Here is a 144,179-nt window from a genome sequence, read left to right on the forward strand (position 1 = left end):
GCAAATAAGTCCGTGCTCCATAGGCTGCAGATGGTCCAGCACGCAACTGCCCGTTTGGTGTTATGCTGGCCTCGTAAGTCATCTGCCTCGGCCGCGCTTAGGGCTCTTCATTGCTTACCGATCTGTAAACGGATCCTGTTTAAGATTCTTCTGATTACATTTCGAGCCTTCCAACAGATAGGGCCTAGATATCTGGCCAATGGCTTTACGCACTATCAGCCGACGCGTTGTCTGAGGTCTGCAAATCAGAACCTGTTAGTGACACCCAGATTTAAGCGGGCCACTAAAGGTGGGAGATCTCTTTTTCTTCTGGGCGCCAATGCCTGGAACAAACTTCCGCCGCAGCTCCGATTGATGTCAAATGAGAGCAATTTCAGGAAAGCGCTCAAAACCTGGTTGTTTTCACTCACTGATGCCGCGTGTAGAGCACTGGTGTAGAGTGTATTGTTACTAGTTCACCTTCATTCCCCCTGACCATTTTCATATGGGTTGGTGTTAAGCGCCAATATACTCCCTGGAGTGGTATCCGCGCTATAAAAATGCACTTTACATTACATTACATTACATTACATGTAGGTTTGAATGCAGGTGATTTTGCAGGTTTGACAGGAGAAGGATCTGTGGGTGCGCTTTGGAGTGGCTTGGTAGCAGGCGGCTGGTTGGCCGGTGTTGAGTGCGAGGTGGGTGGTGGTGTCGTATCTCAGTCGGGATTCTTGGTTTCGGCAGGGGCCAGGGGTTCTGGCGCTGGGCACGGTCCAGGTGCGGACGAGTGCAGATGGGCTTGCCTTTGGCGTGCCCGCTGCGTGGCCTCCATAAGACACGCTGTGGGAGGGAGGGGCAGCTGGGAGGCGGGAGCAGGGTGGGGAATGGGGCACCAGGGGGCAGGGCCGCAGGGTGGCAGCGGCGGGAAGCGTGAGGGAGGGGAGCGGGTGGGGGTAGGGGGGGAGGGCACGGGCACTAGGGATGACGGAGTAAATGACTGAGGAGAACAATGAAAGTTTAAAGGAAGGCAGTAAATGGCAAAGGAAAGGAATACGAGGAAGGAAACAGTCCGAGGCAGAAGAGAGGACTGCAGCGGTTACAGGCGGCACAGAGGGCAGCGGGGCAGCGGCGGCACAGGGGGACCATTTGGCGGCTGAGGGGGTGAACTACCTGGTGACAGGGTCAAAGGTCTCTCCCTTCACTACCACGCGGCCTCCATAAGAAGGGCTGTGGGTGGGAGGGGCATCTGGTAGGGGGGAGCGGGGTGGCGAATGGGGCACCAGGGGGTGGGGCCGCAGGGTGGCAGCGGCGGGAAGCGTGAGGGAGGGGAGGAGGGCACGGGCACTAGGGGTGATGGAGTAAAGGACTGAGGAGAATAATGAAAGTTTAAAGGAAGGCAGTAAATGGCACAGGAAAGGAATACGAGGAAGGAAACAGTCCGAGGCAGAAGAGAGGACTGCAGCGGTTACAGGCGGCACAGAGGGCAGCGGCAGCACAGGGGGACAGTGTGGCGGCTGAGGGGGCGACCTATCTGGTGACAGGGTCAAAGGTCGCTAATGCGAAAACTAAGCAAAATAATGCATCACTGAAATGATCTGTGTCAGTGACCAGACAGACCTTTACAACATGATCAGAGGGCATACATCTGACAATTCCAAATAAAATAGGCAAATAACAATTGGTTCATGTATCCAGCTGGACCCATATTGACTACCTCACAATAGGAATCCAGCGTAATTGAAAACAAGAAACAAAAATATGGCAGTTCAACAGTTTCCGAGCACAGTGTCAATCCAGTGTTGCTGCTTGTGGTGGAATGTCCTAAATAAATGTCAGTAGTGTGCCACAACCCCTGTGGCATACAATGATGAAATACATCAACAGCTTCACACAGTCCACACACATTGAAGACTTAGCCAATGTGAAGGAAGACTAGCATGATTTGGCCCAACAACAACATTGTTTTGGAGCACATGATGGCATACATATTGCAATAGAACCACCACACGACAGGGAGCAAGTTTACTGCAATCAAAGCAACTTCCAGCCTATCATTGTGCAAGCTACCTTGGTACCAGAGTTTTACACCCTAAGTCTGTGCCAGATATTTCCAGGAACCATTCATGTCCACCTCATAATTTGAAACAGCATCATATACCTGCTGAAGTCACAATTCTGAAATGTGTGAAGAAGAGTGAAATGGGGAAGGTACCTAAAACAGGCCAATACAAATTCATTAGCTATGAAGCAATACATATGACAGCAATCAAAGTCAACTCCTGGAATATGCAGTACATGGGAACATGTCAGCTCCACAAAGAATCATCAACAATGTGTGCATGTGTCTAGACCTTTCGCCTCAAACAGCCATGCACAGAGTTTGCCACAGCTGTACATACTTAACATGTAACCATGAACATCCCCCTTACAACATCACCACAGTCACTGTAACAGTCAAGGTCATGACATCTCACAACATACTTACACTTATGAGAAGAAACTGTTGATGAGCTGGTCACGCATGTCAACTCCTTCCTCTTCCCCACTATCATTCATTTGGGATTTCAGGATCCTCATCCAGCAGCTCCTGCTGGTCTCCATCCTTTGTGTTGAGAGGGATGTCCTGTTGCAGTGTGAGGCAGAGCATGCAACAGGCGACAGTGATCTGACACATCTTCCTGGGTGAGTAGAGGAGGGCTCCCCCAGTCCTAAACAGACATCTGAATCTGGCCTTCAGGATCCCACAAACTTTCTCCACTGGTCGCTGCGTTGTTCCATGGGCATCATTGAAGCGGATTCCTTTCACATTGTCAGATTCCTCAGTGGTGCCAACAACCATGGGCGTTTGGGATACACTGAGTCTCTGAGATGTAAGACACACATACGTGCAAAAATTAGTCACACAATTTCAGATAATACAACTTCACACAATATTTGGACATATCATACTCACCAACAATCCAGTCCCTCTCCGGTAGTAGTTGTGACATCAGCTGGGTATGTTGCTGTTCCACAGTATGAAGGAGTCATGGACAGATCCTGGGAATCTGGCACAGATGTGATGGAATGGAAGGGCTTCCTGTTCCTATAAACCTGTTCTCTGGGTTGCGGTGGTACTAAGGCAACATATGTGCCATCAATAGCTTCAACCACATGTGGGTTGTGATTAAATCCATAAAATTCATCCTTCACATTGGACAAATCTTCACATCTTAGAAACTGGATGTAGCAGTCCATGTGTCTTATCGTAGTGTGCTACAGAACATAGGTTGTGACATTACCCCAGATATAGCCACAGTGTTCTGAAAGAAACCTGTGGCCAGGAAATGCAGTGTTGCCTTGAGTCTCACCATTGGTGGTAGAGATGTGGGATAATTTCTTTGCGGACACAAATGGGGCTTTAACTGTTGACATAAATCTTGTATTGTCTGCCTATTAGGACAAAACTTTTTGATGACGGCTCTTTCTTCCATTGCAGTCAGGAAATGTCCAATAGACTGGAGACTGTCTCCTCCCTCTGCCAGGGTACGTCTATGTGGAGTGTTCCAACATATGGATATTGGTCACAGTGTCCACATTAACATATGCCAAGACACAGCCAAACGTCATGTGAATCAACATTCCTTGCTTATGTTGGCAGTACACAGCAATTCACATCATAATTGTATTATATACAATAGCATACATAGCGACTTTTTGGATGAGGAAAGTGGAAATGATGCCTGTCAATGATGGTCTGGATGATACATTTCCCTCATTGACCACTGTTGTGGGAGATAGCCTAAATAATTAAATTGACTTCCCAGATAAATACGGGAGTCACTTGAATGAATCGGACCGATTGGCATTACAACAAGTTTCACCTAACATCCTCAAACTGAACTCCACATGTGTCTGTAATAGCACATCATACAAACTTCAATAGGATGGTGGACACCATCGTGTTGTGGAGTCTGCATTTCACACATAACTACAGTCACCGCCGGTGTGCAGTGCTCCATGTTATTCGTGTGTTCATGCACATTAATGTACAACACTGACATTTGAGTATTGGTATAGGCAGAGATATGGTGACATACATCAGGTGAAATGTTCCAAAATATTTGTATTGGTGGAGATGTACTTAGAAGATAATTTTTCTATGTGGTTTTAAACACTGACATGGCGGATGCCTAACCTCACTAATGGGACATGCAGCATCACCGAATGCCGGCGGACGCCAAACGCGCGGTAAGCAGCCTCATCCACGGTGTTCACAGACATAGGCTAATGCTGGATATTGTAACGGTTACAGTCCAATTGCTGTGTTTGTCTACACAGAAGACCACATATGTGGTGTATGTGTACGTTGCAGTTTGGAAATCAACTCACTTACCACCAGACACTGCTGCTTACACCACCTCCTCAATGTTAGCTGCTGTTCTCCACCTCTGGGAGCAATCATGGCACAGTGCCCCTGCCTTAACTCCAGAGGAGCTGAAGACCCTGGTGAATGATGTCCTTCCCCTGTATCTCCATCTCTAAGGCTCACCATAGGAGCAGGTGAGTACCGCTAACACAGTTTGTACTCTGCAAAAATGTATCCTATTCAATCCCATAGGCCACAATTTGCCATTGAGTCCCACAGTGACATCAGAGTTATGTATGTCAGATAGTGTGGCCCCTACATAGGACAATCATGTAATGGTTTATGTGCCACTGTAATTTGTGGACTTGACATCACCATAGTGATGTGTAATCAGTCCTATGCCCTACACTGGTTGCATGCACATATCAATGCATGTATACATTTTATGTTGCCTACAATGCATTTGTTATGCAGTTTGTGACAGAAGTGGAAAGAAATGTAAAGGCCAGACACCACAAGTTGTGTATATTTCCTGTAAGTAGCAGGTGAAGATCATATGAGATTTGTATACAGTCCCACATTTCTTTCAGCACATATCAGGCCTCACAGAAGTGTTCTCTGGGAGATACCTACACCTCACAGACCCATTCAGAGTAACCCACAACGTTCATGTCATGTATACATTGGCCACAAGATGTACTGTTAGGTATGGAAAGTTTGGGCATGTGCTGGCCATGTGGGAACAGTATGCTGCAGAGAGCAAACCCTGACAATGAGTTGTGTCCAATATGGTCTATGGCCCAGGCTTCAGCGGAATTAATGTGACTATGGAACTGATGCACAGAGTACTCTCCCTGTAGATCTGCAGATCCTCAGATGTGGTCTAAATTAGTGTAACAGGGCCAATAGCTGGCCTAACTGCACCTAGTATATCAACATTTTGAATGGGAATTTAGGAGACCCCTAGTACAGAGACTACTGTTAATTCACCCTTATTGTCAATATGTTTCATTGCTATAGGACAGGCTCCCTACTCCCACATACATGTCTTGGCATCCACTGTCCTATGAGCGATGCTCACATTGTAAAGGAATATTGCTCATGTGAAACATATACACTGCAGATATTTTGTTACATCTGCAGTGCAGTTCAGAAGTGCATCACCAGATATGTAAGAATGACCAATCAGACAGTAAGTACAATGGTATGTTGATGTCATCCCATATACACTACAATGTAGGACCTTGTAGGTACAAGGTGGATAACCTGATCACTCCTGTATGCTAATAAAGCAAAGTTTTTCCAAAATGTTGTAGAATAGTTCAAAGTTTTATTCACTTTGTATCCATTCCTTTAGTTCATTGTACAATAACACTTTTATATTTTCAAATGATTGTAATTTCCAAACAAATAAGTTGTCACAATTTGATTGTTTCCGAAGTGTTCACAAATTCCAAAATTCACATCGTGTACATGGTAGAAATCCCCAATGCATTTCGAGGAATGTCCTCTTCGTCAGGGGGTTCAGTATGTACTAGAAAGTTGGACGTAATAGAGAATCATGATGGTGCCGAAACGCCATACCGGGAACACGGAAGTCGCCTTATATTGCATATGGTGTGTCCAATGACCCACACAAACACATTTAGACGTAATCTGAGGTCCAACTGAGTAGATTACATGTCAATTCATCCTCCGAGTGGGAGTTCTCAGTGACACACATGCCAGCCCTATCATTGTTACCCAAATTTTGGAATGTGGTCAATGCAAAGGTAGCAGTTATGTCTGAGACAGTATGAATCAAGTCCTTGGTCCAGACTGTTCTGGTGTCTGTCCAGTGAAGCACTAGTAGTGCACCCTTCAGGAGGACACAATGGGGTGCTAGGTTACATGGTAACTCATGGTAGAGTACATGTGGTGTTGTTCAGGGCTATGTGATGGCGGTCGACTGGCCTAGTCAATATAGGCATAATCAGGATTGAGAGTAGTCCATAGATGACTTCAACAGTATGAAGTAATGTTTTGTAGTGCTCAGCATGTGCGAATTACACATGTAGTGTATGCACTATTGCTCTATGATATGCTAGCTGTCTACAATCTCTGTTTCATCCTAGCATATATCCTATATCTTGCATGTCTACTCAGTCTCTTCACCTATTGCATCCATATAGGCCAACGCCCATCAGAAGGTGGAAAGCCATCACCCTGAAGGTGCGGACCCTGGGAGTCACTTGTTGGCATATTATTCACTGCAGGAAAAGGTGGGAGGGCCTGAGACACTGGATCCAGAAGATCGTAGCAGTCCACCTGAGTTGTCCCCCCAAAGCAGAAGGAACACACGCCATACCCAGACTCCCCTAATAGCCCGCATACTGGTGGTGGCCTACCCAGAGCTTGATGGGCAGTTGAGAGCCCAAAAGCAGCTGGGAGGTTTTGCGTATTGGTCTGAGTGAAACATTATGCATGACCATCTATCTTTTGTTACAGGCTGTTATTTCCCCATAAACCTTTAAGGTGACTCATGTCCCACACAATTGGAGAGAAGTTGCATATGTAGGACTGTTAGTAAGTGCATGGTGATAACCATGGACTATTGTCCATGTGACTAGGTCGTAAGCAGGGTCCAGTCAAATGTTACTTTCCATAGTTGAACAGCCACATGGTATCCTAATGTCACAGATAACCTACATTATCTTTTGATGTCATGTGTGACAGTGGTCCCAAACAAGCCACTTGTCATCCTTGTGTCTGGAGTGATGCTCCCTCACTACTGTGTCTTATGTGATGGTGGAAAACTTACTTGTAGCATGGTACATAAGGCTTCATGCACTCTGGATGCAGACACTGAGCACTACTTCCCCTTGGTAAGTGAGGAATGTACAGTATTATGAGGTGGCTAACACCTCTGGTTTCATCTGTATTGATGCCTACATGCTGGCATGTGTAGCTTTACGTGTTATACTGTTATATGTGCAATTGTACCATACACGATCTGAGGGTCTAAAAGGTTTTCATTCTGATTTAGTCACATTTGTATGTGTTGGTCAATGTGTAAATGACAACAGTATTCCATGATGGATATACAGAGTAGGTGTAACCACATACAGGGGTGTGCAGACATGGGTGGGGGAGTCACACATATCCCATCATATTGATGGATGTCATTAGCCAGGTCAAATTGTTGAGGCAACGACACACATGATTAGAAGAATTTCAGAATAATCTGGCAATGTGGGTTGCATGCCATTGGGAAGGGTGTATTCAGTTAGGTGTGATGCACATGTGAATTTGAGGAGGATCATTCACTGGCTGGCGACATGCATCAGGGAATGACATGCTGACATGTTGGAGTAATATGGATGAGTCAGCATTCAGTACTAGATTGGTATTTGTGTTTTTGAGACAAGAAAGGTACAGTGAATTCCCTTCCCTTTTGAACTCAATTAAAACTTCTTTATGGACTGAAGATTTCCTAAGCCTCATGTACTTTCAGTGTTCCAAAGGTATTGACATTTGCAAATGTGTGCTCACATGCACCAATCTTTACTGAGGATGTCCCTAGGCAGACTCATGTACAAAGGTTTGATGTGCTGAAATCTTACACCACTTGGAGCCACATTATCTCCCTTGTACTCTTCTGTATTACACGTGACACCTAGCTAAGCAACTCATGGGCAGCTTTCAAATGTGTCATCTGGCAGTGGACAGATGGGAAAGTGTCACTTGGGAAGTGTGAACAATATGGAATGGGCGCTTCCATGTTACCTTTTTCTTTGTGGTTGCAATATTGCTGCAAATTAGCAGTAGAAGGTGCCCAGTTCTTGGACAGGTTATGGGTTAGGTGCACTTGACAATTTGCTGATTGCATGGCCTTGTGTGGATAGGTAGTAATAGGTTGGATAGGTAGTAATACATTCCATGTACACATCCCATTTGATGACATCAGGTAACTTTGGTATGATGCAAGAGTCTAGGTTGACATTGTGATGATATCTCCTGCTACACACATGAGGGTAGATTTGAGACAAGGTCACACATACAGTTGGAGCAGACTGTGGTTAATAAACCATTATGTGTGACTGTTCACCGGTCATGTGGCATATATGCATGTGCTCATGCCAGTACTGGAGTCAATGTAGTCATCCTTGTGTGTGCTGTGATCTGTGCAATTGTGTAATGTGTTGTATTAGGATCTGTTTGCCAAGTGTGTTCACGCAATTGCAATTAACTTATTCCTGCTGTTATTTCAGCATCAACCCAGGGGAGTGGAGGAGACCAGGCCAAGACCATTAGGAATGCAGCTGGCCAGAGTGGGAACCAGTGGCCCAGAGGGTGAGGGGATTGCCATGGAGGAGCCAGACGATAAATCATCATCATGAGTCAAGCTCCAGTGGCCATTTCCTGGTGGTGGTGGACCTCCCCAGACCTGCGTCCACAGCATCCATGTCCGCCACCCCGTTCCATCTCCACCCTCCCTGGTGCTCCCCACCCAGTGGGGGGAGCCAGCTCCCCTAATAAGGAAATTTGAAATTTGTACTTGTAAAGCGCACTTATACCCCAACTGGGGTGTCCTGGCGCTTTAACGCATACCGCTGTGCAACCCTTCCTGGCTTTTCCCTGTGAAATAGCCACTCCTGTGCACCCCCAAGGTGAAGCCAGGCATCCCAGCGCTGTTGGGGCCATTGTGGAGATTAAGCAAGCTATTGCCCAGAGTTGCAGAGTGGGACCCATGATTAGAATAGGCACCGAGGCGAGAATTATCAGGTCCGAGGAAATTGAGCCCATGACCCGCCGAGGGGGGAATTGAACCCTGGTCCCGGGCCAGACCTTTGCATCAGGGTCTGCCGCTCTAACCATTGAGCCACTCTTCTCCACTCTGTCTCCTATGCACCAGGCACCTCAGCCCATTGCCCCTGTCTCCCCTGCTGCCTTGAGTGTGGAGGCAATTGACATCCTGAGACAGATCTCTGTGGGTCAGACTTCAGTGCTGAATGCCATCCAGGTGCAAAGCCCCTAGCTAATGCAGATGGTGTTGTACCTGGAAGGCATTCACGCTGACATGTCTGCTCTACAGAGGTCTTTTAAGGCTCTGGCTTGCCCACTTACGGCAGCCTTCCACCAATTCCACATTTCCACCCCACCTCCTACCTCTTCTCCATCCACAATATCTGTTCCCATTCATGCCCAAAGCACACGCACACATCAGCATGCATCCACCTCAACATTCACATGTAGCACACAAAGAGGCGGTGCCTTCATTTGGGACGTTGGAGCATTGCCACATTTATATTTTTGGCCCTCACACCCTCCAGCTAAGGTGAGCAACAAATGATTTATTTTAAACAATTAAAATTGTGCCCACGGTAGTCAGCATTCACCTCAGGCTGGTGGCACAATAATACAGCACGTGAGGCAGGTCTAAGCAGGGCAGGTCAGAGGGAGATGGGACTTCAATCATTTTTCAATTACAGCCACACACTTGTTAGCCAGCGCAGTGAGCACACCTGGGCCAAAGTGCGCATGTTGGGATGGACGGCTGCCTCTCTCTGGCCAACCTGACATGCGCACTAGAGGCCTGCTTTTAATCTGCCCTCCTGCACATCAGTGAGCTGAGCGTGACTCAATGCTGCAGCACTCCGTCTCAGTACGAGCGTGGAGATTGCCTGCCCTAGCCAATCCAGGTGCTGCTGTAACAGCAGGAGCATCATCTGGATTGGCTTACAAGAGTGGTGTTTTGGTTACTAGGCAGGGCCTCTGGGTCCGTGTTGTGCACCCTTGACGTGGAAGGAGGCTGTCTCTCTCTCCGAGACACCTTTGGGGAACCCCGGTGCCAAACGAGAGATGGGAGAGCCGGCGCCAGCACCTAAAGCCAAAGCTCCAGTTCCAGCCCAACACAAGAAAAATAGAGGGAATCCGAAACTGACCTTTCAGAGGTGGTGGTAAGTGAGACCAGCCTCTGAGTCACTGGGCAGAAGCAGCATAAGGGTCCTGTTGAAGAATGGGTAGCTGCAAAATACTCAAAGAAGAAGAAGCAATTTTGGGTTTGGACCGGATGTAGAACGGTAATCAATTTGGTAAAAGACAGAATCTTTCCTACACAGAATATAGGTTTTCTGGTAAACAAAATGATGCCACAAACCACATTCCCAGGTAAAAATAAACTCCACCCCCTTACTGCGCGCTTTGTTTTAAAGAATTATGTACGTTTCTGTAAAGATTTCCACCCATTTCCAATATCATTTGCTTACCTAATTATTTGAAATCGTGCTGCTTCATACTTTTTTTTAAAGATCATTGTGCAGCTTCAATGAATTTGTGCTAACTGTTACACCGGAAATGACAAAATGATACCCGCATTCTGTGGCAACCAACACTGTGACTTCATACTGCAGACATTCAAAATGTACATATTTAATGCCTATAGTAGGGTCGGCGTCATGGGAGTGAGCCGCCTGGCGTGACCTTGATGGTGAATATGTCCCCAGTAGGTCTAAGTAAGGGTGTAAGGCCACATGCTAGACAGGGGACGCCATGCCAGTGGTGTTGTTTACCTAATGACATTTTAATTAAAGACATTTGTAGATTTTATGGCACATGCTAAAAATGATGCACCAAAAATGTACTTTGCGCATGAACAAGACCACCAAGGTTAAACAATATTCAGAAGCCGCGTGCATGTGATACTGGCTACTGTTCAGACCTGCAAAGGAAAGCTGGTTCAAAGAATTTGAAACGCGTGCATATTTGCTTTAAAGAATCAGCGCAAAATGACTACGAAAAGAATGAACGAGAAGCATTAGGTAAGGCCTTATGCTAGGATTGCCATTGCATTCAGGACTTCAGCCCTCATCCTCCTGGACCTGTCAGCCGCCTTCGACACGGTCTGCCATCGCACTCTAAAGACACGCCTCCAAGAAGCCGGAATCCAAGAGATGTCCCTTGACTGGGCCACGTGCTTCCTCTCCGGCAGAACCCAGAGCGTCCGCCTCCCACCCTTCCGGTCCGAAGCCACCGACATCATCTGCGGCGTCCCCCAGGGCTCATCCCTCAGCCTGACGCTGTTCAACGTCTACATGGCCCCCCTCGCACAAGTGGTGCACCATCACGACCTCAACATCCTCTCCTACGCCGACGACACCCAGCTCATCCTCTCCCTCACCAAGGACCCACACACCGCCAAAACAAACCTCCACGAGGGAATGAAGGCTGTCGCGTACTGGATGAGGAGCAGCCGTCTGAAACTGAACTCGGACAAGACGGAGGTCCTCATCCTTGGTCCCACCCCCTCAGCCTGGGACGACTCCTGGTGGCCCACCACACTGGGAACAGCACCGACACCCACCGACCATGCACGCAACCTAGGATTCATCCTCGACTCTTCCCTCTCCATGTCCAAGCAGGTCAACGCCGTCTCCTCCTCCTGCTACAACACCCTCCGCATGCTCCACAGGATCTACAAGTGGATCCCGGCCGAAACAAGAAGAACGGTGACACAGGCCCTCGTTAGCAGCAGACTGGACTACTGCAACGCACTCTACGCAGGAATCCCAGCTAAACGCCTACGACGACTACAACGCATCCAAAACGCCTCCGCCCGACTGATCGTCAACGTCCCCCGCCGCAGCCACATCACCCCCTACCTGAGAGACCTACACTGGCTCCCCGTCGACAAGAGGATCACCTTCAAGCTCCTCACCCACACACACAAAGCACTCCACAACGCTGGACCAGCCTACCTGAACAGCAGACTCAGCTTCTATATCCCCCACCCGCCAGCTCCGCTGCGCCAGCCTCACCCTCGCCGCTGTTCCCTGCATCCAACGAACGACCTCCGGCGGCAGATCCTTCTCCTACCTCACCGCCAAGACTTGGAACACCCTCTATACCCACCTACGGCAGACCCAAGACCTACTCGCTTTCAGAAGACTCCTCAAGACCTGGCTCTTCGAGCAGTAGTGGCACCCCCCTGACCTCAGCGCCTTGAGACCCTCACGGGTGAGTAGCGCGCTTTACAAGTACTCTGATTGATTGATTGAATCTTAAAAAAAATTTACCACATTAAAATGAATAAATAATTAAAACAGATAACACATATTAAATAATTAATTAAACAATGTATACAATTAGTCATCTAACACATTGAAAACATAAAAATAAATAATAGGTTTCAATAATGGTGTAACATATTGTGACACTGAAAATGCATATTTATTAATATAATTAACCAATTTTAATTTCACAAACAGTAAAAATAAGTAAATAAATAAATACATTATATTTTCCCAACCTAGTTCCATAATAATCCAATGACCTGTTTGTCAAACAATTAATATTAAGATATTAATGCATAAAAACATACATAAATCTGAAACATTACAACAGGATAAACATTTTTATTTATATAGAACCATACTTAAAAAACGATGTTAAACACGTAAAAATATGATATTCTCATCTGCAATTTTCAGTACCAAAATAGTCTTGTCATCACTATATTTGTTCTATGATTTTTGTATCAGACAATATTTTCGACACAATATTATTATCGTATTCCTGTGGAGAGGCAGAATTGAACCAGACATCATTCAAGTTGTAACGAGATATTCACCATTTATAAGTCTTAATTGCGTTGCCTTTTTCAACGTGTGGCCTAACATGTCAGGAAATATGATGTATGGCCACTGATAATGAGTTTCAATTATTCCTATTTTATAAACCACGTAATCACAAATTGGATTTGACTAATTTGCTATCGATGCCCATTTGCATTCTTTTAGCCTGTGATGCAGCTTTCTATCCTTGAATAGAATAAGAACCGTAAGTATTTGTTATTCCAGGAGGCCTTCAGACCTTCCTTTAATAAGCTGGAGGCTTCACTCTAGCAGGCACAGATTTCCAGTGAACCCGTAATTGTTATTTGCTGCAGGGTCAACTACTTTCAAATCTACTGTGGAATACTAAAATGCCTATAAACCACACTTCGCTACACAAACAAGCCTGGCCTGAGTATTGACTTTCTGGAGAAGCAGATCGCTACAGGAAAAAAAAAACCTTAGACAAGAGGATTTCTAAATGGCACAGAAGAGAAAGTTGTGAATTATTATGTGTGCACATAACAACGCAGAGCAGTAGTTTGATTTAAATGAAGGCTTTTCATCTTGTGCCTATCGCTCATTGTTAGCTAGAAGCACAAGTGCTGCATTTTCAAAACTCCTGTTTCCACCCAAGAGATGGTTGGCGCTGCGCAGGGAGGCAGCGGCTAGAATTATTGGCAGCCATTTTGGGACTGAGGGGCTCGCTGCGTTTCTGCCCTTCATTTGGTCTGTCTGTTCACTGCTTCAGCAGAGGCCTGTGGATAGTGGAACTTCCACCGTGGAAGGAACTGTTCTGTTTCCATCTGATAAGGAACAGATTGTTTCTCTCTCTTTGAATATGCTAATAACCTTGATAGAGGCAATTTATATTTTCCTTTTCTTTGGACAAATATACCCTGAAGTACACTGTCATATTCTAAAGTGCTTTGAAGACTGCACATCCTGCGCAGCTGAAAATACTCATGCCATCCACTTGACCCAAGTCCGGCGTTAGCGCTTGTGGTGCCTGGTGCAACAACCTTTGTTGGCGCCCCTCCACGGATTTCCTCATGGCCACCCTCCAACAGTGCCCTCATCTCTCTCTGGTCCCTCTCTCGTGTGTATTTGTTTTATAGTGCTACTCATACTACTGTACAATGTCAGAGCGCTTTACATCATCACACATTATAAAGTGACAGTTAATCATGTGTGTATAAATCAGTCTAAAGGAATGGCTACATAAGACAACGAGGACTACAAGGTAGAAGCCACGTCATTCATACTGGTAGGCAGTATATTTTAGACGTGCTTAGTCTGGAGAAGCTCAAGCTCATGATTTAAAACATAAAGTGGTAAGGGCTGGTTTTACGAGTAACAAGTTATTTCTGCCCAAACGAACAGCTTTTAATCAACCTTAGGATAATGAAATGCTTAGGAAAAAAAGATATGTTTCTAACCCATACCCTGCAGTTTGCATACAGCTCTTTGATGACAGTTCAGAGCTCATTGTGCTATATTAGGATTATAATTTATGAACTGCAAGTAATCTGCATTGCTCACATGCTTTGCAGAGGGCACATTAACCTTCTGTGCAACTTTATTATTAGTCAAAACCGCCACTGGTCAAAACTCCAGATCTCTCTTGCAGGTACATTAATCACTAGATTAGTTTCTACATTTTTATTATTGCCTGAAAATTGCTGGGCACTCAAGGAGCTCTGCATCATGTGCTTTTAAGCCCATTAACAATTTCAAAATACAGGGCCTCCATGCTTGCCGCCATATGCGGTGGCACCGCCCTAATCTCATCTATACGTGGTACATTGCATGAGGGCAATCCAATATCCCTAGAAGTAACCTGGGTAAAACTTGTATGTTACAATACATGTACTTATCTAATCATGTTGAGTATAAACACTGTTATTCTGAGCATTTCAAATATGTTTTAACTGTATTATAACAATAAATCATTCATTAAAAAAAAAGAGAGAGAACATGCTGTACTTGTGGAAACACTTTGGGCCCGATTCACAGAACTAACTTAAGACAAAATCCTAAACTTACTACATTTTGGTATTCACAGAAGGCACTTACTTACCCATTTTGAGTAACTCACTCATTGTGAGTAACGTATTCATTTTTGGTGACTTACTCATTTTGGTATTCACCAAAGGCACTTACTCATAAGTGCCTTCTGTGAATACCAAAATGAGTAACTTACTCATTTTGAGGAACTTACTCATTTGGGTATGCACTTAAGGCACTTACTCATCAATGAGTAAGTGCCTTCTCTGAATACCCAAATGAGTAAGTTACTCAAAATGAGTAAGTAAGTGCCTTCTGTGAATACCAAAATGAGTAAATAGCTTCTGTGAATACCAAAATGGTAGTAAGTTTAGGATTGTGTCTTAAGTTAGTTGTGTGAATCGAGCCCTTTGTACGGCAGACAAATCTCGCATGCTGCTTAACCTCAAAATATGTTCGCTTTACTTAAAAAAAAAATGTCATTGAGATTATGGAGGATTTCGTTCTGGGGCAGAATGAGAACCAAAGGCAACCTGCAAAAATGTTCAAACAAGCCCTTCTTGCTTCCTCCATTTGCTTTCAATCACTGCATTCTCATTTGTACTCTCTTTCTTTCTCTCGCTCGCTCTCTCTCGCTGCCATTACCCCCACTGTGCTTCTTGCAATAAGCCTCCGGGGCATTAAGCCAGTGACAAAGCAGCATGGATTTAAAAAAACTTGACTCCTATCTCTCCAGCAAACAGAAGAAATGTAAGATAAATGGTCAGTTTAGAAAGTCTGGCCCTGCTTTCTGAAACAAAATGTGAGGAACTCCATCTTATTCCATGTTTTGCCTCAATTTTATTTATTCTGAACAGCTGACATTTGACCCTTCGAGCATCTGATTCAACTTTAATTGTGCGCCAAAGTTTTGGACTGTTGCAGAAAGTTCATTTATGGGATATAAGATGGAGGTGGATTTTTTCCCCACCTGCTTGTCAAATGATGTCATTTACTAAAAGTCTCATGCTTTCTGCCACAGGCTGTAAAGTTGAACATATATAAGTATGACATAGATAATAAAAAATGTAATTGCTAACTTCTGTTTGAAAAATGCTATACACTTCTAACTTGCAACTAATAGGTAATCCAGTTTGATAAAGTCAATTGAACCATTGTGTTTGGATAGCCTATACTATTGAGCTATCCTTTTAATTGTTTACTGTAGCCTATGGGAACATTTGCCACAGTATTTAGCAAAAGGCTACTCATGTTACTTGGCTGGCCTACTGCTGGCCACATGTTATTGTCACTGCAAAATCATATTCTTTCTTAAGCAGTAGGCCAAATCATTTGTTTAAAGGAAGGCCTAAACCAAAGGTTCTGTAAGGGAGTGAAATGTGCTCAAACAAACCCAGGCCACATCTCTCTTTGAATGGTAATCCACAATTCGAAGAAGGTAATTTAGAGTTTGACAGTGTAGGTGTTTGGAGTACCACCCTCTCATGGATGCAGCTATCATCAGTACAGCAAGTGTATCATTAGTACCACAGGCATAGTGGTGTTGGTCCCAGGGGTAGAGTAGCCCACTAGGCCCCGATTATAGCTGTTTTTCCCATTAAACCAGTGAATTGGGGGGCCTATTTTCCTGCTTGACAATAACACTCAAGGTACCTTTAGTACCCCCAATGCTTATTTTGCGCAGGTGGTTTCCGGTGCTCAGCATTGGCATTTATTTTACAGGGCTAGTGCTACAGCTTTCTTCATGCGGGCAGCGGCAGTGCAGATCATTTTTTTAAGCTAAATGCACGTGCACTATTTCATGTGCAATGCTCAGTGGGATACTGCTTTTGTCACAGAGTTCCTTTTGTTACTGTGCAGTCCAAAAGTTACAGTTATAATCTAGCACAGTGAGCTATGAACTGCCATCAAAGTGCTGCATGCAAACAGCATGGTACAGGTTCGAATGTTAGTTTTTTTTCAGTCTTTGACTATCCTAATTTTACTAAAAAGGGCTTGTTTGGGTTAAAATAAATTGCTATTATTAAAGTCAATCCTAACCAATGTGTTAAATTCTGACTCCTGAGCTTATGCTTCCCCAAACCAAGCACTCCTAAAAGATGCCTACCAGTATGAGTGACATGTGAATCCTACACCTTGTAGTCTCCTTAGTCTTATGTAACATTTTCTATAAACTGATTTACACATGTATGAATCATTGGCTCTGTATGTGTGTGTGATGTAAAGTTCTCCAACAACCTATGCTGGTAAGAGAGGCACTAGGGCAGCTGTATTTTTGTCAACCTCGCATTTGGCAGCGCTGGTACAAGATTCTGAGATAAAGCTTTGAGCCCCAGGCATTTATTGATTTATACATTACGTATTGAGTGCGCCTCTGCACCTGACCCACCAAACTTGCTATTCCCTACCTCATTTACGGACGTCGGAACCTCAAGTTTCCAATACTGGAGCCATAGCTTGCTATTGTGTCCGAAACCATTCTTGCCAACTGTAGCAAATTCACCTTTTCTGTATGGTTACTCCAGGTTTTACATCTATCCGTGCTGGTTTTAGGAACCAGTGAGGTCTACCTAAACAGTAGCAAAGCGCCTGTTCTTCCCCCATAAAACTTGTATTGTAAATTGTATGCCTATTTCAGGACCCTATTTTAGCTGCCTTCAGGACTTTTTGTGCTCTACCACTGTTAAACTGTAATAATGGGCCTATGCTCCTCACTAAAATGCAGCCATGGAAGAATAAATGTAATTTGTGGACAGCAGTATGCATTTGCACCACACACACATTTGATAAAAATATGTATGTACCAGGAGCACCATATTGCTCTGTCTGGGCAGCAGTTTAAAGGCACTGCTGTGACACATGGCAAATAGGGCCCACTATATATTGCGATTAGTGTGCTCTCAGAATGAAATAAACCCCAAAAGCTATTTTATGGGGCAGGCCTTGCTAGACCTTTCCCTGAACAGGCGTAGATCGGATTTTTTCATTTCCTACCTCCTCTTTTGGAAAAGGATAGAAAGCTATTACCTAATTCATTTTCAGAACCTGATTTAGTGGTGAAATCAGATGTTTGATAACATAAGTTGAAATCTTTGTAACAATATATGCACATCCTCGACTGGGAGATTTAACAACTCTGGCTCAGAGGACAATAGTCTGCCTCTGAGTTTGTGAACAGCAAATGTATATTAAGTGTTGAGCACTCATCAGGGAACAGCCATTTGGGAGTGGGCAGGAACAGTTGGTAAAATAACAGTCAGCTTTAGCACCACGTCTTTTGACTTGAAGAAGCCTGACTTGAAGAAGCCTGGGAGGGCTTCTCCTGTTTATTTTCAGGGTTCTCACAAACAAACTGCGTTGACGCACAGTACAGGAGAGAGCAAGTCAGATATGAAGAGAGGTCATCTAAATAGGGGAGTGACTAATGCTCTGAAAATTGGTCTGCAGGTACCAGTAGGGTTATGCCACATTTACAGGGGAACTCCTCTGTACATTTATAGTCAAACTAATAGGATGTACTACAAAAACAGGCAGATAGGCTGCAAGAAAATAGTTGAATTTGGTGGTAGAATTTCTCCAATCACTGGCTGCTGCACAGGATAAATCTGGACGTCAACTACCACCTCCTCGGATCCGGACATACATGATCATGAAAAGACTCCACCCGAAGAAGAAAGCCTTGCTGATAAAAGACTCATGCCTCCTGCTGGAAGAATACTACTAAAGGCTTCACTGTCTCCTGAATCCTACTGGCATCTAGGTACTGGAACTGCTCTCCAAGGGCCAAATGGTTGACTTATTTTTTACCAGCTTTAGGAATATAAAAAGCAGAGACTCTCTCTCTGTGTTTTGACGTAACCTGGGTTTATTTATTGAGTTGGTAGGGATTACTCTGTCTTAAAAGAATACACTGATTTCTGACACAGTCCCTACCATTTTGGTTGGCTGGCTACAGTTTTTGAGGCAAGCTTACCATCTACATGTTTAAACCTGTCATACATCTGCTTTTAGTTGGCTTGGGCTAGATGTTTCCATTTCAGGAAGGACTGTTGAAACCACTGATATTATCGTTAGCATAAGCTGAAGTCATTTTGTTTGTGGCATCCATTTAGTTAGCCATGTGTTAGCCATGTGCTTCTACCGTCTTCACTGTTGCCTGCTTTTGTATTCCGCTTAAATCAGCAACTATAGTTAACTCTTTCAGGACTGAGCCAGTGCACTGTGCATGCTCAGAAAGGCATGTAGCTGCTTTTATACACCTGTCTTAGAGTGTAACTGTCAGGCTCTTTTTAACTGACTAAGCTGTACTATGTCTCCTCCCATGTTGCTGAGCAAGTAGTTTCTGTCTGCCCATGTTAGTCGACAGTTATTCTTGTATATGCCTGTACCTCCCCTTGGACCCATGCTGACTGTGCAACAAATATGATATAAAAGGCCCCAGGTTTCTGTACTCCTTGTACTATCTCATACAGTGCCCAAGGGTGCTGTATCGATGTAGTCCCACTCATGAGAGATTAATAGACATTCTTTTTATATTCCAGCCTCTGTGCCAATCTCTATCTTGTTGTTTTAAGGACCGGTGGACAGATAAGGGTGAACCCCTGTACCAGTGAGCCCCTAAAAAGGCTTATTCTTCCACTGACCTGACCTGGCAGTTTGTGTTGGACAATGTCTACTGGACCAGGGCCAGGCTGATTTGCATATGGCTGTGTCCAAACTGAGGTGGTTGGACTTTTAGCAAGCATTCCCCATCACGTTTTGCATGTTTGATGGGCTGGATACAGCAGCTTCTTCCCACATGCAGTGATACAAAAAGACTAGAAGGTTCTCTGAAGCCTAGTTGAGGCTGTCTGAGACTGAGTATCCCAAATAGTTAATCACATCCTGCTGACAATATTCCCACCCAAAAAGAGACCATGAGGGCAGGGACCAACAAGAGATCATGAGGGGGTCTCACTTTGGTACTGTTTTCTAATATGCGTTCAATCTGCTTAGCCCTTATGCTTATGGGTGGACAGACTGATGCGTCCAGCTCTCTTATAGGTGTTATGCATTTGTCCTTCAATTGATTACCAGGTGATGTGTACACAAAACTCTGCCATTTCAATTAGCACGCAGGGATCTGATGAACCCCAAGAAGAAGGGAAGACTTTCTGCTGAAATAATTCCTGTATGCCTGACTGAGAACTGTGGAAGGATTGGTGTCTCCAGCTCTGGCTTGGAATTCTGCAACTGAAAGGTGATCTAAGAGCTAATGGCACTAGGTTCTATTTGACCCCTAAGACAGAGGGTTCCCTCTTATGCTAGTGGAGTCTGATTATCCTATGAGCTTCTCTCCTGAAGCCAGAGAGTGCAACAGGACCTGGAGACAGAAGAAGCTGTGTGTATGTCCGGATCCACTCACTAAGGAATATGGAGAATCATGGTGAAAGAAAAGTACTTGGCAGTTGGGGTGGATAAAACAGGTGATGGTTGACACACATCACAGTACTATTCAGAGTTTCCATAAGAAGGGACTGCATGTGAGGCTTTGCGGTCTGCATAGTTCACTGTATCGCATCCCTCACATTTAGTCTTTTGTTCCTGTGACTCATAAATAGGGAACGTTAGGTAACCCAGGAAATTCTTTTTGTGTTTTATGGCAGATTTTGTTTTAGTCGTTAGTCCTGCAGGATTTTGGATTCTTTCATGCAACAGGGTGGTATCTCGGTTGTCCAGGGCCTCTTCAACCCCTGAAGATTGAAGAAGTTTGTGACTACTACTTTCTTACAATTCCATAGCTTCCTAGGTAGTGAAGCTTATATGTTGCCATGTTCATTCCCAAAACTAGGTGAAAAATCAGAGCTTACCTAAATTCATACAATTTAGGAATGGAGAGATGTTGTGATGCTCTTCTGTTCAGTGCATTGTACTATGTTGGGAGCAGAGCCTTTTGTTCACCGGAGTAGTTCTGCTGTCTACACAAGGACCAGGGAAAGACTCATAATGGTAGCGAATAGTGCAGATGCATGCAGCTCACTTCCATAAAACTACATGACAATCAGAATTTCAAAGTTGGGCTTCTTTTTGTGGAATCATAGGTGATGTGAGTCCAGTGTTTTTTTTTTAAACTATTTTTATTTAATTTGATACAGTGCAGTGTAGCATATATTATTTCACACCTCATCAGTGAGGACTGTGCCAATTACAAGATCCTGTCAGGAGTAGGTGGTTCGGTTCAATGAGAAAATACATAACATGAACACTGTTTTAACCTTCAATCACAACAGCTGAATCCCCTTTTGCGTATTCATAATGCTGTTGTGATGCCTTCACCTACACCTCCCTCCTGTCCACATGCCAACTACCTCTCTAGCCCTATGTATGTGAACCAATGCCCCCACTGTGTGTGGCACCAACCAGTGTTGGGAAGTAGGTCATGCTTCAGGGGATGCCCAGAACCAGGGAAAAAAATAACAGTGGTGACCATCTGTGAGCTTAGGTGCAAGGTCATTGTACTTTAGGTGTGGTGTATCCTACATTACATCTAGTTGTCCGGGATAGTGTCCCAGATGTTTTACAACTCTTGTAGCATGGTATCCCATGCCACCGCTATGGGGACCGTAAGTAGTATACAAGCCTCCTCTCTCCTCAGCCCCAATGCCTCTGCAGGCCCCACTTCAGCGTGCTGCAGACCAGTGTGGGATGGCTGAAATGGTATGCGGCTACCAGTGCATTTCTATGGAGCATCGGCTGATGAGCATCTCAAAGTCTATGAATCGATTAGTCACCTTTTGGGCCTTTGTCTGCTTTTACAGTCCCAACATTGCCCCCTCTATGGTGTACAAGTCAGTGCGACTTGTCACTTCTGTCAGTATTCCCACCACTGTTCTCCATCGGCCACAGGGTAACTCCAAAACATATGTGCCTTTATATGGCATCTGGCCCACAGCATCTATGGCAGAGAGAGGGACAGTTAAACATTTTGTGTCAGGTCGCAGGAGTTAGGTAGGCTCTATGTAGAATGTTGTGCTGAATATACTGGAATTTAACATTGTGGGATAAATTTATTAGTCGTCAGATCTTTGCCTGTATCTCTTTCCCAGCAACAATTCTTTGCTAGCAGGCGGTTAGCAGTCGTGGGTGCCAAAGCTTTAGTAAACCAGGTAACGAGTCTATGGCTGCCACCCATAATGTGAATGGTATGCAAAAGTGGGTGTTGTTCGGGTTCAGCACAGGTTACATTCAATTATTTGGCTTAGCACAGCCACTAGCTAACCATGGGCCAAGAAATACCCCACTGGCAGGAATTCTCCTGTTGTAGACGGTCAAAGGAGATTAACGCTCCATCCCGGAACAATTCTACAATGGTGATGAGCATGAGATGCATGCTTCTTCTGTAACTTTCGCAGGCTATGCGCACTAAACCATTAGTCTCTCGGGTAAGCCTCGTTCATGGGAACAGCGCTGCTCTAATCATTTCCTGTGCTTAAGCCACTGCCGGCCCTCCTATCTCTCTGGTCTGCTTTCCTGCCAACCATCTTGCGGACCAATGCAACTGTGCTGCTAAATAGTAATGTTCAAAATTCAGCGCCACTAGGCCTCCCTTGTCTACCGGTAGTTGCAACTTTCGGAGCGCCACTCACCTTCTACCTCTGTTCCATATAAAGCTACCCACAAATGAGTAGGGCGTGGAAAGTGGCCCATAGAAAATGCATGAGAAGGTTGTGAAAGATGTATAAGAGTCAGGGGAGCATCACCTTTTTTGAGAGTGAGATTCACCCCTGCACCATGATAGAGCGTGATGTTATTCTGAAAATTGTAGGGGTGCAACATAATCACCGATATTCAGCACCCGCATATCTAAAGGAAGGTATTAATGTGGAGTCATTAGGAATGTAGTACTAAAAACAGCAAATATTAATGTGAATAGAAATATAATTGTGTCATTCATGCAGATCAATGTCGTGTTTAATCGAAAATGTGTTGTAGAAGATACATAATGAATTAGTCCACATATAAAGTAATGCATTAGACTTAAACGTGCACCATATTCAAGTTTGAACATGTAGTTGTGCTTATTATGTATGCAGAGTAATAAAACCAATGCTTAATGAATGATTTTAGAAATGTATGAGTAAACGTGTAAAGACCTAGTTGATTTCCTATGCTTTGCAATGAGAAGGTGTGGCTGTAATTTCTTATGTTAGCGAAATATCGTAGGCTTGAAATTTTTTTTTCCTTGGGAAGGCTCTTCTTAGTTGAATGTAGTTAATGGATTTTGTGTGCGTGCAAGGCAATTCTGTTCACATGCTTCTTTTTGCAGGTGCAAGGACATACATCTCGTTAGGCAAAATAACCCTTTGTTTCAACAGATAGGATGGTAAGAGTTAGCTGCCATGGGAGTGCACAGGAATGTAGATATGATACTTTCGGCGGAGAAGGAGCCTGGGACCCAAAGACACCAACAGTTTCTGTACGAAGACAGAGCGTCTGTGGAAAAGTACGCAAAGAAGACCTGTCCGAAGGAGCATGCCCGAGGAGTGTCCTACTGTTTTGCGATTTCGTATTAGGGACAGTGCCCCGAGGGAGGAGCAGAACGAGAGGAAGAGAGACTGGGAAAGGGCAGGATAGGAGAAAGAGCATTTTAGAACGAGCTTAAGTGAGAGTACTCTCTTGCCTTGGACAAATGCTAAAAACAGTAAAAGGACTGCAACTTGATTAATACAAACGGAAACATTTCTACAATTAAACAGAGGAAGGAAATAAAGAGGAAGAAGCAATACTACGCAAAAAGTTATTATTTTAGATAATTATTTTAGATAATTATTTTAATTCCTTATTTTAGTTTCTTATTATAGTTTATTCTGTTACCTTTTTGTGGTACTTTATTATTTTGAATTTGTTGCAGGTATGTCTGATCAAGGGATGTCAGCCCCACCAAACTTTTTACCGGTTCCCGGTGAACCGTCTGTTCCTTGGAAAAGGTGGAAAAATATATTCTTCACTTATTTGTTAGCGATTGGTGGAGATAAGTATGGTCCTTTAAGGAGACAGGCAATCTTATTACATCATCTCGGAACGGAGGGTAGAAGAATATATGATGATCTACCAGAGATCCCTTTGGGTATTGGAAATGGACATCCAATTAATGTATATGACATGTCGCTTATGATGTTGGAGAAACATTTTACTCCTAAACTGAATGTGGTCTTTGAACGGCATAGATTTTTCTGTCGTTCACAATTCCAAGACCAAGACATCATAAACTATGTGGCTGCATTACGAGGGCTAGCAGTAACTTGTGAATTTCAAGGTTTGATGGAATCTTTAATTCGTGATCAAATCGTTAGGTGCACGAAAAACAAAAAGATCAGAGAGAGACTTTTATCATTGGACCCTAGTCTTGATGAAGCTATTCAAATCACAAGGAGTATGGAGAATACTGATGTTTGGTTAAAATAAATTGATGTTGGGAGGCCAGGTAACAAGATACCAGAAAAAGATGTTGCTGCAATCGATGTAGAGGAAGTAAAGGTCAAGAAAGAAATTAAGACTTTTGAAAATAAGGCTGGTACAAATAAATTGCCTGAGAGAAGAGCAATTACTTGTTATAGATGTGGTGGGCCTGGACATATTGCCACAAGTCCAAGCTGTGGAGCAAGGAATTCAATTTGTAGAACTTGTGGAAAGCGTGGTCATCTGGCTAAAATGTGTAGAACAAAATTGCGACCTGTACAACAATCTAATGTTAAAATAGTAGAAGATCTTGGTGAGATACATGAAGAAGTGATTGTTGCAATTGATGGATGTGATATTTTTAACGAAACTTGTAATGGCAACAAAAATGAGTGTCATGATATTAATGATGTTAAAATTAACGAAGTGAAGAGAGAAAGCACTGACAAGCTTGAAAAGCCACATTGTGATGTCATGATTGGGAAATCAGTAGTAAGGGTCTTAGTTGATTCTGGAAGTTTGTTCACTATAATTAGTAAAACAGCTTTCATGGAACATCTAAAAGGACGAGTAAGCGATCTTCTACGATCTGACATAAAAGTGGTTGGCTATGGAGGGAAAACAATTCATATCATTAGTATGTTATGGAATTATATTATCTTCAAGGGAAATGCTGTCCATGGAAGAGTATACATATCTGAAGATGGTTCTAACTTGTTAGGTTGGCGCCACCAAAAAGATCTGAATATAATACTCAATCCCAATAGTCATGAACCAGTTATGGCTGTAGAAAGAGTGAGTGAAATTGAGATGGAATGGAGTGAAAAATATATGTCTAGATTTCCAAATGTTTTTACTGACAGTTTGGGTTTACTGAAGGGTTTCACACACCGCATAATTTTGAAGAAAAATGCAATGCCAGTGGTACATAAAGTTAGATCTATTCCTTTGCTCATGAGGGAACCTCTTCAACTAGAACTGAATAAATTGTTAGAATGTAAGATCATTGAACCTATAGAATCATCAGAATGGCTTTCCCCCATCGTAGTCGCCCCTAAGGAGGTTAATAAAATCCATTTGTGCATCGATCTTCGAGACCTGAATAAAAATATCTGGGTAGATCGGCAACCTCTTCCTAATATTGGGGAAATGTTGAGCGGAATGAGTGGTGGTAAAGTTTTTTCAGTTTTGGATATGTCAGCTGCTTACCACCAGGTAAATTTACACCCAGAGTCAAGAGCTCTAACATCTTTTGTTACTCCTCTAGGTGCTTTCAGATATTGTAGGATGCCTTTTGGATTAGCTTCTGCTTCTGCAGTCTTCCAAAGGATTATGCACACTATTTTTAAAGGTATGGATAGGATATTGTGTTTCCAAGATGATATTCTGGTGGTGGGGGAATCTTATGAAAAACATGATGAGCTTTTATATAAAGTCTTGAAGAGGATTGGTGAACATGGCATGACTATTAAGAAAGAAAAGTGTCAACTGAGGAAGGAGCAAGTAAACTATTTAGGACACGAGATATCTTATGAGGGTATCAAACCAAAGAATAGCATTATAAAAGCTATTATTGAAGCTAAGAGGCCTGAAGACAAAGATTTATTGAGATCTTTTCTAGGTCTAGCGGAGTACTGCTCGAAATTTGTTTCAAATTTCTCAGATTTGATTGAACCGATGAGGGGGTTGTTGAAAAAAGGTGTTGAATTCTTATGGAGTGAAGCCTGTGATGTAGCGTTTAAGAAGGTCAAGGAATCTTTGACCTGTGCTCCTGTGTTGAGCCATTTTGATGTTCATAGAAAAACTGTATTAACCACGGATGCTAGCAATATTGGCTTGGGTGCCATTTTAACACAATATGTTGATGGAGAGGAAAAAATAATAGGATATGCATCTCGTCGTTTGCAGGGTGCTGAGAAATCTTATTCGACAATAGAGAAGGAAGCACTAGGTTGCTGTTGGGCAATGCATCATTTCAAATTTTATCTATGGGGTTTGCCTTTTATGCTTAGGACAGATCATAAGCCACTGCTGTATATCTTTAAAGGTGGTAACGGTTTAGAAGGAAACGTGACTCCTCGAATTTCTAGATGGCTTTTGTCGGTGATGGACATGAATTTTACGATTGATTTTGTGAGAGGAAAGAAAAATATTGTGGCTGACTGTTTGTCTCGAATGGCGATTATGGAGGAAGAAAAGATTTCTTCTTTGGTTGAAGTAAATGTCATGTCAGGTAGTTCTGAAGATGGTTTGGCTTTGAAAAAGGAAGACTGGAGTGTGGCCTTGGAAGAGGATGAGTTGTATGCAAACCTAAAAAGTGCTATAACTAATGGATGGAGAGATTTGTTAAACTTGGATGATGAGTTGAAACGATATGTTAAAGTGAAAGATCAGTTAAGTATTGTTTCTGGAAGAGTTTTAAGATGTAATAGAGTTATACCACCAAAAATGTTGAGACCAAAATTGATTAGATTGGTGCACGAAGGTCATCTTGGTAGAAGTATGTACAAGAGAAGGTTGAGGCAAAGCTTCTGGTGGCCGGAGATGGACAAAGAGGTGGAAATAGTAGTTAAAGATTGTTTTCCATGTAGTAACAGTGACAAGTGTAAGGTTATTCGTGAACCACCTTTGGGATGTGTAAAGGTTCCTAACCGTCCATGGGAAAAGCTAGCCTTAGATTTTTTGGGACCTGTAGAGAAGTTGGGTACTAGAAACTGATTTTTGATTGTTTTAGTGGATTATCATAGTAAATGGTTCACTATAAAACCTGTTGAGAACGTTACGACAACAAAGGTAATTGAGTTTTTAAAGGAAATTTTCATGGAAGAAGGAATTCCCAAGACATTAGTTACTGACAATGGGGTGCAATTAAGTTCTAGCATGATGAAAAAGTTTCTTGGTGATTTTGGAATTGAACATGTTCAGGTAGCGTTGTTCAGGCCACAGGCTAACGGCCTTGTTGAAAGAGTTAATAGAATTGTGATGGACAATATTCAATTATCATTGGCAAATGGTTTAAATTGGAGAGAGGAGATAAACAGGATGAAGTGGCCACATCGAGTAACTTCTCATTCTGTTACAGGAATTTCTCCTTTCATTGCATTGAAAGGAAGGGAACCTGCCACCAAAGAATCACCAATATGGTTAAAAAGGAAAGATCAAGTTTGGGTGGATCGTGAGTGCATGGCAGAAAGAATGGAAGATTCTTATGTTAGGAACAAGGAAAGTTATGATAAAAAGAAAGGTGTGAAAGTTGTGAATATAGAGATTGGTGATTGGGTCGTTGTGAAGAAGGCTGGATTTGTTAAAAAAGGAGAAAGATAATGGAAAAATCTGGAGTTTGGGAAGAATATGCAAAATTAATTCTTATAATTCCTAAAAATACATTTGAATGGGAAGAATATACAAAATCTACTCATATTTTCTAAAATTACAATTGAAAATATATATATTGTTTAGTAATTTTGAATATAACATTGATTGTAACATTTTATTATTGTTCTGGGAAATTGTGTTAATTGTTTTTGTTTTTGTTATGGGGAAGATATGTGGTGATGTCTTCTTTAAGAGAGAACTTTCTGATGTATGTGTGACATCATGAAAGATTCTTTTCATGGACAGTTGAAGCTGAGGGTCATTGACAGCTGTATTTGAATAAACTAGCTCTTCAATTAATATGGAATTAAGTGTGATTACTACAGAGTATGAACAGGGTTATGTGTTTTTAGATTGCGGTGATGATTTGATGGTGTGATGTTTTGCGGAGTTGGAGTGAGTTTTGAGTGATTGTGAGATAAGGCCGTGAACGCGCGTAGCCCAGGAAAATCTTAGGTTCGGCGAGTAGCCTAAGTGATTGTGGCGTAGAAGACACCCAGAGAGTAATTGTCGACCATTGATTGGGGAGTCATGAGAGGTCATTGACTACCTGGACCGAGATTAGGGGAGCAAATGTGTGAGTGCTTGAGTAACCAACGCTGGACGTAGGTTGCTGTATGCAGAACATCGAGCGTTTGAAACCTATCAGCTGAGGTGATTGTCCGGTCGGAAGGACAGTTACCAGATTGAGGTGACAATTGCACAAGACTGTGGACGGACAGTCAGAGAAGTAACTTGTTTGGTCTTTTTGGGGACAAATAGTTATTTCAGCGTATGAAAGAGACGCGTGAGTGAGTACAAGTAAATTGTAAGGGAGGGGAACTGCTGCTAGCGGAGCAAAGGTGACGTCAGAGGGTGCCACGCTGCCATAGGTTGGTCGGTGTAAAGTCACGCTGGTATTGGTAGATTGTTATCAGGAAGTAAGGTGCGCTCCAAAGGGAGGAAAGTGATTCCATCATAAAGTGTTTTAAAGTTTTATGAGACATATGTAGAGAAGATAAAAGGGTGGTTACTCGAGAAGGAGAAGAAGCGTAGGATTGCACACTATACTTTGGCTCGAGAATTGGTGTAAAATGACAGAATGAAATGAAGAATTGACCTTTCCCCGTTATTGTACCTTTAGATTGGAAGTGTTGTAAGGCAGGGAAGGCTACAGGGCCAGATAATATTCCTATTGAGGTATACAAGTGCCTTCAGGATGTTCTAGCACCATTTATGTCGGATCTTTTCAATGGGGTATTCTGCTCTGGAGTAATGCCGGGCTCCTGGAGAAGCACAAATATTGTCGTTTTTCACAAAAAGGGCAAGATCAAGGAAGATCCAGGCTCCTATCACCCAATATCCCTCATAAACGCAGACACTAAAATCTATTCGAAGGTCTTGGCCAAGAGGCTGGGGGGGATTATTGGCGGACTAGTCTCGCCATGGCAGCACGGGTTTGTACCGGTCTGCGACACTGCTGATCACATCAGATGGGCGACCGCGTTATTCGACGCCCAGGCTGCTGTGGGGGTCGGATCGCCATGATCCTCCTCGACGCGGAAAAGGCCTTTGATTGGGTCACCTGGAGCTATCTGTGGGGGATATTGGAGCGGAGGGGCTTTGGACCTAATATCTTGAGGGCCATAAGGGCCATTACGTCACTCCTGTAGCAAGAGTCCAATTAATGGGAGACAGCTCTGAGGAGATTATCATATCTCGGGGACTCGACAGGGCTGCCCCTGCTCCCCAATCCTTTTTGCTTTATACATAGACCCGCTGGTTAGGAAGATTTTAGGATGTGAGCATATCAATTCTGTGGTGTGCAAGGGATTTGAAACCAAGGTTATGGCGTATGCAGATTATCTGTCAATAACAACGCCAGATCCGGAGCAGGCTATAGCGGCACTTATAGAGATCACCTCAGACTTTGGTCAATATTCAGGTTACCACCTCAATGAATCCAAAACCCAGATAATCTGTTCGAACAATATACAAAAGAAGGATGGCAGATATATGGAATCAGCAGTCTATTTAGGTGTTGGATCAACACCAAGGTAGATACAATTGTTAATGATAACTATGTGCCAGTACTTAAGACCATTATGGCTGAGTTAAAAAGAATTAACTGTGTACATCTATATTTATTAGGTAGAGTTAACGTCATTAAGATGACCATGTTCCCCAAGGTACTGTACCTCTTTCGGGCTATTCCCTTGGTTGTCGGTGAGGAAGTGCTAAGATCCTTAGAAGCAGCCTTTGCGAACTTCATCTGGCAATACGGCAAAATTAGACGGTCTATGAAATATCTCTCATTATCGTTGGATAAGGGGGGGCTAGCGGCTCCTAATATAAGATTTTATATGTTGAGCTGTCTCTTTAGCCAGATGGCTATTTTATTAGATAGTACCCAAAATACATCCATTTTTGAGTTGCTATTAGGCAAGGAGACCACCTGTGTACTTTTACGCAAAACGGATAAGCGTTATTATAACAAAAAACGATATAAGATAGTGGAAAATGCCTGCCAGGTTTGGAAGGGTATCCAGAAACTTCTGGGAATTCCGAAAATTAATTATTATACCGCACTTTGGAATTCTAGCCTGTTTCCGTTTTTAAGTAGCGACAGTCTTTTGGGTTTGTGGGAGGGACAAGGAATCAGAAGGGTTGGAGACTTGTATATTGGAGAGAGAATGCTAAGCTTTAATTAAATTCAGGGCAAATATCAAATTCCCGCTGCTCAAGGATTTAAATTTTTGCAGTTGCAACAAACACTATCTAGAAGAAGGCCATCTATGTCCCCAGGGGGTAAAAATACAGTGGTGGAATATATTGTAGGTGGGGGTGTCAAAAACAATTCTATCTATAAAGTCCTAATCTTTACTCTCCAGAATGATATTGATAAGATTGAATCATCTTGGATGGTCAAACTAGGGGATCCGGCGGTTGATCTAGTACAGGCGCTGGATTTGGCCGGGAAGTTGTTCCGTTCTTCGAATCTGAGAGCCCAGCATTATAAGACTATATTCAACTTATATTTTACCCCAGCTAAGTTATTTGGGTGGGGTAAGAGGGAAGATAGTCAATGTCCTAGATGTACTGAGGAATCAGGTGATTTAGCCCATATGTTTTATTTCTTTGATAAGCTATCAGAGATTCGTATGAATATCCAGAAATTATGGGAGGGGTTGCTAGGTATGGAGATCAGCCTATCCCCTACCCTAATGATTCTTGGGTTTGACAGCAAATTAAAACTGAATAAGGTTGAAGAAGCGTTTGTTTTTATCTCTGTGGCTATCCTTCGGATTATTCTGGCAGCAGGTTGGAAGGATATCGAGGCTCGTCCTTCTAGATGCGGCTATCTCGCCTTTTAGGGATTCATAATATTGAGTCTGCCGTCTACAGGGGAAGAGGCAGGAAAACTAGAGAGTTAGGGTTAAAACTATGTGCCCCGCTAAAAACCTGGAGAGACGCTCGCATATAGCCCTATTGCTATCCTATTCTAGCAGTAAACTGTGGGATGAATTTTGATTTTATCCATATCTGTTACATCTGTAACTTTTTTCTTTTCTTTTTTAAAGCTTTAATACATTTATAGTGGTTTTATGATTATTGTAAACTATATTTAATGATCTGTACCAGGTACTTAATAAAATGTAATAAAAAATATAAATAAAAAAATAAAGGAAGTGGTGTATCGTTTGGAAAGTATTATGGCTTCTTTGCGACCTTTACCTAGACCAACCCAATTTGAAGCATTACGTACATGGATTAGGGCAGCCCATGAGAAAAAGAGAGAGCAAAGTCAGGAAAGAGTGAAAAATTCAGTCAGGGCATTTCAAGATGCGAGATGGGATGCATTGGCGAAAAGGTGGAGAGTACAGACAATCGAGGGGGCTAAGTTGTTCCCATTGCAGGAAAAGACAGAACATGTACAAAAGAAAAGTGTAGAGGAAAGTGATAGCGATACTGATGATAGCTTGATAGAAAGGTTGCTATCAGAGAGACCACCCCCGTATAACCCAGCATCAGAAGAGGGAAAATCAGTCCCAATGGAGGGAGTGGGCGAATCACAGGTTCTACCTAGTGCAGGGTAGAACCTGTGATTTGCCCAGCTGGGAAGCTCTCAACTGGAAGGATTGGAACACAGACCCCAGTGAGTACAGAAGTAAAGGGAGTCATAGATGTTAGGAGGTTGCCGGATGCTCTTATGGTACCGGTCACCATTGGTCCCATAGTGTCGGTGTATGATTCAGATCAGGCGGAAAGTGGGAGTTCACCACAGTCAGTGGTGGGAGAGAGAATTAACTCTGGAGGGAATGGCACAGTGAGTAGGATGGTTCAGTCACCGAGGCCCATAGAATTGGGTACGCCATAGCCAGCTACTGAGGACTCATTGAGAGGACAGATGGAGATAAGGACAGCGAGGTGGAGACCCCTTGCTGATTCAAGATCAGATCTAAGAATGTGGGAGCCACCTGTGAGAAATAGGAATGATAGGAAGTTGGGATTGCAGAAATGAAGGGATCAGACCAGTCCTTGGAAATACAGTCGAAAGGAGTAGGTGTAGAGAACGGAGCAGTGGAAGCAAGGAATTGAGTGATACATCCAGTCAAGGGTCCCTGAAGGCTTCTGTAAGGGCAAAGATGTTGGACGTAGTGCGACTGAAGGCAGAGGTGGATGAGATAATAGAGGAAAACTTGCCTCTTGAGAGCGTGGAACATTACAAACCAGATGAGTTACTGTCTGTAGCAAAGGACGTGACTCGTAAAGCAAGGTGGGCACATGAGAAACTGTCTGATTTAGGAAAGAGGTATTAGGTGGATTTGTCCAAAACAAAAATGTTGCAAGGGGGTCACAGTGACGTACCATAGAAAATAACATAAGGAGCTTTACTTACCAATAGCCCCGATACCAATTACCCAATAACCAGTCAGTTGACAGTGAAGAAAGTTCAATTGTTTATTATACAGAATACTGTATAGAGGAGCCTCTCCCATCCTCACCCATCCAGGTGCGTGGAGACGACTGCTGGCTTACATTCAAAACGACACATATATACTTTCAACATAGCGCATGAAACACCGTAGATGGAAAAACACCACTTGGCTCTTGGCCCTCGAGGAAGGGCTATATGTGGCACACATGATTAGTACAAAGCCCTGCTTCAGTTATTATTGGGGAGGTCAGGAGGGGTGACTCCCATTCGTCTCAGTGCCCGGGAGTGCAGGCACGGCGCCTTCAGGAATGCACTTATCGCACCCAAAGCCAAATGCGACCTTGAGTCCCAGGACAGGGGAAGAATAGCATGTATTCAGCTGTCTCCAGCAAATCAACTAAACTAGTGCCAGAAAACCATTGGAAGGTAGCACGTGATCACTGTTCATGCCTAACGCAAACAAGAAAAAATTACGTCTGTATAGTTTTCGTCCTACACAAGGAAAACAGGACACACATACACACACACACATATGTGCTTACTAACTCATTCAAAGAAGTTATGGATTACAATCTGTGCATACCTGTATACTAGAAATATATAGATACATCATGCAAACACAATATACATATACAACCCATAACACTAACATAGGGGAAATCAGAGTTTTATCCCTCAGAACCACCCTTTTAGCATGATGTAGCTAACTAAAAAGAAGTCAGTCTTCAAAAATTCCTTCATCAATCTGCATCAGATCTTTTATTTCTTGCTGAACTAATTGAGCCTTTGCAGCACCTGGGGAAGGAGTGGTTATGGAAGAGGCAAGTTTAGTAGCTCAATAAGAACAACAAGCTGGCCCACAATGTATGCATAAAAAGCAGGTAAATATAACACCCGCTATGCCTGCTAGAATCATCAAAATGTTCCATCCCCAAGTGGACAATAGGCCCCAAAACCATCCAGACAAAGACCAGGTCCCTGTATCTGCATGTACTTCTGATGCCAAGCGATGTAACTTCTGGATAGCCAAATGAACAGAAGGGGCGGAGTCAGGGATATACACGCAGCAGGAACTGCCGATCACACGGCATGCTCCTCTTCGATCAGCCAAGATGAAGTCTAGAACCATTCTGTTCTGAAGCGAGGCAAGTCTTGCAGCTTGAAGCTCTACAGCTAAATTTGTTAATATACCTGCGGTGGTATTGATTACCCTTTCAACTATCCTAGACAAATGCCTCACTTCCTTACAGGTGATAATGGGTCCCCAAATAGGAAATACTCCCTTCATTATATCAACAAAATGTTGTTCTGCAATATCTGTTTGACCAATGTCAGTGGTGTCTATCTCCCTCACATTTCTAATGAGGGGTAGGCCTAGTTTCTCAAATCGATGGTTCCTTGTGATAATTAGCAGGAGCTATATATGCTGGAGGGTACAGGAAGGACAGATAACAATGACCCGCCCAGCTACGAGGGAGCCATATATATGCATTTTCTCCACATACAAAATATACATTAGGAGGGGTCAATAATGGAGGGCTACTGAAAGTGCGTAGTCGATAAGTATAATTACACTGGCTCTCTCCTACTGATATTTGTTCTGCCCCTGAATACAGAAAGCTGAAGTACTGTTTAGTATAGGTACTGGGATTGCCTTGTCATCTGTGACATTTCTTTCCTTAAATTGATGGAAATATTGGGCAAAATTAAACCCTGCAAAATCCAAGATCTCATTCCTGAGCCAAGTAACATTTTCATAATCTGTGTACATATTCATACAGGCATTTGGATCTAATGACCCTTCTCCATTAGTTCCCTCTGGGTCAAAACCCTGGTGCAATTCTATGTATGCTAAAATCATCTCATAGTCTCTCTCAGAATAACGAGCAGTATCTGCGGTATAGTGCATATACGTCATGGAAAACAATTTAAACCAAGCCTGAAAACTTCCTAAATATGATAAGGGCAAAGAAATAATTAAATCATGTCTGTGCATCACTGAGGGCAAAAGGCCACAAACCCAACAATTGGTAGTATTCGTTGCACTGTGCGTCTGATGAAGCATTTCTACAAACACATTTTTAGTATAGGTTTGACGGTGCCTTTCTTTGTATGGGGTCAAGGTATAGAATAGATGCTCTGGAAATGGGCTAGTTGTTCCCAGAATAGTAGGCATAGGATGGCGAAACTCCAAATATACAAAAACACTCATTAATATCATCAACCAAATCATAATAGTAACCACAAAGGCTATCTTTACACGCATGGTCCAACTGGAAAAGATGAGTACATATGTAGGGTAATAACGGGGTGCAAAAAGTCGTTCCTCCTCAGGGACAAAACGGGCAAAAGGATACATGCTAACTAAAAGTCCAATAAGTAAACTCGGGCAATGCAGTCCAATATGCCAGAGGGTTCTTCTTTCCTGTGTCCATCTAGAGCCTCCCAGGCAGGCTCCTATCGTTCATCAAATAAAACCAAGAAACAAATCCTTGCGTTGACTTATGTCTTTACACAACTCCGGAAGAGTACACAGCCTGGGCCCTTTACAAGAAATGTAGTCTTCCTTTCTGAACAGAGCAAACAAAGTGTTCCAGGCTCTCAACGTGTTCAGTCCAGAAAGGTTTCTAACAAACCCTATTACTTAAGTCTTTCCCTATCTCTTGCCGTCTTCATCTGGGGTACCGCATTGTCTTCTGGGCCGCAGGTTGTATCGAACATGACCAGGCATTTCCTGATCGGGGAATAAAACAGAGGAAGGTGCATTCTCTGCAACAGGAATATCATTGACTCGTTGATCAACAACAGGAGCAACCGAATTCGGGGCAATTGCTGATTCAGATGCCAAAATCCCTTCCGAGCCCGGTACTCCTTTCCTTGACCTTCTCTGATTTCCAGGGCGTCAGAAAAAGGAATAAAGCGAGGGGCTCGCTCACTCTCCTGGGTCAAAATTCCTCATTTCGCTGTTCATATGGAATTGGGAGGGGCACTCTTTTCACATGTGATATGTGAATCCAATGTCGCTTGCCGTCCACTTTCACCGCTGTCCGTGTAGCCAGGAGAATTTGATGGGGCTTTGACCAGTGAAGGTCCAAACTGGATTTCTGCTGATAGTTTCGGACTCGGACCCACTGTCCTGGTTCCAAGCGATGTCCGGGACCCTCCGGCAGGGGCTGCAACACTGCTGACACCTGTTGATGAATGGAACGGAGATCTTTAGTCAAAGCATTCAAATAATCTGTCATCATAGGGTAGTCAATATCTCGAAAGGTTCTGGGTTCTGGCTTCACTAACGGAGCGAGCACATGGCTGGTTAACTATACAAACGTACAATAAACTCACACCACAAACATACCTTTTGACTAGTTTTACCAAAAAAACAAAAGAGTCATTTCTAAAACACCGGCTAGGAGTATTGCCCTCTGCAGACCACATGGCCCCTTGGCTACGCCCACCAAAGCCAGCAAAATGCCGCCTGTGGGGGAACCACGAGGAAAATATCGTACACCTCATCACAATCTGTAAAGATCTGCAGCAAGACCGCAGGAACCTGTTGAGACCCTTATTTAACAAAAAAGGAATCCGGTCATGCAGACAAGCATCCCTGGCCTGCTTCTCGGGCGATGATGTCCAATTGGCCTGCCGACTGGTAAAATACTTCGAAGCCGTTGAAACCAGAATCAACACAAGGAAAGAACAAACGGACAAAGACAGTGCTCCCTCCATACTCCAAGAACCAAAACATTAAGATTGCATAGAGTCATAACTGGCTAACGAAACTAAACAACGACGGATCACAAGAAGTCACGAGCACACAGGGAAAAGGATGGACTTACTCCCATAAGGAATGTGGACCCCAAATAGGCCCCTGAACGGGAAAGGAGGCAAGGACTGACAAAAGAAACCTTCTCTGAGGAAATGCAGAAGTTCCCAGTGGCAGACAAACACTTCCTTTTTTAGCAAATTTTAATCCAATTTTTACTATCATCAAAAATGAAGCTTTTGTCTTAAAAATGTTCTTAACTTTTTATTGCTGTCGGTTTTTGTAATGGTTTTTATTAACTGTACAATAAAGTTACTACTACTACTACTACTCATCAAATCAACCCAGCAATCATTTCTATCTAATCTTCCCACTTCGTTTTCGCAACGAGCCAATTCAGCGGGGGTAGCTTATTTTTGTATTTCTCGGACACTTTCCATAGTATTATCGAACATTTCCATTTCTGCAACCCGCCTAGCAGAGGTGGTCAAAAACATAGATGACATTTTGTATTTTGCAGTTTCCTTCGCTATCTGATCAGCAAAAGCATGTCCTTCACCCACTTCATCCACTACTGCTTTATGTGCACTGCAGTGAACTACGGCCACCTTCTCTGGTAACGTTAAAGCTGTCAGTACTCGTAAAATTAAAGGACCATGTTGTATTCTTTGACCATGGGAAGTGAGAAAACCTGTATAAATGTTTACTTTTAATCCTTCACTCAACTCACAAGCTCGAAGTAATGCCACTAACTCAGCTGCCTGTGTTGACTGATAGGGTACTCGAGAAGCCTCCACTACAGTGCGGAGGGTCGTAATCGCATACGCAGCTTTTGTCGTGCCATCTGGTAACTTGAAACAAGAGCCATCGACATACAATTCCCCTTGGGGGTCAGATAGAGGAATGTCTGTGAGGTCTACCCGTCCCTTCGTTTCTTCTTCGGTCCTAAATATACAATCATGTATGTCATTTGTTTTTTCATCCGAAGGGAGGGGTAGCAACGTGGCAAGATTCAGAGTGGCGCACCGCTTAATCTTAATATGGGGAGCAAACAAAGTCAATTCAGAACCAGTAAGACGAGCACTCGTAAGGTACTGAGTCTTTGTTTTGTTCAATAATGTGTCCACAGCGTGCAGGACCATTACTGTGAGGTCAGTATTCAGAATGAGCCCCTCCGACTGTCGAATGGCCACCGCAACCGCCGAAGTAGCCATTAGACAGCTAGGAAGCGCTCTGGCGACGTTATCCAACACCGCTGAGAAATAAGCACAAGGTCTTTGCTTACCGCCAAATCCTTGTGTGAACACTGAGAGCGAACAACCGTCCACCTCATGTACACGAGCACAAAAGGTTTTCGGTAGTCAGGAGTACCCAAGAAGGGTGCAGAGCAAAGCGCAGATTTAAAAGAGTCAAAAGCATTCTGACATTCATTGGTCCAAGGCTTATGCACATCCTTAGTGGTTAAATACAGGAGAGGTTTAGTAAGAAGAGAGAAATTAGGAATCCATTGCCGACAGTAAGAGGTTATGCCAAGAAAAGCACGAACATCATGCTGAGTACGGGGTACAGACATGTTAGAAATAGTAGTCACATGTTCAGGGGTTAGTCTCATCCCCTCTTTAGACAGTAGATGACCAAGATAAGTCACCTCCTGTTGACAATATTGAAATTTGGAGAGGGATACCTTGTTACAGTTGGCCGCCAAATGAGATAATAATGTAACCATGGCTTCCTTACAGCCTTCCTCAGTATCGGAAGCCACCAACACGTCATCAATATACTGGAGGAGCACGTTGCCAGGGAGTAGGGTCAACTCATCTAATACTGCTTTCAAAGCCTGGCTATAAATGCTAGGACTCTCGGTATACCCCTGGGGTGCGCGGCAAAATCGAAAGCTGCGCCCAGATAAGGAGAAGCTGAAAATATGACGGCTATCAGGATGGATCGGAATCTTGAAGAAAGCATTCTTCAGATCGATAACCGAGAAATACTCTGCAGTGGGAGGAATCATGGTAAGAATAGTAGTGATGTCCGAAACCACTGGATAATGCGGTACCACTATTTTGTTGATTTCTCGTAGGTCAATTACAAAATTATCGGTATCGACATGGTCAAACTCATTCCCAAAAGGGGCCTTCTTTAAGATCAGTAATATAGGGCTATTGCATACATTGGCAGCTGTTTCTTCCACTACACCTTTATCAATCAAATCCTGAATGAGAGCAAGCAAAGCCTTTTCACCAGCTGGTGAAATCTTGTATTGAGGTATGCGGGGCAAACAAGCGTTTGGCTTTAATGTAATAGAGACAGGCAAAATGTTTAGTAAACCGACATCCGTATCCCCCGTCGCCCACACAGTTGATGGAATAACAGCAAACTCCGGCGGGAGGGGTTCATTCTTGGTGAAACATTGTCGGGTATGTTCACCAGGTGATTGTATAGTCAAATAAACACCATCAGGAGAACAATGAATTTTAGCATGCAATTTCTTTAGCAAATCCAGTCCTAACAGACTTTCCCCACAATGTGAAGTTAACAAAAACGGAGAGTCCACCGTGATCGGGCCAATCGTGAACAGTACATGTTTAGAGATGGGGCTCACTACTGGGATTCCAGAAAATCCCACCGAAATGTTATTTCGCCCAGACAGAGCAGCCCCCGTGACCAGTGAACGGGTAATTGAACTATTCATTGCACCAGTATCAACTAAAATGTTTTCAGAAGTCCCCATCAATCGCCCTTTCAGATAGGGCCCTTGCTGATCAACGGGTACTGACACCTGGCCCCAAGTCCCTGTCCATGGCTGTCCTATGTATAACCATACCCATCGGCTCCCTCAAACCCACAATCCTTGTTGTAATACTGCCTTCCTCTTGGATTATCAAAGTAATTCTTTCCTGACCACCATATTGGTAGGTAGGGGCTTTGCGGGGACAGTTCAAGATAAAGTGGCGAATATAAAGGGACGTCTCTTGGCCTACAGGTTTGAGGTGGGGGGCTACACCCTGGTGGTGGGGTCCATCTATGCCCCCAATTTGGGTTAGGAGAAATTTTTGAAGGCCGCCATATCTGAGGTCCTGGGGCACAGGAGAAGTGGCTCTTCACCATCGGGGATTTTAATTTCGTTTTGGACACGTTGGCAGACAGATCGCACCAAAGATATGCTCAAACAGGGGCATTGTCACTAGAAGGGAAGCAGTGATTACAATCCCAAGGGCTGCTGAATCTATAGAGGGAGGCACACCCACGCACCTCACAGTTTTCTTTTTACTCGCATGCCCATGGTTCGCATGCAAGGCTAGACCACATACTGGGCACATCGAAGCTGCAGCATCTCGTCAGGGAGGTAGAAATTGTTCCTGTAGCTCTTTCAGATCACAACGCGGTCACAGTGCTTCCCGCCTGAGTCATAGATCCGGGGGCTGGAGATTAAGGGAAAATATGCTACATAGACCAGAGATGAGGGATCATCTACTTAAATGCATCACAGACTATCTCACACTCAATGATTCCCTCGACGTTCCCATCACCACTCTATGGGGGGCCCTTAAAGCTGTGGTGTGTGGGGAAGTCATAGCGATGGTGGTGGTTGAGAATAAGGAGCGCAAAATTAAACAAGAACAGCTAACGGCGAATGTTCTTGAACTGGAGAAGGTGCACAGCAGGACGGGAGTAACGAGGGGCTGGCGGCAGCTGAAAGCGGTACGGGCCCAATTGGCGGGACTTGATTTAGACTGGGCGGAGTACGCCGCACTCCGGCTCAAGCAGTCTTACTACATTGGGGGGGACAAAACGGGGTGCATGCTGGTGACCAAGTTGCGAGCCCGCACCCAGCGCATGAAGATACAGCCTTCAAGTAGGTCTCAGGAGGTGCAGAGGAGAGTGATGATAGGTTTGCAGAAGCTTTCCGGGCATTTTATGCTGAGCTTTATCGGAAGGACACGCCATCCCGCGCTCATATTACGGAGTACCTGCAGGATACCCACATGACAGCGTTGCTCCCGGTACTGGTGAAGTCACTGTATGCCCCAATAAGGGTGGAGGAAGTGATAGGGGCAATTTCTCGCCTTAAACTTTTGAACTCACCGGGCCCGGACGGCTATTCAGTCAGGTTTTATAAAGCTTTTTGCTGCGTTTTGGCTCCACTTCTGACTAGATTGTTTAATTTTTTCACGGGTCCTGGGGCGATCCCTTCGCAGATTCTGGCAGCGTTGACTGTAGTTTTACCAAAGCCAGGGAAAGATTCTTCTGTGTGTGGTTCCTAGCGCCCAGTGTCGCTCTTAAACGTAGACCTGAAATTATTCACAGGTATGCTTGCAGCCCATCTGGGCATGCTCATGCCGGGCATCATCGAGCCAGACCAGGCCAGCTTCATCCAGAATAGACAAAGCAGCGACAACACCAAACGTATTTTACATTTGGTTGATAAAGCCCACTGTACGAACATGAATGGTCTTCTCTTGTTGGTCGATGCCGAGAAGCATTCGAACGGGTGGACTGGGTCTATCTCGATCAGGCTCTGATGCACTTCGATCTGGGGGACAGGGTCAGGGCCTGGGTTTTGAACTGCTACAATGCACCCACGGTGATTATTAGGGTCAATGGGGGTCTCATCTCAGCCCTTCGAGATCCAAAGGGGGACGCATCCGGGTTGCCCGCTGTGGCCCCTCCTCTTTGTGCTATACATAGAGCCACTGGCTCAAAGGATTAGAGACAACCCCGGTATTCAGGGCATCCCATTTGGTGAGGAACAGCACATGAGTAGCCTTATGCTGACCACATTCTCGCGTCCCTGGCGATGTCGGGCGCTGATGAGGCGTTCATCCATGTTTCCGTGAGAAAGGCGACGTCCGGAGTTGTGGTATCGAGTAGGTTCCATAGTTCAATGGTGTGTCTGTGGACCGAGCGGGTGTTGAGCAGGATGCACTTCAGGTGGTTGTTGTTGGAGCTCTGCTTGGCGTTTGTGGATGCAGTGTGGGTTCTGATGCAGCAGAACTTGCAGGTTAGGCAGGTGAAGGGTCCGTGGGTGCGTCCTGGGGCGGCTTGGTGGCAGTCGGGGAGTCGGCCGGTGTTGAGTGCAGTGAGGGACGCGGCGTCGTATGTAAGGTGGGTGGAGTGGTTTTTGCGGGGGCCAGGGGGTATGGCTCTTGGCGTGGTCCAGGCGCGGACGGGCGTAGACGGGCTTACCTTTGGCGCACCTTCGGCGCGCATGGGGCGCGTCCGCTGCGCGTAAGTGCAGTTGTCATAGGTGGAGAGTGGAGGGGCGGAGCGAGGGAGGAGCAGCTGGGAGGCGGGAGCGGGGTGGTGATGTCCAGGGAAGCTCGAGGGAACGGGGGTGGGGCCGCGGGGGAGCAGCGGCAGGGAGCTAGGACCAAATGGCACAGTACAAAATGCAGTGGGGGGGGATCGGGGGCACAACCAGGCGCAAGCAAGGCACAACAGTTGAAAAGCAACAATAATACGATACCAGATACAGCAATACGATCACAGGCGAGATCGGGGGCACAATCAGAGATCAAGCAGCAGAGCTGAGGGCAATATCAGTCTCCAGATGATACCAGGCGAGATCGGGGGCACAATCAGGCGCAAGTAGGACCAGGGAGCGAGTGGAGCGACCATAGCTGACTGGGTCAAAATGTCGATCCTCCCCAAGGCCTTATACCTGTTTCAGACTCTCCCGGCGCTGCCCACACCGGGCATTCTCCACAAGATACAGCAGGGAATACAACATATGGGCAGAGGCCCGACCTAGGGTGCGAAAATACCTGGTCTATCTCCGTCATGATGAGGGGGGGATGGGGATTCTGTGTTTATGGGACTACTTTAAGGCGGCACAGCTTCGGTTCTTTGTGGAATGGCAGCGGCCAGAATCGGAAAAGGGTGGCTGTTCCAAGATAGAGCTTTTGGAAAAGTCCCTTTTCTCAAGAGAGAAATCTGCGGGGATCTCCCCTTACATACACACAACTCCGGGTGTGGGACGGGGTGGCCATCAAGAAGGAACTGACGTATTTCGCCTCACCCATGACTCCTTTGCTGGGAAACAGGGACTTTGCACTGGGAATGAATGAACAAGTGTTTTTGGGGTGGAGGGGCACTGAATGCAAGGCTGCGGGTCACTTCTTCGACCTCGATGGCGTTGTATCGTTCCCAGACCTTAAAGCGGTCTTTGGCCTCCCCGAAACGGAATGGTTCTAATACCTGCAGTTGCGGCAATGGTTTATCCAGCCAAGGGTATGGCCGAAGGTTAGCAGGAAGCTGAATATGAAACTGTGGTTGGTGACTGTTAGAACTGGGGTCTCTAGTTGGCAGAGGTAGGTACCACTGTCCAAATAGAGACCCTTGCTACTAGTCAGGGTAAGGAGGAAACACTCTTCAGATAATGCCTGCTCACCCCCTTGGTAGCTTGGCACGAGCAGTCAGGCTTATCGAAGGCAATGTGCAAAGTATTTGTACCAACACTCACAGTAACACAGTGAAAACACCACAAACTGACTCCACAATAGTTTAGAAAAATGAAGGTATTTAATCTAAACTACACAAGACCAAAACTACAAAAATCCAACATACACAAGTCAAGAATATGGTTTCAAATTAATTCTTAAGGTTGCGTTAAACATGCCCACAGTTGCGTCACGTTTTAGCCAACAGTACCTTTAGTAGCGACAAAAGTTCCCAGTGAAAGCTGTAGCTGTAGCGTCACTCCTGAGACCCTGGGGAGGCGATGCGACAACCCCGCTGGATGTAGCGGGCGTGTTGCGGTGACTCCGGTCTGTATGGGAGGGATGCGATAACTTGCGTGGATTCCGGTGCACAGGTTTCGGTGGAAGTGGCTCGCAAAAGGTATGATGCGACGATCTTCGGGGCAGCGACGATCTCCGGTATGGCAACAATGCGCGGCTCAGCGTCGATCTTCTTCTCTCACGGCCCCTCGATGCGATGGCTCTGCGACGACTCTCGCAGCGACTTGATGCAGTCGGCAAGCAGGCGGTGCGAGGATCTCACCCAGTGATGACAGGCTCTGCGACGATACTCGCAGCGATGGCAATCTTCCTCCACCGGACTGGTGCGTCCTGCAAGCGAAGGATGCGATGACTCTGGCAGCGGCAATAGGCGCTGCGACGATCTCAGCCTTCGCGCCAGCGGGAATTTCCTCGCACTGACAGGGATGCACTCCGCAAGCGAGCGATGCGATAAAACTTGCAGAAAGTCTTTAAAATCTTAATTTCCAGCTTCCCAACACAGGTACAACTTCCAGAGGCACCAAAATTGGCCCAAGCACTCTCGGAAGGACAGAACTCTCTCAGCAGAGTTTAGGGAAGCTGGGGGTGAAGTCCTTTTGTTCCTGGGACTTCTTAACAGGGAGCCAGCTTTTCTTCAGGCCCTTGGAGATTCCTTCAAGCAAGGGGACACAGCACAAAGCAAAGTCCTTACCCTCTCCTTGGCAACAAAGCAACTGCAGGCTAGTCCAGCAAAGCAACAGCAGGACAGTCTTCCTTCTCAGTCTTCCAGCTTTCTCCTTGGCAGAGGATCCTCTTGATTCCAGGATGATCTAAACTTTAGTAGTCTGGGGTCCTGTACTTATTTCCCTAAAAGTCTTTGTTCCCTTTGTGCAGGAGGGCTCTGAGCCCAGTCCAAACCAGTTCTGGAGCACTCTGTTTACATGACTCCTTCTTTCCTTTCACAGTGCAGAGCAGAAGCATCAGGCGCCCCATAGGGGGTGGAGCTAGCATTGTGGAGGGAAAGCACAGCCCTGGAGCACTTTGTTGACATGATTCCTTCTCTCCTTTCACAGTGCAGGGCAGAGACATCAGACGCATCACAGGGGGTGGAGCCAGCACTGTGGGGGGCAGGCACAGTCCTATTTAGGTCCCAGATGCAACTCCTCCCTTCCATCTAGATGCAGATCTCTCTATTCACCACTGGGTGGACTCATTCTGTCTCCTGGAATCCCCCAGCCCTGTCACTCACAAACCAGACAGTCAATTCACAAACAGCCAAATGCACACAGAAAGGTCAGACAAGAAAGCAACCACTTTCTAAAAGTGCCGCTTTCAAACACAATATTTAAAAACCAACTTTCCCAAAAGATGTGTTATTAAATTGTGAGTTCAAGGATACCAGACTTTTATGTTCCATCTTGCTCCTATGGGAAGATATACAGGTAACCACTGTACACATCATTCCCCATGATAGCCTATGAGCAAGATAGCCTTACAATAGTGAAAAACGAAAATGACTGTAATTCACTACCAGAGCATGTCACCTGCACTAGTACATGCTCTACCTTTAACATACACTGCACCATGCCCAAGGGGGTACCCTGGGCTTTCCATAGGAGTGACCAATGTTTACAGAAAGGGAAGGGTTAAGCCTGGTCAGTGGGGACACTGACCAGGAGGACATGGCAGTTTACAGACTGCACACAGGCACTGCGGTGGCAGGCATGAGACATCATTTTAGGGCTACTCATGTGGGTGGCACAATCAGTGCTGCAGGCCCACTAGTAGAATTTGTATCACCAGCCCTGGCACACTCAGTGCACTTTACTAGTGACTTCTTGGTGATACAAATATGCCAATCATGGACAACCAATCACAATAACAATTTACACAGAGAGCATATGCACTTTAGCACTGACCAACAGTGGTAAAGTGCCCAGAGTCCTATTGCCAACAACCACAGGTCAGGAAAAACAAGGGAGGAAGAAGCAAACATTTTTGGGGAATAACCCTGCAAAAAGGGCCCTTTCCAACAGTGACCAAAAATACAGATAAGAAAATGTTCTCTGAATTGTATGACATGATATGCCCACAATCTCCAGGGGCTCCAACGGCTAGTCAGAAACACTGGGCGGTCAAACTGGGTAGAGCCCTAAACCCGAAAGAATGGAAAGATATTTATTACAGAGCCAACCATATGGCATGAACATGGCTAGTAGAGAGATGGCAGTCAAGGTGGCCATGTATTGGTACCTCACACCAGCACGTTTAAATAAAGTGAACCCAGACTGTAGTCCGACCTGCTGGAGGGGTTGTGGGTAAGGTGGTACACTGACACATCTGCTATAGGAGTGTAAAGAATTGGAAGGCTACTGGCAGGCGATTTTAAGGGGGGGGTAGATAGAATGTTCGAGGTGCAAATCCAGAGATTTCCAGCTTATATAATTCTTGGACTACCTAACCCCCTAACTTACCCATTGAAATCTAGGTGGGGTCGGCAGAATGGTTTAGGCTTGGGGGCAGCCCTTCAAAATGTCCTATCGAACTTGGGCACACAGATCAAACCGACATACCTAGGGTGGTTGCACAGGCTGTGGTATAACCTGGGGATGGAAAGAATTCAGGCTTTCCTCACCAACTCCATGACAACTTTTAATGATGTTTGGCAGCCCATAGTATCTTTGCTGGCTACTGAGATGAAAGAGGTCACATGTCCAAGGTACATCCGCCTCCTCCGCCTTACAGGTCCGAACTCACCACCTGTAGGCCCTTGACTCTTACCCTAGCGCCTGTTCACAAGACAGTTCTCTTTCACAATAGGCCTTAAGCACACCAGTTCACGGGAGGGAAGGGGGGGTTCTATGTTCTGGTTTTGCTCTTTTGGTTTATTTTTCTTCTATGACATGGCTGCTACTACAAGTTTGACTGTGCTACAGACACACAGAGAGATTCCATGGACTTCTGCTATGGTTAAAGTCAGAGTAGTCAAAATCACCAGGTAGGGAGGAGGATATTCATTTGTCCATTCTGTTTCCTCGTGAAGTACTCATTAATCAAAAAGGGGGGGAATGGACAACTTGTAACTGCGTTACCAAGGTTCTCTATCTCTCTTAATAAAAAACCCTCATACACGCATTTTTGGAACGTTGGCGGTATATCTTGATTCTCCGCCTACACTAATGCATTATTGCATCATCATTGGTTTTTTTTTGTGTGTCGTATGCATGCCTCAATTTATTTATTTATTTATTTATGGCATTTGTAAAGCGCTCTGCGACCCTACGGGCATCCTGGCGCTGAGTACAATATAGCTGAGAGACCTGTATGACAGAGAGAGCAGTGGTCTGAAGTTCTGAACGATTAGATTTTTGGGAAGAGCCATGTTTTGACCTTTTTTCGAAAGGCCATACGTTCATTTGTTTTTCTGATGTCAGTAGGAAGGTTGTTCCATAAATGAGCTGCAGCTATACTAAAGGCTCTTCCACCACAGGTGGCTTTCTTGATTTTGGGTATGCTGATAAGGTTTAGGGATGAGGATCGAAGAGACCGGGTAGGCTCATACCAGTTAAGTTTGTTTTGGAGTGGTCGGGGTCCTAGCCCATGAGCTGCCCTAAAGACAATGCATAGGGACTTGAAACAAATCCTCTGGTGTATAGACAGCCAATGAAGGTCAGCCAAGGCGAGAGTGGTAGAAGATCTTCGTTCTCGGGAGAGTGCCAGTTTAGCTGCAGCCGCCTGGATACTTTGAAGTCTGGAAATCAGATAAGCGGGGGATTCCAGTAATAGGGCGTTACAGTAATCCAGGCGGCTGAGAATGGTGCTCGTGACTATGTCGGTTCTGACCTGTGAGGGCAGGAGAGGTAGTATCTTTCGCAGTCCTCGCATTAAGGCCAGGCAGCTGCTGACTTGCTTGTTGACGTTGGTCTCTAAGCTCAGACTGTTGTTGAAAGTAACTCCGAGATTCCTTACTGATTTCACTGGGGTAGGCGAGTCTCCTAACAGCTGGGGCCAGACGTCTGTGGGTAAACTTTTGGAAATTTTTCCTACCATGCAGTGCAGTATTTCAGTCTTGTCACTGTTAAATTGTAATGAGTTCTGGTTTAGCCAGAGTGACATTTCTAGCATGCAGGTGTGGAAGGTCTCAAGTGAGTCTGCCTGAGCTCCATCAAGAGAGATCATTAGCTGTGTGTCGTCTGCGTAATTAGCCACGCTAATGCCGTGACTTTTGATGATGCTCATCAGGGGTTGCATATATATGTTAAAAAGTATAGGGCTGATTGCAGACCCCTGTGGAACCCCGTGTGGGACTTTAGCAAACTCTGATTGATATGGGGGGATAGCTACTGCCTGCCATCTATCCATCAGGTAGGAGCGGAACCAGTCAAGCGCGACTCCTCCGACTCCAATATTCTTCAGTCTTTTTATCAGGATGTCGTGATTCACCGTATCGAATGCGGCGGACAGGTCCAGCAAGATTAATGTTGCTGATTCTCCCCTGTCCGCCCTCATTCGTAGGTCATCCAGAACTGTCAGTAAGGCTGATTCAGTTCCGTGGGCTGGTCTGAAACCAAATTGCTCCTCTTCCAGGATGTTGTTAGTTTCTAGGAAGAGGGCAAGGGATCTACTGACCCATCGCTCTATGATTTTTATCGGGTATGGTAGGAGTGATATAGGTCGGTAGTTCTTTTGGCAGTTAGGGTCCAGGTTTGGTTTTCAAGCCTGAGGCGACCACTGGAAAATGCAGTAGTGTCCAGGGATAGATGGTGGACCATACTCATACGTAGAGTGAGTAAAAAACAAACACTCATCCCAAAATAAAACTTTAATTCAGACGTGGATGAGGAAAGTTATTAAAAATTGTAGTGTGTATATATGAGGACCATGTTACAGGATCCACTATACATCTATTAATCATTTAGTCGACATGTTTCTGCCCCATTATGCCCAGCCGGGTCTATGGGGCATTCATCAGGACTGTAAAAACGGTACTTACACTATTTGTGCAGTAACTACAGTGGGTCTTGTGTTCCACTTTATTCTGGGCGAGGTTATATTGTGCCTGTAGTTTGGAAACACAAACAACAAGTACGCATACAACATTCAATTCAATTCAATTCAAAAGTGCTTTATTCGAGTATTACTCATAAAAGCAGACGAACAAACACATAATAAAATACTATTAAATTACAAAGTCAAATATGACTTAAGCACGATACACGTTAAAAAGACGGTTAAAATTACATTTCATCCTGTTATTTACAGACAAAGGTGCAAAGTTCGTATAATAAAAAATCAATTTTAAAAATATACGTTCATCAGATAACACCTCGCATGGGAACAGAGAATAGATGATCTAGCAGTCTCTGTTCAACTAAGCAGAGAGTAGTCACCCTGCTAGCAATCTCTGCCTAATTACCCACGCCCACCCCAGGTACTTAGCAGTCGCTATGATAATCCAATTTAAGGAGGTAGAATTAACAATGCGTAGAGCTACCATACTGCTTTTAGTGCCCAGGTTTCTACACATTGGAGCCAACCAAACACGTCTGGGAGCAGAATATGCATTACAGGCAAACAAGAAGTGACCCAACGTTTCCTTTCCTTCCCCACAAATTGGGCAGATAGCTGGACCTCCATTTCTCCATTTTGATGTTAAGTTACTCAGAGGTAGAGAGCCAGCCCTCATTTGAAAAAACAGTTTCCTGTCCATGGGTTTAGTTATAAGATCCCAGTACATTTCAAACATGGGAAACAGTTTAGCTTCAAGGAAAGCAGTCGTTTGTTGTTGTTACTAAGGAAGCTCCTGTTTTCAACCTGTTCCCAAAAAAGATTTTTTATGAACAACTTGGATGGGAAGGATGACCCAGTTGGATCGGACCACAATTCGGTTAACCCTAGTTCACTTAATGCTGTTTTTAATGATCTAAACCATCTGATTTTATGGAATCGGTCTGCTTTGATGACATCAGCAAACCCTGCTGCATATTGTGACAACTCAGGGGTGGTCCAGATTCTACGCCAATATAATATCGGACGGAGTTTGCACATTGCCGAGATTTCCTTCCTGCCAAGGTCATATCTGAGAGGCAAAATGGGGCTACTCTGTGGGGTTCCAGTTAATTTCCGGAGGAAGTTATTCTCTGATGTCTGTAACTCCTGGAGATTTTCTTGCCCCCACATCTCTGCCCCATACAATGCTGACCCTATTGCCTTAGCCTCATATATGATCAGGGGGGGTTTAATTGGTTTGGTCAAAGATTTGCTATGCTCCTTAATGATGGTACCAGCCAGTTGTTTGTGTCTTAATACTGCAATGTTTAAATGATGGTTCCATCTATTATCATTTGAAATGTGGATCCCCAGGTAAGTAAAAGAATTTACTACATCGAGGCAACGCCCACTCTTGGATATTTTAGATTTAAAATTTTTAGGAGGATTAAATACCATGAGTTTTGTTTTGGCTGCGTTTACCTCCAAGCCGTGGTCACTACAAAATTTGTCAAAAATTACCAATGCCTTTTGCAGACCGCTGGGGGATTTTGATAAAATTAAGGTGTCGTCTGCGAACATTAAAATAGGAACTTTTACACCTGCAAGTGAGGGAGCATCTACTGGCTCGGCTTGCATGCGGGGAACAATTCCATTAATAAAAAGTGTAAACAATGTCGGTGCCATTGAACAGCCCTGTCGTACCCCACGCTCGACAGGAAAATCAATGGTATCATTGCCATAACCACCCCATTGAATTTTGGCATAAGTACCCTCATGGAGTCTCATGATCAAAGTTAAAATGGTCATCGGGACCCCCAGGGCAGCCAGCACCTCCCACAATTTTGCCCTCGGCACCAGGTCGAATGCAGCCCTTAGGTCAACGAAAGCTGCATAGAGACTGCATCCACCCAGAACCACTGTCCTCCACTGTATCAATTGAAAACGGAAGACCTGGTCCACAGTGCTGGTTGCTCTGCGAAACCCAACCTGAAAAGGAGATAAAACATTCTGCTCCTCTGCCCAATCAAGCAAGTTGTTAATGATTACACGTCCTACAACTTTTTGAACCGTGTCAATTAAGCTGATTGGGCGGTAATTGCAAGGTTGGGCGCGATCTCCCTTTTTATATACTGGGATAATAACAGCACCCCGCCAGGATACCGGGATTTCAGCGCCCCTAGCAATATGATTTAGTAGAAGGCAGATGTACTTACTCCACCTGTCGGTGTCATTTAGAAAGACGTCCGCCGGGACTCCGTCAATACCCGGAGCTCGGCCACTGTGCACAGATTTCAGGGCAGTCAGGACTTCGCTCTGCACAAAAATGTCTTCATCTGCGAACAGATAAGTTGGGCTAGCGCTATTATCAAGCTGATCCCTGGAGGAGTACTGCTCGCTGAAAAATTTAACCCATGCATCGTGGGAGACATTATTATTGGGAGTTTCTGGAGATCTGTCGTGGCCCCATTTGACAATATGCCAAAATAGTCTAGAGTGTTTGCATTCACTAGCACATTTCAGTTTCTGCCAGTGGTCTTCGTCCCATTCTCTTTTAGCCCTAGCGATGCAGTTTTTATAGTGCTTCCTGGCAGATCGGATCTCACTCAAATTATTACTTTTGATTGCAGCTCCTAGTTTAAATCTTGCTACCCTGCAATCTTGATTGTACCACTTTGCTGATTTATGCGGGCGGGCCCTAATGTTATGTACGGGTTTTAAGAAGAAACTTTTAACTTCATTAAAAAGAGTCGTGTGTGCTTTATTAATATCTTCATGTCCCTGTGAAGACCCAGCAATACTCTCCAGTGCCAAAATGGCCTTGTCTGCCGCTGCTCCTATCTTTATCAGGACCTGCTGGTCTGTCTTAACACCAGACCACCTTAACCTACGCATGTTATTAGATGGAATGATCGTCGGGAGCACAAGTTGGTCACAAGGGGTTGGAGCAATTTCGTTAGATGTCCACCAGTTATGAGAGACACATAACGGATCGTGGTCGCTTTCTGGCCTAGCTGTTACTACCATGTCACTGAGAGATGACCATATGGATATACTACATATGACGTAGTCAATGCGACTTTTACTTCGCCCGTTATTAAAAGTCATGGCGGGAACACGATCTGATTTGCTCCGACCATTCAAGGCTCGTAGCCCGTGCTCCAGACACATAGCGTTTAGGCCTAGGATGTCAGCCGTCCACCGAGTTATCGGTGGGGAATCTAGTGTGGGGATGTTCCAAAGCTTATCTTCCTCAGCTCCAAGAGGAGAATCACCAGTGATAAGAGGTTCGAAAGTGCGATTTAAATCGCCTGCAATTAGAATGTTTTTTCCTGCAGATTGTGTCTCAAGAAGATTAAAAAGACTCAGAAGAACCTCAGATTTACCTTTACTTCCACCTCTAACATAGATATTATAAATATCTATGGAGATGGATAGATCACTAGTCAATCTAATGAGCTGGATATCTTTTTGGTCAAACTCCCCACTTTTTACAGTAAATTTTAAAGACTGCCTAATCCATATGATAAGGCCCCCCATCGGCCGCCCTTTAGGGCCCTTAATAGCAGGAACATGAAAATTTACATACCCCAAGGCAAAAATAGGATCGCACGCCCAGGTCTCTTGGAAGATGCAAAGGTCGTAATTATTAATAAATTCAAACCAATCAGCGCAATCCATCTTGGAACAAAGTCCAGCCACATTCCAGGACAAAAGATTCCCAGAATTAGATGTCGTAAGAGAACAGGGGTTAATAGTAGTCTTGTGTAACATACAACCCCCTATGACCTGATTTATGCTTTTTACATTCAATGGCCCTGGTGAATCATCGGACGGATACCCCTGAATACAACCTGTAGTTAAATTATTGACTGCATCAAAAGTTCTTTGGTCGGAGAGGGGCAAGGGGATAGAGTTGCAAATAGATGGTTGTCAATCGCAATCATTTAAATTAGACAATGCAGAAAAACGATTTTCCAACCCCAAACCCCAGTCCACTGAAGCAACATCCTTCCTCCCCCTCTTGGTCACAATGTTCCATTTGGTTCTCAAAATACTTGAGTTTGGGCCACTTCCCTTACTTGGATAGAAGAAGTCCAAAGTCAATGGAACTATTGAGGTTGTTCTCCGTTGTGGTGGTAGGATGTTAGGTAAGATGTTAGGCAAAACCCCAGGATCAGAAAAATGTAGGACGACACACTCCCCTTTGAACTTTTTCTCCCTGTCCCCAATCCACCGGACCCTTCTTGCGTTAACGAGCTCTTCAGAGAGTTGCTGTTTTCCCCATGGAGTGATTACCATGTTGTTGGTCAACCATGATAGAGATTTGTTTATTAACGAAGATGTAGATTCACACTCACCTTGAGCCAAGGGAGGAACGTTAGCAAGAACAAGTACCAATGGGGAAGCTTCAACCACAAGCTCGAAAGTCCCTTTTTCAGTAGATGGGTCTTCAGCAGCAGGAGCAGGGATTGGGGCAATAAGAGAGACACCAGGAAAAATACTATTAGTTGCCGTTTGGGGGTTTGGTGCAGGGGTAGGGGTGAATCCACTGTTAGCTGCAGTTACTAATTTGCTTAGAGATTCCTCTAACTTGGCAGAGACATTTTCCGGGAGTTTACCTAACTCACCCAAGGTTTTTTCCAGTAGCCCTTCCAGTCGATTAACCTCAGAGGTCAGCTTATCTATTTTGCTGACCAGAGGTTTAACCACACCTTTGATTTTAGTATCCATCATAACCAATAGTTTATTAAATTGGGCATTTGAAAGTGTGACATAAGCCTCATTAGCAAGATTGAACTCCTCTTCCTCTGATTGTTTCCTCGGGAGGTTTACAACTTTGTTCTTAGCTGACCTTAGACACTCCCGTTTCCCCGGAACGGGTGATGGAGGAGAGATGGAGGAATCATGACTAGTGGTTATCTCTGTCAGTACTTCATTAACGCTAAGGTCTTCAGGTCCAGCAACAGTACCACTTGGCTGTATGAATATAGTATCCGGAAGTGAGTCGGGTATTGCACAATTTGTGCTGTTATTAATCTGATGGCCAAAGGGATCATCTGACTCGATATCAATTAAGAGAGATTGGGTGGATGAATCTATTCCCAAAGATGCTCTCCTGCCAATGTTAATTTTTTCGACAACTTGTACCAAGTAGTTCTCAATAGAATTGCTAGGAGTGAGTAGCTTTTTAGGAGGCATGATACTCTTTGCACACAACCAAAGTTAAAAACTTACGATGGAATGTGCCGGGATGATGATGTGCGCAGAAGCGTCGAAATCAGGACAACAAACCAAGAGACCAAGCCCAACCCAACCTTGGTCAACCTCGGACGGCCTCAGACGGCCCGCCCTTTGCCCGGGCTTAGCCCCGGGCGTCCCGCACGCGTCCCGCGTAGCGGGTATCAGTGGCTCCTAATGAGGAGATGAGGCGGTTGGGGGCGGGACAAGCAGGGAGAGCGTCCAGGTGCAGGGGATGGCTACACAGGGACTCCTGGGAAATGGAGTCCCTGTCCCTCACCTGGCGCTCGCAGCCCTGGCTGAAAGTTCTCCTCTCCTTCCCTTCGAGCACCCAGTACGCCGACAAGGTCTTTCGCCTCAGCGAGGCAGCCCAGCAGGACGGGCGATGCGGGACCCGCGCAGCGGGTTCCGCGAGGCGTAGCAGCAGTTCAAATTGATCCGGCAATAAGGACGTTGCAGGGATATTCCACGAGCTCCCTGGTCAGTAGCAGTTAGTTCAATAGTTCCCAGCTGGCTTCAGTGAGCGACAGCTTTAGCCCGGCGGTCGGGGGCGGGACAAGCAGGGAGAGCGTCCAGGTGCAGGGGATGGCTACACAGGGACTCCTGGGAAATGGAGTCCCTGTCCCTCACCTGGCGCTCGCAGCCCTGGCTGAAAGTTCTCCTCTCCTTCCCTTCGAGCACCCAGTACGCCGACAAGGTCTTTCGCCTCAGCGAGGCAGCCCAGCAGGACGGGCGATGCGGGACCCGCGCAGCGGGTTCCGCGAGGCATAGCAGCAGTTCAAATTGATCCGGCAATAAGGACGTTGCAGGGATATTCCACGAGCTCCCTGGTCAGTAGCAGTTAGTACAACATTCAATTAAACACTTATATATGCTACATTATAGCTGTGTTTCGAACAATCTTAGTTTTACTGGAAGTTGTGATTTTTACAGTGCATTCCTGATCTATATGGAAAGCGCTGCTGTTTTTTAATGCAAATCTGATTTCTGACAAACATAATTGTGTATTTTTGTAAGCGGTAGATGCGGAAATGTTATCAATCAAATGGCTCCGCTTTCAAACCCTACAGTAAGGGTAGCATGCATTGTTAATATTATGCGGTGGTGTCGTGCATTATGTTTTGGCATCGATCTTAACTTGAGCAATTTTCTTCATATGGTATGACCAAACGAAACGAAACACAGAGTTATGTTTCAGACTCAAATAACAGTTCTAGTATTACCTCTCCAACCCTTCACACTTGCTTCAGCGGGGGAGCGGAATAATATCCCAGAGCTGTATCAGAAGGGAGACGCTCCTGTTAGTTACATAACATTACTCACGTGTCCAAGGTTTTAGGCTCGTTCATACCGATAAAGTCGATCTTACCCGCTCTTCAAATATAGCTCCCTTGTGCTGACTCTGTCCTCGGAACTACCGATACCTTCCTGCTTGCTCATTTTAAAGGCGGTTACTTTTAGGGTCATAGTCATGAAAAGAGGACTATCGGAACGTATTAGTTTTCCGTGTAAGGAGGAATGAATGTATCTTTCAATAAAGCACAATTCCTTCAATTTTCAAACCCGTTATTCAAAGGTTGATACTGGTAATTTTTTGAATATGGTAACTGTATTTGGTAAATTTGGTAAATTTTGAGTATTGATGGGGAACTACAAGTAGAGATACTCAAAACAGAGAGAGAAGAAATACTTCAAGTCATGATCACTATAAGTGAGAAAATGCCTCATATTTTTATGATTCTAATTAGATGGCAATATTTAGTGAATTAAATGAAGAATGCTTCATTATTTATGTAAACAGATATTGAAAATATACCTTATAATCAAGATCAAGTAAAATCTCTGATCATTATTTCTCTGTCCTTAAGGTTATGTAACTCTCACAATGGTGATTAGTAAGGGATTGGAGCGTAGACTGATTCTGGTATTATTTAGAATTGATGCCAGGGTACATCATCATTCAGCCCTATTATATTTGTTTTGAGAGGGTCCACCCACCTTTGTTCTTTTTCAAATAGCACTTTCTCTGCGTTGTGAGTTTTGTTTTGTAACATCTCTATTACTGTCCATCGCAGATCTTCTGCTTTGTGTTGTAGTTCAAGGAAATGAGTACTCATTTTTGTCGTTGCTTTCTTTGTCTTGATATTACTTTTATGTTCCCCAATCCTGATTTTTATTTTTCTACACGTCATTCCAATATATTTCATGCCACAGGGGCATAAAATCATGTAAATGACATGGGTTGAATTACAGTTAGTATGTTGCTGTTGTGTCCAGACTAGAGTGTCCGACAAATTCAGTTTTTTTGTGACTGTAGTTAGTTTGCATACCAGACAGGTTCCACAGAGTAATGTCCTGTTATCGGGGCCATACCTATGTTTCTTGTGATCTCATTCTTTTGTTTCAGTTTCGGTCTGGTGTGAACAAGCATATCCTTGATGTTCCTAGTTCATCTGTTTGCGAATCTGGGTTTCGGCCAATTCAGGTTTCCTGACGTCAGGATTCTCCAATTCTTATTCACAATTTTTTTCTTTTCACTTCATGTGACGCTGGACTGTAGGTTGTTACTCATGTCACTGTTTCTTTCATTGTGGTTTGTAGTAAGCACTCCCTAGGTTGGTGCCTTGCTCTTTTTTTTGCATCTTCGGATTGTTTTAATCGGATTATTTCTTTTCTGTAGTTTAATACTCAATTCTTTTGCTTGTTTGATGTAATCTTGTGTTTTACTACAGTTCCTTTTTAACCTCACAAATTGGCTATAACGTAGAATGTCTCTCAGGGGTTTAGGGTGGAAACTTTTGTAGGACAGTAGGCTGTTTTTAGCTGTAGGTTTGTAATAAGTTTTTGTTTCGATCTGTCCGTTTTCTACAAAGATTGTAATAACCAGGAAGTCTAGGCTGTGTTTATTAGCTGTAAAAGTAAACTTGAGGTATTGGTCTCTTTTGTTTAACCACTCAATAAATATGTCCAAGTTCGTGCTGTTGTCCTTCCAGAGTAGTATCACGTCATCAATATATCGTTTCCCAAAAATAATTTTGGAAACAAACGGATTGGATTCATTGAGGACGTGTTGAGACTCAAATTCACTCATATACAATCCTGCTACCGATGGAGCAAACGCACTGCCCATGGATGTACCATGGCATTGTACAAAGAGAGCGCCATTGTATTAAAAAAAAAATTCTGTTAACGCCAAACGGCAACACTCTAATACAAAATGACGTGGAGTTCGGTAATTCCATTGTTCTGCAAAGAGGATGTTTTCCAAAGTTTGTAATGTCTCTTTTTGTGGGAGTTCTGGTGTAGAGACTCTCTACATCCAGCCCCACCAGCAGCATTGAGTCTTCATCAAATGCCATGCCTGTCAGTTGATTGAGTAAGTCTCTGGTATCTTTTAAATATGTCGGCGTTTTTTGTACCAACGGTTTTAAGAATTTGTCTGCAAACCTAGACAATGGTTCGAGTACTGAACCTATACCCGATACTATTGGGCGTCCTGGAGGAGGTAATTTATTTTTATGCGTTTTAGGAAGCGAATAAAAATAAGGTATTTTTGGTTCGCGTGCCATCAAAAAATCTGCCTCATGTTTTGTTACCCATGAGTTGGTTTTCTGCTTCATTCACCATTATTTTTATGGTGTTCTGTAGTCTCGAGGTGGGGTCTTTAACGTCCTTTTGTAGAATTTTGTGTCAGAGAGGAGGGTAAGGCATTGTTGATTGTAACCTTCTTTTTCTAAAATAACAATACCCCCCCCTTATCTGCTGGCTTTATGATGACATTTTCATTTTTCTGAAGTTTGTCCAGGGCCTGTTGTTCCTTCTTTGTTAGATTCTGGAATGTTTTTTTATTGCTGTATCTCGATTCACCAGCCTCTTTCATAATCGCCTGTTCGAATGTCTGGATTTCTACAGGAACCATACTGTTGGGGGTGATTAAATGTTGATTTTCTCCTAAGATTAGTATCACTCTCCTGACTTGGGAGTTCACTTTCACCAAAGTATGCTTTTAATTTCAATTTCCTGCAGAATTCTGCTAATTCATATTTTAATTTGAAGGTGTCCAAGGGCGGCGTTGGGACGAATCCCAGTCCCTTATTCAACACTTTGGTCTGATCTTCAGATAAGGTTATGTCTGTAAGGTTCACTATTAGTGATTCGTTGTGCTGGTCCCTGGTTTCTCCTTCGACATACTGCGTGTCATCATGTTGCGTTGTTGGTCTTGCCAGGTTATGTTTTTTCGTCGTCCTCTCTGTTGGTTCTGGCCTCTTCCTAAAAAAGGCTGTTGTTGTTGCATCCCTTCTGATCCTAGCATCTGTTGCCCCATCATGTGTGGCATTGGCGGTATTCCTTGGTTATATGGATTCATCCAGCTTTGATAGTGTGGCACGTAAGTTTGAAAGAAAGGGATCTGGTGACCATTAAGATTTTGTCTATGCCATCTGTTCGCTCTTCGTGGTCGTTGACTGCGATAGGTATTTCTTCCTCTTTTGGGTGTCTGGTCATCACTACTCTAATCCGAATTGTCTGATGAATTCCATCCCACTGACTCATTATCAGACCCTGGTTCTGGTACTGTATATTCCTCTTTTGAGTAGGGGTGCATTCTTTCATGGCTGAAGCGCTTTAGATCTTTTCCTAATTTTTCTAATTTGTTTTGCATAATGAATTCTTTAGTTTCATTCATTTCTTTATTTATTTCTTCTAGTCTTTTTTTATAGACTGAGATATGCACTATTCTTTTCAGATCTGCTTCGCTTGTTTGTATCTTCACGAGTAGTTCATCTGACAGTCTCTTTGCAGTTTTGACAATCAATACTAGATAATCAAGTGTACATTTCCAAGATATGCATGACCAATCTCTTTGGAATACTAGGTCATGTAAAAAGATTCGTGGGGCATTATGTACATATAAGCCTTTTGGTGCTGTTTATGACCTGAGGTATTCTGCCATTATTATCCCATGAATGGCTGTTCTTATCTGTTCTCTTTTAGTTTCCGTCAGGGCATCCCAGCCATCTGTTTGCGCCAAGGTTTGTGTCAGTTCTGTGTTCTGCAACAATGGTTGTGCAAATAAGATTTCATTAATGTCACTTTCAGTGTAGCTTAAACCAAAATTGGCCTCCGTGTTCAGTATCCCAGTGATACTTGTAATAAACCCTTGTTTGTCCAACTGGGCAATCAAAGAATTCTATTTGAAAGTATTCTCCCGCAGCTGTGCGCTGCTTAATAGTAGTCAAAATCACCAGGTAGGGAGGAGGAAATTCATTTGTCCATTCTGTTTCCTCGTGTAAGTACTCATTAATCAAAAAGGAGGGGAATGGACAACTTGTAACTGCGTTACCAAGGTTCTATATCTCTCTTAATAAAAAACCCTCATACACGCATTGTTGGAACGTTGGCGGTATATCTTGGTTCTCCGACTACACTAATGCGTTATTGCATCATCATTGGGTTTTTTTTGTGTGTCGTATGCATGCCTCAAGCCTGAGTCGACCACTGGAAAACGCAGTAGTGTCCAGGGATAGATGGTGGACCATACTCATATGTAGAGTGATTAAAAAACAAACACTCATCCCAAAATAAAACTTTAATTCAGATGTGGATGAGGAAAGTTATTAAAAATTGTAGTGTGTATATATGAGGACCATGTTACAGGATCCACTATACATCTATTAATCATTTAGTCGACATGTTTCTGCCGCATTATGCCCAGCCGGGTCTATGGGGCATTCATCAGGACTGTAAAAACGGTACTTACACTATTTGTGCAGTAACTACAGTGGGTCTTGTGTTCCACTTTATTCTGGGCGAGGTTATATTGTGCCTGTAGTTTGGAAACACAAACAACAAATACGCATACAACATTCAATTAAACACTTACATATGCTACATTATAGCTGTGTTTGCGAGGTTAATATTAGCCTCTTACATGACTCGGGTGTACTTAAAAATGTTTCGAACAATTTTAGTTTTACTGGAAGTTGTGGTAACGCAGTTACAAGTTGTCGATGGTTAAAGTCGGGACTGACTCCAGAGGCATTGATGTTTTAACTGCAGAGCCTGCTTTGATTGAGCCCAGCTGGGCAGATATGCTGGAGTGTAGTCACACTATTGTTATATTTGCTGTGTTATTGCTGCAGAATGTCAATAAGAACAAAATTAAACTTAAAACTGTTCTTCTCTTTTAAAGATCCCAGGAGACAAGTCATCCTTTGTGCTGGGCATCTATGTATTTTTCTGTTTGTTTGAATGTTTGGTACTATGTTTGAAACGGTGCATATGGTGTGCCTCTTTATTAATTTTGTCATCATACAGTTCTTTTGTGATTAGTGATTTGGGCTACTAAACTACGTTTTACATTTTTTAGCCTGCTGGTTTTACATGACGGTTCTCCCTGTTAGATCAATAAATTAAAAATGGCGGTCATGTGTTATTGCTGCATATGCACACCTCTGCAGCCATCATGATGTGAGTTTTCCTTAATAGAACATTACAAAATTGGCAGCCACGTGTATTGGCAGCCACGCTGCATGTGTTATCTTGAGGACAATAAAAACTAAATCCACTGGCATAGCCAATAGCGCTGCCGTTTAGAGCTGAGACGGTTTGACTTTGCCAGTGCTTGTTAAAAACTGGGACGCATGCACTGTAAAAAGGAGAGAACAAAAAGCAACACAGAAATCATTAATTGAACGCTTGAATTAATATCAGTCACTTGTTATTGCTCTTGGCCACATTATAGTTCATTTTGGTTTTCACTGTGGTACTGCAAACAGTGACCAACATTATACAATTGGTTTATATGGCCTATAACTAGACCCTGCATGTCTGTGTGGGCTGCAAAGAATTGCGACTTTACAAATCTGCTGGTGATATTGTTGGCTGTCTTTGACGGCTTTAATGATCTGAAATTCAGATGTATTTCAAGGATAAAACATTTCCCCAAATATGTGAACAGCTAATACTGAAGTGGTCCTTATACTCGTAATAATGGATTCTGAATTGGTCGAATAAAGAAGAAGGCGTATGTTTGCTCTTATTATAATGTGCGAGAAACTGATGCAAACAAAATTATTTTGAACTAAAGAGTCGATTAGTGGTGTGACAGTAGGCAATATCATGTGTGTTCCAGCTTCCAGTCTGATGGAATAAGTGTTTTGGTAAGCAATTATGTTTATGTTTTTCTATTTGCAATAGCACGTTAATACAATATAAATTCAATATAAATTGATGCAGATCACTTACAACAGATGGTAGAAACAAATGCAGCCTAAATCAGCTTGCAATGGCAGTACAATTGCTATAGAAATCAGTAAAGCAGTTATCATGGGTAAATATTACATGCTAAACAGGAAGAACATCACAGCAAACATAGGGCAACATTTCCTAAAAGTCACTCAACGGAGTGCTGCACTGTGCTGTGTGCGCGAGAGAGAGCAGGACAGTGCCGTATCAACAAAGATATAATGCTGCTGCTCTCTGCCCAAGCGCTGGTGCACAATTTGCCTTCCTTGCGCCGTGTCCACACCTATGCATTTTATAGTAGAAAGGTATTTTAGTCCAAAGCACTGTTGTCAGGCATACTTGTAAGTTTCCCACTTTCTATGAGTGCTGTACAGGGCAGCAGAAATGAAAGTTTGCAAGGTTTGGAGAAAAAATATTTTTTCCTACATTGCTCCTGTATTATTGGTGCAAAGTTCAATCTCCGAATGTTAGTTGATAGAACTTTGCATACGAAACCATGGGTGGTAGCGCGGGAACGCTCATCCATCACTCATGGACCACCCGCTTGGTGCAAAGTAACGCAAAGCTGTGTACAGCGATGCTTCGCAGCTATTCACAAATTTCCAGCACAAAGAAAGGGACAGGTTTACTTACATTTGATGCAGTGCAGCAGCCAATGTGACTGCACTGCACTGCTTTGTGTGAAATGGAGAGAATAGAACAGCAAGTTATGGTGCTGTATCACCCGTATGCAGGTGCCCTTTAGGTTGCCTCGCACCACACACATAACTTTACACCCTAGTGTAAGGTGTGTGATGTCCAACATAGATATTCTCCTGGAAGGCTACCATTGTAGAACAAAATATTATGCTCAGATATATTTTAACCGGTTGCGTGCGCGCATCGGCCAACGGCCGTCGCGAGCAATACCTCGGTAGTGCTGCGCATGTCTGTTGGTCGACGCGGTCCCACCCACCTAATAGAACTTCCGGAATTTGCGCCGCGGTTAAGGAGTTAAAACTTTTTCAAATTTGTATGTCCGCAGTACAGGACTGCACACATGCGAAGCTTGAAATGCTTGAAGGAAAGGAACCTTTTGTCCAAGGCTATGAACGTCTGCCTTAATGAGGTGTAAATCTTTAGCACAAAGCTCTGCCTCTCTTTTTTATGGATAGGTCTTTGCATCAAGAACAGTGGGTGGTTGCATGGGATGATGTAATGTTAGGTTTCCCCCCCCCAATGAGGACGCTGCAGCGTTGGTGGTGTAACTCGTTTTTATTAATTAGTTAATCCCTAAAGAGCGCCGAGCCGCGTCTGCTCCGTGTCGGCTTTTCGCGCTTCTCAATGCTCGCTGCGCGCGCAACCCTAACATGGCGGCCGCACGTCACGTCTGTACGTGACGTGCATGAACTAGACTGCGCCTCTACATATCTCCCCTTTTTTCCCAAACAAACATTTAACTCACTGTCCGTTGCTCATATCAAAGTCTCGAAATCTTGCAGGCTTGATCACCGCCCTACCGCTCCGTGTCAGTCTCGGGGGGTCAGGCGGGACCACTCTTTCCTGTGTCTCTTCACTCCTTCCTCCACCTTCAAGCGCAGTCGCGCATCCGTCTCGCGTGCTCATTCCCGCTTCACTAACTGATCCCTGATCACCATAGTCCATTCTCTCTCTCCGCTGTTCTCCTCTGCTCACCTCCAACTCTCCATCGGATCGTTCTTGTTCCTGAGATTCTTCTTCTGCCCCTTCTGGGTCTTCTCCACCTCGGTCCCATCCTTGCACTCCATTGCATCTAGCCATGCGATCCTGTGACCACACGTTGCCATCACTCAGTAGAGCCGCCCTACCCCTCACTTCCTTGACTTGCACGGGCTTGCTGTATTTACTCTCTCCTTTCCTCCTTAGCGTGGCAAATTTACTCGTACCCATTCCCCTTCTTCCAGCTCTGTCTCCTTCACATTTCTCCGGGCGTTGTAGTGTCTAGAGTAAATGGCTTGTGCTTTTTCCAGGTTGGCTCGCACCACCGCGGTGGACCATTCACTTGTTATGATTTTTTCCTTCCACACGCGGTTGTCCCGGGTGAATGGTTCGCGGCCTCTCAGTATTTGAAAAGGGCTGTACCCTGTACCTGTGGGGGTAATCCTGTACGCCCACACCATGCGTTCAATCTCTCTTTCCCAGTCCTTGTTGCTGGAATTAGCTGCCTGCACGGAGCCCATCACCACTCTGTTAAATCGCTCCACAAGTCCGTTCCCGGCTGGGTGGTATATGGACGTGTGCTTAGCTAGAATTCCATTTCTTTGCATAAAGTTGCTCCATTTCTCTGATCTGAATTGGGGGCCATTGTCACTTAGGATGGACTTCGGGATGCCTTCCCTCACGAAAGTGTCTGCCAGGAACTTTATGATGGTCTCTGTATCCATCACCTCGTCTATTCTCAACTCAGGCCATTTCGAGTACCTATCTACCAGGACACATACGTACTTCTGGACTCCGTGCACGTCCAGGATAGGGCCCAGTATATCCACTGACAACTCCTCCCACGGATTCCTTGGGGGGTCAAATTTGCCCAGGGCTGGGCGGAGTGGTTTGAGCGTTTTGTCTGCCCCTTGGCACTGTGGGCAGTCCCTGATGTGCCTCTCGGCCCTAACGTCCATCCCTGGCCACCAGTAGTTTTGCTTGGCCCTTAGTTTCAGTTTTCCTAATCCCAAGTGTCCCTCGTGGAGCATGTCCAGTAGTTTGGGGATGATTTCTGCTGGGGGGATGACTTTCTCCCCTCTGTATACAAACACTCCTTGGTCATCTATCGACAGCTCTTCTCTGACTTCGAAGTATGGGTTAAGTCCTCAACGGGTTAGTCTCTTCTCGGGCCATCCCCCTGTGATGTATGATTTTACTTCCTCCATGACCGGATCCTTTCCGTAAGCCTGCCTCCATTCCTGGTGTCCAATGGTCTTCTCTTGGTCTTCCATGAGTGCCACCATTTCTTCCGTTCCTGCTTGGTCTTCTCCACTCTGATACATGGCTGCCGCTCTACTCAGGTAGTCTGCCACCCTGTTCCTGCTGCCAGGGATGTGTTCTACGTCATACCTAAATTCTAGCAGTTTGAGGGTCATCTTTGAGATTCGCGGTGTGGCACTTGCATGTCCGCTGGACGTTAGCACCTTCAGCAAGGGTTTGTGATCTGTCCTTAACAAGAACCGTGTGCCCCACAAGAACTGTCTGAACCTGGACATGGCCCACACGACCACCAGCATCTCCTTTTCAATTACACTGTACTTCTTCTCAGTCTCACGAAGCGTGCGGAATGCAAAACTGATCGTTTCCATTCTCCCTTGGCCTCGATCTTGCATAAGGACGGCACCCAGCCCCTTGTCGCTGGCATCCGTGGTCAGTACCGTGGTTCCTTGGGGGTCGTATCCTTGGAGTGGAATTGCTCTAGCCACTTCTCTCTTGATGACATCAAATTCGCCTTGCGCTCCTTCCGACCAGCAGAATTCCGTGTTGTCTCGTGTTAGCTGCCTCATGTGATGGGTTTTGGATGCGAAGTGCTGCACGAACTTACTATAATATTCCGCCATTCCGAGGAACGATCGGACTTCTTCTTTGGTGGAAGGCGGTGGCGCCTCGCAGATGGCTCTCACATTATCTGCTTTCGGGGTAATCCCTCGCACCCCTATCTCATGTCCCAGGTAAGTCACGGACTCCATTCCTATCCTGCACTTGGCCCATTCAGCTGTGAGGCCCTTACTCTCGAGGTTTTTTAGCACCCTTCCCAGTTTGCTGTCGTGATCCATTCTGTCGTGTCCCATTACCAAGATGTCATCCTGGAAATATTGGACCCCATCAGTGTCTTTAAACAGCTGGTGCATCAACTTTTGGAACACCGCAGCCGCCGAGGCTAGCCCGAACGGCATGCGGCGGAACTGGTAGCACCCGAATAGAGTGATGAAGGACGTGAGTTTTCGGCTTTCCGGATGCAGGGCGATCTGGTGGTAGGCGGAGGTCAAGTCTATGGTGGAGTACCATTTGACTCCCCTGGTCCTGGCCAGCATTTCCTCAATCCGGGGCAAGGGGAACTTTTCCACCACTATGCTCTTGTTCAACTCGCGTAGGTCGACGCACAGCCTGATCTTCCCGCTTGGTTTCTTCACAACCACCAGGGGCGCAAGCCACTCCGCGCACGTGATGGGTTCGATGATCCCCTTCCTTTCCAGATCCTGTAGTTCTTCTTGCACTGCATCCCTCACTGCCAAAGGCACATTTCTCACCTTGTGGGCGACCGGTACAGCATCGTCCTTCAAGACAATCTTTTGCGCGAATTTCTCCATCCTTCCAACTGTGCCTCCGAATACCTTGGGGTACTCTTCTTTCCATTTGTCTAGGTCAGGCCAGGTTCCCGGTTCCGTGAGCAGTATCTGTTCCTTGCCTCCTGGGTCCAGCTTGATGCCCAGGTCGCCTTGGTCGAGCCATCCTAGGACCGAGGGTCCTTTCTCAGAGATGTACAGTTTGCAGAACGCTGACCGGCCTCTGAACTCAAAATTCAATGGTCTGAATCCTGCCATAGGACTGCGGTCCCCGTTGTACGTTACTGGGCGGATGTCCAACCTCTCCAGTTCTATGCCTAGGTGTGGTGCAAAGCTCTCCTCCCACACCGCCCTTTGGATGATGGTGTAGGGCGAGCCGGTGTCAGCCACCACCTTTATCGGTATTCCGCCAATCAGCATCTCCAGGACTGGTTTCATTGTTCTCTTGCCGTCGACGTTCAACACCTGGCCATCTACGCTCCGCACTTGATCTTCTATGTAAATGACTGTGACCACGTCTTCCTCTGCGCCCTCATCTTGTTCTTCGCTGTCCTGTCCGACATGCTTCACCATGCTCTTCGAGGACTTCCTCCGACACACCTTCTCGTAGTGGCCCACTATGCCGCAGTATAAACATTTGCCGCGGAATGCAGGGCACTTCCTGTTGTGCGCCTCGTGCGACCAGCTCCCGCACCGATAGCATGGTTTCTTGCTACTTCCTGCATGTTTCCCTGGAGGGCCTGGGTTGCCTTGCCATTTGTTAGGCCCCTTTGCCGCCGAACCCTTGTTCTTGTAGTCCCTGCGGGGCTCCTCTTCGTCTATTCTGTTCACCATGGTGTTGGTGGTTGTCTCTTTCCTCGTTGCTTCCGCGCACCTGCGCGCCAGCTCTGCCCTTTTGACGATTACCATCACCTCCTTTAGGGTGGTGTCACCGCTGGCCCACAACTTGTCTTGCACCGCTGTGCTCGTGGTATGCATCACCACCTGGTCTTTGATGAACTCCTCTTCCCACTTATCATATTTGCACGTGGACGCTAGTCTCTTCAAGGCCGCAACATATTCCTCTACTGTCTCTCCCGGCCGTTGTTTCCTTTGCTGGAAATTGAACCTGTCCACCGAGACACACACCGCCGGTCTGTAGTGCTCGTTCAGGTCTTCGATGGCATGGGCATACACATCCACGTCGGTGCTTTTTCTTTGTTTTGGGACTAGGCTTTTGTAAATTCTCAGGCCTTCTGGGCCCAGGTTGAGCAACAATATGCGTTTCTTCCTCTTGGGATTGAATTGTTCTTCATTTTCATCCTCCAAGACTCCTATGAAATTATCGATGTATTCCCTCCAGTCTTCCCACTTCATAAGCGGTTCTCCTGGTCTGGGCAGGAACTGCACTGGTGCCATCGCGTACCCCGCCTGCGCACTCATTTTCTCGCTCTTGATAGTGGAATGCACGCTCGCTTGGCCTCTGGGACTTCCTGGCGGGTTGTCCTGCTCTTCCTTGCCTGTTTGCGCTTGGGGACAGCCTTCGTCCGCCCCCTCAATCTTGCCTGGGGGATCCAGCGCGGTCCTCCCTGTCCGGTGGGTCGTCGCGTGCTCAGGCGCGCTTGCTTGACGTCTCTGGGGTGTGGGCTACCCCCTTCGGGCTGGCAATCACCTCCCCTGGGCTGTGCTGAGCTCTGCCGCGCTCTTTAGGGTGTAGTACCTGTGTGGGGCTACTGGTCGCCTCCCGACCTCTTGCTCCCCCTGGCTGCAGGTTTCTCGTGGTTCTGTTCATCGCTATGTGCCCTCTGGCCACCGATGTCAACTGGTTTCCTCGGTGGTCTGGTTCTCTGCAGGGGGCAGAGGGGTCTAGCATCCCACCCTCGTCGCCATTGTAATGTTAGGTTTCCCCCCCCAATGAGGACGCTGCAGCGTTGGTGGTGTAACTCGTTTTTATTAATTAGTTAATCCCTAAAGAGCGCCGAGCCGCGTCTGCTCCGTGTCGGCTTTTCGCGCTTCTCAATGCGCGCTGCGCGTGCAACCCTAACATGGCGGCCGCACGTCACGTCTGTACGTGACGTGCATGAACTAGACTGCGCCTCTACAGATGACCCATGCACCACCGAAGATAACCCTGATTTACGCCTCTTTGTGACACAAACCTGAAGCAAAGTGTTAGTAGAGCTGGGCCCAAGTTTGGTGTTGGAAAGTAAACAGCATTTCACAAATGGTGCTGGTATGCGTCAGTTTTGGTGGCAGATAGTTCATAAAGTGCAACAATTACATTAAAATACACATTTATAAAAAGTAGTATTAGGCACAAAATGAAAACACACCACGATCGTAGCGCTGCAGTGCTTGGTCTCAATATGTAGAGCAATTAAGCAGCTGTTTTGTAAATGAAAGTTCTCCTGCATTGATTGCCAGTCCATGTGTGTGATGTGTGTAGATATCTGAGTGCGTGACTGTGAGCAGTAGTCAATGGTTAGATGGATGAGTGAGGGCGTGCATGGATGACCCAATGAGCCACAGGAAGGGTTTGGTTCAATAAAGTTACAGCACCAGCATCCCTCATTGCTTTGTCAATACGAGGTCACGAAAGTCATTGAAAGCACAGTTCTCTGAGGAAAGAGGGTGCTATCCAAAGCCAGGCTCAGCATGCTGCAGGACGGGCAGGGGCCCCGCTGGCTTTGAACCCTCAGCCCCAACTGCAGCACATCTGGGTAAAGGGCCTGCCTTCCTTTCTGTGTCTGCCCACTGGTATCACTTGTTTCTCATCTCTGCCCAATGCTGGCACTTTTTCCCTGTCTGCTGCAGGTCCCTCTCGCTGTGTGTCTCAGCAGGTGCCACTCACCTCCCATTCCATCACCCCATTCCTGGGCCTCATTTATCATCACTCTACCCCGCTGCCTTCATATGATCCCTCTGTCTTCATTGAACTCCCTCTTTCCGTGCCTTTCTCCGGCAGCCCCCTCTCTCCACGAGCTGAAACCTTCTTCTGTGTGCATTTGGGTGGAAACTGATGGTAACTTATACCTGAAACAATTGATAGTAAATTATATCTGTAAAAACATGATGGACTTAGATTTGAGGACAGGAATCTACCAAGCAGGATGCATGCGGTGGATTCGGGGGAACCCCGGAGACTGGACTATTCAAAGCTGAGATAGGACTACATCAAAGTGCTAAACTCAAGGTACCCGAATGAGAGCAAAGATGCAGAGATGAAGCCTCGCCTTTCAACCACCCACTGAGAAAGCCATGCCTCATTTATGTACTCCCTGGATGCCTTCCCTTGCCTCCTTCCCCTGCTTCTTCGTCTCACAAGAGGATTCCTCAGCCACAGACTGTTCATCCTCTACAGCTCTATTGTTGCTAACTCAGGGGACTCAATCAAAGACGATCAAGTTTATTTGTGAGAGCTGCAATTGCCACCGTCTTCAAAAAATATAAAATAATAAAATAAGGCTCTCTTACACATCAGCACGAAAGGCCGCTTGGTTGTACTGAATTACTAAATATTTTGGAGCAGATTTACAATAAACGAACGCAGCACGGTGCAGCAAGTCATTTTGCTTCACTGTGCTGCATTAGTTTGGAAAGCACAGCGATGAAACATATTTACAACAATATTTTGCTTTTCTGTGCTTCCCCCTGCGCTGGTGCACAAACTGCTGCCATGCGCCGATGCAGGCACCCTTGCAGGTTTAAAAGACTCCTTCTCTGGGTTTAGTGGCATAGCAAGGGGGATGGTGGGGGCATGGTCCACCTCAGGTAGCACAAGTTTTGGGGGCAGTGGCCTCCTCACACCCTCGCCCTCTGCTCTTACCTGTGGCCGCATAGGGCAGAAAATGTAGGATTTGCTATGCCACTGTGTAAGTTGCACAATCAGTGCTGCAGCCCACAAGTAGCATTTGCACTACAGGCCCTGGGTCTATGGTATACCACTTACAAGGGATTTACAGGTAAGCTAAACATTCCAGTCAGGCCGTGTTTAGGGGAGAAGAACATGCACGTAAACACTGATTAGCAGTGGTAAAGTGCTTAGAGTCCTAAGGCCAACAAAAAGAATCAGCAGAATTGAGAAGCAAAAGGTCTGGGGAAAGAACACCTTAAGGATCGCAGGTCTAACATGTAGGGTAATGTGCATGCAGATATACGTACCTGATATGAAGATGTTAATGCACCTTGTGCAGCAAAAACGTGTAAATTTCATACTCCATATTGAAATAGCAGTAGGATGGCTCAGGTTTTAGAAATTTATTACAGCAAATAATTTCTATGAAATATAGGTCAGATTCAGATCCAGGTTTCTTACTTTCTACAGTTTGTCATCCTCATATTGCATTAATCAACAACAAAAAAAACCTCCTCCCACCACATTCTGAACCCCAGCATTAAAATTACATTGGTTTAAAAGTTCAAGAGCTTCATTTCCTTAATTTCTTTTGAAGGACCCTCTCCTTACTTTCCATCAGTCCCAACGGCCCCCACAACGCTAAGGATGCCTGGCCTCCACCGTGGGGTTGCCCAGGAGTGGACTCCTCACAGGGAAAGCCAGGATGGGTTCCACAGCGGTATTCGTACAAGAGCCTTGAGACCCTTGCGGGTGAGTAGTGCGCTAGACAAGTATCAATTTACAATTTACATCATCGCCATGTCTACTCTGAACTGTGTGCCTTTCTGCCCTAATCTCTTCATTGTAATACTTCAAACTGCCTACACCTCATTTCATAGATCACAACCTCTCCTTCTTTAACACCACATTTCTGCCACCTAACAATTCCTGATCTCGTCTACTTGATCTGTTTATCTGACCAACCATTTGCATGAACGAATGAACATACTTAACTCTTATTATTTAATCTACCCCAAGGAAACTAGATACATGCATGGAATAATTTTTCTGAGAGCACCAGACTAATCTCGACAACAAACAATAACCAATGACGACTGGTTTAAACACTAATCTTCGATTCCAGAGTAGGATGCTACTTACTATAGAGTGCTCCAACAGTTTGTCAGGGATAGTATGGGTTATATAAAGACACTTCATAATATTACCAATATTATGGCAGTGCAAGCTTTACAGTGTGGCTGTGCACCACTCTACGTCAAGAATGGCCATACTTTAAAAACAATTGCCACCTTTATGACAATGCAGGTATTACACCAGTGGAGGCCACCAGAGCTAAATGTATACCAGTGGAGGCCACCAGAGCTAAATGTATATCAACTGCAAGTATCAGTGCTGCAGTAAGTCCTGGGCTCATTTCTGAGCCCAGGACTTACTGCAGTACTGATACTTCATTTATGAAATATTAATTTTAATTCATGCATGGTTACAGTGTTACTGCAGTCCAGTGCAAAGTGCACCATTTGTTCTTCTCCTTCCATGTCCCAACCCTGTCATGCCTGGGATGCCCTAAGAAATGAAAGCCACCTCCTCCTACAGGCAGATTTAAAGCCACTGGTGGATGGGCTGCCTGGATATTTACTTTCCTGTCAGCGCAGGAGCCTGCATTAGACAGCAGTCTCATATTTTTAGTAAGCCAGGACTTTTTTACCCTTACATCTATCGGTAGTCCTGGGCTTTCATTTTCTGGTCATCCCAACACACGATTTTTGATGGAAGTTTCATGCTCACTACAGGCCTGGACTTTTATGTTCCTGAAATTCCAGGAAGTGTTGTAAGGTGTCAGTCTCATGATCTCTGCAGGTCTCATCAACTCCAAATCACATATACTCTGAAGTTCCTTCCAAGAGCCATCCAATCCAACAGAATTCTCCCTGAGTACTTTAGATGTTGGTAGAACTCTATGTATTAATTTGGATAGTACAGAGTGCCTGATTTAGAGTTTAGTGGATGAAATTTACTCAGTCAGGGCAACGAGTAAAAGTACTGTCGCCCTGACGGAGTTACCCCCTGCCGAAAATAGAGTTGCCCACTGCCCCAACTGACGTCTCTAGCATTGCCAGGATCCTCCAACATGAGCGTTCCTGTCAATGCATTGAAAGTTTGGCAGATGGCTTTGTCAACATGACAGAGGCATACAGCAAGCATTCAGTATTTTATTTTTATTTTCAAGAACAGAATCTCAAAACGGATTTTGTTTTTGAAAATAAAAAAACCAAACAATGACCACCTGTTCATGGGAGATTTTTCCCATGGTGTGTGGATCATTTATAAGATTTTCACTGCCCCGTACCAGGTTTATCTGGCAGTAACTGACAGTGGAAACTGAGCATTTGACGGTCCACTTTAAACTGGGTGGGCACTCAAATGGCCAAAACTCCAATGACCATTACGCTGTTGGGTCGTCAGAGGTACATATAAGAGGCGGAGATGAAGTAGGCTCCACTGCTGACATTCTGAAGGTCTACCTGACTCTAAATGAGGTGGGCAGACCCTCAGTGCAGCTGAAAGGATAGGCCATTGCCTCAGAGACAAAGTATCTTTTCAGCCTAAGTCTAAATCAGGCCCAAAGTATTTTTGTACAATGCACTCTTTACTAGTCTGTTATGGAGCGAGCGAGTATATTGCCTTTACTGATACCTGGATTTTTTTTTTAAGGTGTTTTGATTTCTGTATCAGATGTCTATAATGATGATTTGATCAAAAAAATTATTCTTCGGCATGAAGCCAGAGGTTACTTAGGTTTGCTTATAGCATGATAAGCTTGGTTCATCCTCAAAAAGAAAGGATTGCGATGAGGAAGAGAGGCTTGGGATGTTGTGGTTGGATTACTTACTGGGGATCTTCATTGCTTCTGCTCCACATCTTCCTTGTCACAGTCCAAATTTTCTTCCTTGCCCTCCCTTTAAATACTTTTAAGCTTGTTATCCCAGGCAGGGTTGTTTCTGGCATCTCTATTTGAGAGGAAGACGTGGGATTGATATCAGAAAAATAGAAAAAATAATTTCAGTTTATGAAAGGTACTTATTCCATTTGGGAGATGCTGCCTCAAGAGAGATGTTTGCAACAACAAGTAAGGCCTGGGATGACGAGGACCTGGATAAAGAGTATTAGGATTACCAGTAAGTAGTCCAACCATGACTACTTTCTTCACACAGAACAGAACAACTCCTACAACCAGCAACATTTCCATCTCATTCTTTGAGTATCGACCCAGATGAGGCACTGTAACATGGAACAATACACAGACCCTTCAAACTTGGCCTTTACTTTCACTGCCCATGTGAAATGTATCTCTACACAAAAGGGAACCAGGAGTTATTCGGGTCCAGCACACATGATCCATGTAATAATAGTTTTAAAGGTAGTAAGAGTGCGCAGTTCTGCAAGGTGAGAAACGTGGGAAAGATTAGAGTTCAAGGGGAAGGAAAGTGCTCCAATAGGAGCACGGCCCTTACACCCCTGGATGGGTGTCATGCTTCATCACTATATAGAGCGGCCATTAAATCATATCATAAGCTGGTGCGCAAAACCAGAGCAGTGCACTACTCGAGCTTGATTAGCTCTAGCACCAAGCGCAGTAAAATTATTTTTTCTTTACTAAAAGATCTGACTTCTGCTCCAGGGGAATTGGGCAACATCATCTCTTCCAACAAACACTGTGAAGATCTAGCAACCTTCTTTTTGAAGAAAGTTGAAGATATTTATCAAAAGCTTGATCATGGTGTATCCCCCAGTGCTTGCAGAAAGATAGTGGCTACAGGTTCTGAAACTATTCTCCTCGCATCCCTTCTCTCCATCTCCCTGAAGGAATTGGTGAGGCTATTAGTTAAAATTAAATCTGGATCTCCAGATGACCCTCTCAAACCAGACGCTTTCTGGAAAATCCAGCAAGGTCTATTGCTTGAGTGTTTGGAGTTACTTAATCTCTCCCTCGTAACTGCGACGGTGCCTAAGTCATGGAAACACGCTAAAGTGGTCCCACTACTTAAGAAACCTACACTTGATATTTCCAAATCAGAGAACTCTCGCCCGACTTCATTACTCCCTTTCCTTTCCAAAATTCTTGAAGTTCATGTGAACCTTATACTAACACAGTTCTTAGAGTTAAACCATATACTTGACAGATCCCAAAATGGATTCCGACCAAGATACAGCACCAAATCAGCTTTATTGGCTGTGGTAGAGCAACTCAAATCCGAGCTGGATGCCAGCAGCACCTCAGCGTTGGTGCTGCTGGATCTAAGCACGGCATTTGACATGATGTCCCATGAAATCTTGCTTTTACGCTTGGAGGAGATAGGCATTGGAAGTAAAGCTCTAGAATGGTACTCATCTTTCTTGACCGACCGGACTTTTCAAGTGACCTCGCCTCCCTTCTCTTCTCATTCTCTTCTCAAGTTCATTTCCTTTACTGTGGGGTTCCTCAGGGCTCTGCATTGAGCCCTACGCTCTTTAATATATATATATATTGGTTCAGTTGGCCAAAGCATGAGGAATTTCTCCGGTGCCATACGCTGATGACACCCAATTGGTGATCGCCCTGTCCAAGGATCCCGAGCACGACAAAATAACATTTCAAAAAGATATCTCGGCAATTGCAGAGTGGATGACAGCAAACTTTCTGGAATTGAACTCTACTAAATCAGAGATTCTCTTGGTTGGCAAACTGTCTCATCTTTGGACGAATGATTGGTGGCCCCGGGCACTTGGTGATCCTCCTGATCCCAAACCTGTGATGAAAAACCTAGGCTTCCTAGTTGATAAAAATCTCAACTTTGAAATACATGCCAAATCAGTGGCTGGGAAATGCTTTAGATTATTGCTCGGTCTTCGACCGATTTTGGGCCTCTTTGATGCCCAAACTCGCCAACTGATCATCCAAGCCTCTATACTGGCCCATCTGGACTACTGCAATGTGCTTTTGCTCGGCTCCAATAAAGCCGTGCTAAGTAGGTTGCAGCGGGTCCAGAATGTGGCACCACATGCTATCTTTGCCCTTCCTAAATTCAGCCATGCCTCCAATCTTCTATGCCATCTGCACTGCCTGCCTCTCGAACAGCGTGTTCGCTTCAAGGCGCTCTGCATTACGCATAAGAAGATACTGACAGGTAGTGCCCAGATATCTTGAGTGATCTCTGTACTCGGTACACCCCCCCGCGTGCCTTACGTTCGGCAAACCAGTCTTGCTTTTATCCCTTCATACGTAGAGCTAGATCTGGCGGCTGCTCTTTTAGATGCCTGGCCCCCAATCTGTGGAATTCGCTCCCCTTTTATATTTGCAACAACCCTGACCATCAGGCTTTCAGGAGACTTGTGAAGACTTGGCTTTTCTCCTAGCCTAATGTCCCCTGCCCTGTTGTTCGCTTTGTTCCAGGAATACTTCCCTCTGTTCTTTTCTCTGCTTAGTCTAGCTGTCAGTGCTGGGATGCCTAATTGCTGAGGCAGCCATGCACTTTATAAGTATTCTAATCTAATCTAATCTAACTGAGCTAGCTCCTCATTGGACCGGTACTGCAGTGCCCGACTGGCAGCCACATGGGGGCGCTTTGCCAGAGATCTTTTTCTCTGCCGTCTGATGAAGTGGAGGGTGGGGTTAGAGTGATGTGTGTAGAGAGGTAATAAGAAGTGCGTTAAAATAGGTTAGGCTGATGCTCGGGTCAGACTATCTAATGATTGAGCTCACTCGCCTAATTAAAAGTGTAGCACTAATTAAGGGTATAATGATCCTAGTTAGCTTAGTGGACAAATTGATATAAAACAAAATAAACATGTTTTTTGCATATGTATGTCAGTAAGTGATCATGTGGCGATTCTTCAGGACCTGGGGAAAGAACCTGCACTACATTCTTTGGTTATAGTTCCACATTACCCCCTTTGTCTGCTTTCCTTACCCGTCAATGTTGGTCCTCTGACAACTTCTTAAGGAATCATTGATCTCCTTCTCATTTCTTTTTCTCCCTCTACTAGGTTTTGCTTCTGAGGAAGCATAGCCAAAATAGGCCTCACACAGGACGCTGCTACGCATCTGAGATGCTAAATTAAGTGTTTACTCTGCCATTACCTCAAGAAAAAGATATCTGGCAAAGAGCCCTCTAGTGGGTGTCCAACGAGCATTGCAGTGCCGGCCCGAGGAGCTACCCCCCAATGGTGAAGCATGACACCCATCTGGGTGTGTGAGGGCCCGTGCTCCAATTGGAGCACATCCCTTCCCCATGAACTCTAATCTTTCTCAAATTTCTTACCTTAGGGGACTGCACACATCTACTACCTTTACTACTATGTGAAATGTATCCCAGAGGGAGCTCTCCCCACCTGGGCATGGCACACATGGCCTCCCAGCTGCCACATGTGAAGCCATTATAGTTATAGTGAACTGAGCAAAGGTTCTTAACCAGTGCTGTATCAATAGCACCATGAGACAGCAGGCGATGTCAGCATTCAGACCACAGGAATCAAGGCTCTACTCCTTTAGTACCGATTATGCAAATAATTTCAAATGTGGGCTATTGATCCTTGTGCAGCGCCTTTCTCGCACATAGTCTCAAGTGACATGCATAGGACTTTACAAAGATGGTACACATTATTCAATGTGGCAGCAACGCGGCCAACTTGCACCTTTTGGCACACTGGAGGCATGCAGTGTCCAGGGTAGATTCGACAAGCCCTCATCTCTAGTTTAATGCCCGCAGCATAGTAATAATATTTGAAAAGTAGAGCTGTTGTTATGGCCACGTGAATATGAATATTAAACTCACTCTTGTTTGACTCAAGACTTGCTAATAAACATTTTTAAATGGAAGCACGGGCTGTGCATGAAATTCGTTATCACGTCCTGTGTAATTACTCAACATCTCCATGGTGGAGGCAGATATAAGTGAAGGACGACATTGTTCTTACAAATTCAGCCAAGTTCAGTCAACTTTAATCTTCAAACCTCCAAAGGGATGACTGTGCCGCTCTGGTGGCCTCTTCTTATGTCCGCTAATTAAATACACAATGTAAATGTTTTACAAAGTGTTTTTAATGCCTGGCAAATGTAATAAAAATGTAAATGTAAATGGAGATTCACGGAACTGGTGCAAAACTGCAAACACAAAACATGCAATTTCAAGATTTTCCCCCTCCCCCTCCCGCAACACACACGCACACAGACACACATGTACACACACTCACTCACTCTATCTTGCTCTCTCTGTCTCTCTATCCAATCCTCCACCTCATTTTTGAAGCTCTCTCTGTCTCTCTATCCAATCCTCCACTCCATTTTGAAGCAGATTCCACAATGATTAATTCTACGATTAACTTAATGCTAAATAGCCTCTAATGCAGTGTTTATACTGTGTATAATAATATGAAATCTTGAAGCTTGACATTAGTAGGCCTTGGCCTACCCTGTTTTCTTTTAGGAGCTGCATTTAATACATATGGTTTACAGTGCTTGACACTAACTCATCTTCCCCCTCCTTCCCTGTTCACTGCTCAGGTTTGACCTTCATTGTATCATTTTAATAGTATGGAATTCATTAGTTCTGTGGTGTTGGTCTCTTTGTAACCTTTACAAAATGCAATGTTTTTTGTCCCTGATTTTGCTTGAGTGGAGGGATTTACTATTGTACACTGCCTTTGGCTGGACGCAGGTGTCATTTATATTTTCAATGTGGTATTATTTTCTGTGTAAGGTATAGTAAAGTGTATTGATTAGTTGTAGGGAAAATGTCAAATTTACCATGTGGTCTGTTTTTTATTTACTTATTGATTAAGGCTCCTTGTTTTTTGGTTTTACTGATATGTACAGCTAGATACAGACAGAAAACACTTCTTCCTCTCTAAATTAGTTTTTTAATTTTGATAAAAGTGGAAATTAGGTTGTTATTTTGAGTGATTCTAAATGCTGTCAGCCATGACGGTAGGCCAATACCTGTGGGGATTGACAGATAAGGGAGTTCAAAAAGAGACACATTTTAGTAATGAGACTTAAAACAAGTTTGCACACAAGGATCAAACTAAAATGTGTACGTTTTCATACCAGTGTACTGATTTACCATTTGTAGGTGTTCGTATTATTGAAATGTGTCAGCCATCCAAACATAAGTATAACTTGATAGATTAAATCAATGAGGAAATATACTATTCTCAGCTTAATGTTTTTCACAAAATTTAAAATAAATATGGATAAACAGCTAAAATTATCAAAAAATAAATATGGATAAAAATAGATAGAAATTTCCACAAAATGATATACAATATGATGTAGTGTAGTTCCTATTATCCCAATAGGCTCTGCGCATTGGAATAATATCCCCAATAGTATAGACCTAGACCAGACGTTAACTAGGTCTTCTACTGTCGATATTAGACTTAAAGTTTTGGGTTTGCCAGCTAGCTCAGAGTTCACTAGAAACGTTCTCGAATAGGCAAGGAGGAGTTGAACCTCCCTGGATAGACAAGAAGGGATTTAGTTTCTGACAACCATAGAACATGACAACTTTGCTCTCCCCTAATCAAGAGTGTATCTCTAGAGTCGTGTGAAAACAAAAGACAACTTATTTTACTCAGTCAGTACGTGCATTCTTAGTTTCACCAGATTGTAGAGAAAAGGAAGAGACGGGCGTGTTCAATAAAAGATGTTATTTATTGATCAGTCTCTTTTCTCGTACAAGAGAAATGAATCGATATTATTGCAATACGTGTGGTTAAGTAAAGTGCATACAATAAAAGCAGAAGTATAAACTAATACTGTAAAAACATTTATATGGTTTCTAAGCCATATGGTGGTTTAAAATGGATAAAATAGATACATACATATAAACATTTGACTAATCGTACTCAACTGGTGCTTCTAACTACGCCTACCCCAGTGTACCTGACCTAAGCCTAATACGTGGGCGGGAATAGAAAGTAGCAGTTGAAGTTAAGTTTGTTTTGCCAAGTGACTGACTCAAGAATTCTCTGTAAGGGGTTATTCAGTTCCGTACCTTGAATCTAGGATGATTGAGGGATGGTATCTCTCATCTTTGGTCTCGATATTCCAGGCTGCCTGCAAGGGCTGCTCGGAAGCGCCGGAGCTGGATTTCTCGGCAGGAGAAAGGCAGCGTCCGGTTCTCAGTGCGTCAGGAAGGCGGGGCAGCGTCAGTGGGCTTCGGCAAGTCTCGCTGCTCCGATCTCGTCACCACCGCGTGTGTTTGCTTAAGGCAATGTCGGTAATATTTATACCTGTAAGGTGCCGAGATTGACGTAAGGATGGACATAGATACGTCAATAAGGATGTCATACGAGCTGGTCGTTAGCACATTCTTTTACTGAAGTTCTTGGTGAAATCAAAACAATGGCCGCAGGGTTTTTCCCAGGTTGTCATAGGTTTGATTTGTTTTGAGAACTCCGTATGCCTTATCAGGGGCTGGAGGAATATTGCTTTGCCTAATTAGATGGCAAGCGTTATGACCTAATCAGATAACGCGCTCCTGTGCCGTGGTCTGGCGTAATCAGATAACGGTTTCTGCATCATGGGATGGCTGCTAGTTAACTTGTCAACCAGAATAGGGTCAGGAATAGGGGGATCGATACAGAACCTATAGGAATACATCACAATGATATATAAATTTGTTTGTCACACCACAGAGACTGCACCGTTACTTTGTGTGAAAATGTATAAAGATCCATTTTTTGGTAAACACATGAGATCTTCCTCTGGCCAAAGAAGAGCTTCACGGGGGTGTATGGGGTGTAACACCCCCCCCCCCCCAAATAATAGCTGTGTTGGTGACCAGTCAACATAATCAGTCCTGCTGGCGGTAATGATGTGTTTATTTTATAGAGATTACTGGGCCCAGGAGGAGGGAGTACGGAGAGCACAGGCAGGGCTCTGAGCTCAAAGCACACATCCAAATGAAGCAGGCACAATCGCACAAGAGCAATGTGCCTCCCTCTGCCTGTCACTCACCCCGCTGTGCTGCTGTGGCGACCCCTCAGTAACCTAACGCGCATCCCTTTGCGCCTTTGTCAGGGCATACACTGTCTCTGCATGCCAGTGATTTGATCTGCAATTGGAATTCTGCACAAGTGTGTGCTGAGCTCGCTCATGAGGACGCAAGTGGACCAGGCATGTGGCGGAGACTGACGCTCTGCAGGTGTGTATTTTTTACATTTTTGTCTACCACCGGCCGCATCATGTGCACCTGCCATGTATATGTACTTGACTTGTTCAGACACTTCGATGTATGTATGTATTGTTCTGCCAATGAGTGCTTTGAAGTGGATGTCAGTTATAAGCTGCACTGGAAGAAAGTCAGACAATGAAAACTGAAATCTTACATGAGTCTGGGAACATGCAATTGAAGTTTAATTTTTGCGCATGTCGATTTGGGTGACCTACTGCTGTGCGGTGAGCACCCGATGCTGAGTTCAAGGGTGCTGATTTGGCGGGCACTGTGTTAGAAAATAACTTGGTTAAAAGCGTTTGCTGCACCAGGTCTCCTTGTGTGTTTCAGGAGAGTTCAGGCAACAATCAAAATGACACGAGGACGCTGGTGATTATGCTCCTGCTGGAGAGAGAACGAGTTGTGTTTAGTGGCAGTTGTGACAATAGCGTAGAGGGTCAATGTGAACCACGCAGATCACAGAACTGTATTTATGTTGGTAGGTCAGTGGGTTTCTGTTTTTGTCACAGAGTTTCTTTTGTTACTTACTGTTAATAATTACCAATCTTAAGTAAAATACCACTGTGACCTATGAACTGTCATCAAAGAGAAGCATGCAAATTGTATGGTATAGATTAGAATATGTTTTTTCCCAGTCTTTCATTATCCTAATGTTGCTAAAAAAAATCTTGTAATCCTCATTGTCTTATATAACATGTCATGCAGAAAGATTTACACATGTATGATTCATTGTCTTTGCACAGTTTATGCGTGATGGAAAGTGCTTTGACACACTGGTAGGAATAGCGCTATAAAACAAATGAAATGCATTTGCGAGAAGAGCTATGGAGAGAAGAAGGGCCATTTTGGATGGTTGTAGTGAGGAAATCCATGGAAAAAGAGGTCATGGAGGGGGGAGTCTACCAAAAAAGATTGTCACACCAAGCGCTAAAGCCGTCCCTGACATCCGAATAAGTTGCATAAACAAGAGACAATGAAAAAAGAGAGAGAGAATCACCCCTTTTAAAGTGTTATTTTTTTACTGAAATCTTTTGTCCTTTTGTGACACAGTGACCTGGGTGTAGGATGAACCTTAAAACACTCACATTCATATTTCAGGTAAAAGCTCTTTGTTTCCCATTATAAGTGTTCTATTGCGTCTTTTAAGGTCATGCTAAAAAACTTTAGTTATAGCATACTGTAGTTTGCAAATGCATAGTAGGCTCATTAAGTTCAATACTAACTTCCTTTGTGGCTTAAAACTAATGCCCCTAAACTTGTCCGCTATTCCCGTTCAGTGACCGTAGACCATCGCTACTCTTTCCAGTTGGGTCCCCCATGTTTCTAGTTCGAAAATATATGCACACTACAGGGGATATCTTTTCCGCAATGGCAGGAACGCAGGGTATGCCGGCCGCCAAACTTGCGCATCGACAATCGATTATTGGAGCGCAAGTGAGTGTCCTTTCAGGCCAGGACGATTGGGGCCTTATGAAACCTGTTTGAGTTCTTACCCAGAAGGTACTACATATCTGTGTGGCCTTTATAGGGTACGGTACTAGAAACTCGCACTGACCACCCCTTTGTGAGTAGATAAGGATATTTGGTCCTGAAGAAATGCCATGATCGCACAAACAGTAATGGGCATTAAACATGGCGACCCACATGCTTACTTATAACGCGCCAGAGTGGACCATTACATCACCCCTCACCAGCGCAAATGTTTTTAACCATAACATAGGAACCCCGCGATTAAATTAGCTCTATTGGGCTCCCATAGTTATTTTTATAGCACATTTCCTCCACTCTACTCACCACTTACACACACCCTACTCATCACAACCCACGCTCATCAACAGCAAAAGAAAAGAACACTGGCAAAGAGCCCCTCTGCGGGGCCCGTTGGGCATTGCAGCGCCGGCCCAATGAGGAACTGCCCTATGATAAACATAACACTACTTGGGGCATCGGAGGGCCCTTGTTTTTATTTGGAGCACTTCCCTCTAGTCTTCTCTTTGTAAGAACCTGTATTTTCCTAAAGGAACTACACACCTCTTTCTGACTAAGTATTTGCTTGGGGTACGTATGCTGGATCTTTATTTGCCCCAGGTCCCCCCTTATTGTGTTTATATGCTAGTTTGGAAACCTAAGACTCACACCCCCTAATGTTTTGACAAAGCTATGCCCCTGCCTCTGGCACTCTTTAAGAGCAGGATCCAGGCAAGTTTGCTTATTGCTCTGTATTTAGAATACTTTTCAGTTTCTCTCCTGCCTAGTTGAGAAATTCCTATGACAAATGATCCTGGATTTTCATTTACCCTGTGCTAAACCGTATTCGGTTCTGGCTAGATTAGGGCTTTAGGGATTAAGGTTTGATTAGATTAGGGTTTAGTTTCTGCTGCCAAAGATATTTTATTTATTTGTATTTTGCATAATTTTAATTGAATGACTAGCTAATAGTGTCTTGCCTTTTGGAATTACTTCTTCATTTTTGATAAACCTTCATGGTTTGAGCGTTAGAACCTTATGTCTTGTGGATGCCCTTATTGGATTTTATTTTGTCTCTAGGTAAATTCTGTGATAACTGTGGGGCTCTTGTCTGGACTAGACTCACACATAGATCCAATTTATCCCGATGTTTAAGGAGCCGCCCTGCCTGTGGCAAGACCTCCAGCGAGTGCAACCTCCGGAGCTGCAACCTCTTTGTTTGAATATTTGTGGCCAAGCCCAGGCCACGGTTCGCAATACCACAAGACCCAAGTGGGTCCGCAGCTATGGACTTACCAAGCTACTGCAGAGCTGGAGGAACGGTTTCCATTTTAGGGAAACACTTCGAACATTGTTTGTCCCTCGTTTTATTTTCACTATGGGGACGCTGGCACCCACATGGGTATGCAAAAGATTTAAAAGGACTTCAAATCCCATCATGCTTTGCTTCACTACTCACCTGATTTTCATCGGGATTACTTTGAAATTAAAGGTGAGATTTTCTTATCAACCTGCTGGTGTTCCTCATTTTGTGTGCAGGCTGCCCACAGGAAGGGAGATATCCTGAAACGCATAGGCGGCGCGTATGTGGTGAAATGTTTTGAAGGAGCCGCCCTTCCTGTGGCCAGACCTCCAGCGAGTGCAACCTCTGATTGGCAACCTTTTTGTTTGAATATTTGTGGCCAAGCAAGGCCACGGTTCGCACCACCACGAGGCCCAAGTGGGTCTGCAGCTATGTACTTACCAAGCTACTGCGGAGCTGAAGGGGCCGTTTGCATTTTAGGGAAGCCCTTTGAACATTGTTTGTCCCATGTTTTATTTTCACTATGGGGACACTGGCGCCCACATGGGTATGCAAAAGATTTAAAAGGACTTCAAATCCCATCATGCTTTGCTTTACTACTCACCTGATTTTCATCGGGATTACTTTGAAAGTAAAGGTGGGATTTCCTTATCAACCTGCTGGTGTTCTTCATTTTGTGTGCCGGCCACCCAGAGGAAAGGAGATATCCCGAAACATGTAGGTAGAGCTTATGTGGTGAATTTTTTTTAAGGAGCCACTCTGCCTGTGGCCAGACATCCAGCGAGTGCAACCTCCGGAGAAAGCAACCTCTGTGTTTGAATATTTGTGGCCAAGCCCAGGTCACGGTTGGCACCACCACGAGACCCAAGTGGGTTGCAGCTATGGACTAACCAAGCTACTGCGGAGCTGGAGGGGCTGTTAGCGTTTTAGGGAAGCCCTTCGAACATTGTTTGTCCCACGTTTTATCTTCGCTATGGGGACGATGGGGCCCACATGGGTATGCAAAAGATTTAAAAGGACTTCAAATCCCATTGTGCTTTGCTTCACTACTCACCTGACTTTCATCTGGATTACTTTGAAAATAAAGGTGGGATTGCCTTATCAACCTGCTGGTGTTCCTCATTTTGTGTGCAGGCTGCCCAGAGGAAGGGAGATATCCCGAAACGTGCAGGCGGCGCATATATGGGGAGGTGTTTTTGAAGGAGTCGCCCTGCCTGTGGCCAGACCTCCAGCGAGTGTAAACTCCTGAGCGGCAAACTCTTTGTTTGAATATTTGTGGCCAAGCCCAGGCCACGATTCGCACCACCACAAGACCCAAGTAGGTCTGCAGCTATGGACTTACAAAGCTACTGCGGAGCTGGAGGAACGGTTTCCATTTTAGGGAAGCACTACGAACATTGTTTGTCCTACGTTTTATTTTCAGTATGAGGACGCTAACGCACACATGGGTATGCAGAAGATTTAAAAGGACTTCAAATCCCATCATGCTTTGCTTCACTACTCACCTGATTTTCATCAGGATTACTTTGAAAATTAAGGTGGGATTTCCTTATCAACCTGCTAGTAGTCCTCATTTTGCGAGCAGGCAGCACAGAGGAAGGCAGATATCCCAAAACGGGTAGGCGGTGCGTATGTGGGGAGATGTTTTGAAGGAGACGCCCTGCCTATGGCCAGACCTCCAGCGAGTGCAACCTCTGGAGCGGCAACCTCTATGTTTGAATATTTGTGGCCAAGCCCAGGCCACGGTTCACACTACCACGAGACCCAAGTGGGTCTGCAGCTGTGGACTTACCAAGCTACTGCGAACTGGAGGGGCCGTTTGCATTTTAGGAAAGCACTTCGAACATTGTTTGTCCCACGTTTTATTTTCACTATGGAAACGCTGGCGCCCACATGGGTATGCAAAACATTTAAAAGGACTTCAAATCCCATCATGCTTTGCTTCACTCCTCACCTGATTTTCATCCGGATTACTCTGAAAATAAAGGAGGTATCGCCCTATGAACCTGCTGGTGTTCCTCATTTTGTTTGGAGGCCACCCAGAGGATGGGAGATATCCCAAAATGTGTAGGCGGCACGTATGTGGGGAGTTGTTTTGAAGGAACCGCCCTGCCTGTGGCCAGACTTCCAGCGAGTGCCCCTCCGGAGCTGCAACCTCTTTGAATATTTGTGGCCAAGCCCAGGCCACGGTTCGCACAAACACGAGACCCAAGTGTGCCTGCAGCTATGTACTTACCAAGCTACTGCGGAGCAGGAGGAGCCTTTTCCATTTTAGGGAAGCCCTTTGAACATTGTTTGTCCCACGCTTTATTTTCACTATGGGGACGCTGGTGCCCACAAGGATATGCAAAAGATTTGAAAGGACTTCAAATCCCATCATGCTCTGCTTCACTACTCACCTGATTTTCATCTGTATTACTTTGAAAATAAAGGTAGGATTTCCTTATCAACCTGCTGGTGTTCTTCATTTTTTGTGCAGGCTGCCCAAAGGAAGGGAGATATCCCAAAACGCGTAGGTGGCGTGTATGTGGGGAGATGTTTTGAAGGAGCCACCCTGCCTGTGGCCGGACCTCCAGTGAGTGCAACATCCGGAGCGGCAACCTCTTTGTTTGAATATTTGTGACCAAGCCCACGCCACCACCACACGACCCAAGTGGGTCTGCAGATATTGACTTACCAAGCTACTGCAGAGCTGGAGGGTCCGTTTGCATTTTAGGGAAGCACTTCGAACATTGTTTGTCCCACGTTTTATTTTCACTATGGGGACGCTGGCACCCACAAGGGTATGCAAAACATTTAAAAGGACTTCAAATCCCATCATGCTTTGCTTCACTCCTCACCTGATTTTCATCCGGATTACTCTGAAAATAAAGGAGGTATCGCCCTATGAACCTGCTGGTGTTCCTCATTTTGTGTGGAGGCCACCCAGAGGATGGGAGATATCCCAAAATGCATAGGCGGCACGTATGTGTGGAGACATTTTGAAGGAGTCACCCTGCCAGTGGCCGGACCTCCAGCGAGTGCCCCTCTGGAGCGGTAACCTCTTCGTTTAAATATTTGTGGCCAAGCCCAGGCCACCGTTTGCACCACCACGAGACCCAAGTGGGTTGCAGCTATGGACTAACCAAGCTATTGCGGAGCTGGAGGGGCGGTTTGCATTTTAGGGAAGCGCTTCGAACATTGTTTGTCCCATGTTTTATTTTCACTATGGGGACTATGGCGCCCACATGGGTGTGCAAAATATTTAAAAGGACTTCAAATCCCATCATGCTTTGCTTCACTACTCACCTGACTTTCATCTGGATTACTTTGAAAATAAAGGTAGGATTTCCTTATCAACCTGCTGGTGTTCCTCATTTTGTGTGCAGGCTGCCCAGAGGAAGGGAGATATCCCGAAACGCGAAGGCGGAGCATATGTGGGGAGGGGTTTAGAAAGAGCCGTCCTGCCTGTGGTCAGACCTTTAGAGAGTGCAACCTCTTGAGTGGCAACCTCTTTGTTTGAATATTTGTGGCCAAGCCCATGCCACGGTTAGCACCACCACGAGACCCAAGTAAGTGTGCAGCTATGGACTTACCAAGCTACTGCAGAGCTGGAGGAACGGTTTCTATTTTAGGGAAGCACTTCGAACATTCTTTGTCCCATGTTTTATTTTCACTAATGGGACGCTGGCGCCCACAAGGATATGCAAAAAGATTTAAAAGGACTTCAAATCCCATCATGCTTTGCTTCACTACTCACCTGATTTTCATCAGGATTACTTTGAAAATAAAGGTAGCATTTCTCTATCAACCTGCTGCTGTTCCTCATTTTGTGAGTAGGCCGCCCAGAGGCAGGGTGATATCCCGAAAGGCGTAGGCGGGGCGTATGTGGGGAGATGTTTTAAAGGAGCCACCCTGCCTGTGGCCAGACCTCCAGTGAGTGCAACCTCTGGAATGGCAACCTCTTTGTTTGAATTTTTGTGGCCAAGCCCAGGCCACGATTCGCACCACCACGAGACCCAAGTGGGTCTGCAGCTATGGACTTACCAAGCTACTGCGGAGCTCGAGGGGCCAATTGCATTTTAGGGAAGCACTTCAAACATTGTTTGTCCCACGTTTTATTTTCACTATGGGGACGCTGGCACCCACATGGGTATGCAAAATATTTGAAAGGACTTCAAATCCCATCATGCTTTGCTTCACTCCTCACCTGATTTTCATCCGGATTACTCTGAAAATAAAGGAGGTATCGCCCTATGAACCTGCTGGTGTTCCTCATTTTGTGTGGAGGCCACCCAGAGGATAGGAGATATCCCAAAATGCATAGGCGGCACGTATGTGTGGAGACGTTTTGAAGGAGTCGCCCTGCCTGTGGCCAGACCTCCAGCGAGTGCCCCTCAGGAGCGGTAACCTCTTTGTTTAAATATTTGTGGCCAAGCCCAGGCCACCGTTCGCACCACCACGAGACCCAAGTGGGTTGCAGCTATGGACTAACCAAGCTATTGCGGAGCTGGAGGGGCGTTTTGCGTTTTAGGGAAGCGCTTCGAACATTGTTTGTCCCACGTTTTATTTTCACTATGGGGACGAGGGCGCCCACATTGGTGTGCACAATATTTAAAAGGACTTCAAATCCCATCATGCTTTGCTTCACTACTCACCTGACTTTCATCTGGATTACTTTGAAAATAAAGGTAGGATTTCCTTATCAACCTGCGGGTGTTCCTCATTTTGTGTGCAGGCTGCCCAGAGGAAGGGAGATATCCCGAAACGCGAAGGCGGAGCATATGTGGGGAGGGGTTTAGAAAGAGCCGTCCTGCCTGTGGTCAGACCTCCAGAGAGTGCAACCTCTTGAGTGGGAACATCTTTGTTTGAATATTTGTGGCCAAGCCCAAGCCACGGTTAGCACCACCACGAGACCCAAGTAAGTCTGCAGCTATTCACTTACCAAGCTACTGCAGAGCTGGAGGAACGGTTTCTATTTTAGGGAAGCACGTCGAACATTCTTTGTCCCATGTTTTATTTTCACTAATGGGACGCTGGCGCCCACATGGATATGCAAAAGATTTAAAAGGACTTCAAATCCCATCATGCTTTGCTTCACTACTCACCTGATTTTCATCAGGATTACTTTGAAAATAAAGGTAGGATTTCTCTATCAACCTGCTGCTGTTCCTCATTTTGTGAGTAGGCCGCCCAGAGGAAGGGTGATATTCCGAAAGGCGTAGGCGGGGCGTATGTGGGGAGATGTTTTAAAGGAGCCACCCTGCCTGTGGCCAGACCTCCAGTGAGTGCAACCCCTGGAACGGCAACCTCTTTGTTTGAATTTTTGTGGCCAAGCCCAGGCCACGATTCGCACCACCACGAGACCCAAGTGGGTCTGCAGCTATGGACTTACCAAGCTACTGCGGAGCTCGAGGGGCCATTTGCATTTTAGGGATGCACTTTGAACATTGTTTGTCCCACGTTTTATTTTTACTATAGGGACGCTTGCGCCCACATGGGTATGCAAAATATTTAAAAGGATTTTAAATCCCATCATGCTTTGCTTCACTACTCACCTGATATTCATAGGGATTACTTTGAAAATAAAGATGGGATTTCCTTTTCAACCTGCAGGTGTTCCTCATTTTGTGTGCAGGTCGCCCAGAGGAAGGGAGATATCCTGAAACGGATAGGGGGCGCTTATGTGGGGAGATATTTTGAAGGAGCCGCCCTGCCTGTGGCCAGACCACCAACCAGTGCATCCTCCGGAGCGGCAACCTCTTTGTTTGAATATTTGTGGCCAAGCCCAGGCCACAGCTCGCACCACCATGTGACCCAAGTGGGTCTGCAGCTATGGACTTACCAATCTACTGCGCAGCTCGAGTGGCCATTTGCATTTTAGGGAAGCACTTTGAACATTGTTTGTCCCACGTTTTATTTTCACTATGGAAACGCTGGTGCCCACATGGGTATGCAAAACATTTAAAAGGACTTCAAATCCCATCATGCTTTGCTTCACTCCTCACCTAATTTTCATCAGGATTACTCTGAAAATAAAGGAGGTATCTCCCTAGGAACCTGCTGGTGTTCCTCATTTTGTGTGGAGGCCACCCAGAGGATGGGAGATATCCCAAAATGCGTAGGCGGCACATATGTGGCGAGTTGTTTTGAAGGAGCCACCCTGCCTGTGGCCAGACCTCCAGTTAGTGCCCCTCCGGAGCTGCAACCTCTTTGTTTGAATATTTGTGGCCAACCACGGTTCGCACCACCACGAGACCCAGGTGGATCTGCAGCTATGGACTTACTAAGCTGCTGCAGAGCAGTAGGGGCCTTTTGCATTTCAGGGAAGCACTTTGAACATTGTTTGTCCCACATTATATTTTCACTATGGGGAACCTGGCACCCACATAGGTATGCAATAGATTTAAAAATACTTCAAATCCCATCAAGCTTTGCTTCAATACTCACCTGATTTTTATCTGGATTACTTAGAAAATAAAGGTGGCATTTCCTTATCAACCTGCTGGTGTTTCTCATTTTGTGTGCAGGCCACCCAGAGGAAGGTAGATATCCCAAAACGCCTAGGCGGCGGAATGTGGGGAGATGTTTTGAAGGAGCCGCCCTGCCTGTGGCCAGACCTCCAGCGAGTGCAACCTCCGGAGTGGCAACCTCTTTGTTTGAATATTTGTGGCCAAGTCCAGGTCACGGTTCGCACCACCACAAGACCCAAGTGTGTCTGCAGCTATGTACTTACCAAGCTACTGCGGAGCTGGAGGGGCCGTTTGCATTTTAGTGAAGCACTTCGAACATTGTTTGTCCCATGTTTTATTTTCACTATGGGGACGCTGGTGCCCACAGGGATATGCAAAAGATTTGAAAGGACTTCAAATCCCATCATGCTTTGCTTCACTACTCACCTGATTTTCATCTGTATTACTTTGAAAATAAAGATAGGATTTCCTTATCAACCTGCTGGTGTTCTTCATTTTGTGTGGAGGCCACCCAGAGGATGGGAGATATCCCAAAATGCGTAGGCGGCACGTATGTGGCGAGTTGTTTTGAAGGAGCCACCCTGCCTGTGGCCAGACCTCCAGCGAGTGCCCCTCCGGAGCTGCAACCTCTTTGTTTGAATATTTGTGGCCAACCACGGTTCGCACCACCACGAGACCCAGGTGGATCTGCAGCTATGGACTTACTAAGCTGCTGCAGAGCAGTAGGGGCCTTTTGCATTTTAGGGAAGCACTTTGAACATTGTTTGTCCCACATTATATTTTCACTATGGGGAACCTGGCACCCACATGGGTATGCAATAGATTTAAAAATACTTCAAATCCCATTAAGCTTTGCTTCAATACTCACCTGATTTTTATCTGGATTCCTTAGAAAATAAAGGTGGCATTTCCTTATCAACCTGCTGGTGTTTCTCATTTTGTGTGCAGGCCACCCAGAGGAAGGTAGATATCCCAAAACGCCTAGGCGGCGGAATGTGGGGAGATGTTTTGAAGGAGCCGCCCTGCCTGTGGCCAGACCTCCAGCGAGTGCAACCTCCGGAGTGGCAACCTCTTTGTTTGAATATTTGTGGCCAAGTCCAGGCCACGGTTCGCACCACCACAAGACCCAAGTGTGTCTGCAGCTATGTACTTACCAAGCTACTGCGGAGCTGGAGGGGCCGTTTGCATTTTAGGGAAGCCCTTTGAACATTGTTTGTCCCATGTTTTATTTTCACTATGGGGACACTGGCGCCCACATGGGTATGCAAAAGATTTAAAAGGACTTCAAATCCCATCATGCTTTGCTTTACTACTCACCTGATTTTCATCGGGATTACTTTGAAAGTAAAGGTGGGATTTCCTTATCAACCTGCTGGTGTTCTTCATTTTGTGTGCCGGCCACCCAGAGGAAAGGAGATATCCCGAAACATGTAGGTAGAGCTTATGTGGCGAATTTTTTTTAAGGAGCCACTCTGCCTGTGGCCAGACATCCAGCGAGTGCAACCTCCGGAGAAAGCAACCTCTGTGTTTGAATATTTGTGGCCAAGCCCAGGTCACGGTTGGCACCACCACGAGACCCAAGTGGGTTGCAGCTATGGACTAACCAAGCTACTGCGGAGCTGGAGGGGCTGTTAGCGTTTTAGGGAAGCCCTTCGAACATTGTTTGTCCCACGTTTTATCTTCGCTATGGGGACGATGGGGCCCACATGGGTATGCAAAAGATTTAAAAGGACTTCAAATCCCATTGTGCTTTGCTTCACTACTCACCTGACTTTCATCTGGATTACTTTGAAAATAAAGGTGGGATTGCCTTATCAACCTGCTGGTGTTCCTCATTTTGTGTGCAGGCTGCCCAGAGGAAGGGAGATATCCCGAAACGTGCAGGCGGCGCATATATGGGGAGGTGTTTTTGAAGGAGTCGCCCTGCCTGTGGCCAGACCTCCAGCGAGTGTAAACTCCTGAGCGGCAAACTCTTTGTTTGAATATTTGTGGCCAAGCCCAGGCCACGATTCGCACCACCACAAGACCCAAGTAGGTCTGCAGCTATGGACTTACAAAGCTACTGCGGAGCTGGAGGAACGGTTTCCATTTTAGGGAAGCACTACGAACATTGTTTGTCCTACGTTTTATTTTCAGTATGAGGACGCTGACGCACACATGGGTATGCAGAAGATTTAAAAGGACTTCAAATCCCATCATGCTTTGCTTCACTACTCACCTGATTTTCATCAGGATTACTTTGAAAATTAAGGTGGGATTTCCTTATCAACCTGCTAGTAGTCCTCATTTTGCGAGCAGGCAGCACAGAGGAAGGCAGATATCCCAAAACGGGTAGGCGGTGCGTATGTGGGGAGATGTTTTGAAGGAGACGCCCTGCCTATGGCCAGACATCCAGCGAGTGCAACCTCTGGAGCGGCAACCTCTATGTTTGAATATCTGTGGCCAAGCCCAGGCCACGGTTCACACTACCACGAGACCCAAGTGGGTCTGCAGCTGTGGACTTACCAAGCTACTGCGAACTGGAGGGGCCGTTTGCATTTTAGGAAAGCACTTCGAACATTGTTTGTCCCACGTTTTATTTTCACTATGGAAACGCTGGCGCCCACATGGGTATGCAAAACATTTAAAAGGACTTCAAATCCCATCATGCTTTGCTTCACTCCTCACCTGATTTTCATCCGGATTACTCTGAAAATAAAGGAGGTATCGCCCTATGAACCTGCTGGTGTTCCTCATTTTGTTTGGAGGCCACCCAGAGGATGGGAGATATCCCAAAATGTGTAGGCGGCACGTATGTGGGGAGTTGTTTTGAAGGAACCGCCCTGCCTGTGGCCAGACTTCCAGCGAGTGCCCCTCCGGAGCTGCAACCTCTTTGAATATTTGTGGCCAAGCCCAGGCCACGGTTCGCACAAACACGAGACCCAAGTGTGCCTGCAGCTATGTACTTACCAAGCTACTGCGGAGCAGGAGGAGCCTTTTCCATTTTAGGGAAGCACTTTGAACATTGTTTGTCCCACGCTTTATTTTCACTATGGGGACGCTGGTGCCCACAAGGATATGCAAAAGATTTGAAAGGACTTCAAATCCCATCATGCTCTGCTTCACTACTCACGTGATTTTCATCTGTATTACTTTGAAAATAAAGGTAGGATTTCCTTATCAACCTGCTGGTGTTCTTCATTTTTTGTGCAGGCTGCCCAAAGGAAGGGGGATATCCCAAAACGCGTAGGTGGCGTGTATGTGGGGAGATGTTTTGAAGGAGCCACCCTGCCTGTGGCCGGACCTCCAGTGAGTGCAACATCCGGAGCGGCAACCTCTTTGTTTGAATATTTGTGACCAAGCCCACGCCACCACCACACGACCCAAGTGGGTCTGCAGATATTGACTTACCAAGCTACTGCAGAGCTGGAGGGTCCGTTTGCATTTTAGGGAAGCACTTCGAACATTGTTTGTCCCACGTTTTATTTTCACTATGGGGACGCTGGCACCCACAAGGGTATGCAAAACATTTAAAAGGACTTCAAATCCCATCATGCTTTGCTTCACTCCTCACCTGATTTTCATCCGGATTACTCTGAAAATAAAGGAGGTATCGCCCTATGAACCTGCTGGTGTTCCTCATTTTGTGTGGAGGCCACCCAGAGGATGGGAGATATCCCAAAATGCATAGGCGGCACGTATGTGTGGAGACATTTTGAAGGAGTCACCCTGCCAGTGGCCGGACCTCCAGCGAGTGCCCCTCTGGAGCGGTAACCTCTTTGTTTAAATATTTGTGGCCAAGCCCAGGCCACCGTTTGCACCACCACGAGACCCAAGTGGGTTGCAGCTATGGACTAACCAAGCTATTGCGGAGCTGGAGGGGCGGTTTGCATTTTAGGGAAGCGCTTCGAACATTGTTTGTCCCATGTTTTATTTTCACTATGGGGACGATGGCGCCCACATGGGTGTGCAAAATATTTAAAAGGACTTCAAATCCCATCATGCTTTGCTTCACTACTCACCTGACTTTCATCTGGATTACTTTGAAAATAAAGGTAGGATTTCCTTATCAACCTGCTGGTGTTCCTTATTTTGTGTGCAGGCTGCCCAGAGGAAGGGAGATATCCCGAAACGCGAAGGCGGAGCATATGTGGGGAGGGGTTTAGAAAGAGCCGTCCTGCCTGTGGTCAGACCTTTAGAGAGTGCAACCTCTTGAGTGGCAACCTCTTTGTTTGAATATTTGTGGCCAAGCCCATGCCACGGTTAGCACCACCACGAGACCCAAGTAAGTGTGCAGCTATGGACTTACCAAGCTACTGCAGAGCTGGAGGAACGGTTTCTATTTTAGGGAAGCACTTCGAACATTCTTTGTCCCATGTTTTATTTTCACTAATGGGACGCTGGCGCCCACAAGGATATGCAAAAAGATTTAAAAGGACTTCAAATCCCATCATGCTTTGCTTCACTACTCACCTGATTTTCATCAGGATTACTTTGAAAATAAAGGTAGGATTTCTCTATCAACCTGCTGCTGTTCCTCATTTTGTGAGTAGGCCGCCCAGAGGAAGGGTGATATCCCGAAAGGCGTAGGCGGGGCGTATGTGGGGAGATGTTTTAAAGGAGCCACCCTGCCTGTGGCCAGACCTCCAGTGAGTGCAACCTCTGGAATGGCAACCTCTTTGTTTGAATTTTTGTGGCCAAGCCCAGGCCACGATTCGCACCACCACGAGACCCAAGTGGGTCTGCAGCTATGGACTTACCAAGCTACTGCGGAGCTCGAGGGGCCATTTGCATTTTAGGGAAGCACTTCAAACATTGTTTGTCCCACGTTTTATTTTCACTATGGGGACGCTGGCACCCACATGGGTATGCAAAATATTTGAAAGGACTTCAAATCCCATCATGCTTTGCTTCACTCCTCACCTGATTTTCATCCGGATTACTCTGAAAATAAAGGAGGTATCGCCCTATGAACCTGCTGGTGTTCCTCATTTTGTGTGGAGGCCACCCAGAGGATAGGAGATATCCCAAAATGCATAGGCGGCACGTATGTGTGGAGACGTTTTGAAGGAGTCGCCCTGCCTGTGGCCAGACCTCCAGCGAGTGCCCCTCAGGAGCGGTAACCTCTTTGTTTAAATATTTGTGGCCAAGCCCAGGCCACCGTTCGCACCACCACGAGACCCAAGTGGGTTGCAGCTATGGACTAACCAAGCTATTGCGGAGCTGGAGGGGCGTTTTGCGTTTTAGGGAAGCGCTTCGAACATTGTTTGTCCCACGTTTTATTTTCACTATGGGGACGAGGGCGCCCACATTGGTGTGCACAATATTTAAAAGGACTTCAAATCCCATCATGCTTTGCTTCACTACTCACCTGACTTTCATCTGGATTACTTTGAAAATAAAGGTAGGATTTCCTTATCAACCTGCGGGTGTTCCTCATTTTGTGTGCAGGCTGCCCAGAGGAAGGGAGGTATCCCGAAACGCGAAGGCGGAGCATATGTGGGGAGGGGTTTAGAAAGAGCCGTCCTGCCTGTGGTCAGACCTCCAGAGAGTGCAACCTCTTGAGTGGGAACATCTTTGTTTGAATATTTGTGGCCAAGCCCAAGCCACGGTTAGCACCACCACGAGACCCAAGTAAGTCTGCAGCTATTCACTTACCAAGCTACTGCAGAGCTGGAGGAACGGTTTCTATTTTAGGGAAGCACGTCGAACATTCTTTGTCCCATGTTTTATTTTCACTAATGGGACGCTGGCGCCCACATGGATATGCAAAAGATTTAAAAGGACTTCAAATCCCATCATGCTTTGCTTCACTACTCACCTGATTTTCATCAGGATTACTTTGAAAATAAAGGTAGGATTTCTCTATCAACCTGCTGCTGTTCCTCATTTTGTGAGTAGGCCGCCCAGAGGAAGGGTGATATTCCGAAAGGCGTAGGCGGGGCGTATGTGGGGAGATGTTTTAAAGGAGCCACCCTGCCTGTGGCCAGACCTCCAGTGAGTGCAACCCCTGGAACGGCAACCTCTTTGTTTGAATTTTTGTGGCCAAGCCCAGGCCACGATTCGCACCACCACGAGACCCAAGTGGGTCTGCAGCTATGGACTTACCAAGCTACTGCGGAGCTCGAGGGGCCATTTGCATTTTAGGGATGCACTTTGAACATTGTTTGTCCCACGTTTTATTTTTACTATAGGGACGCTTGCGCCCACATGGGTATGCAAAATATTTAAAAGGATTTTAAATCCCATCATGCTTTGCTTCACTACTCACCTGATATTCATAGGGATTACTTTGAAAATAAAGATGGGATTTCCTTTTCAACCTGCAGGTGTTCCTCATTTTGTGTGCAGGTCGCCCAGAGGAAGGGAGATATCCTGAAACGGATAGGGGGCGCTTATGTGGGGAGATATTTTGAAGGAGCCGCCCTGCCTGTGGCCAGACCACCAACCAGTGCATCCTCCGGAGCGGCAACCTCTTTGTTTGAATATTTGTGGCCAAGCCCAGGCCACAGCTCGCACCACCATGTGACCCAAGTGGGTCTGCAGCTATGGACTTACCAATCTACTGCGCAGCTCGAGGGGCCATTTGCATTTTAGGGAAGCACTTTGAACATTGTTTGTCCCACGTTTTATTTTCACTATGGAAACGCTGGTGACCACATGGGTATGCAAAACATTTAAAAGGACTTCAAATCCCATCATGCTTTGCTTCACTCCTCACCTAATTTTCATCAGGATTACTCTGAAAATAAAGGAGGTATCTCCCTAGGAACCTGCTGGTGTTCCTCATTTTGTGTGGAGGCCACCCAGAGGATGGGAGATATCCCAAAATGCGTAGGCGGCACGTATGTGGCGAGTTGTTTTGAAGGAGCCACCCTGCCTGTGGCCAGACCTCCAGTTAGTGCCCCTCCGGAGCTGCAACCTCTTTGTTTGAATATTTGTGGCCAACCACGGTTCGCACCACCACGAGACCCAGGTGGATCTGCAGCTATGGACTTACTAAGCTGCTGCAGAGCAGTAGGGGCCTTTTGCATTTCAGGGAAGCACTTTGAACATTGTTTGTCCCACATTATATTTTCACTATGGGGAACCTGGCACCCACATAGGTATGCAATAGATTTAAAATTACTTCAAATCCCATCAAGCTTTGCTTCAATACTCACCTGATTTTTATCTGGATTACTTAGAAAATAAAGGTGGCATTTCCTTATCAACCTGCTGGTGTTTCTCATTTTGTGTGCAGGCCACCCAGAGGAAGGTAGATATCCCAAAACGCCTAGGCGGCGGAATGTGGGGAGATGTTTTGAAGGAGCCGCCCTGCCTGTGGCCAGACCTCCAGCGAGTGCAACCTCCGGAGTGGCAACCTCTTTGTTTGAATATTTGTGGCCAAGTCCAGGTCACGGTTCGCACCACCACAAGACCCAAGTGTGTCTGCAGCTATGTACTTACCAAGCTACTGCGGAGCTGGAGGGGCCGTTTGCATTTTAGTGAAGCACTTCGAACATTGTTTGTCCCATGTTTTATTTTCACTATGGGGACGCTGGTGCCCACAGGGATATGCAAAAGATTTGAAAGGACTTCAAATCCCATCATGCTTTGCTTCACTACTCACCTGATTTTCATCTGTATTACTTTGAAAATAAAGATAGGATTTCCTTATCAACCTGCTGGTGTTCTTCATTTTGTGTGGAGGCCACCCAGAGGATGGGAGATATCCCAAAATGCGTAGGCGGCACGTATGTGGCGAGTTGTTTTGAAGGAGCCACCCTGCCTGTGGCCAGACCTCCAGCGAGTGCCCCTCCGGAGCTGCAACCTCTTTGTTTGAATATTTGTGGCCAACCACGGTTCGCACCACCACGAGACCCAGGTGGATCTGCAGCTATGGACTTACTAAGCTGCTGCAGAGCAGTAGGGGCCTTTTGCATTTTAGGGAAGCACTTTGAACATTGTTTGTCCCACATTATATTTTCACTATGGGGAACCTGGCACCCACATGGGTATGCAATAGATTTAAAAATACTTCAAATCCCATTAAGCTTTGCTTCAATACTCACCTGATTTTTATCTGGATTCCTTAGAAAATAAAGGTGGCATTTCCTTATCAACCTGCTGGTGTTTCTCATTTTGTGTGCAGGCCACCCAGAGGAAGGTAGATATCCCAAAACGCCTAGGCGGCGGAATGTGGGGAGATGTTTTGAAGGAGCCGCCCTGCCTGTGGCCAGACCTCCAGCGAGTGCAACCTCCGGAGTGGCAACCTCTTTGTTTGAATATTTGTGGCCAAGTCCAGGCCACGGTTCGCACCACCACAAGACCCAAGTGTGTCTGCAGCTATGTACTTACCAAGCTACTGCGGAGCTGGAGGGGCCGTTTGCATTTTAGTGAAGCACTTCAAACATTGTTTGTCCCATGTTTTATTTTCACTATGGGGACGCTGGTGCCCACAGGGATATGCAAAAGATTTGAAAGGACTTCAAATCCCATCATGCTTTGCTTCACTACTCACCTGATTTTCATCTGTATTACTTTGAAAATAAAGATAGGATTTCCTTATCAACCTGCTGGTGTTCTTCATTTTTTGTGCAGGCTGCCCAAAGGAAGGGAGATATCCCAAAACGCGTAGGCGGCGTGTATATGGGGAGATGTTTTGAAGGAGCCACCCTGCCTGTGGCCGGACCTCCAGTGAGTGCAACCTCCGGAGCGGCTACCTCTTTGTTTGAATATTTGTGACCAAGCCCACGCCACCACCACACGACCCAAGTGGGTCTGCAGCTATTGACTTACCAAGCTACTGCAGAGCTGGAGGGGCCGTTTGCATTTTAGGGAAGCACTTCGAACATTGTTTGTCCCACGTTTTATTTTCACTATGGGGACGCTGGCACCCACATGGGTATGCAAAAGATTTAAAAGGACTTCGAATCTCATCATGCTTTGCTTCACTCCTCACCTGATTTTCATCAGGATTACTCTGAAAATAAAGGAGGTATATCCCTATGAACCTGCTGGTGTTCTTCATTTTGTGTGGAGGCCACCCAGAGGATGGGAGATATCTCAAAATGCGTAGGCGGCACGTATGTGGCGAGTTGTTTTGAAGGAGCCGCCCTGCCTGTGACCAGACCTCCAGCGAGTTCCCCTCCGGAGCTGCAACCTTTTTGTTTGAATATTTGTGGCCAACCACGGTTCGCACCACCACGAGACCCAGGTGGGTCTGCAGCTATGGACTTACTAAGCTGCTGCAGAGCAGGAGGGGCCTTTTGCATTTTAGGGAAGCACTTTGAACATTGTTTGTCCCACATTTTATTTTCACTATGGGGAACCTGGCACCCACATGGGTATGCAATAGATTTAAAAAGACTTCAAATCCCATCAAGCTTTGCTTCAATACTCACCTGATTTTTATCGGGATTCCTTAGAAAACAAAGGTGGCATTTCCTTATCAACCTGCTGGTGTTCCTCATTTTGTGTGCAGGCCACCCAGAGGAAGTTAGATATCCCAAAATGCCTAGGCGGCAGAATGTGGGGAGATGTTTGGAAGGAGCCGCCCTGCCTGTGGCCAGACTGAAGAACTTCAAAATTCGCTTTCAGGGAATTCTTACTAATATAACAAAGAACTTGGCACAGAAGCTGTAATATGAAAAGACATCTTTATTAAGTTTCATAAGTGAGGCTGATGGAGAGCGGTAATTTCTTCTGGTAGTTTCTCAATGCAAAACCCTCATGCTACCTCTATTTTACCGCTCAAAAGGTGTTGGGCCCTTCACACCATGTATTACCATCAGGAGAAATTTAAATAAAGATGAACAGTCAAAATGCAATTATTATTGTAAGCCAATAAAGAGAGTTGTTGATTATTTTAAAGGGTTTTATTTTCTAGTCAAAAAGTTAATTTTTCTCTGACCCTTTATTCATTAGTAAAATATCAATTAGGTTACAGAATTTGGAAAACAGGAAAAATATCAATAATACAGAACACATTACAGTCTGCATATAAGCATTACATGTAGTTATGAAAAATGTGGCGCAAAAGTCTTAAAGAGTTTCTAAGAAAAATAGTCTTGCAAAGCTAATCAGTGCTTAAATAGTTTGCAAAAATATGCTATTAAGAGAAATAATTGCATAAATCAAATAAATCTTTTCAGACCTAATTAATTAGTCAAAACATATTAGCATCTAATCCTATCCTGATCCACTGCACTCTCTGTCTGTCTGTGTCTAAAGAGGAAAGCAGCCCGCCCTTCACAGGCCTCAAAGGAATGTGGCATAAAGTGCCAAGATATGACGTGGAAGCAAGAAACCTCCCCCTGAATCTCCTCGGACGCAAACCTGCCCTTTAGCAATCTCCCGAGACGTTTCTCGTACCTAACCCATAGAAGCCAGCTGAGCTGAGAAAAAAAAAAAGAAGAAGTAGTAGCTCCCATCCAGAGAGGACAGTATTTATACCATAATTATTGGCAGAGTACACAAAGATGTAACATTTTTCAGGAGAACCTTACGTGATTGGTCAGTCATAAAGGCATGAGGTCACACTTCCCTGACTCATTCTAAAAACCTGACTTCACTAGTCCTAACAAAAGAAGCATACATGAATAAATACATTTATAAACATTTGCAACATTTACTAGGAAAAATGTTTCAATCTAATTCATCCTTCTTCCTTCTCAGCGCAGTAGATGGATACTTTTAACTAACTGGTACATTGGCAGAATGACAAGAATGTGCAGTTCACGCTGTTCTTGTCATGAGGAAAGCTGCCACAGTCTGCGCATGCTCCCTTCTCATTAAATTGAAAGTCAAAGCCTTGATGGATTCACAGGCAGCCATGTTTTGTGTAGGCCCCAAAAATAAAACAAACACAAAGATAATATTAATTTCATGTAAATCAGTCCATTATGTGTCCCAAGTGCATTATTAATTCACACACATTATAAAAAGAGGTGTTATTAACTGAAAATGTTTATCAAAATATGCAAGAAGTCAAAGTCTATTAAGACAGGAATAATACATTTAGTTTACATGGATGTGCTGGGAAGAGAGAAACACATTCTATTAAAAATCTTCAAAGGTAAAAAGGCCACTTTTTCTCTACATTGCAAAAAAACACATGTTAATTTAATTCAGCAAAAGCATTTTCAGTCTGAAGTGAATAGGCCTCACTTTTCATGTTTTTCATGTGCCATGTTTTTAACCTGCACCAAAATGTGCGTGGCAATTTAAATGCAGCCTGTCTGAAGCACAAAAAATAAAACAATGCATGACTGCAGATGAAATCTGCTCCATCAATCCACCCTCTTGATAATTCAAATCATAATAAAATGATTTATAATTCATCACACATATTTCATTTCATAAGTGACAATTTTTTTTTTTTTTTTTTTTTTTTTTTAAATTGCAAAAGCTGAGCATATAAGAATGTTACTTCTATTTCTAAGGCAAACACAAGTTTGGTCTGTAATCAGATCATATATAGCCAAGCTCAAATGTTTTAGTGCAGAGATCTGTAAGTAGCTTCTTGGAACAGTTAGTCTTCTTTAAAATAAGTAACTAAAATAATAAAAAAGGAATTCAACAGGACAGTTTCAGCATTTCTTTACTCATTGTCATCAGCTTGTCATCAGTATGGCTCATACTTTCCATGCAAATTGGACTACTTAGGTGCTGAGAAACTCTGACAGAGCACCATCAATCCTTTGCACTTTTTCAACCAAGGCCTTTCACTCTTATTTTCACTTTGATCAGATTCAGATGTTTCACCACAACATCTCTCAGATCAAAACCGTTGCACCATCCATTATGCAGATCTTGTGTAGCAGCTGCAATCTGGTGAGAAACTGCACACTGTACATCAACCAGACCTACACAGCAATGGCTAGTGTTCTCCTCAGTGTTTTCCACAAGTGCATTTGCATATGCATTTTCAAGCCACTTTGGTAATGCTGAAAAACAGTCTTTTGCAAAAGGTAACTCTGTGCTGCCATTGTTTTGCTTTATTATGCGTGACACTTCAGGCAGATAGCTACAATCCATTTCTTGTCCAATCTGTTGTTCTGCACTCATTATCTTTGAGACCACATTATGATCTGATTTCAGAGAAACTGGCAATTTATACCTGGGCATCAGTCTTTGCAATAACACATTTGCCACTTTGCAGTTGTCATTTTTCTCAAAAACAGTTCTGATACAACCCTGTTGTGCTGCTTCAAAAACATTTTCTTGAGCCTCTTTAAACTTAACTGTGAAGATTCCATAGAATGTATATGCTAATAGAACACAATTTTGTGCAACTGAATTAGCATTTCTCTCTCCCATGACAACAGTGACTCCCAATTGAGCAGATATACTGCATGTTATGGTAAGGGCAATCAATTTCGAATTTTGGGCTGGGGTAATTACTAAAAGCCATGAAGCTTTGACAACATCATGTATAAGGAGCACAGCATGTGCTGCTTTTAATGTGTCACCTTTCAAACATGGGCCATCTACAAAATGGACATTGTTGGGCTGACTCAGATGTTCATCCTTCAAGTCTGAATTTGGCTTTATGCATATTTTCATGATATTTAGACACTCATTTTCAGTTTCATCACAATCCAATCCATTTGCTGACATTTCTGTGAAGTTAGGGTCAAAGGCCATTGGGCAATACATCACAGACCTTTGAAAACATTCATCTTTTTGAATAAGCAATGAGAGAGCGCAGCCCTCCCTCTCACTGCAAATTAGTGTATTTTCTTTCAAATAAACTTTCATTCCTAGTGCTGGGGCGCGCCATTTTTTTCTCTTTCAACTCTAGGAATGCTTTTGTGCAGTTGTTGTCCAATGGAAGCGGATCAGACACACCTGAGTGTGTCAGCCTCAGTAAAGGCTTAGCCACTAGGGAAAGGTTTAGTAACCACTCTCTACAGCAGCTAACCATTCCCAAAAATGTCATGACTTCTTTCTGAATTTGAGGTGGATTCATCTTGGAAATTATTTCCACCTTCTCTGGTGACACCTTTCTACCTCCCTTTCCAATTTTGTGTCCCAGACATTCATCTTCTTTTTGACAGTACTCCTGACTATTCTCATGCAATGGCACTGTGACATGAACTTGGCAAAAATCAATAAAAATAAGCCATTCTTCACCACATGGAATGTGAAAAAATATATTGGCTGGATTCGGTACCACAGGACAACATGGAAAAAATATGCTTTTAATCTCCTGCACTATTCTGTTCTTTTTATTTATTTTCTGTGAACCTATGATCAGAAAGTTACACAAACTTCCAATCAGTTCCATCAAAAATCCTTTTATTGGTAAAATTCCTGCAACTGATTGTGTTCCTGAATACATGTCATCTGGTTCAAATTTTAATAAGACATGTTCAGCACATTTTATTAGCCTGGCATCCTTCTCTGTGAACTCTCTTATTTCTGTGTTTAATATTTTTTCCAAAGCAGAAGGTAATTTTTCAACTGTCTTTTCTGAAAACAATGCTACAACTGTCTCTTGATGGGCCATTTTAAAATGTACATCCTCATCAGGAATCTGAAAAATAGCATTATCTGGTGTACAGTAATCTGTGCTGCTTAATTTGCAAAATAATAGTTTTCCTGCTAGGCCTGAGTCACAGACAACAGTTTTGCAATCTTCCTCAAATGGGCCTAATTTTGGTGCAAATTCTTCTAACACTGTGTTTGTAATTTCTCTGCTTAAAACTCCTGCAACTAAATCTGGACTTTCCACTGCCCTCACAATCGAATTGGTACATTCAGAATTGTGAGTGTTAAAACTCTCATTTGCAAAAAGAGCAACCTGTTGGACTGGGTTCTGTTTTTGTCTCTGGAAACAATTCACATTTACTCTGGGCAACTCATTTAAATTAATTTTAGCATTTTCCATATTTTGTGGGACCATCTGTGCTTGAAAAATTTCTGCCATTGGTACCTGTTTCTGAACTGACATTTGCATTTGCTTAACTGGCATATTTTGCACCTGCATTTCTCCATGTTTTTGTGCATCATGTTTAAATTTAGTTTTCTTCTTCCAATGCTCAAATCTGTTATAAAGATGGCAAAAGGACACATTTTCCAGCAGTACAACATCCATACCTGAATTTGCACAAACCAAAACACCTTTACTTCCATCCTGTGTTCTTTTAATCTGTATCCAATCAACATCCTTTGCTAGCACTCTGCCCTTTAGGAAATAAATCACTGCTATATTTTCCTCCATAACAACAGAAAATGATGGTGCATTCATGCAAACCCTTTTCATTGTCTCTTCACTTGGCCCTTGAACAACAACTTTAGATTCAAAGCACAATTTAGTCAGCATGGCAATATAAAATAACATTTCCAAATTAATGCACAACTCTTTTAAAAAGTCATCAAATCCATCAACTTGTGGGTACCACAGCACAATTCTGTCTCTCAGTTGTGGGAATGTGTTCAGAAATGCTGCAAGTTCACTTTTATTCTGTGGCATATGAACATACATTTCTCCCACCTTTTCTCTCAATGAGTAAGCAAAAGATTCTCCCTCATTCTCCTTATTATTTTTCTCAACTAAATCTGGTGGCTTCTTTTCCTTATCCAGTTTCCTTGCTAGGTCTGGTCGTTTCTTTTTCTTCTCATGTTTTCGTGCCCATTTGTCTCCTAATTTCTCAAACCCATTGCATTTGAAAATATATTTTATTTCTGCAAGGTGCAATTGCATTTCTGAAGAATACATTTTCTCATTTGCTTCATCATCCATGTGTACCCTGAAACTTTTCTGAAATGGAAAACTTCCTGAAACATCAGTTTTATATTTTTGAGCCAAATCTGTCAGTCCATTATGAGTAATTAATGAACATGTAGCTGTTTCCTTACTCAGGGAAATTAATTCTTTTTCTTGACACTGGTTCACATTTTCATTATTTAAACAGCAGGGACTGTTAATTTCTTCATGTTCAAATGCTCCATTTAAAATTCTAAGCTGTCTCTCTTTTTCAGGGCCTGTGTTAATATGTTCTCCCATGTTCTCTATATTTTTAATCACTGCTGCTTCCTCTAAGCAGGTTTGAAAAATCCCATTTTCAAATATATTTATTTTATCCTGGGCTGCAGATGTTGTAAATACTATTTTTCTCTCACCTTTCAGTGCTTGGTGTACTTTCTGTTCAATAATCTGTGTGTTCTGAGTTTCTGAAATAAACCCTTCCATAATCACTCTTTCTGCAGCTCTTTCGACCTTTTCAGTAGGGACCATATTCATTGGGACATTCATAGTTTTTCTAGGCATTATCTGTGCATCTGCAGTTTGCAATTCTTGGACTAAATCAGGCACATTTAAAGCAGTAACACCTGGAGGTATCACTGTCAGTACTGAATCAACAGGTAATGGTTCAATATAAAATGTCTGCACATTTCTCTCAGTCTGTATTTCTCTCTGTGCAACAGAAGCAGTAGCCCCTGTAGTATTTACTGGTGCACTATTTTCAGTATTTTTCATGGGAACCACATAAAGTGGTAGACACTCAGTTAACAATTCATCCATTATTTCATCACCTGAATCATTATTTATTTGAAGCTCTTTTTCATCACTAATTTTCTTCTCCTGAATCTGGTGCTTTACCTTTTTATCCTCACTTGCTTTCTCTCTTGCTGTCTTTTCCCACAGGCTTAAGGCCTCAAATTGTGCAGCTTTAGATGGTGTCTTTATTTCACATAACACTTCCCTTAATTTGTCAATAATTTGCAATTCAAAAGTACCATCTTTTGGAAACCTCAAAGCACCCTCTTTTTCAGTAATCTTGCACCATTGTTGAACCCACATACATGTGTTTTGTCCCAAACTGGTAGACATAAAATGCACAGGTGTTCCTTCAGGAGCATCACCAATAAAAAACGAATTTTTCACTTTACCTCCTAACAGCTTCTTTAAACCTTCAAACAGTTTCATTTTTGCAATAGTTCAATGCAATTTCTTTTCTCCAAAGCTGTCAATCTAAATTTCAGTCAGTTTTACTCCTACCACTGACCCTCCACAAAATCTTACTGCAATATTTCTCTTAATCAATAACTCTGTTAGTAACAACATAAATACATTCGCTACTCTGTCTGTTGTGCTAAATAAAGGATAGATTTATATTCACTGCGAGTAACACATTCCGCTTACCCTTCACAAAGTAAGACTTTCCGTTTACTCTTCAAACACTACAGGTAAATCCCTTCCGCTTACCTTTCACTCAAGCTCAGAAGAACCTGCTACTCCTTTGGACTTATCCTTCAGGATATATCTTAGTCCAAAGTTTCACCAGCGAACACTTTTGCTGTCAATCAAGCTCAGAAGAACCTGCTACTCCTTTGGACTTATCCTTCAGGATATATCTTAGTCCAAAGTTTCACCAGCGAACCCTTTTGCTATCAATCAAGCTCAGAAGAACCTGCTACTCCTTTAGTGTGACCCTTTCTAGGTGATATCAGACCAAAGTTTCACCAGGGAACTCTTTGCTATTAATCACTCACACAGAAAATAGTCCCTAATTTAACACTGCCAGCCCTACCTAGCTTCTCAGTGTTATTCCAACAGGCGAGTAACCTCAGTGCAGTGTGGCTTCCATTTACCACCCGCTATTCCTTCCCGGGATTCCACAGGTGTGCATACCTGCGTGTTCCAGACAACATAGAACAAGACACTAACTTAACATGAAGAGTTAAAACATGTAATCAATAACCAAAAATTATGTCCTATGAAATTACCAATATAATCAATAACACCATCAATTCAAAATGAGCTAAATTTCACCAATAGCAAAAAAACTTAATATTTTCAACACTTCAAAAAACCATGCTAGCATATTAACAACATTTCACAACCCTATTGATACTCACACCACTTCTTGCATCACCTGCCAGTACTGCTTTGCCAGTCTTCAGGTTCTGAGCATTGGAGTCAGGAATCAGGACTTGGACATTTATCTAACTTGGGCAATTATTTTATTTCCCTTCTTAAGGTCAATGATCCATTAGTTGAGTAGTTGATGGTGAAATCAATAATTACTAATCACCAAACTAATCAATAATGACCATCCTCTGCTTACCAAAAACTGATGGAGAGCGGTAATTTCTTCTGGTAGTTTCTCAATGCAAAACCCTCATGCTACCTCTATTTTACCGCTCAAAAGGTGTTGGGCCCTTCACACCATGTATTACCATCAGGAGAAATTTAAATAAAGATGAACAGTCAAAATGCAATTATTATTGTAAGCCAATAAAGAGAGTTGTTGATTATTTTAAAGGGTTTTATTTTCTAGTCAAAAAGTTAATTTTTCTCTGACCCTTTATTCATTAGTAAAATATCAATTAGGTTACAGAATTTGGAAAACAGGAAAAATATCAATAATACAGAACACATTACAGTCTGCATATAAGCATTACATGTAGTTATGAAAAATGTGGCGCAAAAGTCTTAAAGAGTTTCTAAGAAAAATAGTCTTGCAAAGCTAATCAGTGCTTAAATAGTTTGCAAAAATATGCTATTAAGAGAAATAAATGCATAAATCAAATAAATCTTTTCAGACCTAATTAATTAGTCAAAACATATTAGCATCTAATCCTATCCTGATCCACTGCACTCTCTGTCTGTCTGTGTCTAAAGAGGAAAGCAGCCCGCCCTTCACAGGCCTCAAAGGAATGTGGCATAAAGTGCCAAGATATGACGTGGAAGCAAGAAACCTCCCCCTGAATCTCCTCGGACGCAAACCTGCCCTTTAGCAATCTCCCGAGACGTTTCTCGTACCTAACCCATAGAAGCCAGCTGAGCTGAGAAAAAAAAAAAGAAGAAGTAGTAGCTCCCATCCAGAGAGGACAGTATTTATACCATAATTATTGGCAGAGTACACAAAGATGTAACATTTTTCAGGAGAACCTTACGTGATTGGTCAGTCATAAAGGCATGAGGTCACACTTCCCTGACTCATTCTAAAAACCTGACTTCACTAGTCCTAACAAAAGAAGCATACATGAATAAATACATTTATAAACATTTGCAACATTTACTAGGAAAAATGTTTCAATCTAATTCATCCTTCTTCCTTCTCAGCGCAGTAGATGGATACTTTTAACTAACTGGTACATTGGCAGAATGACAAGAATGTGCAGTTCACGCTGTTCTTGTCATGAGGAAAGCTGCCACAGTCTGCGCATGCTCCCTTCTCATTAAATTGAAAGTCAAAGCCTTGATGGATTCACAGGCAGCCATGTTTTGTGTAGGCCCCAAAAATAAAACAAACACAAAGATAATATTAATTTCATGTAAATCAGTCCATTATGTGTCCCAAGTGCATTATTAATTCACACACATTATAAAAAGAGGTGTTATTAACTGAAAATGTTTATCAAAATATGCAAGAAGTCAAAGTCTATTAAGACAGGAATAATACATTTAGTTTACATGGATGTGCTGGGAAGAGAGAAACACATTCTATTAAAAATCTTCAAAGGTAAAAAGGCCACTTTTTCTCTACATTGCAAAAAAACACATGTTAATTTAATTCAGCAAAAGCATTTTCAGTCTGAAGTGAATAGGCCTCACTTTTCATGTTTTTCATGTGCCATGTTTTTAACCTGCACCAAAATGTGCGTGGCAATTTAAATGCAGCCTGTCTGAAGCACAAAAAATAAAACAATGCATGACTGCAGATGAAATCTGCTCCATCAAGGCCACGTCACCCAGAAGCCGTAGCAACTGAATGAGGTAGTCTGAGGAACACAGAGGACAGAGGCCTTTTATATGTTTTTAGCGTTACATGACTCAGACAAAAGTAAGGGGCAGTCCTAGCTTTTGCAAGCATGCAAAAACCCAACATTCCTTCTTACACAAGCTGCACAAACCCATAATAAAAACCCGGCACATCCCCATCGTAAACAGGCCATAAAGAAAGGAGCAGAGACAGGTGTGAGTAAGATAAGACATAGTTGTGTGCAATAAAGGTTTACGATCTCCTGTGCCTTCATGCTTAATCTTGATCAGCTACTGGGAAAGGAACTGGTCGAACAGGTTTGGCTTCGGGCAGTGGAGTCAGCTTGCCCAGGTCACACAGAAGTCAAAGAAGGTGTTCGTGTCCTTAAGACTCGCTTGGCCTTAGTCATCTGCCTATGTGAGGGCAACCACAAAATAGCTGCTGTGCACAAAATGGAACCCGAGGGTTCAGGACGGAATATCTGATTTCAGGGTGATTTCGTCACTTGAATATGACGAAAATGCTTGTGAATAGTGTACTAGTCATTCTCGGTCTGCTGATACCAAAATCGTCATGATACGACGATGTTTATGACACAGGTCCAAAATTTTCAGTACCACAGACGCTCCTTTTGCCCCCACATAGGCAATAACCTATACTCACGCTAGTCTGAGTCCAGGTCTATATTTATCAAATCATCAAGATGTTGCTGAAGCATAATCCTACTACTTAGCAACTCTCTCGGGACAGGTCTCCTTACACACGCAGTAGCACAAAGGCCATATATGGCAGGACCAAATAGGGAATGCCTCTATCTGTAGTATGTGGTATAAGACCACACACCCAACAATTAGTGATGTTCACTACTAACTGGTGTTGATACAGAAACTGTACAAAAGGAATTATCAGTAAACTCTGACCTCCTAATTAGTCCATGTTCAGGTAAAATATGGAAAGAATGCAAAGAAGTAGTAGTAGGAAGAGACATAGGTTGGGAGGTGGGTACAGATGTGAATTGGGCAGCAAAAACAATCCCACCCATAAAAGACAATGTCATGTTTAAAAACACTAGAAAACACGTTGTTAAGAACATATAGACAAAGTAGTGACCGCTATTACAAATGAATTCATAATTTTTCACAACCCTAAGCAAAAAGTAGATCCTAAAATTATCTAGTAACATTTTAGGTCTTCCTATGCATTTCTGTAATTTATTATATGTTCAAGTGAAACAGTGGTGACCCTCATTAATGCTCTGATGTGAAAAGGGGATACTCTTCCACAGGAAATTGACTTTATTCTGCTTTTACTAAACAGAATACTACTTTAAAATAATGCCAGCAGAACAATAAAATCATTCTCCTAACACTTAGTCTATACAATCACACGGAAACCTCTTGTGAAACCAACTATGCCCAGAGTCTGTTCAAAAAGCCTCTCTGGCAGACTTCTATTGTCCAATCAAGTCTGCTCCCGTGGTTGCATGGGCCTTTGGATTCAGGCCTCCCATGCTCTGATGCTCAGTATCTGTTGGAGTGCCCTCCTGGTAAACACTCATAGCTCATTCAAAAAGTCTCAATGTCTCAAGGCAGTGCACCGTATCTCTCCTCTGTGGCAGACACTACAGATATTGTGCTCTTCATTGGTCATGGGCACAGATCATCTCGTGCAGACCTGGGACCATTCTCAGACTCCAATACTCATCATTCAGTGTCAGAGGACGCTCAGGCCGCTCTTTCATGGGCACCAGAATGGAGTGCCTTTTGCCACTCTTGGATCCTCCGGTGCACTGCACTTCCGTTGAAGCAAGGGAAAAAGGGGTGCGTGGCCAAAACTGAGGCCAAGGGGCTCAAGGGACTGCACACTGTCAGAGGTTAACCAGCACATGACAGGCGCTCTTTTGCACTGAAATCTCAAGGGACTGCACACTGTCAGAGGTTAACCAGCACATGACAGGCGCTCTTTTGCACTGAAATTCTGGTTCTGTGGCAAAACCAGCTCCTCCTTCTTTTCTGATGTTGAACGCCTTCTGATGAAGCAAGTGCGATGCTTTAAACAGTTCATTGTACAACAAGGGGACTGCAAACAGGTGGCCTGTGATCTTCAAAGGAGTGGCCACACGCCATGGGACAATTCTGCATTGAAATACACTGTCATTCTCAAAGGCAATACAAAAACAAAGGCAATAGGCAAAACAGTGCCTCTAGGATCTTCAATTGGGTTTCCGTGTGAGAACATATCCTTCATCATCATAGCGACATGGGAATTCCATCTGAATGGATGTCCTCACACATAGTGTCATCGTCTAATTGGGTAAACACATTTTATCTCAATGATTTCATATAGGTGTTCCTAAATTCCTCATCTAGAACATCTCAAAAGAGAGATCACATACATATTATCAGGGACATGTAGATACCTTCTTTTACTAATTGTGCATCAGGTGGACTATACAATACAAAAGCTAATGATCAAGATGTGGAAACAAAAGACAAGAACTAGAGAGTCCTGGTATTTCCATTATTTATAATACATCTGGTCCATCAAAAATTAAAGCAGTAAAAAAAAGGAACTAAAAACCAAATTAGAATAGGCATTGAATTTGTCATATTAAAAAGACGTAAGGTGTCTCCTATTGAGGTGGAAAGCTTATCTTACTATAGTATTGAGTCAGTTAATCAGTCCTAACAGTCCTAACAGTCAGACTGGAAAAACATCAGAATAGGCCTAAAGAAAATTCTTAGAAACCAGTCTAGTTATGCAACAGGGAATTACACATAAAATGGGGGTCCATGGTACATTACTGCAATCTGAAAGTGTGAACCTGAACAATACACTAATAATAATAAAAGCTGACTGGTGAAAGGAATACGGAAAAGAGGAATGGGACTAGGACACAGCTAAAATCCCCAATAACTAGGCATGATGTGCTTGGGTGATAGTCAGGCATGTGACAAAATACCAAGAGTATGGGTGATACACCAAAAAAAAAATCACAATAGTTTACAAATTTAACTCTACCGCTGGCCCTCTGCACCATATACAGTCATCTCAGCTAATGTTCCAGTTCCTTCTTCAGGGAAAATTGAAACCTGGTTTCTTTTATGGTACAATCCATATACTACTTAGGAAGCAGAATAAAACTGACTAATGTAATATAGAAATTAGGTCACCATGTACAAGAGTCACAAATCTATAATTTATCCTTACGTCCAATCAGGATATATAATTTTAGGGCTGCCTGTTCCTTACAGGAAAGGGCAGTATCGTGACTACAAATGACACAATTTGCTGTTTATTTTTCTTCAATACCTATAGCCAAATTTGACATACACTGGTGAAGTGTTGTCTGTCTGGTTCACAATATGAAAAAAAAAAATCATATCTGCGAATTTTAGTATCAGCGAAGTGACACGTATTGTCATACATGTCCCCTCACAACAACACAGGTGAACTTGTAATAATTTCTTAAGCAGCAACATAAAACATGCAAAAACGCACAAAACGGACGTCAAGCCATCAGATATACTTGCTGTAAAACAATAGCATATATAAATGAGCGGTGACGCATAATACCATGTCAGGTTCTTACCCTCCTCTTTGACAGTAGATCACCAATATTAGTGGGTATCTGCTGTCAAATACAACTGAGAGACACACAGAACCAGCAAGAACAATTCATGATAGAACCAAATACACAAACATGAAAAACGCATGGACATTTCTTTCCAAAGGAGTTGCGCAAAAAACCCCATCTCATTTCAACCCACCAAACTCACGTGTCTTGTTAGGCTTAAAATCCCCAGAGCAATCCATGAATGATCTGTGAGCAGAAGCGAAAAGAAAAAGAAATACACAGCACACAAAACAGAGACATTTCTCATAATAAACAGACATCAATTGTAACTTTTAAGCAGAAGACAAAACATGATACACATTAACAAACACATAAAGAAATTTCCATTACTTAACTGTTACCATCTTGTCAGTCATCTTGCAACATGAAGCCCTTTTAACTTTCCAAAAGTAACTTAATTGGCAAATCGTTCTTACTTATTCATGTAGGCTACAAAATTTTAGTAAAAGGCTGCATCTGTCAAATAAAAGTGACTAGCAGACATTATTTTTTTAGAGCAGAAATACAAATGTCATGATGTTGGGACTTTTAAACCTTTTTTATATTTCCCTTTTGGAATTAAGTTCTGTAATTGTATTGATGTTCTTATGGAGAAACCAGAAATTCCACCTTTCAGGGTCCTGTTTAGCAAGATTATTCTGTATTTCACAGAGACAAGGCTCGAGTTTGAAAGGTCACAAATGTCAACATGACAGCCTCCTCCATTGTTTACAGGAAAACTAAAGATAGCATCTTAGCGCAACGTGAGCAGCCTGTTCTCCTAGCCCACAGTTTCTGCTCATTCCGAGGCCTACTACATTTACTGTGAATGATTCACACATACCAGTTTTTAGAACAAATGTTTGCTACCACCCTATACAATGGTACTCATTTTAGCACACTAACATGGATGAACGCCTAAATGGGCCCCGCTAAAGTTAGAACCTTCAACCCTGATATTAAACACAAACATCTGCACCGAGCACATTGGCTCACTGAGCTATGAAAAACAACCTTAATAACAACTCGCAAGTTTATATTATACACAAATGTATGCATTTACTGAAGCCAGGGACACTTCCTAGCTATGGTAAATGACAAGAATGCTGTGTTAAAAATCCATTTAACTCAATTTCGACTTTTATCTTTGGGGCACTTAAAAATAAAAATCCTACAATTATATTACTTATCAATCATCCTCAGAATGTGCTTTAAACATTGCAAAGATTGGACATTAAGCATATCACATCTAATTCCTTTGAAAAATGAGTTTTTACGCCTGCGCCAAGTGAAAACCAACATGTAAATTACCTAATTATACAGTAACACATAACTTAAATCAAATTTTAATACTATGAGGTCATAAAATGAATCTTAAGCTTTATAAATATCAAAATTAAAAACACTTATATTTTTCTCAAATAATTTTTTCCATAATTAATAATTTTTCGTTCAATGAAACCAATTATCTGTTTTTATGATAATTCCACATATAAAGGTAAGCTGCATCCTTTGCCTATCATTTTTAGATGCATTCATTTATGCGCCTAAGCACAAAAGCCTAACTTAAAACGTGACATTTTTCGCGCCATTTTTTAAAGGACAATCAGTATTTAGCAAAACAACCAAAAATATACTTTAAAAAAAATTGCTTAAAGAGAGGAAAACCGCAATTGGAATGTCTTTCAGTGATACAAAGTGATGAACCTTATCTTTGTAACCCTCTAAAACACTATTCTGAAATGAAAAAGTCCAACTGTGATAAATAAACATTCCGATGCCATTCATGGCCTTCGAAAAACAACATCTGCTGCCTTAACGGCAGTAAAGGCCCTGCACAGGGCTGAAACTGAAACCTGAGCACGCTTTCAGTCTTACTGAAAACAGACATTTCAAGTTTAAAAAAAATGCGCGTGCAATAAGATGCATTTAAATCTAGCAAAAATTCCCTTTAGCTGAAGTGTTTGCCTTTTACATGTACTACAATGCATGTAAGTAAAAAACGCTACAAATTTGTTTTGCTACAAAAGACACAATTATTTTTGAGGCCCTTCATATTCCTAGTGAATGTGAATTTTAACGTATCTATTTTAAGCATTTAACAGTTTGCACATATGCGTTTTTGCTTAGTCTGTAAATTAAATAGCAACACATAGCGATTTTAGCATGTGACATAGTAAATTGCTGGAGTGTTATTTAATTTCTACTTAATATTAATTAATCTGACATTTTACTTAACAGACTGAAAACATCAAGAAACCCACAAACGCACATTGAGAGCTCATTGCAGACATAAAGAGAAAAGATTCAAACACTCAGGACACACAATACAGCGCTGTAGCTATTACTGAAGTTACACTAATGAGAAAAACCACATAGACATTGAAACACACATTGAATCCACAAATCGACACTCAGGCCGAAAACAAAGCCATTTGTAAATACTTAGCTGTAAGTCATATTTACAAGAAACACGTCCCAATAGGGTTCCAAAAGACTGCAAAAAACACAGCCCAACAGACTGCTGTATGTGCACGAAGCCACAATACACTTAATTCACTAGCTTTGACTGGCAGAACACCAAAAATCGTTCTGCATATCTTTGTTCATAAAACTGCGCAGAACAAAGGATCCTTGTTTTGTATTATGTCATATTTTAATTCCCTGGGGATACAAAATCACCAAGGAAGAAATATGTTTTTAATTCTAAACCTATTTAGATATTCCCTTTAGGGGAAGCCGGCTAATCCAAACGTATACAAAAGTTGGCCAACACAAATCTCCAAATTTGCTAAGATCAGGCATCTTATAGCTCACTAATCTAGCTTCAAACTTCAAGGGGCTATCTCTATCGATACACTCGTAAATATACAAGACCCTCGGTTTCCGAAAATTGCAATATTCAAATAAAACTAAGGACAAATCAAACTAAGAACCAGACTAAGGAACCAAAGAACAAAGGACTGGGAGCGACCCACTTATACCTAACTCTCACTTTTACTAATCAAAATGTTATCCAGATTCTAACTGTCAAGTTCTACATGACCTAATGGTCTTTTTAAGAATACTCACGCAAAAAAGGTTATCAGTCAGGAGTTATCAGGTAGATCAGAAATATACTGGGCTGCAGAATCAAAGAATCTCCAGAATCCCTGTGCACAGAGTACCTTCTTAGTAGAATCCTGTTCTGTCCTCCTCAGTTCATTTCAGTCTCCTGGCACGATCACTCCCACAGAATATTTGTGGCCAAGTCCAGGCCACGGTTCGCACCACCACAAGACCCAAGTGTGTCTACAGCTATGTACTTACCAAGCTACTGCGGAGCTGGAGGGGTCGTTTGCATTTTAGTGAAGCACTTCGAACATTGTTTGTCCCACGTTTTATTTTCACTATGGGGACGCTGTTGCCCACAGGGATATGCAAAAGATTTGAAAGGACTTCAAATCCCATTATGCTTTGCTTCACTACTCACCTGATTTTCATCTGTATTACTTTGAAAATAAAGGTAGGATTTCCTTATCAACCTGCTGGTGTTCTTCATTTTTTGTGCAGGCTGCCCAAAGGAAGGGAGATATCCCAAAACGCGTAGGTGGCGTGTATGTGGGGAGATGTTTTGAAGGAGCCACCCTGCCTGTGGCCGGACCTCCAGTGAGTGCAGCCTCCGGAGCGGCAACCTCTTTGTTTGAATATTTGTGACCAAGCCCACGCCACCACCACATGACCCAAGTGGGTCTGCAGCTATTGACTTACCAAGCTACTGCAGAGCTGGAGGGTCCGTTTGCATTTTAGGGAAGCACTTCGAACATTGTTTGTCCCACGTTTTATTTTCACCATAGGGACGCTGGCACCCACATGGGTATGCACGGTTCGCACCACCACAAGACCCAAGTGTGTCTGCAGCTATGTACTTACCAAGCTACTGCGGAGCTGGAGGGGCCGTTTGCATTTTAGTGAAGCACTTCGAACATTGTTTGTCCCACGTTTTATTTTCACTATGGGCGTAGCTAGAGCTTGTGGCGCCCGGGGCTATCCCTCAGAGTGCTGCCCCTTGGGGGGCAGGGGGTGGGGGTAGTACCGCCGCTAATAGTTACCTCGATCATTCAAGTTACATGCACACATACATGGCACAGTCCAGGGCTACACAGTTGTGAATACACCGGTGACCGGCAGTACAATGGAGAACACACAGGCTGCCACCCAGCAGGATTTCAGGAAGGGCCTAAAAACATGGTTATTCGATTAACGTCTCTCATCAGCAGCACCGCCCCCACCTCTCAGCGCCTAGATACCCTCACAGGTGATAAGAAGCGCTATGCAAATCCTGTTTGTCAGTGGTATAAAGGGGAGTGGGTGGGGTGGCAGGCCCACTGAGGGCAGGCATCGCCCAGCAGGTGTCACTCATGTCTCGATCTGGTGACGTCAGGCCTGGGCAGTACTCTCAGTTGCGGCTGGTGACATTTGAAAGTGGTAGGCGTAAAATGATTGGCATACAGCACCATAGCGAGCGAGCTCGAACAACCTGAAGGGGGTTCGGGGGGAATGTCCCACTGAGAATTTTTTTTTTAATGAGTGGAAAAATGGTGCATTTTGAAGCAAATTTGAGAAAGCAGGAAGGTTAATAAAGCAATTGTGAAAGTGCAGTTATTACATTAATAAATTAATTAATAACATTAATTAATAACATAGGTAGCTGCTGGAAGGTGATTTGTGGAAAGGAGAAAATCTCTGTGAATAAAGTTAGGAGGTGATTTGTGGAAAGGAGGAGATATTTGTGTTGTTAGAAGAGTGATGATCAAATAATCCAAAGGACTAGACGAAGACACTGAGGAATGTAAGTAGACCCAGCGCAACTATGCCTTGTACACCCAAGAGTGGTATGAGCAGGGTAACTACTACCAGGAGATCTAGAAGGAATGACTAGGGGCAAAGGAAATGAATATGTCAATGCCATGCTGGTCACACACGGTAGTAAGTCACAGGTGCGGTGGAATGGTTGCCTAGGTCACAGGCTGCTGAGATATTATAGAGTCCACCTTGGTTATGGTGAGCTGTGACGAGGAAGCTGCACGCTTGTGTGTGAGTTATCTAGAGTGGGATGGAGTTGGAGGGTTCAGTCGGTGGAGAAAGGCACCGGAAAATGTGACCCAGATGAACACTGGGAGCCCAAGAAGCATGAGGGGTGGGGAATTTGTGTCAGGGCGCACAGTTCTAAGGATCCTTGCTAGCCGTGTAAACCAACATGATGGGCACCCCTACAGAAGGTAATAAGGGGTATCTGAGTCTCCCATATCTCTCACAGATATTCATTGGCTGTGGGCTAAATCGGGCCCTATGAAGGATTGGGGGCCCTCCGAAAGGTTTGGCTCCCCCAATGCACCACCAGCGCTGCAGGGGCCTGCGTTACACTCCTAATCCTTGCTAGCACGGCCCACACATAATGCTTCTCTGATGCTTATGGATATTGGTAATTATCACGAATTTGAACTGCTACAACATCAAGATCACAAAAGATATTTCTCTTCTGTGTATATTACCTCTTGGTTTGTGGGTAAAATTATCAGCTTTCCTCCAGTTCTACCAAGTCAATCGGCTGTTTGTCAAACAGAAAAATATCTCCAAGCCACTAATGGCCCACAGGCTTCTTAGTTTGTTCTGCTGATTTTCCCTGGGCAGAGCAGTAGGTTGTGCAAGCGAGTCCAATACCTCACTCTGTTATCTATTTCAGTTCTAGCCCATTCCAACACGCTATCCTCTTAAGGTGGGATTGCTAAAACATGGAGAGTGGGATGTAGTACTGAAATAAAATGGATAGATTTGTAAGTTTAGTTTGAAAAAAAACAAAAGCGAAGTTCTTTTATTCCAAAGATATTTCATGAGCTCTGCAGTACCCCTGAGTGCGCACCCTTGGTGAACTCCCTAACACTATAAGCGCTACAAGTAAAGAAGAGAAACCTGCTTAGCATGATGACCTGGATGGGAGCGGGCCAATACGCTTCCTTCGCCTTTGCTGCGTGTTGTTACTGTACACGCACCCGCTATAATATAGTTAATGTTGTGTGTTTAGGTTAAATGTAGTACATGAAAGTGTGTTACGTTTGTGAACCCTACAAGGGCATACTCCATTGAAAACTACAACAGGTGACACCAACGTGTGATGAATCTGCAGTGCGCGCAAAACAAGATGCCCCTTCACCATTTTCATTAAAAATCACCAAAAAGAAGAACATCTCGGAGGGGAAGGTCACTGCGTAGTTTGGAAGCTGACAATAGTAACTAAAACTGGAAGGTACTCAGGGAAGACGAGGCAGGAGAAGGAGACACAGCAGAGCAGCACAGAAGGACTGTGGAGAGGAACAGAGACATGGGTAGCCAAAGAGGGAAGGGAAGGCACCAATAAAACGCACAAAAAAAACTGAATCCGAAATGGTAACCATTTATTAAGAGGAGAAGTGCAAGAACAAAGAGGTAAAGAAAACGAGGACGAATATAAGCATGTTGAATAAATTGCAGTACTTAGATGCTTGTGGCATTACAGGCGCCCCCAGCATCCCCTGTCCCAGAAATGGCAAAAATACCCCAGAGCCAGCAGCGCCCTCTGAACCGAAGCTGCCGTGGTGCACGAACCCGCGCTCTGCCTTGCATCACATAAGTTTTGAAATAAAGACGGGGGCATAAAGCCTGACAGGCTGCAGCGAGGCTGGGACTTACTTAACATGTCAGTGCTACTGGCCAGCCGACGGCAAGTCTGGGCGTCGCCTCGTTGTAAAGGCCATTGATTGCCTCGCGGCCCCACCTGCTGCCCCTCGCAAAGAACACAGGAGTTAGAGGCGCCGTTTCAGTACTGTGAGCAGAGTGCCAGTCAGTGGAGGAGGCTCACGAGAGGCGAGCACGTGATGCCTCACTGCTGCTGTGCTGCATTTCAGCACGCGAGGGCTGGCCAAACAGTATGCCCAGGGCCGTCATTGGTAGCGCTTTCGCGCGCTACAAGATTGACGGCCCTGAGACAGGGACCACAGACGGGGTAGTTACAGGGCGCTTAACAGGCATGTGTGCTTGCTGTTCACGCAGGCACTGGGCGGCACTGGCTGCATCCTTTATAATTTATGTCAGAGACTGTCCAATTAAATTAAAAGGCCGCCGCCCCCAAAATAGTGCTGCCTGGGGCGGACCGCCCCCCTCGACCCCCCCTAGCTACGCCAGTGCGCTGGTGCCCACAGGGATATGCAAAAGATTTGAAAGGACTTCAAATCCCATCATGCTTTGCTTCACTACTCACCTGATTTTCATCTGTATTACTTTGAAAATAAAGGTAGGATTTCCTTATCAACCTGCTGGTGTTCTTCATTTCTTGTGCAGGCTGCCCAAAGGAAGGGAGATAGCCCAAAACCCGTAGGCGGCGTGTATGTGGGGAGATGTTTTGAAGGAGCCACCCTGCCTGTGGTCGGACCTCCAGTGAGTGCAACATCCGGAGCGGCAACCTCTTTGTTTGAATATTTGTGACCAAGCCCACGCCAAGGTTCGCACCACCACACGACCCAAGTGGGTCTGCAGCTATTGACTTACCAAGCTACTGCAGAGCTGGAGGGGCCGTTTGTATTTTAGGGAAGCACTTCGAACATTGTTTGTCCCACGTTTTATTTTCACTATGGGGACGCTGGCACCCACATGGGTATGCAAAAGATTTAAAAGGGCTTCAAATCTCATCATGCTTTGCTTCACTACTCACCTGATTTTCATTGTGATTACTTTGAAAATAATGGTGAGGTTTCCTTATCAACCTTGAGGTGTTCCTAATTTTGTGAACAGGCCACCCAGAGGAAGGGAGATATCCCGAAACGCGTAGGCAGTACATATGTGGGGAGATGTTTTGAAAGAGCCGCCCTGCCTGTGGCCAGACCTCCAGCGAGTGCAACCACCAGAGCGGCAACCTCTTTGTTTGAACCATAAAAATCTCTCTAAGTGGTAGCTGTCGAGAGCAGCCTTCAAGATTAGTACAGAAGGAGTGTAAAGCAGCTTGTGTTACCAGTTCATGATTTTATGGTATAAATTAAGTGAAAAAGAATCATATAGTATAGTTATTAAAATAGGTATTTTATTACACACACTCACTACCACAATGTATTATCTCCTGTTTGCTTAATCTTTTCTGGGCACTTCTCCCCTAAACTCTTTCTGGATACCCCGGCGCAGCGGATGTAAGCGCTGCCACGGGTTGGGAAATTCATTCATCGCCGCCATCACTCGACAAGCCCACAGGCCACGCCTACTGACGTGAGGCCACCCCTCTCCCCTCACCCTATAAAAATGTGCATTTCTCGGACGCGCAGCGGACGAGCGCAGCGGGCGCGCCGCAAGCCCGTCTGCACCCGTCCGCGGCCGGACGGGGCCAGGGGCACAGCACTATGCCCATTTTGTTTCCTATCCCCCCGAAACATTGTGCGCATACCAAGGCCCTTGGGACTTGAATCAAGCAGCACTGGGCCATATCATAGATGCTGGGATTCTAAGTGCTCATCCCCTATCTTTACTACCACCCAATCTGCCTTCATCAGTTCGACCTTCCACCTGTCCTAGCTCTTCCACTTCTCAAGCAAGTGACACACCGACCATTTCTGCCTTCTTATTAAACACTCGGTCGGCTGTAAAACACCATCTCGACCTGTTCATCTTCCTGGAAACCCAATCTATTGTTCCTCACGGAAACCTGGTTTTGCCAGGACTCCCTGCCCAACTTGCTTGCGGCCCTGCCCTCTTCTTACTATGCTCTTCGGGCAGATCGACCTCCCGGCAAAGCAGGGGGGGTGTGGCTCTAATTATCCGCTCTGACTTACATTTTCAAGTACTACCCTACCCTCCAATCCCAGCAGTGGACCACTTAGTCGTACGTTCTAACTCCTTTCAGACACCCATCACGTGTGTCTTGATGTATCGCCCCCACCCCAAAATATGCCGCACTTTCTTCCAGCTTTCCAGGACTTGCTAGCTACATTAGCTGTGAACAACTCGGCGGTCCTGGTACTTGGTGACTTTAACTTCTGGCCATCTGACCCAGCTGAAGACGCCCCTCCAGAGATTTCACGGAATCACTTCATAGTTTGAACTTTATATCTCATATTCATACCCCTACCCACGTTTAGGGTCATACTTTGGTCCAAGTTTGGTCCCTCAATATCCCTATCCTTGCTCCTACTGTTACCCCCTGTTTGTGGTCCGACCATCACTTGATTTCCTTCTCCTTGGATTTAAGTCTGACCACAAAACCCTCCCTGACCAAAAACACCTGGGCTCGTAACTGGGGCAAAGTTGACATTCCATCACTCTGCTCCTCTTTATTAACCTCTTGTCCAGCCCCAGAGGAACAAGCCACACCGCTTCAAGCAGAAACTCTAAATAAATGGCTGTCAAACGCCTGTGATCAGGTGGCCCCCCTAAGACGTATTAGGGTAAGACGCGCCCACGACGTCAACAAATGGTTTAGTCCTGAGCTTAAGGAGAAAAAACTAGCTGTCCGCCGTGCAGAACGTGCTTTGAGACGCACTTACTGCACCGCCTCTAAATCATCGTACTGCTCCACCCGGCTGAGTACAAGAAAGCCATCCTAGACGTTAAAACTTGCTATTTCTCGAATAAGATCCTCCGGGCAGAGAACCAACCCAGAGAAATCTTCGCCACAGTCTTTGAATTGGCCTCTTCGGATAGGACCACCTCCAAGCCGGTACCCTCCCAGTCCCTGTGTGACTCGCTGAATAACTTTTTTATTAATAAAATTGCAGACATTAAGGCCAACATCCCTCCTCCCTCCCCAGCTTTTTTAAACCCCAACCCCCCACCCAATACCTATCACCTTGATCATATAGCCCCCCTGTCTAAAGACACCTTTCTCTCCTTGCTCCCTTGCGTCAAGTCTGGTTCTCCTTCTGACATCCGCCCGGCCTACATCTTACGCGACATCTTCCTAACCTGCCCCTCCCCTGCCCTCACCTTTCTCAATGAGACCCTTAAGTCAGGAACTGTCCCTCCTTGCCACAAATGAGCCACCATCATCCCAATCTTAAAAAAACCAGGCGCAGATCCAACAGCGCTAGTAAATTATCGGCCCATCTCCCTTCTCCCTTACCTGGCCAAAGTCCTCGAACGCCACGCCACTAAAGTCCTCAGCTCTTTCATCGAGGACAGCGGCTTTCTCTCACCATGCCAAGCAGGGTTCCGCCCTCTCCATTCCACCGAAAAAGTGGTGGTCTCTGTCATAGACAAACTCAGAGAGGGGCTAGATGCTAGATGCTAACCTCCCACAGGCAGTGGTTCTTCTCAACTTGACGGCCGCCTTTTGACACGGTGGACCACACCATCCTCCTCTCCCGTGTCGAGGCGGCAGGCATTGGAGGTTCTGCCCTGGCCTGGCTCAGCTCATTTTTGAGCAATCGTTCACAGGCAGTCCAGCTGGCAAACTTCTCCTCCCAAGCCCGCAAAGTGCAATGTGGCGTCCCTCAGGGATCTTCTCTTTCCCCTCTTCTTTTTAATTTGTACATCTTTCCGCTAATTTCTGCCTTGCAGAGGATGGAGGTCACGGTGTTTAATTACGCCGATGACCTCCAGCTCATCTTTAACCTCTCTGATTCTTCTGACTCTATTTATAATTTTCAGTCGGTTATCAGGGATTGGATGAGCTTTAACCATCTCAAGCTTAACCCTGATAAGACCGAGCTTCTTCTCACTGGCGGTAAACTCGAACCCTTGGTCTCCTGTTTTTTGGCACCCCTCTTTTGGTCCCTCCCCTTCTCCTTCTCCCTCTGTTAAGACATTGGGGATCACCCTCAACCAACAACTGACTTTACACTCTCAGATCAGCACGGTGGTTTCCTCCTGTTTTTTTACTTTGCGCACTATCCGAAAGATCTCATGTTTTTTTTCCTTTTCAGCTCTTAAATTGATCCTGATGGCTATGGTTCTTTCCCGTTTAGATTACGGGAATGTCCTGTACAATGGTGCCCCCGCGTACGCCATCCGGCGGCTCCAATTGGTGCAGAACCAAGCTGCCCGCTGGGTCTATGGCTTACCCAAATCAAACCACACTACTCCCCTTTTAAGATCCCTCCATTGGCTCCCTATCAGAGAAAGGGCCCTCTTTAAGATGGGATGTATTACGTTCCAGGCCCTCGCGGGAACAGCTCCGTCTTTTATCAAGTCCAAAATCGAACCTTATATCCCCAGCAGACAACTGCGTTCTTCTTCTTTGTCCCTCTTGGTGGTACCCAGGTTCAAGAAGAGCAGAATGGGAGGCTCTAAGTTCTCCATCCTTGCTCCACAATTTTGGAACTCTCTACCTCTCCAAATGAGATCAATACCATCCTACCTGGAGTTCCGCAGCACCCTGAAAACCATTCTGTTTTTATAGGCTTTTAAAATCTAAACCGCCTCACCATCTAACTCAGGAACCATCCTCCTCAACAGCGCCATGAAACCGCCTGGTGTACGAGCGCTCGATAAATACCTTTAAATTCAAATTCAAATTCCTACACAGAGATTCCAATACACAACACACAATATTCAGGAAATAAAATGACGGACACCAAATCATGTACTAAATTAGTGGAATGTGAACCACGACTCACATCAAGAATGGACCCAGAAGATGTAGAAGAGCTGGGGACTGAAGGAACCACCCAAGGTGAGTATTTAAGAACCCCACGGAGGTCGTGTGCAGAGTGCGAACACAACCGTGTGCTCAATGTTAGTCAATGGGTAAGTCGCAGTTGAAGTTTTAATGAAAAAGTACCCTTCCCAGTGGACCCTAGTGATACCCAGTGAAAGATGGGAGGTTGGAGATTCACCCCATCTGGAAATACCCCAGGAACCAGGATACCTACACCAGGGATGCCTTGTGCATATGTGTCAAGTTACATCAGAAACCGCAGTAGATCACAATGGAGGAAAGATGTCACTAGAGAAGAAGACGAAGGAGTCTGGTGGAACCCAAAGGTGGTCTCAAGTTCAGAGGTATCTGCAAGCAGAGGGGACACAGTTTATACCACTCAGGAGTGACCAGGAGACATGGAAGACAAATGCCCACCGATGGGAATGCAGGAGAGGTTGACTGTGCATTTTAAGTCACAGCTGTGCGGACCAGGCAGCGCTGTGGATGACCAGGAGCTGTATATGAGCTGTCCCACATCAGATGTTGAGCACCAAGGGGTCAGTGTCCAGCAGGGGCACCAACAAACCTTGGCAGCGGCAAGCAATGAAGTAAATAAAAAGATGCAGTGCCATTCCCAGCAAGGTCCAAGGGACTCACCAAGCACAGGTGAGTCGGAGCAGGCCTCATGCAAACAGGGGAGGCCACTGGTGTCAAAGAAGACCCTCGAGAGAACCCACAGTCCGAAGGCATAGGACTCACCTCAAGCAGCTGACCAAGAGTTGCAGACCCACAGTGCCGTGGATGCCACAAAGGTGAGTATTTTAGTTGAAGAGGATGCTTTGAGTAGGAGCTTCTTTGTCCCAAAGATCTCTGGAGGAGAGAGCCAACAAGCCTTGGCAATGACAATTCTGCACAGTGCACAGGGGTTCTCTTCCAGTGGCTCTGACGAGGGATATTGGCCTCAAACTTGGTGAAAGGAAAGAGCAGTCCTCAACGGAGTTGCAGAACCACCATCTGTCTTGCTGAGCCTTTCAGAATCTGTGGGAGCCTAGGATCAGCAGACCGGTCAGCTGTGTTGCGGTGCCAGCAAATGCAGGGGAGTGACTTCTTCACTTAACGGGAGATTCCTTTGGGTTTCTTGGAGTTCCACAGTCCTGGTGAAGAACCTGTATTGTAGAAAATAGAAACCTTCTCAGGGGTCCCACTGATACTTGGTCCTTTTAAATCAACAAAGAAGAAATTGGCACGGAAGCTGAAATATAAAAGTAACATCTTTATTAATATTAAATGAGTGAAACTACGTCACACAGAAGCCTTAGCAACGGAATGAGGCAGTCTGAGGAGTGCAGAAAACAGAGGCCTTATATATTCTTAGGGTTACACAGTCATCATAAGACTAAGGGGCAGTCCTGGCACATGTAAGCATGCAAAAATGACTAAGATGGGCATACAAGATCTGCTTGCTTAACAAAGTGGGAGGAGAGTTACTTCTCAATACAGCAGCAAAAATAGCCTGACAGTTGTACTAGAGAAGCAGGTGCATTCTACTAGCTAGGCCCTTCTGGGCATGTGCGACGGTGGAATATGCTAAATATAGTTAGTTTCTAGGCAGATTACAAGAGCAGTCAACACTGAGGGAGGACAGGGCACATGGTGAGCACGTGGCAGCACATGGCAAACAAAATGGCTGCCAGAAATACGAAATGGCTTTCAGATAATGCTTACAAATCCCTCCAATATTTCACAGATGGTCCTTTTAGCATGAGCTAAAGATATTCCTATGATCCATTATCATAAAATAGTTGCACATTAATTTTCATAAATGTATCAATATCCTAATTCATTGCTACGTGGGCATTTTCCATTCTAAACATTTCATTAGGCGGGTACATGTAAGGTATAAGCAGGAATACAAAGGGTCATAATTAACATTCAGATAGCCGGAGAAAGTAAAGACCACTATCACAAACAGAATTACCATTTTTCCTAGTCCTAAGCAAAAGCAAGTCCTAAAATCATCTAGTAAACATTTTCATGGCTCCTATGTATTTCAGTGACTATTCATTTTAATTTTAGAATAGCCAACAACACATATCTAATAAAAACATTTTCCAATTAACTTTTACATTTTCCTTTTATGAGGGCTAGAACATCAATCATATCTGGGACCAAGAGGACCACCCAGGCCATAGGAATTAGAATGAAGAGCTGCAAAGGGCTGCTCCTCCTCAAAAATGGGACGACTAAAGGGGTACATTATTGACAAAAAGAAGAAGTCCTTGGGGAAATTGAAGCTGCTGTACAACCAACCAGAGGGGAGTCTTCTCCTTGTGTCCGTTTGAAACTCACAGGCAGGCTCTTGTTGTTTCCACGGTGGAACTGCACAACTCGCAACTCAAGAATCACAGCCCATTTTCAAAGAAAAAAGTCTCTTCTTTCAGGATAGGGCAGTCACCCACCAGGCAAATGCTCTTAGCAATCATGTCCAGTGTCTCAGACAGTGCACCAGTTTTCTTCACTTCAATCTAACAGGCACCAGAAACACAGCACCTGTACCCTAATCTCAAGTCCTTCCCTAACTCCTGTATTGCTCTGCTGGCGCACTGCTCATTCGTTGGGGCCACACATTACATCCAGTGTACCCAGGTATCTCTTGACCAACAAACAAAGGAGCAAACTTGCATTCACTTTAGGACCAGGATTCAGAGGCCTGATGCTAGGATCTTTGAAGCAACCCTTGTTTCAAAAGGGGTCACCTCAAGTAAGGCCTCCTCGCCATTCTGGTTGGCCTGTGACTCTCAGCTGGGAATGATCCATGATTTCTCCTTTCTGATTTGTGACCCCATCTTTCGCCCAAGACAGTGGCAGGGGTACACACTTGATCACAGGGCTTCCGCCTTTACTGAGGTCCTAGTTGCCAGCAATGCCTGTGCTGGTTACCTTCACTTTGGCTTTAAGCTGGACTGATGCTGACGCTGACTCCCCAGGCTGAATCTGATGTACGGGCCATTCTGGCAATGGTTGTAAGATAGCAAATATCTCTTGGTGGACAGAACAAAAGGTCTTTAGACAAGGCACAGAAACAGTCTATCAACAGAGAGGATAGTGTTAGAATACTTTCTAATCTTGGGATGCCCCATATATTAGCAAGGCACCCAAGAACCACTTTCATCTATCTATGAGAGAGAAAAAAAACAACAGCCTGGACCTATTGGCAAGTATAAAAGGAACTCTTTGGTGAACTGACAAGAACAATAAACATCACCCAATTCCAAGCAGTCAAGGAAGTCTGTATTAATTTACTAAATTCAGAGGAAAAAGAGAAAAACAACACAGACATACTCTAAATCCTTACATTGGTGTATTCCTGGGTACTAATCTGAAAACCCTCAAAAAAGGAAATGTTCTACACTTTTGCTCATAAACTTTACATTACTTGTACAGGACTGCAGACACTTCTAAAATGATTCTTCTTAATAAAAGCACCTACATTGTATGCTTTAGGACCATGCTCTCATGTATTAAGAGCAGCAGGAAATCTAAAACTGCTAATTTAACAGGGTTCTTATCTATAAAACAACATTTCCTTCAAAACATTTTTTGCTAAGGATCACATGGGCATCTTCCCTGCGTTCTACTTTTCATGATCCAGACTGTGCAACTTCATCTTTAATAAGGACTGTCAGTTTATTTACACAGGGTAGCTAATAAAAAACTATCAATGCCCTTGCAAAACTATGTGGCATGGAAAAACATACAATAATGGTGTTATCACCTAAGAATTTTAGAACAAAAACTACCCACATCTAGCTCCCCTTAAAGGTCAAAATAAGGGAACAACAATCTAGACTACTGAACCTGTCATAATTTCATCAAACAGGATGGCAGTAACATAACATACATTTATTCATTTTATTAATGCTAACAATGTTTAAAACAGTATTACAGAATAGCCAATTAAATGTCTCATTGCTATTTCACAGACAATTTAGACAGGCTAAAAAAAAATTGAGAAAAGGAGAGAGCAACATATTACCTAGCCTTAATTTGTAGAGGAGATAGCCTCCTTCCCCCATTTTGACAGTAGGAAACCTGAAGCAGGTTTCACTTCTGTCAACACTATCAACCCCTATGTGTAGCAACTGCCCATAAACAAAGTTATAGGAGGTACATAGCACTTTTGAGGAGGTAAAGAATATGAATACCCAAACCCCAATCCTTTTAGCAAAAGTACAAATGTAACATGAGGGCGAATGAATTCAAACTAAATCCCATTAGCTCAGCCCTAGTAAGCACCAAACTAAAAGCATTAGTGCTGTATATATGGCCGAGCTCACATGTAAAAATTGTATTGTGGTATATTCATATGAGTGCATAAAACTTGCTTTTGCCAACAAAAAAAATAAGCACAACTCCTCCTTCTTTCCCTGCACTGCCATCTTGTCTTTCAAAAAGTTTCAAATGTCAAAATGTCAAAGCAGAACTTGCTCTGGTAGCTCTGCCATGCTTCTAAATATAGAACTGACCTTTAACTCTTCCCAGCTGTCCTATTCTGTGTGCAAATTTTCCATGCAGCTTTCCCTATTCAAAGTCACCCTGAAAACAGAAAGCTGACCCATTCCCCTGTTTGTCAGTTTAATAACTTCTGCTGGTTTTTTTTATACATATTTTCAATTATAAGCAGTGTGCAATATACTTGTCTAACAATATAGAAGTCAGCTATTTGTATTATACCTAAATGTATGCATTTACTGAAGCCTAAGGCACTTTAAAAGCTGCTCTGAATGAAAATAAATGCTGTTTAAAATGTGAATTTTGCCCAATTTCGACTTTGATATTTGGGGCACTTAAAAATGAATATTCTATAATTAGCCCAGGAGTGAGAAATCAGAAATAATCATATATACCGTTATAAAAATGATTTTTTTTACGCCTGCGCAGAGTGAAATTCCATATGCAAATATCCTCATTATGCTGATCTTTAAAGTCCTTAAAGACTTGACTGCCAAAAGAGCCCCAGCAGCTGAGATCTGTTCTGAGTCTCACTGTGAAGAACTTGCTACCTTTTTCCTGGAAAAGGTGCAGACCATCTATCGCTCCTTCCCTAGCGTCGTCCTCCAGAGTGAGGACCAGAGGCCTAGCTCTACCACTAACGTGGTTCTATCGGTACTTCCTGGCATTTCTGAGGTGGAGTTGGACAGGCTGGCGGCGAAAGTTAAATCTGGGTCTCCAGCGGATCCGCTTAGACCTGTGCAGTTGAGAGAGTCGGCTGCTTTGTGCCTTCCCCCTGTCCGCACCTAATCAATCTTTCGTTCTCTTCTGGCATAGTACCCACCAAATGGAAACAGGTCTATGTCACGCCTATCTTGAAGAAACCTGCGCTGGACCCGCTTAAATTGGAGAATTATCGCCCAATTTCTCTTCTCCCATGGGCCGCTAAGGTTGCTGAGGCTCATGTGAATGAGACCCTGTCTAAACACTTCCAAACCACCAATATCCTTGACCCTTGTCAGAATGGGTTTCGGGCAGGTCATAGCACCGAGACAGCTCTCCTTGCTATGACGGAACATCTGCGTTCCGTGTTGGATTCTGGTCAGACTGCGGCACTGGTGTTACTTGACCTCAGTGCCACGTTTGACATGGTTTCACACGTGATACTGCTGCGTCGTCTGGGAGAAGCAGGTGTCTCTGGGAGGGCTTTAGATTGGTTTCGGTCATTTCTAGCAGATCGCACATTCCGGGTCGCTATACCCCCATGTGAGTCCAATCCCTATTCCAATGAGCAGGGAGTACCTCAGGGGTCGGCACTTAGCCCCACGTTGTTCAATCTGTATGTGCAGCCACTGGCTGCGGTCGCCAAGCAGTGGGGCCTGAATATGGTATCCTATGCTGACGACACGCAGCTGGCGGTGGCCCTTAGTGGGGATGCCGTCTCCGGGGCCTCTAGGTTCAGGGATGGCCTGACAGGAGTGGATGGCTGGATGACGGCGAACTGCTTGCAGCTTAATGCAAAGAAAACAGAGGTTCCAATCATGGGCAAACACAGCAACCTCTGGGGCGATCAGTGGTGGCCCTTAAAGCTACGTCCAACTCCCATCCCGATGTCTGAGGTGAAAAATGTGGGTGTCTGGTTAGATTCTGCCTTTAGCTTTTGCGGACACACCAAAAAAGTAGCTGCTACCTGTTTCGGTATATTGCGTGAGCTTAGGCCTGTCCTGAAATTTTTTGATGCCCCGACCAGACAGTTGATAATCCAGGCCACTATACTCTCGCGATTAGATTATGCGAGTTCACTCTTGTTGGGGGCCAATCAGGGGGAAGTCATCCGGATGCAACGTGTTCAGAACGCTGTGGCCAGAGCCCTGGTGGGTTTACCTAGGTTCTGCTCGGCGAAAGCAACCATTCATAAACTCCATTGGCTCCCCATGGCTCAAAGGATTGAGTTTAAGACTCATTGTCTTTCCTTTAAAATTCTTAAGCTGTCTTCCCCCCAGATTTTGGTGCATCTTCTCACCACATATGTTCCTTCCCGCTCTTTGAGGTCATTGGGTCAAAATCTGGCCACAGTTCCACGGTTCAAACGTTCTCGGGCCGGAGGTCGGTCTTTCCGTTACCTCGCGGCCAAGCTCTGGAACTTACTACCAGCTCATATCCGTGCCCTAAAGGACTTGTCTGCTTTCAGGAGGGCCATCAAAACATTCCTCTTCCCTCCTGGCCCATAAGAGCACCCTTGGGCTATTTCTTTTGCTTTCTGTACAGTTATGTATTGGTATTTTCCTTCTGCCAGTCAAAAGCGCCGGGACGCCCCTTTGCTGGGGCAGCTGTGCGCTATAAAAATCTCAATAACAATAACATAACATGCGGTACAACAAAACTTAAATTTAGTTGTAATGCTCGAAGGTCACAGTATGAGTATTAAGCTTTATAAATATTGAAAAAACAAATTTAAAAGCACTTATTTTTTAAATAGTTTTTTATAATTAATAAAAAGATGTTTTAATAAAACCAATCATTTTTGATAATTCCACATGAAAAGCAAGCTGCATCCCTTGCCTATCATATTTAGACGCATTCATTCACAAGCCTAAGCACAGAAGCCTAACTTGAACCATGACAAATGTTTGCGCCACTTTTTAAAAGGACAATTATTTAACATCAGAACCACGAATATGCTTATAAAAAAAGGCTTTAAGAAATGAAATCCTTATGTTAAATGTTTTCCTGTTATACAAAATAATGAACCTGATTTTTGAAACTTTTTAAAACAGCAGTCTATAATGCAGGATTTTACCCCGTGTTTATCTGACAAAGTCCTTGCTGAGTCAACATTCCTGTCTCTCCGTGGCCTACAATCAAAACAACAGCTGCTGCTCACCAGTTAAAACACAGTTGTTGTAAAGCTTTTTGTTTTGGTGTTGAAGCACGGTGATTGTTTTTTTAAAACTGAGACATTTCAATGCATGTTCTATAATATGTGTTTTAGTTCAACAACATCCAATTTACTCAGATGATGTGTTTGCCTGTTAATATCTAATAAAATGTATCTAAGGAAAATGCTTTATAATTGTTTATTTTTTACAAAACACACAATTTCATTTTTTAGGCCTATTTTATTCCTATTGAATGTGAAATCTAATTTTATCTTTTAAGCATTAGCAGTTTGTACATGTGCATAGTTGCTTACTCTATAAATTAAATAGTAACATATAATTATTTAGCATATCATATGGTTCATTTCTGGATTTTTATTTAATTTTTATTTAATATTAATTAAATGACATTTTGCATAACAGACTGATGACAGCAAGAAACCACAAACACACATTGAGCTTATTCCAGTCATATGCAGAATGGGGTAAAACACTCAGAATCACACAACACAGAGCGCTCAAGAGCCATTATTTCACAAATAGCGCAATCGCTATTTACTCACAGAAGTTGCAATGTAAAACCACGAACCACACAGACATCCAAACACATGATTAACCCACAAATCAACACTTAGGACAGAAACAAAGGACAGCCCACAGACTGTTCTCAAACCAAACCATTTGTAAGTACTAGTTGTAAGTCATATTTACAAGAAGCGCTTCTCAATAGTATTCCAAATGACTGCAAAAAAAACCAGCTCAACAAACTGTTTTATTTCCAAGAAGCCAAAATACACTCAGTTCACTAGCTTTGTCTGGCACGACACCAAAAAATCGCTCAGCATATCTCCTTTTATAAACGATTCAGAAAAGGGGGTGGTGATGAACAGAGTGTCTGAATTAAGCAGACCACTCTTACCCAGTCCAAAGATCAGGGCTTGATCCATCACCGTTATTTAGCTCACTGCCCCATCCCAGCTCAGAACCTGGCTATATGCAAATTAGTCTGTCCCTGGCCCAGTGCATCATGGGAACAGGGCAGACCAAACTACCAAGCCAATTCTTCACCAGAAAGGATACAAGCTACCGGGGACCGGTTTCTGGCATTTCAGCCTCGTCGACCCGGCTTGCATGAATCCTGATGGAGCAGTGAGCAAGGGACTCATGTCTGAGTATACCCTGCCACACCTATAGTGGCCAAAAACGATTCAGAAAAGGGGGTGGTGATGAACAGAGTATCTGAATTAAGCAGACCACTCTTACCCAGTCCAAAGATCAGGGCTTGATCCATCACCGTTATTTGGCTCACTGCCCCATCCCAGCTCAGAACCTGGCTATATGCAAATTAGTCTGTCCCTGGCACAGTGCATCATGGGAACAGGGCAGACCAAACTACCAAGCCAATTCTTCACCAGAAAGGATACAAGCTACCGGGGACCGGTTTCTGGCATTTCAGCCTCGTCGGCCCGGCTTGCATGAATCCTGATGGAGCAGTGAGCAAGGGACTCATGTCTGAGTATACCCTCCCACACCTATAGTGGCCAAAAACGATTCAGAAAAGGGGGTGGTGATGAACAGAGTGTCTGAATTAAGCAGACCACTCTTACCCAGTCCAAAGATCAGGGCTTGATCCATCACCGTTATTTAGCTCACTGCCCAATCCCAGCTCAGAACCTGGCTATATGCAAATTAGTCTGTCCCTGGCCCAGTGCATCATGGGAACAGGGCAGACCAAACTACCAAGCCAATTCTTCACCAGAAAGGATACAAGCTACCGGGGACCGGTTTCTGGCATTTCAGCCTCGTCGGCCCGGCTTGCATGAATCCTGATGGAGCAGTGAGCAAGGGACTCATGTCTGAGTATACCCTGCCACACCTATAGTGGCCAAAAACGATTCAGAAAAGGGGGTGGTGATGAACAGAGTGTCTGAATTAAGCAGACCACTCTTACCCAGTCCAAAGATCAGGGCTTGATCCATCACCGTTATTTAGCTCACTGCCCCATCCCAGCTCAGAACCTGGCTTTATGCAAATTAGTCTGTCCCTGGCCCAGTGCATCATGGGAACAGGGCAGACCAAACTACCAAGCCAATTCTTCATTGCACCATCAGGATTCAAGCAAGCCGGGCCGACGACGCCTGAAATGGCAGAAACCGGTCCCCGGAAGCTTGTTTCCTTCCCAGTATAAGAATTGGCTTGGTAGTTTGGTTTGCCCTGTTCCCATCATGCACTGGGACAGGAACAGACTAATTTGCATATAGCCAAGTTCTGAGCTGGGATGGTGCAGTGAGCTAAAAAACGGTGATGGATCAAGCCCTGATCTTTGGACTGGGTAAGAGTGCTCTGCTTAATTCAGGCACTCTGTTCATCACCACCCCCTTTTCTGAATCATTTTGTCCACCGTAAGCGTGGAAGGGTATACTCAGATGTGAGTCCCTTGCTCATTGCACCATCAGGATTCAAGCAAGCCGGGCCGACGTCGCATGAAATGCCAGAAACCGGTCCCCAGAAGCTTGTCTCCTTCCCAGTATAAGAATTGGCTTGGTAGTTTGGTTTGCCCTGTTCCCATCATGCACTGGGACAGGAACAGACTAATTTGCATATAGCCAAGTTCTGAGCTGGGATGGTGCAGTGAGCTAAAAAACGGTGATGGATCAAGCCCTGATCTTTGGACTGGGTAAGAGTGGTCTGCTTAATTCAGGCACTCTGTTCATCACCACCCCCTTTTCTGAATCATTTTGTCCACCATAAGCGTGGAAGGGTATACTCAGATGTGAGTCCCTTGCTCATTGCACCATCAGGATTCAAGCAAGCCGGGCCGACGACGCCTGAAATGGCAGAAACCGGTCCCCGGAAGCTTGTTTCCTTCCCAGTATAAGAATTGGCTTGGTAGTTTGGTTTGCCCTGTTCCCATCATGCACTGGGACAGGAACAGACTAATTTGCATATAGCCAAGTTCTGAGCTGGGATGGTGCAGTGAGCTAAAAAACGGTGATGGATCAAGCCCTGATCTTTGGACTGGGTAAGAGTGGTCTGCTTAATTCAGGCACTCTGTTCATCACCACCCCCTTTTCTGAATCATTTTGTCCACCATAAGCGTGGAAGGGTATACTCAGATGTGAGTCCCTTGCTCATTGCACCATCAGGATTCAAGCAAGCCGGGCCGACGACGCCTGAAATGGCAGAAACCGGTCCCCGGAAGCTTGTTTCCTTCCCAGTATAAGAATTGGCTTGGTAGTTTGGTTTGCCCTGTTCCCATCATGCACTGGGACAGGAACAGACTAATTTGCATATAGCCAAGTTCTGAGCTGGGATTGTGCAGTGAGCTAAAAAACGGTGATGGATCAAGCCCTGATCTTTGGACTGGGTAAGAGTGGTCTGCTTAATTCAGGCACTCTGTTCATCACCATCCCCTTTTCTGAATCATTTTGTCCACCATAAGCGTGGAAGGGTATACTCAGATGTGAGTCCCTTGCTCATTGCACCATCAGGATTCAAGCAAGCCGGGCCGACGACGCTTGAAATGGCAGAAACCGGTCCCCGGAAGCTTGTTTCCTTCCCAGTATAAGAATTGGCTTGGTAGTTTGGTTTGCCCTGTTCCCATCATGCACTGGGACAGGAACAGACTAATTTGCATATAGCCAAGTTCTGAGCTGGGATGGTGCAGTGAGCTAAAAAACGGTGATGGATCAAGCCCTGATCTTTGGACTGGGTAAGAGTGGTCTGCTTAATTCAGGCACTCTGTTCATCACCACCCCCTTTTCTGAATCATTTTGTCCACCATAAGCGTGGAAGGGTATACTCAGATGTGAGTCCCTTGCTCATTTCACCATCAGGATTCAAGCAAGCCGGGCCGACGACGCCTGAAATGGCAGAAACCGGTCCCCGGAAGCTTGTTTCCTTCCCAGTATAAGAATTGGCTTGGTAGTTTGGTTTGCCCTGTTCCCATCATGCACTGGGACAGGAACAGACTAATTTGCATATAGCCAAGTTCTGAGCTGGGATGGTGCAGTGAGCTAAAAAACGGTGATGGATCAAGCCCTGATCTTTGGACTGGGTAAGAGTGGTCTGCTTAATTCAGGCACTCTGTTCATCACCACCCCCTTTTCTGAATCATTTTGTCCACCATAAGCGTGGAAGGGTATACTCAGATGTGAGTCCCTTGCTCATTGCACCATCAGGATTCAAGCAAGCCGGGCCGACGACGCCTGAAATGGCAGAAACCGGTCCCCGGAAGCTTGTTTCCTTCCCAGTATAAGAATTGGCTTGGTAGTTTGGTTTGCCCTGTTCCCATCATGCACTGGGACAGGAACAGACTAATTTGCATATAGCCAAGTTCTGAGCTGGGATTGTGCAGTGAGCTAAAAAACGGTGATGGATCAAGCCCTGATCTTTGGACTGGGTAAGAGTGGTCTGCTTAATTCAGGCACTCTGTTCATCACCATCCCCTTTTCTGAATCATTTTGTCCACCATAAGCGTGGAAGGGTATACTCAGATGTGAGTCCCTTGCTCATTGCACCATCAGGATTCAAGCAAGCCGGGCCGACGACGCTTGAAATGGCAGAAACCGGTCCCCGGAAGCTTGTTTCCTTCCCAGTATAAGAATTGGCTTGGTAGTTTGGTTTGCCCTGTTCCCATCATGCACTGGGACAGGAACAGACTAATTTGCATATAGCCAAGTTCTGAGCTGGGATGGTGCAGTGAGCTAAAAAACGGTGATGGATCAAGCCCTGATCTTTGGACTGGGTAAGAGTGGTCTGCTTAATTCAGGCACTCTGTTCATCACCACCCCCTTTTCTGAATCATTTTGTCCACCATAAGCGTGGAAGGGTATACTCAGATGTGAGTCCCTTGCTCATTTCACCATCAGGATTCAAGCAAGCCGGGCCGACGACGCCTGAAATGGCAGAAACCGGTCCCCGGAAGCTTGTTTCCTTCCCAGTATAAGAATTGGCTTGGTAGTTTGGTTTGCCCTGTTCCCATCATGCACTGGGACAGGAACAGACTAATTTGCATATAGCCAAGTTCTGAGCTGGGATGGTGCAGTGAGCTAAAAAACGGTGATGGATCAAGCCCTGATCTTTGGACTGGGTAAGAGTGGTCTGCTTAATTCAGGCACTCTGTTCATCACCACCCCCTTTTCTGAATCATTTTGTCCACCATAAGCGTGGAAGGGTATACTCAGATGTGAGTCCCTTGCTCATTGCACCATCAGGATTCAAGCAAGCCGGGTCGACGACGCCTGAAATGGCAGAAACCGGTCCCCGGAAGCTTGTTTCCTTCCCAGTATAAGAAGTGGCTTGGTAGTTTGGTTTGCCCTGTTCCCATCATGCACTGGGACAGGAACAGACTAATTTGCATATAGCCAAGTTCTGAGCTGGGATGGTGCAGTGAGCTAAAAAACGGTGATGGATCAAGCCCTGATCTTTGGACTGGGTAAGAGTGGTCTGCTTTATTCAGGCACTCTGTTCATCACCACCCCCTTTTCTGAATCCTTTTATAAACGTGCACAGAATTATGTCCATATTTGAATTCCATAGGATACAGAATCACCAAGGAAGAAATATGTTTTTATACCTAAACCTATCTAGCTATTCCCGCAGGGGAGCCGGCTAATTCACTTCACATCTCACTATGGTACCTCCAAAAAGCAACACATTCTTCGATGTGTGCTTGAAACAGGCATGCCAAAAATATTGCAGAATATGTAAATATTATACCCAACGTAGCGCTTAAGTTACTCTTCGTACGATGCACCGTTGAAACAGAGTCAAACAGAGAAAAATCTCCACATTACCTGCCTACACAAATTGCAATTTGTATATCTATCCCATACGAATCCAAAGTTGGCCAACACAAATTCCAAAATTCCAAAGCCACAGTAAGCGTTACTAAACTACCTTACCAATCCAAGGCATCAAACCAACAGCAAGTGCCGCAGAGCGACTCTTACCAATCAAATGGTTGTCCAAATTCTAACTGCTAAGTTCTGAATGACCTAACGGCTAAAGCCAGCATTTAAACAATACGGAGCCAGATTGTGCAGAAAAGCGTTAATGTTGTGCTTCAACCCCAAGCTGGTTCAGTTAAATTGCCGGCTAATTAAATTCCTTGACATAACCGCAAAGAGAATGAAGTACTGGACCGAGACGCAAAAAGACTAACTATTACAAGAACCGACTGAAACTTCACAAGAATAGCTACAGTCGAAATAATATTAACAGTCAACATGGCTAACGTACTGAATGTTTTAATAATTTGAGCTCTTTTAACGTGATGTAAAACTTTTTATTATATAACGATTTATTACTAACCGCGAGAAATTTTATCTTTTGTATTCAATGGTTTTAATTAATCAAGCATAATAAAATAAACTTCAAACTGAATGACCTAACGGTCTTTTTAGAATACTCACGCCAAAAAGGTTCTCAGTCAGGAGTGACATCATATGGAGGATCAAAATCAGGAAGACCAGAAATATACTGGGCTGCAGAGACAGAGAATCCCCAGAATCTCCGTGCACAGAGTACCTCCTTAATAGAATCCTTTCCTATCCTCCTCAGTAGATTTCTGTCTCCTAACAAGATCACTCCCTTAGATAGCCACTTCTCTGATTCGGTCCACGTTGGAGCGCCATTTGTAGAAAATAGAAACCTTCTCAGGGGTCCAACTGATACTTGGTCCTTTTAAACCAACAAAGAAGAAATTGCACAGAAGCTGAAATATAAAAGTAACATCTTTATTAATATTAAATGAGTGAGACTACGTCACACAGAAGCCTTAGCAACTGAATGAGGCAGTCTGAGGAGTGCAGAAAACAGAGGCCTTATATATGCTTAGGGTTACATAGTCATCATAAGACCAAGGGGCAGTCCTGGCACATGTAAGCGTGCAAAAATGACTAATATGGGAATACAAGATCTGTTTGCTCAACAAATTGGGAGGAGAGTTACTTCTCCGTACAGCAGCAAAAATAGCCTGACATTTATACTAGAGAAGCAGGTGCTTCCTTTTAGCTAGGCTCTTCTGGGCATGTGCGAAGGTGGAAGATGCTAAATATAGTTAGTTTCTAGGCAGATTACAAGAGCAGTCAACACTGAGGGAGGACAGAGCACATGGCGAGCACGTGGCAGCACATGGCAAACAAAATGGCTGCCAGAAATACAAAATGGCTTTCAGCTCATACTAACAAATCCCTCCAATATTTACCAGTATGATGCTCAGTACATCTGTCCACAACTTCAGCCAATAAGTGTTTTGTCTTTGCCAATGAGTATGGGAAAGGACTTTATCAGGGCTATAACAACAAATATATGTATACCTCAGCTCAAACAATATTTAGACATGGTGGGTCACAAACTTCCATTTTTCGATGGAAGCTTGTGCAGCCGACGGAAACTGCCCGCAGAACAAGCTTTGATACAGGCATCCTTTCTCTCAATATAGGACTGTGACCTGAACTAACAAGGGGGTAGTATACCAGCCAACAACTCATTACCTTGACCCATTACTGGACATGGTGTCCTATTTATACTTTGTGTAACTCGCTGTGTGTGTATAGAAAACAGACTGTATCTCGATAGTCTCTTCATTTCATCATCAATATTTTGGCCATCTTAAAATGACATAACCATAATGGGCCTCTCCATGTGAGAAATAAATGCTTCTGATCCCCACCAATGTTGCGCCATCTTAAAAATGTTATATTTATCGTTAGGAGGCCCGTGGTTCTATGAATTTGAGATGAAACCAGGATAACATTTTGAGAGTCTCAAACTCTTCAGTTTGTTTGGTACGTGCCTGTTTCTAAATGTATGTCTCTGTTCTGTGTAAGGAAAATTCCAAAACCCACAAAGTTAATGGGGAAGAAGAGGTTTGCAGGGTATTTCAACTATTAGTAACAGTCAAAATTCTCACTTGTATTAAAGAAATGTATAGTTGTGGGGTTCAATTATTTATCCCCAAATATCCTTATGTGCAACTGTAAATACTTTCCTTCGCATTTTCAAGTCTCATTACACATAAAACTAAGTATAAATCACTAGTAATACATCTGGTTAGAGAGCAGATCAATAATAAAGGGGTCCACAGGACCCAAGAGCATAAAGGAGACAGAAGCAGTATCCATGGAGAAATTAGCATTATCCATAAATGTCAAAACAATGCCTGAGTTTGTAAATACATCAGTTGAATATATAAGGGACCCCAATATTCAAAACCAATAAGCCAAAGGAAAAATATTCTAGTAATGGGTCTGATCATGTCAACTTGTAAGAGACTCTTCTTCCTAGTGACCCTTAGTATAGTTGACCTGTCCAGTTACGTAGCTCTATTAGCAGCCACTGTTACCATCCTGGCCTCGTACCCTCTATTGAGGGGAACAGCATAATAGGGGACACACGATTGACCTTGTCTGGACTTCGGACCCTGAAGTGACGATCCAAGACATCTTACCCTGCGTTTGGTCGGATCACTACCTGATTAACTATGCTATTCCCATTAATGGGAATTCCGTAACCAAAGCCCCAGAAATGAAGAAAGTTCGCCAATGGAAGAAGGTTGATTTGCAAACCTTGACAGGCACTCTTCCACCTTGTATTAGTCCCCTTAGCGGCAATTTAGATCAGGATTATATGAATTGAACGCAAAATTTAACTCATGCGATCGATCAAATTGCCCCAGAGAGGTTACAAAAAGCTAAAGGGCTGGGTAAAGGTGCGCCGTGGTCACCTCTCCTTTGAGAGAACATAAGAAAGAGCTTCGTCGTGTGGAAAGGAATTGGAGGAAGACAAAGGAGGAAACTGACCGTGAACACTATAAAGTCAAATTAAACGCCTATAAGAAACTGATTCTGACAGCTAAAGTAGAACACTTTGACACGCGTATAAAGCAGGCGCAAAATGTTCAGAAGGAAACGTTCAACATCTTGAGAGAATTGACAAAGATACCGGTCAAAGCTGACTCAGAGATTGACAGCAATACCTTCCAACAGTATTTCTCAGAAAAAGTGCAATCTATTCTCTCTGAGATTAAAAATAATACAGTAAGTGGATCTATCCCATCGCAGAATACCAAAGTCCCTCAAGATTGTATCATTTCAAGCTTTCCTGAAATTAACTCTACAAAGTTTGAGCAATTGATGAATAGCATTAAATCAGGCTCGCCAGCTGACCCGTGTCCCCCGAGAGTCTTCCGGGCGGCGCGTCCCATTTTGGAAAATCATATTGTCTCCTTTCTCAATATGTCATTGTTGAAGGGATATCTTCCACCTAGTCTTAAGGAGGCTCGGGTTAGACCTTTGATAAAAAAATCGGGAGCGGATTCAGCTAACCTGAAAAATTATCGACCGATTTCCCAATTACCATTTATATCAAAAATCTTAGAACAACATGTGCTACAAAACCTTTCTGTTTTTTTGGAGTCTCACAACCTCCTTCATGGGCGTCAGGCAGGCTTTCGTGCACACCATAGCACCGAGTTAGTGATGCTCTCGGTGCTGGACGAGCTTAGAGGCATGGCTGACAGTAGGAAACCAAGCGCCCTGATACTTTTAGATCTGTCAGCGGCGTTTGATACTGTCAGCCATGACCTGCTCCTCAAAAGAGTGGCCAGCTCGGGAATAAGTGGCGTAGCTTATAAGTGGCTAGAATCCTTCCTAAGGGGGAGGCAACAGAGGATTCAACAGGGAGATGATCTCTCTCCGATGTAGGTATGGTGGAGTGTGGAGTCCCGCAGGGCTCAGCACTATCGCCACTACTTTTTAATCTGTACCTACAACCTCTGATTGAGTCTTTAGTGCACATGGGTTGTCGAGTGTTCAATTACGCCGACGACACTCAGTTGCTGTTTAGCATTGAGAACTCTACTATGGCTCAGGCGGATGTATGACGTTACAACGCATACTTTTACCACGCCTACCATTACCACGCAATTTTTACAACGCAGAATCCATTACAACGAAGTACCATTACCACGCATGTATTTACAACGCATATACCTTTACAACGCATACAATTACAACGTAAGTATTGGTAAGTATATAATATTTTTTTAAATTTAATTTAATTAAAATTAATATAATGTAATTTAATTTAATTTAATTTAATTAATTTAATTTAATTTAATTTAATTTAATTTAATTTAATTTAATTTAATGTAATTTAATTTAATTAATTTAATTTAATTTAATTTAATCAATTTAATTTAATGTAATTTAAATTTAATTATATTTAATTTTTACCCTGTACCCTTTTACCCAAAAACCCAAAACTGACCCTGAACCCTAAAAATACCCCTTTACCCAAAAACTCAAAACTGACCCTGAACCCTAAAAATACCCCTTTACCCAAAAACTCAAAACTGACCCTAAACCCTAAAAATACCCCTTTACCCAAAAACCCAAAACTGACCCTGAACCCTAAAAATACCCCTTTACCCAAAAACCCAAAACTGACCCTGAACCCTAAAAATACCCCTTTACCCAAAAACTGAAAACTGACCCTGAACCCTAAAAATACCCCTTTACCCAAAAACTGAAAACTGACCCTGAACCCTAAAAATACCCCTTTATCCAAAAAACTGAAAACTGACCCTGAACCCTAAAAATACCCTTTTACCCAAAAACTGAAAACTGACCCAAAACCCTAAAAATACCCCTTTACCCAAAAACTGAAAACTGACCCTAAACCCTAAAAATACCCCTTTACCCAAAAACTGAAAACTGACCCTGAACCCTAAAAATACCCCTTTACCCAAAAACTGAAAACTGACCCTGAACCCTAAAAATACCCCTTTACCCAAAAACCCAAATAATATTTTTAATAAAATAATATACTTACCAATACTTACGTTGTAATGGTATGCGTTGTAAAAGTACCTGCGTTGTAAATACATGCGTGGTAATGGTATGCGTTGTAATGGATCCTGCGTTGTAAAAAATGCGTGGTAATGGTAGGTCGTTGTAAAAGTTGCGTTGGAAAGGTTGTATACCGGCTCAGGCGCATGTGTTAGAAGTTCTTAGGTACACAGTTAGTTGGATGACGGTCAACTTACTGAAAATTAATCCCGAAAAGACGGAAGTCTTGGTGGTATCTACTGGTACATCACCTTGGGGTGATTTGTATTGGCCGCAAGAACTTGGTCCTACTCCAACACCAGCAGCAAATGTAAAAAGTCTTGGCATAAAAATTGACCAAGACCTGTCAATGTCTGCCCAGATTTCTACGATAGTTGGCGTATGTACTGGTCTAATCAGGCAATTGCGTAAGCTTGTTCCTCTGCTCTCTCAATCGATGCTTCGCACGGTAGTTTCAACCACAATTATATCACGATTGGACTATGGCAATGCCCTGTATTTAGGCCTGCCAAATAGCCTGATCAAGAGATTGCAGGTTGTCATGAATGATGCGGCACGTTGAATCTTTAAACTCCCCAAAAGAGCTCATGCCTCCCCCCTATTGCTTAAACTTCACTGGCTCCCCGTGAAGCAGAGGGTGGAGTTTAAGAGCTTGTGTGTTGCACATAAGGCAATATATGGACAAGCACCGGTCTATATAAAGGATCGTTTGATGCCTTATAATCCTACACGATCGCTTAGATCTTCGGATGCTCAGCTGTTGGTTTGCCCTCGCTTCAAACTGGCAACAAAGGGTGGAAGATCCTTTTCCACACTAATTCCACAGCTGTGGAATAAGCTGCCAGACAAGCTTCGCAAAGAAGCCAACCTTCTAAAGTTTAGAAAGCAGCTGAAAACAACTTTATTCAGGGAAGCCCTTGGCCCCTGCTAATCATAGGGTATTCTATTCCTTTTCTAGCTGGGAATTGTTGAATATCTTGGTCTGAAAGCGTCTTGAGACCTGTCGGTGAGTTGGCGCTATACAAACTAAAGTAACAATAACAATAACAATAACAATAACAATAACAGCCATCACAACGCGGTTTTTACCACATCTTGCTTTTACATTGCATGAGTTACAACGCATGCGATGTGACAACGCGTGGTAAAAACCACGCATACCATTACATCGCATGCGCTTTCACAACACATGCGATGCAATATGTAATGGCGGCGGCTATCCAAGTCGTTGTGAGGAAACTTAGGCTGTTTCCTCACAACAACGTGCAACAAGCAGGAAGGAGGAAGCAGGAACCGGGAGCAGAGACGGCGACACTGGAGAGGAGAGAGGTAAGGGGGTTTGAGCCTGGGGTGGAGGTTACTTTTGTAGGGCTTAGGGTAGTGTAAAAGTAGTGTTCTAACGTTTGTGTGTTTCTTTTAAACGTTTTAGTGTGGTATTTTTTGTATTGTGGTGTAGTGTTGTAGTGTTTGTTTAGTGTAGTCTATTAGGGTTTAGGGTACTGTTGTAGTGATTTAGGTTTAAGGGTAGTGTAGTAGTGTTTGTGTAGTGTAGTGATTTAGGTTTTAAGGTAGTTTAGTAGTGTTTGTGTAGTGTAGTGTTTTAGGGTTTAGGGTAGTGTAGTGTTTTAGGGTTTAGGGTAGTGTAGTAGTGTGTGTAGTGTAGTGTTTTAGGGTTTAGTGTAGTGTTTTAGAGTTGAGGGTAGTGTAGTAGTGTTTGTGTAGTATAGTGTTTTAGAGTTTAGGGTAGTGTAGTGTTTGTGTAGTGTACTGTTTTAGGGTTTAGGGTAGTGTAGTGTTTTAGGGTTTAGTGTAGTATAGTAGTGTTTGTGTAGTGTAGTGTTTTAGTGTTTAGTGTAGTGTTGTAGTGTTTTAGGGTTTTGCGTATTGTAGGGGTGGGAGTAGTGTGGGTAGTGATGTAGTGAAACAGTGTTTTTGGGTTAAGGTATTGTAGGGCAGTGAGTAGTGTGGGTAGTGGTTTAGGGTAGGGTAGTAGTGTTTTAGGGTTAGGGGTAGTATAGGGGTGGGAGTAGTGTGGGTAGTGTTGTAGTGTCGTAGTGTTTTAGGGTTAGGGGTAGTATAGGGGTGGGAGTAGTGTGGGTAGTGTAGTGTCGTAGTCTTTTAGGGTTAGAGGTAGTGTAGGGGTGGGAGTAGTGTGGGTAGTGTTGTAGTGTTGTAGTATTTTTGGGTTAGGGGTAGTGTAGGGGTGGGAGTAGTGTGTTGTGTGGGTGTAGGGGTAGGGTTGTCACTTACCTTGCAAACTTTAACTACGAGTATAGCTTTACCACGCATGCCTTTGTGTTGTAATGGCATGCGTGGTAAAGGCATACTTGTGGTAAAAGTATGCGATGTAATGGCATGTCGTTGTCATTGACATCGCGTAGTAATACGCGCTTTGTAATGGCATGCATGGTATTGCTATGCGATGTAATGACATACATCCCTCTATTGAGGAATCTCAGTCATCTAACATCAAGCCCTTCATACGTGAACCTCTTTATGGACGAAACACGTGTTGGGCGAAGTTGTGGACAGATATATTTAACAATATATAAAGATTCTGGAAGAGAAGATCGTTGAAACACTACACTACACTACCTTCTCACTATTAGGTAGCAACACACTCTCCAGTAGACAGAAAGAGGTGCAAGACCAACCTCTAACTGGATAGTTGCCTACCTAACTATGGACCAGGCACATTCACCTACTGAGCTATCATTCCAGCTGACAAGTACATAAAAAATATTAACAAAGCTGTTTGGGGCTCCCTCATTGCCAGACTGTAATTGAACACTTGTATATTGTTAAACTAGTCACATAATCATGCAGTGGCAAGTTACTCCAGGTAATGCAATGGTAAGACCAGGTTTACATTTACTCTCTTTAAACAGAATGGGCAGTGTGTCTTAAACTACAGATGAGTCTCCAAACAGTGGACCACATGATTCACGCAAGAGTGAACCTACTATTTGAGTCTTCCTACAGGCAGCTTTAGTGACTCTTGCTAATGTTTTTTAAATCAGTCCATTAAAATGAGGTATAAAGAGAGAGAGAACCTTGGGTCTGCCCGCTTTAGTTTGGCGTTGTTTGGATAGGATGTCCTATTTGTTGTCCCTAAGGTAATGATGATGGGTTATTGAGCAGTACTTCTGCTACACTGCAGTTGGACCCGGACTTGTAGATTGAGATTGAAACTCAGAGTGCATTCTTTGAAGTATTTACTTAAGTGACATAACATCATTTTAATTTATAGTTGACAGCTTTCCTGCTGTTTCAATGCTAAACCTGTCATTAAATAGAAAGCTATTCACTAATATCCTAACCTTTTTCACAATACCTAAGATACCAACACTCAAAGCATAACCTGCCATGCATACCATAGGTAATCTAATAATAGCACAATGATACTTTGCAGTGCCGATCTTGTCTGCTTTTTTCACTCCCCATTAAACACTCACATAGACATCCTATGTTCTGACAACACAATACTGTGGTCCATGAAGACATTAACCATATTACTCTTATCTTCCTTAAATGGCATGAGTTTTCAATTGAGGTACAAATAAACAAGCCAATGCCAATAGGTCACACATTTGGGAGAGTTATAGCTATTGGCATTGTAAATGACAATACCTTTTATCTATGTGTTTTGATTTGGAATGGCATAGATGTATTTAGTTCGGAGTGGAATTATGTGGATTGGATTCGAATTGCTGGTTGGGTAATTGTGCGGGTGGAATTGTATGGTGTAGAGTGGATTTGAGAAGTGGAATTGTGTGGCATGGTGGATAGATAAGGGTTGGGGGATGTAAAGAATAATTAAGAAGACAAAGGCAGGATCTGTAGCAC

The sequence above is a fragment of the Lissotriton helveticus genome, chromosome 4_1 (genome assembly GCF_964261635.1).
Source record: "Lissotriton helveticus chromosome 4_1, aLisHel1.1, whole genome shotgun sequence".
NCBI classification, from domain to species: domain Eukaryota; kingdom Metazoa; phylum Chordata; class Amphibia; order Caudata; family Salamandridae; genus Lissotriton; species Lissotriton helveticus.